Source organism: Numida meleagris, chromosome 1 (genome assembly GCF_002078875.1).
Source record: "Numida meleagris isolate 19003 breed g44 Domestic line chromosome 1, NumMel1.0, whole genome shotgun sequence".
NCBI classification, from domain to species: Eukaryota; Metazoa; Chordata; class Aves; order Galliformes; family Numididae; genus Numida; species Numida meleagris.
In genome coordinates this window covers 67747593-67891771 of record NC_034409.1, presented here as the reverse complement: position 1 = coordinate 67891771, position 144179 = coordinate 67747593, and the positions used below count along the sequence as shown (strand labels likewise).

Genomic DNA, 144179 nt, shown 5'->3' with positions numbered 1-144179 from the left:
GAATCAAGTTCACCCAGAGGGCAGAAGACAATATTCAGGTTCAGAGTGTGTGCAAGACCCTTCTGCAAAATTATCAATTGTTTAGCAAGAGAAAAAGCCAAAAGCCATGGAAGGGAATCAAGACTCTGGTTTGTCTTTCACAGTCCTTTGAACTGTGCTTCTGGCAGCTCAGAGAGAATATTCCCCAGGAGACATTAGGCACATGTGCTTTTGACAGCAAGAAGATCTGGGCCCGATCCCTGCCATTGCTGTGATGTTCATATGGTCATGGCATGCAGGATTGAGTCCCTGCCTGATGTGAGTGGGCAGGCACGTATCTGTGCGGTCACTACTGCTTTTCATGACTGGAAGAACTTGTCCTGCATGATATGTGCTGCTCCCCATACATCATCATCTGCACTAGTGGAACTCCCTGGGGCCGTGAGTTCAACCTTTAACCTTGGACCTCTGAATTAAATCTTTTGACTAATCTACCATGTCTTTGCTAATAAATGCCACTCCTTAGAAGGTGCATTTGTACCTCCTTTTTGTATGTGTACATCATGACTGAGGTGTTGGGCAGATGGGTCTGTATGTATGGCAATTTCACTGAGTTGAACTGCCATGGCATCTTTATGATTTCACAGAATCATATAATCACAGAACATCCTGAGTTGGAAGAGACCCATGAGGACTGCAGAGTCCAATCCCTGGTTTCACACAGGACCACCCAAACTTCAAACCTCGTCCAAACACCCCTTGAACTCCGGCATTTGGGGCCGTGCCCACTGTACTGGGCGGCCTATTCCACACCCACCGCCCTCTTGTGCGGAACCTGTCCCTAGCCCCTAGCTGCTCCTCCCCTGACACAGCTCCATGCCATTCCCTCAGGCCCTGTCGCTGTCACAGAGAGCAGAGCTCAGCACTGCCCCTCCGCTCCCTGTTAGGAGCTGCAGCCACCATGAAGCCTCCCCTCACCTCTTCTGCTTTGGACTGAACAAGCCAAGGGACCTCAGCTGCTCCTCACACATCTTGCCAGATCTATCCCCATCTTTGTATGCTTTGTGTCCCTCCTTTGGATGCTCTGTAATAGTTTTATGTCTAGTAATTTTATGATTTTGTGCACCAAATTACTGTTTTGCAAGTTTTTCAAAGGGAGTTTGAAATCTTTTTCTACTAAGACAACCTTTTATTTTTCACAAAAAAGAGTTCAGGAACAAAACACATACAATCTTTGCATGTGTGCACTTGCACAGTTGTACATGCATACTTTAAGCTACTGTTTACGTCCTCTTTTCAATGCTTAAAATGACGTATGTAAAGTGCCCATATGAAATGCCTGGAAATCCTAATGGGGGAAGAAAAAGAAGTTTCGCTTCAGCTATCTTGCCCTCTTTCTATACAGATGGTATACTGGCAGTACCATCTCTTCTCTGACACTGCATCCGTGTGCAAGCCAATTTGAAAACTTTAAAAAGAAAAGTGGTCAAGTAAAGCTCTCTAAAACACTTGACAGAAATCTAAACCAACACATTACGATGAGTTACAAACAACAATCAGTCTCAAAACCAGTGCTTCTCCTGTGACATCATGTCACATTAATCACTGCTACATTGCCCTAATAAGGATGAAAATTTCCCCTTCACAGCCTGTTCTCCCAAACAAAAAAATGCATCTTCTGCTGTGTTGAACCTTCTTTAGCATTTGCCAGGACAGATGGAGCTGGTAGCTTTGCTCAAAGGTCAATGGGTTTATTCGAGGCTCTGGATGGGAGAGAAGTCCAAATGGATAATTGGCACTGTGATGTTTTTTCCTCACTAAAGCATGTGAGACAAGGCTCTTAGAGATGAGGATTCCTGGTCTGTGTGTCCTGAACACCAAGCTTTAAGGGGAAACTGTTGGCTGGAAAGCCATATGAACTGCAACCTGGAGAATCCCTACTGTCAAATCTGGCAGTGCGAACTCTTACATCTTGAATTTCTATAAATAACAAGTTAAACAAGTTTCTATCCTTTGATTTGCTAATGTATACAAGGAGAATTTAAGTTTAAGGAATTTACTGAAGAGTTAATGATCCTATGCTCAAAGTGGAATAGGAAAGAATGTAAAAATATACACAGATGTATTACGTCGGGAAGATCCTAAAGAGTTATTACTAGCTGCTAGCTGTGCGATATGCAGTCAACTGTGCAAGGTGTGGCCATCTACTTGAGATGGTCTTTTTGTCTTGTGGACATCACTAACAGCCTTTCAGTGAATGAACGTTCATATGTTCACCTTTGAAATGAGAAAGGTACAGTTGAGCTGACCTACATGCTTCCCTGCTGATTTATTACAGCTTGTACATGTCTGTATATGGACTCATTTTAGCATTGCCATCAGTGAAGTTTCTACCTCTTCTGCTTTGAAGATTGTTCTACGTATCATTCAGAGCATGGTTGGGAAATCTTGATTTTAGTCATCTTAAGTCCTCATTTCTCTGCTTTCAAGCCTTTGCTCTAGTAATTGATATTACTGAAGTGCATCAGCCCTGGACCTCCTCCAGCCTCCCCTGAAAGTAATGTACAGCATAATCTGTCACATTTCAAATGTAGGATTTTCCATTGCTTATAATTGTGAGAGGTTTTAAACTATATTGAGGAAACACTATGAAACTTAGGGGATTGTGCGTGACTTGTTTTGCACTGTTTCCAAGTTTAAACATTTGTTAGCAGAAAATCCCTGAAGATGACCTATTTTGCTTGGAGCGGGGCTCAAGTTTGCAGTGGTTTTGTGGCCTTACGTGATATCTTACCACTACTGATTTCATTCCGAGAGCGTCTCATGAGTGACATATGTAGCTTTTCTCTATCAGCCTGGCATTCATAACTTAAGCTGTGACTAAACAAAGCACTCAAGCATTAAGTTGAAAACCTGCAGTAGTTAACCCTGGTCAGCAGACAACAAGGATGTAGATAGACAAAAAACATGCAGTTGGGTCAAGGCTACCATGTTCATGAGAGGGGTTAATTTAATTCATCTCAGTTGGAAGATTGGAGTGGGTTTTCATAGGTTGTTTTTAAGCTAATGTAGGCAATGATGGATTGCTGACCATGCACAGAGCCACTGGATGGCCCCATTGGTGCCAGAGGAAAGTGCTTCACTTCCCTGTGCTTGTCCTTCATCTACTTTGCTGCAAGATCACCAACTTTGACTGAAAACGCTTTAAATGGGCCCAACTTGTTCTGCCTGGAGGAAATAAGGGGTGCTCACACTACACCTACTGCAGGCTGAGCCACAATGGGTACATCTGACATGCAAATGGAAGGGGTCCATGGCCAAAAAGGAACGATGGCAACTTCTTACATCTCTTAAAGAACAGTAATGCTTTTGCAGGGGTTTAACTAAGTAACTTCCTTGTGCAAGCAAAAAGTAGCCCCAGTTTTAGTGCTGAACGTATCTTTACTCTTTCCATGATGAGGATACGCTTCAAAACTGAGCTCATATTTATGCACTGATATGGACCTTATTAATAAATGTAGTCATGACTAGCTATATATTTTCTTGGGGTCATTCCACAAGATGTACAACAATAAATTGGATTGTTGAAAGGTTTTGTGATTCTTTTTTTAATCTCTGAAAGAGGACATGCTGAAAAACTTTGTCTCAGCTACAAAATTTACTACAAATGTTCAAGGAAGTATAACCACAGAATCACAGAATGATTTGGGTTGGAAGGGACCTTTAAGATCATCTAGTTCAAACCGCCCTGCTATAGGCAGGGACACCTCCCTCTAGACCAGATTGCTCAAAGCCCCATCCAGCCTGGCCTTGAACACCTCCAGGGAGGGGGCACTGACAAGCTCTCTTGGCAACCTGTTCTAGTGTCTCATCACCCCCACAGTAAAGAATTTCTTCCTAATATCTAGTCTAAATCTGCCCTCTTCCAGTGTAAAGCCATTTCCCCTCATCCTGTCACTACCTGCCCTTGTAAAACGTCCCTCCCCAGCTTTCCTGTAGGCCCCCTTCAGGTACTGGAAGGCCACTATCAGGTCTCCTCGGAGCCTTCCCCTCTCCAGGCTGATGAGCCCCAGCTCTCTGAGCCTGTCCTCATAGGGATCATCTTCGTGGCCCTCCTCTGGACCTGCTCCAACAACTCCATGTCCTTCTTGTGTTGGGGGCTCCAGAACTGGACACAATACTATATGATGCTGTATGATAAAAGATTTATTGTATTTGAGCAAAATATGAACATACAGTATGCTCACTGCCTGCTACTCTTTATCTTTAAGAATATCTGAATTGATATTTGATCAGATTCTTGTCCCCAAAAGGAAACAGAAAATATGGCTGATAAGGGCATACTTAGTACTAATATAAACTGAAGGATCCTTGTGTCTTTAAAATTAGTTTATATTAAATATTTCAAAAGTCCCATTCAGATTTGCATTCAATTTTTTCATGTTGGTGTGTAGGCAATACGAAGAGAGTGACTATAAGAAGACTTTTATTTCTGAAACCATATTATTGTCTCAAGTTAATAGGAAAGATTTAGAGAATATGTTGAGATACCGTATATGGAAAAATTAGCACATCACAAACAGTTTAATCTGATCTGCCAGGAATAGTATCTGTTTATAACTTACTTTAGAAACACTGGCTAAGAGTGAACGTAGAACATTTTTTATCATTTGATACATATTTTAAATGCTGTGAGACACAAAACTGACTACCCAAGGGGCTAACAATTATTACTTGCTCTCCCTGCAACTCAGCAGTGTTTTATTGATCCCGTGTTGCAGCTCTTCAGTTTCCCTTTAAATTCTGGCTTTGACTGAATGTAAAAATGCTGACAGTCAGCAGAAGTAGCCATGTTTTGACAGGCCAACCCGGATCACCCAGATTCAAAGACCTAAACATGCCCTGAAGAGTAAGGAGGCTGCGCCATGGAAGGATGCAATTAATTTTTGTTGCTATTGTGGTTATAAAAATAGCACTGTGGAGAGCAGTGATGCTCCCTGAGTGAGGAAGACCCTGAGCCCCAAGCCACAATAGCTCTTTGCAGTCACTCCAGTGCCACTCCTCAATTTAATGGCCTCTGCAGCAGGCCTCAGACCATAAAACTGAGACATACAGTTTTGCTTTGGCACACAGAAGTTTTCTTTCTTGCTCTTGCTAGTAAGCTACAATTTAACAGCAGTAGGGAAAAAAGTAAACTCCTGTAATGATAAGATATCCCAACTCTTACAGATTATCCTCAGGGACATTTGTCAGTAACATCTGAAGTAACCATAATTATCACTGAAATGCATTTGTCTAAATAAATCAACAATTTGGTGTTGCCTAACACTGTTTTTTTAAAAATTATTATTATTTTGCATGTTTGTTTCCTCAGTGGGAGATTAATTTAAAAGTTTTGAATCAGAGGAAGCCTTTCACTTGACCCAAACTTATTAACTCTCCCTATTCATAAATTTGGAGTTACAAAGGGAACATTAGATCTTCCCATCTGTTCTCCCGAGCAGCACAGGCCCTGGCATTGTGCACAGCTACTGCCCTGAGTCCAGAAAACTGTGTTGAGGCTAATGTGCATCTTCCAGAAAAACAGATCAGGTTCATGGCTGGAAGTAATGTCTTCATTTGGGACAACTCTTTTTTTAGAACAGAGGCAAAAAAGGATGTTAAACCTCTGTTAGATGTGAAGAGAGAATCCATCATTTTTTTAGTCTTCCTCTTTGAGTTTTTAACAGCACAAATGTTAAAATCATTGGTAGCATTAGCTAAAGTTCAGACAGTATTTTCCTTGAAAGCATTTTTTTTTCTTTATGTTGTAGTATAGCTTGATGTTTCCAGCATATTCTCTCCACTGTCAACCAGTAACTCTTCAGTGGTCTGAGAGCACTGCATACTTACTATTTTCAAAGGTTTCTTTTAATCCAAGCCCCTTGATGACATGTCCAAACTGTGAGTGCCTCAGTCTCTGAGGCTGTTTGTCTTGGACGGCACTGATTTTGTCTCACGGGGTAAATCTCTCTACACTGTCCAGTGAAGGAATGTGGGAACACATTTTATCTTTACTTTCCAGTTATCACATGAGAAATCTTTTTTTTCAAGTTCAAAGAATTCCTAAAGGGAAGTAGGAAACATAATTCAGAAAGACAGGAAGCATTATTAATATGCTAGGGGTATTAGCAATTCTTGCCTATCAGCTTAGATTAGTCTGGATGTGATGTAAACACACATATACAGAAAACGTATTTTGACATAAACATCTGTTGGGGGAAAATATTAACTCCCACCTGGCTTTGCAAGCAATTCAGAGCAGGAAATGCAGAGAAATGGAGATTTACTCTATCTTTTTGTATTTCACTGCCTTCTGTTACAGACAGAAAGAGTTTCCCCCATCACCTTGTGTCATATCCTGCCTATTGGTCCTTTACACCTTGCTATGAAGGATATTGAAAGACAAAGTGTCTGGGAGGGCACAACCCTTACCAATTCACTCCTGGGGACGTGTTTCCCCCCAAGGGCACTGGCAGGGTTTCTGGTGTGTGGGGCAGTCCATCAGAGGTCATCCACCTCCTGCCCACAGATCTGGATGTCATGAGGACACCAGGTCCTTGCCCCAACCCTGTGATCACAAACCCCAGCATTGTTGACCATTGAGTCTGGTGACTACAGCTCCCAGGACCAGGCAGCACTGTCATGGTGTCACCCAGCTCCCTGTGAATCCTTAGTGTCACTTGTTATGTGACTGCAGGCATCTGGAGACAGGGCTGACGCACATTTGTAGGACGCTGTGCCATGGCTACAAAACCCCGTTGCTAATGGCAGTGGAGCACAAAGTCAGAGTCTAGAGGGATGTGATTTATTGTTTGACAGTGCCTTCCAAACCCTCCAAACCAGTGTTTTGAAAATATTATGCTCCGTGGAGAGTATCATTTATCAAAAATAATGAAAGCTTTGTTCCTTTCATCATATAATATCTCATGTTTCTCTCCAGACAAAGTTCCTTTCTGGTCTTGCACCAACTACTTTTTCAGCTTGCATCAACAAGCATTTGCTAATAATAATCACTGAAAAGCCTGGAAACTGATTTCACAAAATGTCCTTAATCCTAGTTTGTGAAGGACGAAAAGATATGCAAAATTAGCAGTGTTTCTTCAGACAGCAAGAGAGGAGTGTGCATACTGCTTTCCAGATGGAAAAGTAAAAGCATAATGCCTTGCCTGAATTTTACGCAAAAGAGAAGAAGGTGCATGCCTCTGTGAAATGCATTCAAGATGGCAGTGAGGCACGCTGAGGCCTGTGCCTCTGAAGTGACCCAGGGTCTTGCAGTAAGATGTGGCTTTATGGTGAAGGCCTACTCTGTATATGAGATGTTAGCTAAATCTTAATCTTTTGCCACATGATGCCTTGAATGTCAAGAAAGGCTGAGATATCCCTTCTGTGGATAGAGCCACACAGCTGCACTTGTAAGGACAAGCTATCATGGTGCAGCACGTACCTGTGAAGCAATGCTCAGGAGTGGGATCATTTTTGGAGGGGCTAGAAGCATGACATAGGGAAGGCTCCAGGCAAGTTTGGTGGCAGAGCAGGCTGCAGATGGGTGCACTGGGGCTCCCCAGGAAGGGTGCTTGGGGTGTCTGTGGTCTGCTGTACCTCCTCGAGGCCCCCATTCACCGTCCTGGCTCAGGGTCCTGCTCTGACCCTGGCTCACTCCAGATGTGTTGGAAAAGAGCACAAGGAAACCTGAAAGCAACAACTACAGAGTCACCAGCCACTGGGAGAAGCTTCCTCCAAATACCATTACTTGGAGGTTGGCTTCAGCCTTGGAGCGCTATGCTTTGTACACCTTCTGAGTGCTCTCTGTTTGCTTTTCATGTCCCCATCACAGTAACTCTGAATCTTCTGGCTATCCACAGGGAGTACAAAGGCTCTCCCCACAATTTTCCTATTTAAAATAGAGAAGCTCTTGAAAGACTAAGAAAATATTAGAACAATATTAAATTATTACTCAAACAGACTGCAGATGAGGCGGAGGGACAAGAAAGACTAATAATCCAGAAAAATGAAGGGAGAACAGAAAGAAAAAAAAAGACATGAGAAGAAAATCAGAGACGGAATAAATCATTATTGTCACTTTTTTATTTTGTAGAAAATTTGCTTTTGTACAGCATTTGACTTAACCGTATTGCAAACAGGCTGCCTCACAGAAATTCATAGTCCTGCAAATGTAGACCAGAGACAAATTGTATATGCTCATTCTGACTCTACAGATGTTAGTTGTTTGGACACACAATGGACAGATTAATATCTACAGATGTTCACCAGACATCCTCTCAGAACATTAACAGGCAGGCCAGGAATAAACACTTTTAGCAGAACCTTCAGTTTCCGCTAGCACTTCAGATGAAGCATTTTGTTGGTGTTTATTTCATGGACAGCACCTGCTCCAAATATAAGGGGACTACACTATACAGCCATGCCCTTCCATGCCACAACCCAACTCTAAATGAAACTGTAAACTGACCGTGCAAGTGCTGATGAACTGACTTCCAAAGAGAATGAGAATCCAGCATTGCTCTTGACTGTTTTACCTGGAAGGAGTAAGCAGATATTTAAAATTACAGGAGTATTTAAGTGGTTGAGTGGCTTGCAGAGTCAGCACAGAAACAGTACATTTCCTGAGCCAGAGGCATTAAGGCAACTTCTGTGAACAAGAATTTGTCCATAATTATACTTGGTATTCACAGGGGAAAGAAGCATGCATCCATTTAGCATTACCAAATGTGACACAATTAGTTATTTTACCTGTACTTATTCTTCTAGAAAATCTTGTGGTGACACTCTGGGGTAGGTTCTAGATAAGAAATGCCCACTGTGATTCAAAGAGAAAAGGTGTTCACCACCCATTTTTCATGTCATTTTGTATTAAAAAAGTGCGACATTGCTAAAAAGTAATACTTCAGCAACGTCACCTGAAAATTATTCAGATGGCTTTGAAAACACTATCAATTATAATATTGCTGCCATGATCCCCTCTCATTCTCATTCTTGAAGTCACATTGGGGGAAAAAGAAAGCAACCTTTCACTGAAGCAAACAGACTTAATCCTACAAAAAGTAATGTAAGCGAAGGAAATAGATTTCTTGTCTTCAGTTATATGAATCTGCAAGAGAAAAAAAAACAACAAAAAAACAACAGGATTTGGTCTTCAACCAATACAAGGAGAATGTTGAAAAGGTGTGTGCTTTCTTCAGCTTTAGCACTGCGGATGCTCAAGGGGAGGCAGGGAACACTTGAATCTCTCAGTGTGGTTTGCAGATACATTACAGATGCATGCTGTCCTGCAGCGCTGTATCCCACCTGCTGGACAAGAGCAGGACCCTGTAAGAGGCTGTCCCATTTTGTGGGTCTGCTGAAATGTTGATTTTAATCCTGGTGCTGCTCAGAGCTCCAGAAGCTCTCTTCTGGGGTGGCCAGGTCACTTCACCTACTGGGAACTGCTTTCAAAATATCTTTGCTATAAAACAACGGAAAGAAAAGATCTAGAAAACTGAAGGGAAAATCCTGCCTCTTCTCCTGTTAAATCACTGAGGAATTTAGCTACTCCTTTCAAGAGAACAAGGCATTCACTCCTAAAAAAATTCATATCCAAAATGTCTCACACAAAATATGCGCAAGCTGTTGATATGCAGCCGTTTTGACTTCTGCCTGTGGGTGAGTAACCCACTCCTACAGGGTAAAAACACACTTTATGACAGTCAGTGGAGAAAGAGACCTTTGATAGGAAAAATATGATTGAAAAAATTAACATGCCATTAGGAGAAGTATAAATACACATTATATTACATGAGTGATCTGTGTTTTCTTTAGTGTACGTGCCACTTTTATTAATTCATACACTAAGTGCTAACGTGTTTCCTAATGCCATTAGGTAGTGCTTTCAGTAAGTAATAGAATAAATAGTCCTTGCACAGTTCTGCTCTGCATTCTCATTTTCTTCAGTAGAATGAAATTTATTTTTGAACCCCCCTGGCCCCACACAAGGCTGTGCATCACGTTTCTGAGGCACTCTGGCTCCCCTCGGGTGTGATGAACTGCACTTTGGGCACCATGAGGGAGGGGTTGGTTCTCCGCATGGAGTTGCTCCTCCGAACTGAGTTGTTTCTCCTCATGGAGTTGCGTTTCCGCAGGGAGTTCTGGTGGGACAGCTCGCTCTTCTGCAGGGTCTGGATGAGAATTGAGGGCTTTTCGTCAAGCTCTCGCGCGCTGCAACGTGGTGCAGCCACCTTGACAGTGTTGCCAAATTTGGAGTAGTCGACGGCGTAAACGCCTTCCTCTTCAGTGACGATGGGCACAAAGCGGTGACCCCACAGGATCTCCTCTGCTATGTAGGAGGTTCTCGCCTGCGTTGTGATGCCAGTCGTCTCCACGACGCCTTCAAGTATCACTATAAGCTCCAGATCCTGGAGCGCCAGGTCAGAAGCGGAGATATCATAAAGAGGACTGCGCTTGTCTATGACGTGACAAATGATTAAGGGAGCCACCAGGAAAATATTGTTACTTTCAATGGGGTTATCCACGGGGATATCTACTTGGTGAATGGGTATGACTTCTCCCTCAGGGGTTGTAGTCTTCCTCACAACCTGGATTCTCACGGAGGCGCTAATGATCATGCTCTTCCTCAGGTCTCCTACTCGAAACATAAAGCAAAGTTTGCCATTTCTAACGGCAATGACCGCCTGCCGGCTGAAAATCAAGGTCTCTGCCCGCCTGTGAGCTTGAGCAGTTTTCATGAAGATGCAGCCCAGCATGACAGCATTGATGATCAGACCCACAATGTTCTGTAGGATCAAGACCGTGATGGCCAAGGGACATTCCTCCGTCATCATCCTGCCCCCAAAACCAATGGTCACCTGAACTTCAATGGAGAAGAGGAAAGCAGAGGTGAAAGACCTGGAGAGGAAGATTGTACAAAGTTAACTCAAAGCACATCAAACATAAACTGATAAGCTTTTAGCATATGCTTAGTAGAAACAAACTTAAGGGACTATTTTGGAAGTTCTTGTAAATTTAAGCCTTCTGTTAACATTGCACGCTTGGTGATTCAGTGTTTACATGATCAGTGAAGCATCTAATGTTGAGAGGGAAGACGTAAGAGCCTGAGCTCCTAAAAGACCATCTGTAATTCTAGATAACCCCAAGTAGCTCACTAGATTCTCTGTTCAGAAAAACATCGCACACCATGTTAGCTGACAGTGCTTTAACTCCCAGTGTGACTTTCCACTTCCTACATCCCGTGAAGCTCTTGGCAGGGAGCGGTGGTTTTGGAGACAGGTGAGCAACTGGCTGGCACGCTGAGGTTCTCCCACCAGCCTGCACAGGGAAAGGAAACTGGGAAAGCTGCAGGACTTCATTTTCAAAACCTGACTCTCTGTGTCATAAGCCCCTTTAGCAAGATTCCCTGGAGGGAAAGGGGACACTCCCAGCCTTATCACACCTCCCAGACCCTTGCATGCTTTGCACTCGAGCCCACAGAATCAGGATGCAGAGGGAGGGCACATCCCAGCTGACGGACACTGCTGTGACCCAGGGTTTGGGTTTAGCTCACTGCCATGACAAGGCTAGCTGGAAAACTCCAACACAGCAGTGCATTGTAGAAGTGTATCCCCAATATGCCATAATGCTGGACATCTGAGGATGCTGTCTGCAAACTTTCCAAAACACATTATTTATAATAGAGCACAACATCACTTCTCAAATACACACCAGGATATTTCATTTCCTTTTATAAACTGATACTTCCTTCACCAAAGTCTTTTATACCCTAAACCTGTACCTTGGGGATTATGCAGTAGACATTTTGCACATGGGGTCTCATGAAGTAACATAGTGACCCTTTTGAGACAGTGCAATCCACCAACATTTGAAGCATCCCCATGCTCAGTGTGGCTTTACCTATGGAAAATATGTCTTGTCCATGAAGATGGTTCTAAACCATTTCCCGCTGATGGTTTACTTTTCAACAAATCTGTTTTAAAATAACTTTTTTCTTTTTTTTTTTTCCTAGCCATATTTTCAGTGAGCCTGGGATCATGAAAAGACATTAAAATAGAGCAGGTAGTATCACGGATAATGTTCCATAGAATGAGAATGGTCATCTTTCAGAAAACCAGCCAGTCTCTGCACAGACACCTTTGAAAGAACTTAGCCTTTTTTTTTTTCCATTCTGTTTTGTTAATCTTTGGCAGATTCCCTCACACTAACGAGTTTGTTCTTGTATTTTATACTGAAGAAATCAGGGATGAAGGAGTTAATTCATTCATGGAATGATTTCCATGTTCATGAGTAGTCATCTACATGCAGAATGAAGCTTCTAGCTGAATCTTAATTTAGTTTAATTCAACTTAAAACTCTGTGCAATTGAATATTCTGATTCCCCTTGACAGTCATTAAAAAAAAAAAAAAAAGAAAAAACCCACCTTTTTAGGGTGACAGTGTCAGAAGCAACAAGTTTGTACAGCATGGTGAACAAGAGAAGAAGGAGCCATGAATGTCAAACCACACCATTCCCAGGTCCCTCTCCTTAGAGCTCTGCAACAGTTTTTCCCTTTGGATAACATTTGCTTTGCGGGGTAAAGTGCTACTTGCCTTAGAAATTCTGCAGTACTTTGAAAAATGGAAGTGCCGTGCAAGTTCCCTGCAGCAGTGGTTAAAATCTAAAGCCAAATTTCCCTATACATTTGTAATGGCACCCATCCAAAAAAAAAGCTCTCCTAAAATATCTGTGGGCCTAAATCTCAGGAAAGTAAAATTAAAAAATGTTTGCCATTATTTTTACAGATATTATATTAATGTTATATGTTAATTTATATATAGGCAATATTAAGTATGTTTTAAATCCAGCAGTGCACTGCTCTTAAAAATATCAGCAATCGTACTGTTATTTCAGATTGTATTATTTCATACTGTGTCCAAGGTGGTTGTCAGATTTAAAAAGATGAAGGGAAAAGATTTTCCATGGATACGTAGGCACCTGTTGGCTGAAACACCTCAGGTACTCACAGGAGAGTGTGACAGGTGTTGTTTGCCAAGGGCTAAAGCTCAAAGGCACACCGGTTCATTGGCTCTGCTCATTGCCAGCCCTCAGACTGTTCCTGCAGCAGATGGGACACCGCTGGCATGGGGATGCCCTATTTGGGGCTACAGGGAGATAGCGAGGGGCCATGGCTCTGCTTTGTCCTGGTGGCACGATGACCTCAGCAGTCAGACTGGGCTCTGTGGGGTGGCCCAGGAGCACCACAGGGATGCGCGTCATGGGAGCCTCCACCAAGTAGGGGGACATCCTCCCAGAGGACCCCAGAAAGTTGGTAGGATCGGTCAAATCTCACAGGCGCTTCCCTCTGGGAGCAGTACACCAGAAAGGCAGGGGGTGACACCCTGGAGGACATCCCCAGCGGGCGCCAGCTGGATCGTGATGTCTCAGGTCAGAGGCAACTGTTTCTGACCACTTAATGGAAAGAAAATAAGACAGCCATCTCCCGCTGTGCCAGACCCCCAGCTTGATGAAGGTCAGCTTGGAAAATCTCTGTTTTCTCTTCCCCTTGGAAATTTCCCATTTAGCAAAACAGTGTCAAAAAAAGGCAGAATGAAATCTCCATTGCCTCAAGAGCCAGATCTGAGGTGCCTTCAAGCTTGCTGAGGTGCCTCAAAAATTACGTGCAACAGAAAGTTAAAAGAGAAGCAGAAACTCTCAGCCCCTCACACAGTCACTGAAGCCCTGCAGTGTGTCAAGACAGTTGCTACAGGGCAGCCTGGCTGCCCTGAACCCAGATTGTCCTGCTTAAAAGCACCTGATGCTATAAAAAGACGTGTTACTGATGAGATGACAGAGTGATCTTGTTGCTTATCCTCATCTCCCATTAACAAATGCTCCCCCTGTCCTGCGTAGTTATGCATCAGTTTGCCAGAGCCTTGAAAATTGTCATTTGGGGACGGAGAGGAAGTTACTTTTCTTAACAGCTGACATTTAACTTAATGCATATCATGGAAGTAGTTTGTCCATCAAACTGCGGTCCTCATCAAGGGCCAGGCATTTTGGAGCTGTCTCAGAAGTGTCATCCTGAAACACATCTCATTTTGCCCTAAGCAGCGCTTTTCTTGCCAGCTGACACCCACAGCGGGTGCCTGCCTCTCAGGCACCACTTTCGGGGTGGACCACCTTCCACCAGCGCAGCTCACAGCTCGCACCACACTCGAGATGCTCCTGCTGCCACAGACAACATTACGATACGTGTAACACATACCCACTCTTGTAGCAGGCTCTTATCTTGACAGGCAAGGTATGTTACCCACAGAGTGTGGAGACACATGAAAAGCAGCAGGTCTCCCTCTCTTTCAGATCCTGTAAGGAATCAAAGAAATCTACAGTACAGTATTTTCCAAGCCCAGAAGGCTTGCTGAATTTACGTAACCTAGAGGAAAACACCGCACTTTTCAATTGTCTCAACCAAACATAATGGTTCAAGTAAACCAAAAGCTGCATTTCAGGCATCGGTGGGACAGCAGGCAGCCATATTCCCCCCTTTCTTTGTCCCCTAAACTGCGCTGTACCTGACACATGTCACACACGGAGTCCACTTGGTGTTGTTTGCAGTGTTCTCTGTGCTCGGGTCCATGTCACCATGGGCAAAAGCCACCAGCCACCACATCATGGCAAAGAGCAGCCAGCTGCACAGGAAGGACATGGTGAAGATGACCAGCGTGTGACGCCATTTCAGGTCCACCAAGGTGGTGAAGATGTCTTGCAGGAATCGCCCCTGCTCGCGGATGTTCTTGTGCGCCAGGTTGCACGCTCCATTCTTGGCAATGAAGCGGGCTTTGCGTGGCCGGTCCCGGATGCGCGGCTTGCGCAGGTTCTCGGCAGCGATCCGTGCCAGCACATACTCCTCAGGGATAATACTCTTCCGAGCCAACATCTTCCTGCCACCATAGTCCACCTAGCGAGAAGTGAAACGGGGGACGCTCCCTGTGGTGTGTCTCCGTGGGGCTCACTGCCTCCCCTGGGAAAAGAGAAAATCGGTCAGATATGGCAGTGAGGTGCTACAGCAAGAAGCCCTGGTTGGGTGCCCCCACATCAGAAGCCTTCACATCTAATGTCACCAAGTGGCTTTGCTCTACAGCACCCTCCCCACACCATCCCATCCTCTTTGTATGAGCCACGGGTGCCAGCTTCCAAAGGACACAGGAGATGCTATCTGCGCTCCCGGCAGAAGGCAGGCTGTAGGGCCCGCCGGCAAACTCGCCGTAAAGTAACGCGACGTACAACAGGTCGGGTCCTCGGCTTTCCAGGAGACAGCCAGATTTGTCCGCAGTACGGACACTCGGTCACTCGCATCCTTCGGGGAGCGAAGAACGGGACTGCTGCGCTCTGAACCGAGGCCGGCCCGCGGAGTGCCTTCCCGGCCGCACAGCCCCCGTCCCCTTCCCCGGCAGCATCGCAGGGAGCCGAGCAGCGAGCTGGAGGCAGGACCGCGCCGAGCGGGCGTTCCCGTCCCCGTTCCCCCCTCAGCCCTCCTTCCTTTCCGGGATGAGGCGGGGCGGCCCCGCTTTTATCCCCAGCCGTGTCCCCAGACGGCTGCCGGAGCGCGGCGGCGGTACGCGGGGTTGCCGGCAGCCCCCTGGGAGCGGGCAGGGGCTCCGGACGCCCGCCCCGGGGCTCCAGAGGCGGGGCCGGGTCGGCGGGGCGCGGGGGTCCCGGCTGCCCCCGGGCAGAGCCCATCGCTGGCTGCGCTCTGCTGAGCGCGGAGCTCTGCCTTCCCAGCTTTATCGCAGCTCAGGTCTCAGCTCGCAGGCTGGGGGTGCGTAAGCGGTTGGAGGAGCGACCTTCCCCCGACAAACGCAGTTACCTGTTGCGGCAAGAGGAAAAGAGGCATTCCTTTGTACGGCGCGCAGCTCGCGTTGACTCGGACGGGCACTGCGTCGGGCCGTTCCCGTCCTCAGCCGCTATAAGAGGAGTTGATGGATGGGTATTTATGTAAGAAAAATTAGTGCAACGTCAAAAACGACTCGCAGAGGTTCGCTCGTGTTCCCGCAGGTCGAGGTTTATGGTTTTGGCGCTGGTGTCTAATGGAAACTTGCATTCTTGGAAATTACAGGGTTTGGGTGTTTTGTTTTTTTTTTTTTTTTAATTTTGCTTTTTCACCCCCAAGGCCTTAAGGTTTGTAGCGGGAAGAATAAACACGACTTCAGCTTTGCGAAAAGATCTAAATTTAGATTTCAGTGAAGCAAAGTGCAGAGATATTGTGTTGGCTTAACTCCTCCACGCCCAAGGAACGCCTGTGCATGCATGTGTGTGTGTGTGTCTGTGTGTGTATGCAGTGTGAGACATTTTCTGCATAGCACTCAAGGGGATGTTCTACACAGTATAACATGTATACAGCACATAGCACATTGCTGCTCTCTGAGCTTTCTCTCAGAGGCAGAAAGGAGCACTCCGCAGGCCTGCTGCCATCGGGAGGTTTTTAAGTGTATTCAGGCTTGGAAAAATTGAGAAGCCGCATTTGATAGCTAGTGCAACCCTCAGCTTGAAGGTATCCACCCTGTCACACACATGTGTGCGTTCTCTGCTTCAAATAGACCAGCAGCTCCTGGGTACTTCTTTAGCACTATCCTTCCCTACCACTAGCTACGCAGAATTAAGAATACAGACAGACTCAGAGCCCCAGCTCAGGTAGGACATCAGCTTCAAGGAGATGACAGCTCCAGCATGAAAAGTCAGATCTAGGGCAATTACTTCAGGTGGTAACCAGGCTCGAGCGCCAGCACACGGAGCTGAGTGGGTTTGAGCACACAAAGTCTTGGGTGGCTGTCTGTGGATTGGCACTGGTGGTGGCTGTGGCACATGGCGGGCCAGGCTGGGCAAGCTGGGACTGTACCTGCTGCATGTGGAGGGGCGGAGGCCAGGCAAAAGGGCTGGCTCGGTTGTTATTGCAGCCTCCAAAAGTGCATCTTGCTTGGTGTAACTGTTGGAAATGTCTGTTTCAGCACACCTGCAAAACATTGTCTTTCCTTTTCCCCTCCCTTTCCCCCTTCTAACTCTAAAAAATATTTGCTCCATGCTAGGGCTGGAAGCAGTGTGCTCCTCACTAGTGGTGACAGGGCCCCTAGGAAAAATGATCATTAAGTCCTATTTTTCCACAGCTCCCTATGCTGTAGTGGCATCCCTGCACTGAAGGGAATGCGGTTCTGCTCTTCCACCTGCGACCAGCTTCAAGGAAGCCTGCTGGGCAGTGGCCACCGGGATGTGAAGGCCAGGAACACTGTTAGCAAGAAACTTTCCCTCTTCCTGGTTCAATAATATGCGACATGGTTTTGAGCACAGCACACGCCTCCCCCAGCTACTGTGCACGCATATGCTCCGGAGAGTGACAGCTACCAAAAATGTTCCCCTTTGCCCTTTTAAATACTTGCTTGGTTGCCACATGCACATGAAAGTCTGAGAGTTTAGTAATAGCTGGGAAAATCTTCTGAAATGTCTTCTGGTTAGGAACACAGTGTCTGAGTGCTGTGAACACAGCCTGCTCAGGGTACAAATGGTCAGAATTGCTTGCAGGTTTGGGTCCAGTTGTACTAGGGCCCATCATGTTTCTCCTTTCCTATTGCTTCATTTGTCCTCCACCCACAAGAGTTACTGGTATGATAGCAAATATCACTTTAGAATTATGCCTATCAAAAAAGGATTAAGTAATGTGCTCAAACATGAATCTGAAATTTCCACATTATAGCTGTGCCCAGCTCTTTCAGAAAATCCTGCTTTGTAGTAAGTTCTGTTTGAAATTCTAGTCTTAGCTTAGAGATAGGATGGCTTTGCAGGCGTCCAGAGATGTCCAGCTCTCGGCACGAGGCTTCCACAAAGACACAAAGCTGATAAGCCATATTCGGACAGCGTGGATGAACTCTTCCCCAGCTGAACTGGCAGTAGATCCATCAAACATGAAAGAGCAGAAACTGCAAACTAAGGGCGTCTGTTACCCCCAAACAGCTTTTTTTTTTTTTCCCTTTTTTTTTTTTCTTCTTCTTGTTTTAAGCAAGAGCGGCAGGACAAAAACAGTCTTTATCATCCAAATGCATGTAACTCATGCCCCTCATCCAACATTGCTAAGTTACATAGTAGAGTCTGTAGATGTCCTGGGGGTTTGCTGGCAGAGGCTTTGTTTTGCATGAAAACTGTCTGGTTTGGAAATGATACAGGTTGATGAGATCTCAGCCACTTCTTGGACAAACAGTCATTCCTTTTGGCTTCCTCTGTCACTGTAGTGGTCCTCTTCCAGGGAGATTTGGGACGAGATGTTATGGAACATGTGGCAGCACATGCATCCTCCTGCACTGAGCAAACAGGGGCCAAGCCTGCTCACATAGGAACACGTTCTGGGGTGGGCAGCAGATCTCCAGACAAACCTGCTCAGAGCCAGGCCCCTCTGTCTCCTTCTCCTGCTTGCAACACAGCTCCCTGGCCCCCTGCTCCCTGGCATCTCCAAGGAAGTGCTGCCATCCTTTGTGAACTCTCCTGGAGCTGCAGGGGATCAGCATGCCAGCCACCAGCATGGGAGGGAGGATGTGGCCTTAGAGCAATGCTTTTTAACTCCATGGTGTGGGAGAGCAGCCCATGAGGCCTTTGGGCTGGGGCTCCTGCAGAGTCAGCACAGAGCAGGGAGGAGGGATAGGAGAGAAAAGGTTATCACGCCCATACTGCATCGTCCCTACAGTCATCTAATTTATGAAATCCAACATCACTTAGCTTCTGCTTCCCTTACTCCACCTCTGCTCGGGGGACATGGCTGAGCCAAGGAAGGGGTAGTTGAAAGAAATGCCTTATGCTCCAGGATATACTGCTCGAAGTCCTGCATTCTCTCTAGAGATGACCACATCACACTACATCCATGTGTAAAACCCACTGAGACTTCTCTCAGCCCCACATTACACATCCATCTCCTTTTCTTTGTCTGTAATTTTAGCTGTGCATTTGTTTCTTTTCAAATCTCTAGTTTATAGGGAGTCTCAGTTTTGTAGAGACTTAGCCTGTCACGACACCAGCATTTCAGGGTCAGTAGTGCCTCTTTTACCCGAGCCAGACCTTATGTCATGATATCCCTGCCTGGCAGTGCTATGATCTCGTTTTTCAACTCACAGCAGATATTAGCTCCCACATCTCTCACTTCAAGCCTTTAGATCCAGGTACTGAAATACTGTACTGTCAAATCTGGGACTAACACAAGTCAGTCTCTTGCTACAGGATGAGTTGGCAATAGCCACTCTGGGACAGCTTGGATGTAGGATCATAGAGTCACAGAATGACTTGGGTGGAATGGACCTTAAAGCTCCCAGTTCCAACCCCTTGCTGTGGGCAGGTCTGCCACCCACCAGCTCAGGCTGTGCAGGGCCCCATCCAACCTGGTCCTGAATGCCTCCAGGGATGGGGCACCCACAGCTTCTCTGGGCTGCAGTGCCTCTACCTCTCTGCCCTCTGAGTAAAGAATTTCCTGCCGACATCTAATCTAAATCTCCCCTCTTTTAGTTTAGAACAATCCCCCTTTGTCTTGTCACTATCTGCTTATGTAAAAAATCATTTTGGATGCCCCAGACGTGGTTCAGAGGCTGTTTTAAATGCGTGGGATGGATAAGGCATTCTTCTTCTGCGTTAGCTGAGGTTCTAGCTACATGGTTGCTCTCACAGGTGGGCTGTGCCACTCTTCCTCATGGCAAATAGCCGGCTCTGGCCTTTTTTACTTGGTAGTATAGTAGAGCCCAAGAGTTGGCTCTAGGGACTGGCAAAGCTGCCTAGGACAGCAGGGTGCTGGATGTAACAAAACAGCCTCTGTGTCATTTCCCTGTGCCAGGATTTTGAAAAACCAGAGACTAGGAGAGTGTATGTGCTCCTGTTTCTTGGACTGGGACAAATGATAGCTGCCATTTCTTTTCTCCTTTGCCCCTGGTGATATCTGGAGCAACAGAGGCAGGTTTCAAAGGGTTTCCATTTGAGCTCCTTGACTGCATTCTACCCATTCCTCTTGAGTAACAGGAGCCAGCAAGCTTGGAATATTCTTCAGCATAATTTGATTTTATCTCCTTAAAGTTCCACAGAGCTATGGAATGTTTTGCATCTCCATCTCTGTGCTCCAGTCCCCTTTGCCTACAAGCAGTTGATCCAGCAGCTATCTGCTGGCTGCAGTGAGGGTTAAATGGAGAAATATGTCACTGATGGAAGATAGATGCCATCTCTTGTCTTCGGATCGTATCGCAGAATAGCTGGCAGCTCTGGGCCCTCTGATCTCATGCTGTGGTGGGACCTGGAACAGTAGATGGCCCCAAACCCAAATGATTCAGTCTTAAAAACTTGCAGAACACAGATCTTCTCAGAACTTCAGGTTCCTGCCTCTGACAGAGGGCTCTAACAGCCATAGCTGGCATTGCTGAAAGGGCAAGGGCCTAATCCAGCCAGTGCAATAAAGGCACCCATAGCCACCAGCCATGAATCTGTAACTTCGTGCGTGTCAAAGCATGTGCAGCTTTGGGGCATCTGTAGCTGTGATCCTGAAAGATGGTGGTTCTGGACCATGTCATTTACACTGAGCTGCATTAGTTCCTTAGTTACATGGTTAAATATTTTACTGGATGTTTAAGTGGTATTTATGGATGTAAGCTGGTGCAGCCAGCAAAGCCTGAAGTAAAATAAGGGGAGAGGTAAGAAACGTCATGGGAATAGCTGAGAGACAGTCTTATGGGCAGTACTAGCTGGTACTGTTTGTTACTTATTTATACCTCTTATTCCATGGATGTACAACTACGTATTTATGTATCAAAAATGACTAATATGCATACATGGGAGTGAATGCACTAGGCAGTGAAATGTGCCTACGTGATATGCCTGTTATGGTAACATCTGAGCTGAATGCTGCATTATTATATAGCAGTTCGTAGGATGGAAATCTCTATGTGCAGTGAAAATCAAAGACATCTTGTATGGGATGAATGTCAATACAGCAAATAAAAGCAGATTTTTGCTAATAAAGCAGGTCTTTTTTACTGTTTCTTCGTGGTCTGATCAGAATGTGGCTTATCATACTAGAGGAGTGAAAAACGCTACCCAGGGATGTCTGTTATCTTTCTGTGGGTAGCGTCCAACGCCAGACAGATATGATCAACAGCAAATAATTAATAGTAACTGCATAGTAAATTGATTAAGATTTTCTAAAAATATCTTCTCTTGAAGGATTACATTTGGGTGCTTCTCTGAACTCCACAGCTTCACAGAAGCCAATACTCAAAGCTGTCCTGCCAAAACAGCGTCAGCACATTGCTAATTTGTAGGAGTCGGAGAACTTCTGCCTCACAACAATTTGTTGATAATTTGAAAACCTGATAATCTTTCCCTGCAGTTTTACACAGAGGTCGGTTCTGGTGGACAAAAAACAGAGCAATAAAAAAACCAGTGTGGAAATGATTGGGATGTTTGCATGGCAATGAAGAATTTGATTTACGGTTTTGTTTTCAGACTTTTTTTTTTTTGCCTCTGAATGATTTATTTCCAAAGGAACTGAAGAGCTCCTCGCATGCCACCACTGAGTTCATATCGGGGAGTTTAAAAAACTTTAAATTAGGCTTTAAAAAGACACTTCTTGATGATATAATTTAGCTAATCTGTTGAATTCATTTTTGCTTTTTAACACATTTTATAGGGGAATCATTGCTCCAGAGAAGTTTTAACAAGTAGCCACGTGGTTTCACTATATGTTTTAGAACTGATTTCTACTGGCACTATTACATGGTGGATGCCAGGCTGCAGTGCTCACAAGCAAAACATGGCCCAGCTTTTGCTGCTAGACAGTCACATTGAAAATTTTTGTTTTCTGACTATAAAAATGGTCTTTATCCACCACTTTTTTTAATAAAAGTAGCTTTTGCCTGAAATAAATTATATTCCACTTCATGATAAAATGCCTACAGCTTGTGTAAAATGTATGTGTGATGTTACCTTCAACTTCTCATGAAACATGAGCAGAATCGTATGTGAGTGGATCAGCATCTTTTTACAGTGAAGCACAAGAGCCCTTTGCTTTAGGAAGCAAAAAGAAAACAATTAAATCAGACCATTTATTATGTAAGAAGTCTGAAGAGACGTGCTTGATCATATTCAAAATTGATGTCATCTGTTGTTTCAGAAAATAAACATAATTCACTACTATTATTTTTGCTGGCATTGTTTGTACATGTAATGAGATGCCAGATCAGCTGGGTCGTATTTGCTGTTTGTACTGATTGAGTTTGGAGGAGGTGCATTAAGTTATAGCAGAGGTGTTCTGGCAGTTTACAGGAAAATACAAGTGGCTAATTCAAGTGCCTGAGGAGCATTTGATAATATATTTCACCCAGCTGATATTAAATGATAGCTGAAAAAAGGAGGCAAGCTCTTGCAAATGAAGGTCTGCAATGAATTTGCAACTTGTAAACTACTTTTTCTGCATACCACTTTTCCTAACAAAGCAATGATTTCTCTCTTCAGACTTTGCCTTGCTTACATCCCTGGCTTATCAGAGCTGACCCAAAATTTTCTGGAACTGTCTGCCTCACAGGAAATGCCATGGATCAGTGCTTCTTCTGTGGTTTATGCATGGCTAGAAACCCCCACTGACAGTCTATCTCTACCTCCCAGAGGCTATGAAGCCGGCGATCAAAAAGGCAGTTGTTGAATTCAAGCTCATTGCCCAGATTCCCTCTGCAATCACTGGTGAGAGATTGGTACCTCCAGTGGGTAAGCCATCCCCTGGGCTGGTATTGGAAAAAGCATAATTTTGTTCTGGGAAACCTTTCTTCTGAACAGATAGGAAATGAATCACGAGTTACTTGTACACTTCAAAGTATAAAGTTCCATGTGTGGTTTTGTCTATAAGGACACACACGTAGACAACACGTTATATATCAAATGGCAAACTTATCCAGGTGGTTCTGAGAGATCTTCATAAAAAAGCGAAGAGACCATCAGTGGTGAGTTAAATGGGAGCCTTTTAAGTAACATTACATTTTAATCTAAAACAAGTTTGAATTTACAAAAAAATCATTAATAAACTCAACTCAGAATTAGTCCTCACAGCCACAGACTTGATTTATTTCCTTTAAAACGAAAAAAGAAAATAACAACTCAGCTATCCTATTTGGTAACTCTATTGTTTGAAATGTCAAGTCCAAATGATTTTAATGCTCCCCAAATTCTTGAATCATAAATAACAATTAGCAGAACACAAATGGCTCAGGCTTACGGACCTTCTCATTCTCATTCAGGCTGCAGTTACCTGGAAAAACCTTAGAAGAATGGTTCTCCTCAGATGAATCCCAGCAGCCACTGTGCTGGATCTTGAGCGGGCAAAAGCTTCCCCTTTCTACCTGACAGCAGTGTTGACAGCAGAGGCTTATGATCCTGCCTCAAATACAACTTAAACCCCCCGCAATGGGATTCACAGCACATTGGCATTTTGCTCAGTAATAGACACAGTGGTTGTATGGGGCATTTCTGGTGCAGGAGAAGCAGCAATAAGCAGCTAGCTGTTCCTGGTGTGATGAAAGGCCACGTACAAGAAGGGCACAGAACCATTCATGACACCTTTGTCCATTGGTGGGAAAGACAGGAAAGTGGAAGTTCAGCCTATGGCCCTGGTGAGTATACAACATGCACACAGTGGCTATAACGCAAGGAGATCTGCTAGGTCTATGGCAGTTTGGGTTTTCTGGCTGTGTCTCTTGGAATCTGTGTATGCTGAGCAGGATTTATTTCTTCAAGAACCAAGCTGTGCCTTTAAACCTGCTAGGGATATGCTCCAACGATCGTCAAACCCTTTGACCACAAACACATAAAGTTACAGTCAGTGCTCCTGCATTCCTCCAGCAAAAGGACTGAGGCATGCTCAGCCCATAATTAGTTTTCTTTTCTACACATTGAAGTCGCAGTGTTTGATAAGCTCCATACCTCTGGAGAGATGAATGAGCTAAGAAGGGGATTCTTACCTCTGTGCTGCCTTTGGGACAAATACAAGAGGAAAGAGGAATTAATTTGGGGAACCTGTTAAGTTATTTAGGATGCCTGACACAATGCCAGCCCCTCACAGCCACTTAATAAAGTGTAGAATAGTGTTTCATTGAAATGATTAGCACCACTTAAAATAAATCAGGACTGCATCATCATCAAAGTTATGCAGATAAACAGTTATTTCTACTTCATACTGACCGAATCTGACAACAATGAATCCAATTAGTTTTTCCCCGAAGACAATGAAATTAAATAAGAATGATGCTGGCCATTTTGCTCCGAAATCTGCGTAACAGCGTGATTTTCCACTGTAAACATCTGCTTTATTTTTTTATTTTCTTTATAAGACAGAGTTCAACACAGGGTATTAATGGAGAAAAGAGCAATAACTTTTCACAGCAGTACATAGGGAAATCACAGAAGTACTTTCCTTATTAAAATGTTCCAAGCTGAGTTTTTTGTTTAGTTGTATCACAAAGCTTTAATTTTGAATAAGATGAAAGAAAGAGATAAGCCTTCGTATCATCAGACTAAATGCAATCTGAATTTCAAGTCTTCTTTTTTTTTTTTTTGCCAGGTATTGTCTCATGTTCTTTTCATTACACTAACAATAAGCTTAAGTGCACTTCATGTTCATTTTAAATCTCATAAAAATAAACAAATAGGATCACATTAAATATTATTGAAGTGGACATTTCAGACTCTGCCTTTGAAAGAATCTCTATGAAACTCCTAGGGATTTATTGTCCATTAGGCAATTATCATGATTCAGAATCTAGCCCTATGCATTAGCCAAGTGTGGGCAATCTTTTTAAAGCTGTATGAGGTAAACATGTATGTAAGTGATCTAAAATCTTGAAATCATTTGATAATTGTTCCAACATAAAAAATAATTTGAAGGGCTTAAGACATATAAAACAATGAGTGGCTGGCTGATTACATGCCATTTTAAGTAGAATATTTTAGTGGAAATTTTAAAAAGATTAATATCAACTTTATACATTCAGATTAATTTCAATAAAAAGTCTTAAGATACTGTACAAAATGTATTTCTCTATAAGCCTACTAAAGCATGCAAAATTACAAGATGATTCATGTCCTTGGTTCAAAAAATTCTGTAGAACAAATGTGGATGTAGGAACTGACTGTAGGGGTAAGTCATCGTTGCATAGAAAAAGTAATACTGTGCCAACTACAGTGTGTGAACTAATGTGAAGGGCAGGAAGAATTTCCTTATTTCTGATGAGTTTCCTTTCTCTCATTCACTGCTCATCCCCTATAACTTGAAGAGCAAAGTTTATGCCTTTGGAATGCAGCAGATTGCCCCAAGAGTTATGGGTTTAGATTTGTTGTCTTTTAACTTTTCCCCTCTGGGGATAGAATTCTTCTGGGGGTCTCTCGCTTCCTTGACAAACAGCACGATTTTATTCTTCGTTCCAGAATAACATATGCAGCTTGTAAGAGCACTGCATTTTTTGCTCTCTACAAAAGAAAACACCGTCACTGAGTCTAAGAAAAAATGCCAGATTTCCAGGAAATCAAAACTTCTGCCTGTGTGTGTGTGTGCGTGCTAGCATGAAGTTTAATGGCTTTTGAATTAAGTGACATTTTTATTGCTTTGAGAAATACATGCATTGCAGTGGGATTTATTATCTTGGGAGATGGAAGTGTGAAGAAAGGAGAAGCTCTGAAAAAAAAGCTTAAAGTGATGTTACACTGAATTAAAAAATATGCATTTCCTTTGTTTAAAAATAAGCCTTTAAAGTACATCATGTGATTCTTCACATGTCAGCCCGGACAAATGAAGCAAAGACGCCGTCCTCTTGAGAAAGCAGGTTCTCAGGCGTATCATATTCTAAAATGTTCCCTCGCTTCATGACAATGACCAGGTCTGCCGTTAGGATAGTGTGGACCCGATGCTGCCGTAAAGAAAAGCATACAGAAGTTTTAATTATGATAATTCTCATTGCAGTTCATTAATGGCCTAATCCAAAGTTGATAAAAGCCTGTCTTTATTTACAGCGATATTTGGAGTGGGTCCTTGTACTACATCTTTAATCTGAAGAGACCTCAAATTACTTTACAGCCTCTGGCACCTGGCCTGAAAATACTTACGCATGCCCATGCTTCACTTTCGGTCAGCTAATTGCTATTATGGACAAGACAGCTGTTGGAAGAAATCCTCCAGCATCACTGAAATATATCTTCCCCTTAAGGAAATACAGGCGAGAAACATCCTGGGTATGCCTGCACTGTCAGGTGGCATGGCATCCTGCTCCACTCCTTGGCTGTGTACCCTGCCTGCCCATACTGCATGCATATTAGGACACCCCTAGATTGTTTCCTTCTGCAGATCAGTTAGCTCCCTCCAAGATTAAACTGATGCTTGCTGCAGGGAATAGGTTGGTCCTATAGGTTACAGGAGGTAGAGTTTGATTTCAGTGCATTGCAAATATCATAGCATCATGAAATCATAGAATATCCTGAGTTGGAAGGTACTCACAAGGATCATCCAACATCTGGCTCCACAAAGGACCATCCAGAATTCAACTCCCCTAGCACAGACTTACAGGACTGATGATAGCAAGTTAGGGCACAAGCAAGCCAGAAAGCAAAGAAAAGTTTTCTAAAATCCACATTAAGAAATGGCAATTGGGGATGATATGAAGGCTTACTCATAGTCATAAGTCTTAAAGAGAACCGGTTACAAGATGCAGTGATTCGGTACAGGAATGTATTATTAAGAAATGACCAGTCAGGTACAGATAGGACTAGTTCTAGAAGTATGACATTTCATTGTAGAGGCTGAAGGTCAGGGGTTACTTTAAGGAATGGATTTGTTTAGCATCATAGATTCAATGTTAGCTGCATGTCCAGGCTTTTGTTAAATATAATTCATGTAAATAGAGATGAAATTAAACAAATCTAGAAACCGCACAATAGAAACGTTCTTACACTGTCATCTCAGAAGCTGTGCAGAAGAAAGGAAGCAGAATGAAAGGAAACTAAAGAGGTAAAAATAACTACCAAATAGTCAGAAGTCTTGTGAACAGTGTGGACTGATAGAGTCTACTTGTGAGTCTTCACCAAAGTGGTGAACAGGCCGTCCTCCTTGAGGAGTAAGTTTGAGGCAGTGTCACATTCAACTAGAAAACCTTCAGAAAGGACTAGGACAATATTGGTGTCCAAGATGTGAGATACACGATGCTGGAAAAAAGAAAAGAAAAACAGGTGGGTGAAGGAAGGAGCAGCCATGAGTGAAGAGCGGAAGGAAATGAAGTCAGCTGTGTGAGGAAAGTTAAATATTAATATGTGCCATTTTGCTTGAGACATCAAGTTTGGAAAGGCAAAGGAAAGGTAAGGTGAAATTCCAGTGAGAAGAACAATACTGAATGTTTGAATGGCATTTAACTGGAAAGGAATAAGCTTACTGCTAGCATCTTCAGCATTTACATATCCAAGAATCTTACAGCCTGTTGTAAATGAGCCTGGGTTAAGTCATTCATCTACACAAACTAGTCACTGACAGACTTGAAACCAGACTCCAGGAGACATAACTCTAATCTCTAACCACAGGACTGGATTCCAGAAAAAGCAAATGAAACAGCTGTTGAAACACATATTTATCTCTCTTTTGAAGCAACTTTCAATAATGGTTTAGCCCATGGCTTTGGTTTTAATTTGTTAATGAGAATAACTTTGTATTTTCTTGGAGGCAATGCAGATGCTGAAGTTCCCCATAAAGTCCTTTAGATCTTAATGTTTTTGTTTGGCCCACCTGCAAGATATCACTTAGTACAAAATTTCGGGTTGATGGTATGTGTCTTATCCTGTAGCAAAATCTGGGAATATTCTAACTCTGGGTTTTAGTTTTACCTTGCTTTCATAGTGATGTTTAGCTGATGAAAGTCAAGAATAACTGCTTGAGAAATAAGGACAGAATATCTGCTAGCATCAGTACTTACCGCTATTGTTACAACTGTGCGGTCTGCAAAGGCAGTCATCACGACCTTCTGCAAAATATTTTCCTACAAAAAAAAAGGCTTACCTCAGTTATTTCATCCTCCTATATTTTACTTTGTTATGCGTCTTCAAATATCAAAAAGACAGGATCATATTGCACACCATCTTTCATCTGTGAACCAGACTTCCAGCAATGAAATGCTGCACAGATAAAAGCAGACTCTCTAAAATATTACTTTTAGTTTTTTTCCTCTCACAATAATAATCAAACCCCAAACACATCAACAGAAACAAGTGAAACTAATTACATGACAAAGGCAAAAAATCTGATGTCTTTCTCTGCTAAATAGATCTCATGGCTGACATTTGGATAAGATGATGCCTCTTCTCCCTATAGATCCATGTGGCAATGGGGCAAATTGCTATACTCACTGTGGCCATGTCAATAGATGCTGTGGCTTCATCCATGATAAGAATGCTGCTCTTGCGAACAAAGGCTCGGGCCAGGCAGAAGAGCTGTCTTTGCCCTACACTGAAATTCTCTCCTCCTTCTGTTACCATTGCATCTATAGTAAAAGTCAATTAGTAAAATCAGAACACAGTGATTTTGAGAGGACACCATGAAAGCTCTGCTTGCGCACTATTCCAATGTGAAGCTAAATCCCTATAAAAGCCAGTACAGTTAAGCAAATGATCCAAATATTTAAATCTGGTAGGATACAAGATAATATCTTAGTAATATGATACACACATTATGGAAGGAAATAGATGAGCTTTCTTCAGGAACCAGTTCTCAAATGAAAAGGAAGATGCTTTGGCCTTGTTCAAGATAAAAGCTACAACTTTGCTGGCCAAGTAAGATTCTGCTGAAGGAGCAGAAGTAAAAACGGTCTTTTTAAACTCTTTTCTGACAAGTCCCCCGTCTATAATGTTGATGTGCCACTGCAATGAATGGAAAACCAGACTCTTGTTCAGATTTTTAGTAAGGTTATTTGCTCTGGCATAGAGACAGAATATTCATGAGGTGCTTGTCAACTCCTACATAATGGTTCAGAGTATAAGATCCCATGCATGTATTTATATGTGTACCCATTTATGCATGTATGATGCTATTATATTCCTAGTGAATTGGACATACCAAGGCCTCCTGGCAATGATTTGACCATGTTCTTCAGCTGAGCAATCTCCAGAGCTTCCCAGAGTCTATCATCAGTGCACTTGCATTCTGGATCCAAATTGAAGCTGCAATGAAAAACATAATAGGAGTCTTGTCACTACAGTTACAATTCATAAAGGCCTTCTGCAAAGGAACCAAGTGGTACTCTGTACCTCACTTGATTCCCTTTGAACAGACTTTGTGGGTAGATTGGGGTGATCTAGGAAGGTTTCTTCCCTTTTCCATCCCTTCCTGCCCACATCGCCCATCATAAACACACTGCTGCTCTTTTTGCATACACCTACCGGATGGAACCGCTGAACAGTATCGGATCCTGGAGGATAATGGAGAGTCTGGAACGGAGAGTGTGAAGAGGCAGTTTGCTGATGTCTATTCCGTCAATCACTATCCTCCCTGTTTAAAACAACATGCAGAGGGCATATGAGGGAATTGCATAATCAAATAGCAGGCAGAAAGATAGAGCAGATACTTTGGGCTGGGCTCCAGATGATGAGACAGCATACATTTGCGTTCTCTCAGTGTTGTTATACAAACATGGAGGAGGTGAATGTATGTAGTAACACAACCCAGAGGGAATCCAGCTTTTTGGTGATAGTGCTGCCTTTCCATATTTCTTTTTTTTCCCTCCAAGTTCCTTCAAAGGAAATTTGTGGCTTCTCTGTTATGTGATTAATAATAGCATTGGAAGGATAATTTATTATGAGGCAACCTAAGGTTTACAGCCAGAGTAAGAACAAGAGCGACAGTAATTAGCCATGTTCTGTATCTTCCTCTGTTCTCCTTGACTTTAATAGTAGCAGGAGATCTTTCATCTCTGTGCTTATTTCTTTTGCATAATATATGTATGTATCCACAATCAATACATCAGGAGCCAAAAATCTCCTTGGAACTCAAGGCTGAAAAGGACAACATAACTTTTAAACAAGAGACAGATCAGAAAAAAAAAGGATATCATACTCCAAGGCATTTTAATACCATTCATGGTGGTTCTTACGTATCAGATTTACTTAAATATTTGGTTATGAATTAGCCACATACTGTTCTTCCAGCATAAGATTACTGGAAGCAGTCGCATTAATCACTCCTTAAACCAGTCGTTCATTCCCATACAAGAAGTTGTTGTAGCAGCTGAGACACTTAGTAAAGTAAGATTTTTCCATTTCTAGTCACTATTTCAGGTCAAAGAGCATATGGATCTCATCTGAAAATCTGACTTATGGTGTGCTAGCTGTGGCAACTGCAGATATTCAGAGTGTAGAGACTGAGAAACGTACCAGAGAAACTGGGGATGGGTACTCCATAAGTAGAAGAAAGTGGGGAGGGTAGAAAGAAGCTCTTCGCTTGGTTCCTCAGTGAAAAATCAGGAACTACCAAACCCAGTGACTTCCCCTGGACATAGAAACTTCCCTCTGTGCATGGACCAGTGGAAACTGAATGAGGATATTGTAAGGGGTGTTTTTCATCAGGCATAACTCTTCCTTTTCCCCGTGGATTACTCCATGGAGTGGCTGCATGCAGCCCTGGATAGTACCTACATGACGTTCATTAGTTCTCTCCACAAACAGGGAGAACCTAACCACAAACTGGCAAATATGTGGATTTTCAAAGCTGTGTGCATGGTGCTCTGTAATTCCCAGTTTTTATGATACTGCATTTTGTAGGTTACTCTGTCTGGAGCTATTCCAGTGAAAGACCTAATCCTTACCTAGCCAGACTAACATTAGGCATATGTTGAGAGGAGCCACAATTTTTTTTTCCGTGGAGTGTGAAGTTCAGTAGTTTCCACACTTTATGAATAAAGTCTGAATCAGGCCATGAGATTTCAGCATGAGTGGTTGCATGAACTCAAACAATTGCTTTTCCCCATGAATGAGGACATGAGAGAGGGTTTGCAGAAGATGAGATGCACTAATGAGATAAATATTACTGTGGCATGCCTTGGGAACAAGGTAATGTTTTTTTGATAGAAGCCAGGGAGAGGACATCTTTAGGAAAAAAATAGAGAGGAGTTGGGAAACCAGGATAGTAATGAGAAGTGCTCAAGCAAGACAGATAGGTGGTTTCAAGAGAGGACAAGAAAGGGAAAACACTGAAGAAAGAAGTGAAAATAGGGGAATAACATGGAACATACAAAATTTTTAAGAAATAATGAAGGCATACAGAACCAAGGTGGATACCATGAATGAAATCTTGGCTTCAGTAAACTTACTCAAAGTCTTGTTATGTAATTTTTTGAGAACCAGGACTCCACTCAGAAGTGAGCCAGCTTAGAAACTAAATATGGATTGAGCTGAGATATAGAGAGGGTTGTGCACAAAGGACAAACAGAGGTCAAATAGAAAAGACTTAGGCATTCCCTTTGGGAAAAATCAGGGATACAGAAGGAACAGACAAAGAAAAGATATAGAAAGAAGATTAAAGTAGAAGGAAACTGAAAGTTGGGCACTATTTATATATCCAGGATCCCCAGTAATGAATCAGAAACCTATTGCCATAGATACATACAGGCACAGAACCACAACAAAAGCAAGTATTAGTATTACTTATCCTCCTACATCTTACTGGGATTTCCCTAGCAAACATTTGGTGCACAGGGACCAAATTAGAAACATGTAAGTCTTTGTAAAAAAAAAAAGACAAATTTCCAGTGGTTTTCCATATGCCTGCAACAGTTCACATGTATCTGTATTACAAATGCAGAGTGCATATTGCTGCCTACCAGTTCATTTCAATTAGCTAGGGAAGTGAAATGCAAAAAGTTTCCAAAACCTTTAGTCAGTTTCTGATGTAGCTGTGGGAAAGTGCTATAAAATAAAAGATAATTATCAAGGGAATGGATTTGTTGAGTTCATTTCTACTCCGCTAATATTATCACAGTTATAATAACTTAATGCAGTTATTCTTTAGGGAGAAATTCAGAGCTCTAGAGAGTTGCATATTTGTCCTCTTATCTCAAAAATGGCATATTGTTATGTTAAAGCATATGCCAAAAATAAAATAAAATATATATTTTTTTTAATGTGGAAGTATAATCTGTACATAATGTTTCCTGGAAAAACCAAGTGCTACTCACAATAGGACATTTTGTCCTTTGAGTGATCAGGCACAACAAACCCCATTCTAATCAAGTATCTTCTGAGATAGAGAGATAGGATACAAACTATCAAAGTGTCCTTGCATTTTCTGAAGAAATAAGAAAGGAGTGAGTCAGGGGTGACAACTTACTCCAATGAAAACTTACCATCAAATATGTCCACCATTCTGAAGAATGCCAAAGACAGGGATGACTTGCCGCTGCCAGTACGACCACAGATCCCAACCTGCAAAAGAAAGTAAGATGTTCCATATAAAAGGTAGCTGAAGTCAGACTTGCAGTCCTGGGAAAGCTGGGCTGGACTGCCCTTTTAGTGAGAAGAAAGGTCTTCCCAATGGCCAATGGCAGACACTAGATTAAAAACAAAAGATGGTGGCAAACATGCTCTCTGTTCTAATTTTGCATTGTGACGACTTGTAAAACGAAGGTAAGAGCACTGGGCTGTCACTGATGCTGGGGAGTGCGAGGCAGAGATTATTACACTGCTCCACCCTCCAGGCTGAAGGCAGTAACAGAAAAAAACACATAATTTAAGAAATGTTTATTTAAAGTGGTGCTTCATCTGCTATGGACTATGCCTTATCTTCAGAAATAAATAATAAAAACCAAAACCTGTTTAATTTCTCCTTATGGTTTGTGCGGTGCTGAAATTCCACAGACCCTTAACTGAAAGGTGAAGCTGTACACTGAAGAACTCATGTAACACCTGATAGAGATTCTCACTTGTCCCAGCAAACAATCCTATCAATCACACAGTAAAAGTTAGGTATTTTCAAGTTGATATAAAAAGTGTACTATTTATTTCACAGTGGGATGTTATGATGTTTCTAATTTGCATGCAATGGCGTTTCTCATTTGCATACAATGGGTTTGCATGTATGCATCCTGAATGATGTCCTGATTTGACAAGGGAGTTAAACACATATATTTGGCTGAGAAACTGTCTTTTAAATTTTATTTTTACAGTAGAAAATCCAATTTCTGCAATGTTTGTATTGTCCTCAGCATAAATGCCATTTTAACCATGGAGGAAAAATATTTTTTGTTTGGTTCATGTAGAATAGAATTTCATTATTTCTGCTTGTTGAATTGATCAGTGGGGCAATGTACAATTTAATATTTACTTTGATTTGAACATTTTATAACAATTCAATAGCTTAAAATTAATATAATAACAGATTTTTAGGTATATTGGGATATTTAGGCTAAAGTGCTTAAACAAAATAATTCCCTTTGGTGAAATAATCGTTGAAAACATTTATCCCAGGAAGATTTTTGAAATGTCAGCATTCTTGATCTGGACTTCAATGGTACTATATGCTGAAATTTAAGATGTACTTGTGTGTTTTCTCAGCTCCTGCTTGGTGTTCATCTAATCTCATCTTGCCTACTACACTCACTCTGTGCAAGGGGGGTGGACATGGAAAGAGATGAGTGTCTAAGAAGGAAAGCAGATCTCAGCCCATAAATGATGCCATCAGTGTGTTTCTTGACCCATGTCCATACTGTCACTGCAAATTTTCATTAGTCTTGCTTTTCTGCTATGTTAGAAAACAAAATAAAGAAGGAACTGCTCCAGAAGAAGGATTATATGTAATCGTACAGTACCTTTTGTCCTGGTTTAATATAAGCCTTTACATGTTTGAGAACAGGCTTCAGGTTGTTTTCATATCGCACACACAAATTTTCAATCTTGATTTCCCCCTCTTGGGGCCAGTCTTTTGGGACTTGAGAAGGGTCTGGAACAGTTACAGTAGAACAAAACAAGACAAATGCAATAAGAAAGTCACTTTTTATGACAGTTCCTTTTTTCCCTCCCTCCTTTCTGGGCACTTTCATGAAGTCACTTGAGAAACCTAGCCTTCAGTTCCATGCCAGATAGACATAGGGTAAGGGAGTGCCTTCAACTAGGGTGGCATGCTTGGGCTGTTTCCAAAGGGATTTCAGAACTGCCTGATGGTCATGTTAGCACTTAGCTTCCCGATCTCGACACCTAAGATGAGAGGGTGAATGCTTAAGGAGCTCTTGGCAATGAAATGGGAAGAAGTAAAGCATGCAGAAAAGGTCAGTGCAGTGTTAACGTGCTCTGAGGTCAGTAACCGGCAGAGGAAGGACAGTGCAAGGAAGGATGTTGTTACTGCATGACAACTTGAGCTGTTGACATTATCACAGCTCGTATGTCATCCTGATTTGCAAATACATAGATAGATTTTGTCTTGACTGAGTAGTTCAGTTGTTAAGGAAGCTTGCTGACCTGCAAGCTTCTTCATCACTGCACTTCTAAAACACCAAAGCCAATTTGAAATATGTGGAGACCAAATAGCAGCAAATGGTTCAGTGAAGAGTTGCTGATGTCTGACTACCATCATGCCTTTGTCGTGTAGCCCCTATTTGCTACAAAGATCACACATTTGGAAGCAAGGGATTTTAACACATTTCTAGTTCTCATCTGTCTTTTCATTTATGGATTAGCTACAGCTACATGGATGTTTTGTTCATCCAGCTGTGCCCTGGTACATTCTTATTGTACTTCAGTGTCATGCTCTGTATCCTTGGTTTATGATTGCTTTTTATTCTGTTGACAAGCGCTGGTCTTTATATCTTGCTGCTGCTTTTGTCTACCTTTGTAATTCAAATCAGTGGGAGCTTCTATATGCCAATGAGAAGAGACTTTGGCCAAGGAGACCAATGTATTTTGCATGACTAAATCTACCTTGCTTTAACAACCATAGAGAAAAAAAAGCCACACAAAAGAATACCAAAACAAACCACAAAAATTTAGAGTGCAATACCCAAGTAGCCGTCATAGTTCTCCGACTCCATGTTCAGGAAGCTGTGTACTTTTTTTACTGCACCCATCTGTACCTCCAGATCAGCCAGATTCCTCACCACCCAGTTCAAATAGTTGGTTATCTACATCACAAAAAGAGAACAGGGTCAGGGTTCAGATTTCTGTCTGTGCATTTACATGTTTTGTGAGTAGAAGATAAATTTGAGAAAGTCTTGGGCTTGAACCAGCACAGTGGGTCTATTACAGACATTACAACAGTCCTAGACTCAGTGCAACAGCATCACATACACAACAGACCCATCATACTCCAACACAAACAACAACCCTGGCATATTAATTTTCTGCTTGGTATTCTCATCCTTGTTTTTTGGAGGAGAAGGATGGAAACATCATACCCTCAGTGTGAAGCTGTGACTGGGAGAATCTCTTGTTCCCTAGTACTGGAAGGCACTTTCTTTAAACACGCAGACACAAAAGAAATCAAAATTGATAGCACTGTTTGTTAATGCTACTGTTTCTAATCTTTCAAAGACTGGCTAAAGATTAAGAAAGTTAACTATTTGCAATTATACTGAAAAGAATTCGATGGGCACTTAAGTTCTGTTTCCTTCTGTGCATATTTAGATGGTCCGTTTATCTCTGTGGAAGAAGTGTTTTTTCTTTTTTTTATAGAAATATACAAGAAAAAAATGTATTATCAATTCAGTGGTATTTCCTTCTTAGTTTTTATTACCAGTTGTAATCAATTTGACAAATCGTAAATGTATTGCTTGTAGTAAGTAACTGTTGATAATTAAGTGTTGAACAATATCCAGTAGCTTAGAGAAGCTGACTCCTAGTCAGGACTGACTATTTAAGGCTGAAAATTGTAAAGCAATTTCCTAAACTTATGTTCCCAAGCCTCTATTCAGAAGCTCGTATAAAAAAAGAAAAACTGATCTTATTAGAAACTGTTGATAGTCAAACACCTTTAAAAATTGAGCCACTTAGGCACCCGAGTGAGTGTTTAGAAAGTTCAGTTACTGACAGCATCCTACAAACAAATACATTTGGAGAATGGTAGTGTCATTTATTTGCAAGAGATTGTTGAATCTGCCAAATAAGATGTTTATTATGAATAAATCACCCAGCTTCAATTCTTTTCCACTTCCCTTATAGAGATGCAGTAGGCATACAGTAAATATTTTTCACTAAGAGTCAACAATAAAATTTGTTGTGAATTTAGAGGATTTAGTTGATTGTCTTGATGATGAGTGACAAGTTCTTTGTTGTTCAGAAACATACATCTCTGTCCAGCTTTTGATTCAGAAATGTATAGAATCATAGTTCTGTCAGATTTGATAAAAGAGCCTGGCATCTCAAAGGCCCTGCCCATAGCTTCAGCCTTCATCACAGCTGTGCAACAGAGTTGGCAGTGTTTATACAAGGGAAGAGAATAAGCTTCTGAAAGCCTACTATAAACACCATGTTGCTGCAAAGTTTGCTCTTATCCAGGTCCAAACATCATACCTCTCTTAGCTCCAAAGAGAAATGATATAAAACCTGTCAGGAAACAGGCAATGATCCAGCTGCACCCACAGTTTCACTAGTGCAATTGTAAGGAAGGACAGAGACAGGTTCCCACTTTTTAACTAGAGCATTGTCTGCTCTGCCAGACTTCAGCAAATGGCTAATTTGCGCTAATGATCTGTTTGCAAATACAGCTTAAGTAAAAAGTAGCCAAGGCAATGCAGACATCTTGGCGCTTCCAGATCTCTGCTAATGAAGCAGGATTACCAGGAATGTTTTCAGAATGAAGCTGAAAGTCTGGGACAGATTCTCAGTTGCTGGCAGATACTCACAGTGATGTAACAGTGGCTCAAAGGGTATCTAAGGCCACCCTAAAGCAGCTGCCAGGAATCATCTGCTGCAACCATGGGCTTACCAGCATTCAAGGGTAAAGCCAAATCTTGTGCTAGACCCATGCCCACATCCTCTATATGACACCACCTTCCACCTGCTAGTGCATAAAGCAGTCAGCTTTGTGCCATGCCAACCACGACTTCAAAAATTCTTCCTGCCACTATCCTCATCCTGTTTTTATCCCAACTCTCTTGGTGAATTCAATTATACTTCTGCTCTCTGTGATGACCGTAGTCATGTCATGCCCATGATGCACTCTCAACCTCTCTTACAGCCCACTACGCTGAAGGATACTTCCATGGCTCACCTCATATTGCTCACAATATAGTTAAAATTAATTAGTTACTGTGCCACAAAAATCTTCTCTTTCCTAACCCCATCTTCTCCTCTTTCCTATTGCTGCTTGTCATGATGGACCATGCCTGCTAGCCTTAAAGATCCCAATCCCCAAATTCATTCAGAATTGGATGAATAATATTGGGCATCTGAGTAGATTCCCTCCAAAGGCAGAACTGCCATTTCAGCTTCTTCAGCAACGATTATATTGGTCATTGGTTAAACATTACCGAGGTTATGAAGGTCTGTGAGGTAGAAGTGTCTGGCAGGTTCTGCCATATACAAGTGCAACCAACACTGTCTTGTGCAAAACAGAGTGCACAGCAGGTCCTCTTACGCATTTTAAATTTTTCTGCTCTGCTTGGGAGCACACAGGGCCTGGGAATGGTTGTGTTTTTTTAATTGGCTCATAAAATCTGAAGCAAGTCCAAGTTGCCCTGAACTCTCTCAACTTTGGCTTGAATCCATTATTTGCAAGATTGTTTTTTTTTTCAAGATTAAGAAAGCTGGAAGATAACCATGTATATGTATTTTTTAAATTACCATAATATGAATATGTGGGTCTGAAAGTTCTTCTGCTTTGGTACCTACCGTCAGAGCGTACAGGAGACCTAGCCCCACAAGCCCCGAGTTTGGCCGATAAGTGATGGAAGTGATAGCTGCGGTAAGAACTATGCAAGCGCCAAGATAATCCTAAAATGAGACAGAGGGAGAGAGAAAGATTCTAGACAACATTAAAACGCAGTGACAATAAAATTTCTTCTGGTGCACAGCACATTCAGTTTACTGAGAATTACTTCTGTAATGACACCTAGTCCTTAAATCTGGGTGGTTTTTCCTGGAAAAGTTCAGGATTTTTGGTGTCCTAAACAGCCTACAGGAGCTTGCTGGACACAAATGAAACAGGCCAGTATTTTCTGCAAGTCCACTTGGGCTGGGGTGTCTCAGTGTTAGCTTCTCCCAGAAGAGGAGGTATAATAAGTATAGTGAGCATGTGAAAAGAAATCATAAGAATAGCATAACACCCTTAATTACAACCTTTAAAGCAAATCAATTCCACTCCTCTCCACTCTCTCTCACATCTTCTCAAACGTGAGTTTACCTTCCAAAATAGAAGTATTGGTGACTTCACAAAGTCCGTGAAGTGTTGTGGTGGGATTTATACAAGTAAGGCACGTGTTTTTTGGCCAGACAGACATAAAGTGTCTACATTATGCAGTGGGACACTGTGCATGGGGAAGACATCTCTAAGCCTGCTATATGCTCACAGCCTGCAGCAAAACACCATTTGCATGTTGGTAGCAGTAGCTCAAAGCATTAGAACAGTGTAGTTGTGGGGCTGCGCCTGGGCTACTAAGTCTTGCTCTTGCAGAAATTGCTGCGGAGGTTGTACTGGACAGATCTGACTTCTCACAGGTTTTCACAAGCTTCAGCCAATTTTCTTGATGTGTATCTCCATTTTGAAGTGAATGACAGATACACGTGATCTCATGTAGTCATCAAGGTGCCTGATTCATGGGACTGCTGGTGTTCCTACTCTCCCACTGTTCCCTGCATGATATTTACTTTGGATTACAAAGTTAGCATTTTCCATCCACTTTTTTTCCTCCCATTTGATAACGTCCTGCCTGGAGTCTTTCCCTCGGAGATTCAAAATGAGGGCTTTGTAGTTCATCTATCTGTAGGAAGTGTCGATAACCAGATAACAGACTCTAACTTAGCTGCAAGAAAGTAGGAACAGAGTGCTCTTGAGTCTCCATGAGCAGCTGGGACAAGTTGCTATTGAACCCTTCTGAAGTTCTGAGTGATATTAATACCACTGCACCATTAAGCAGAGCTAAATGAACTATTCCTTGGTACGACCACATTATTTCTAACGATATGATGAAGCAATGCATATTCTTGGATCAATTTCACTCCACATGTATGCGAGTTTGTGACTGAGACATTAATGGGCATTGCCACAGCTTATTCCAGGATTGGATGTGGCTCTGTTATTTGTCTGTCTTTGATGTGGAAACAAGTTCAGAATGATCTTACAGGCTGATAGCTTTGTGCACAAGGGGAAGCTCTGACATCTTAAGAAATGGAGCACAACTTTGTTGCTCTACCAGTGAAGGTGATGGTAACACCCTTGATGTGAGGATTAATCATGCCTTTTACTATTTGTGTCTGGCAAAATCAAACCACAGCTCTGTTCATTCACTGCTCTTTTAGTGTCAGATATATAATGGAAACACAGTGATTTTGCTTGCCCTCATGCCAATCACTGAAGTTCCTCACATGCTGTCATTAGAGAGCCCCTATAAAAACCAGAAGCCTGCCTCACTGCCACTGGCTGTGCTGTGGATAGGAGTCATTCATTTTTAAGTTGAAGCCAAGCTCTGCTATATCTTTTGTGACACTGAACAGTTCTGTACATTACACACAGTAGGGGCTCACAGCAGAAGTAAGGGCACAGCAAACAGAGCCTCTAAATCACAGCTGTGGGATTAAACCTGTTGCCGGGGAGACACCGTGGTGCCTGTAACAGCCATGACTGACTGATTGCACAGCTCACAAAATTACTTAAAAGCCACACTCTGGTTTGAAAGTAGCTGTTACGGGGGCAGGTCTGCAGATGCTGCACAGTAGTAGAGAAAGCCTTATTCCAAGTTATGTAAATGTTTGTTCTTGCACTCTCTTCAGGCAGTAGACATCGCAACAGCAACAGATGAGGGAGGCTCATATTTTCTTACTTCTGGCCAAGAAAGCTGAAAAAAACCTACGTGTTTAACATAAACAATCCCGATCTATTTTAGGTATCAGTGTGTATAATCTCAGTGCGAGATTAATTCCCGTTACTATCTTCTCCTCTACATCAGGCTAAGTCTCTGTTTGCTTCCAAGGTTTCAAAACCATGGCTGGGACTAAACTGAACGTACCGTCCTGACCTCCAGCCATCTGTTGGCAGCCGAAAGAAATAAGTAGGCAATGTTGTTCGTATCTGTTAGTTCCAGCATACGTTGTTTAAACCTGGATTCATGCCTGCCAAGAGCAAAGTTGTTATATTACAACACATTACACACATACACAAAAGGATGAAGCATTAAACTCCTCTTTCCCGCCCCCTCCCTCAACCACAATCTGTTTGTCCTTATGTCTTTGCCAAGCTTTGTGTTAAAAGGTCTTCCCTGGGGACTCATACCTTCTGCCAGGGCAGAAGTTACCTGGACAACTTCTAGAGACTTTGACATGGGTGATGTCTCTAAGATTTCAGTGCTTATTAGATGGTTGTAAATTGATTTGTGGACCAATACTTCTCAGCCATTCTGCTCAGCTGTTTTCTCAGCTAGCCATGAACTGCCTAAGCATTTTAGCCAGCTGCAATGAGGGAGTAGATCCCATGTAGTCAACAATCCCTATAGATTGTTTCTGAGTTACAAAAATGAGTGGTGTCACCTTCCCCGTCACTTTTCTCTCCCAGGTAATGCCTGTCATGTTTAAAAACAGGTGCAAGAATGTCAGGGCACCTGAAAGTGGAGGTACATGGTGGCAGAAAAAGGAATATAGGCAAAGTCTCTGTTGATATAAATATATCACATTTGTGATGCCTTACAGTACTTTTGAATCTGGCCTGTGATCAGCTGGAAGACATTTCCTTGTTTCACATTGTACTGTCTGTTCAATACCATCACTTGAAAGAAATTGCAAAACTTCATCCAGCAGCTTATCTCCTGTTTTATCATGGAAAATTCGTATATTTCAAAGTTTCGGGGCTCTGCTGTGAAGCACCACCTGTAATCCTTGTTCTGCCAGAAACCTCTTCTATTATTATTATTATTACTATTATTATTATTATTATTGCCTTTTCCCAGTGATACTTCATTTCTCTCTGCACAGCTTATAAGCAAAGCAAGCAATCTCCCCAAGGCAACAAGTGGTAACAGCGATGACGTGGGGAGGAGCAAAGATTCACTGAATATTCTGCTCATCTGCCTTTCTGGCAGCAAAAGTCCTGTTTTCCTAATGGAAAATCTGACATGCTTAATCTGTATCTTTTCATCCACCTCCAGCTCATCTTCTGGGCTGTTTTAGACTTTTATCCTATCAGATGACAAACAGTAAAGGTCACTGAAATTGCTTGCTGATCCAACTGTGCTACTTTGTGGTAAGTTATGTGGATAGCTGCTCTATTTTATCCTGGAACATACTGAACTCAAACTACAGAGAATGACTAATGGGATTATTAGTAAATATGAGCTTGCTGACAAAAAACACTGGAGAATTCCGGTTTGGCTGACAGAGAAGCACAGAGGGGGAAATGAAATGGTGTTGGTTTGCACCAGAGATTCATGGAAAACTCAGGTGATGGTTATGATACCTACTCATTTTCTAGGGTTCTGTTTTTCCCTCTGCCATCTAAGCCAACAGAGGTGTTTTGTAAGGTAAAGAAGAGTTGAAGAACTCCCAAGAAATGATAAGCTCCTCATCTTTCTCAGAAGATAATGTGATGAAAGGCCAATCTAAATGTCTCAAGAAGCACTCAGCATATATCAACATCAGGCTCTTATTATGAATTACTGGTTTAATACTTCATTCTGATTGATACATCTTGTTAAAACATTGTTTATTGACTACTGGCTTGCATCTTTTCAACCCAGTGCAAATATTTTTGCTTGTCCTACCACAGTCCTTTCTGCAGCACTCTGAACTAATACCCTAGTTCCTAAAGCTAGCTTGAAGTGATGAAATGGACGCAGGAAGTGTAATTTATTGAGAAGATGAGGCTGATCACCTAGACTTTTGACTCTATCCCACACTGCCCAATTCTCTCCTGCTGGGAAGTGGCATGTTGTTTAAATTCAGCCTGATCAATGCTGTCTAAAATGTACAAGTGCCAGCAGAGCTGGCAAAAGTATTGGAAGTCTCTAGCTGAGATGAAGTGGATCTCATATGTGTGTAAAGAGCACTAGCGTAATCTGGTCTAGTTTGAAATTCTACTATATGCAGAATGAGTGCAAGTTATGCTTATCAGGAGACAAAGTATGACAGAGTCATGCTATCTGTAATGTAGTGAATATACAAGGAGAATTTAGCCTATATTTCCTGGAATAAGTAGAAAAAAATACATACATGGACAAGTAGAAAGATTCTCAGAATCTTCTGGAATTTAGTATTTGGATTTGGTTGAGAAGGGCTAGGTCTTAGAATATCAAGATTTCTTCTGCTGTAGTTTTCCTTAAAAGTCTTTCTAGTTGCAAATTTACTCTCCTAGTTAGTGAGTACTGCAGTAGCACACCCCTGCCTGAGATGTAGGGTAAATACAGAAAGGATTCAGAGGCATTTGGATAAGACAGCTTGTAAGATATAGCATGAGTTTTGGAGGAATGATGTCTGTGCCTGCCCTGCAATGGAGAGTTCCCTACTGTCCATGTAAGGCATGGCTAAACTAAACATCTTAAATATTTAAATAACATGTCCTAAAAACGGTACCATCTTTAATTCAGCATAAAACCAATACAGATACTTGTTATGTTGCTGAAAATACGCACAGGTGTTTAGAGGTGTAGCAAAACAACAAAAAAACCCACTACTCTTTAACAAGACAGTTTAATTAAAGTCTACCAAATCAATTACATTGCCCTCTGACATGCTCCAAGCAAGCTGCATTAATCAGAGCGGATCCCAAGATTCTCTCTGATCATAGATTTTCACCTGAATGCTCTGATGGTGGTAAGGCCTTCAGCTGTTTCAGAGAAGTGACAGAGTAAAGGTAGCTGGGTGCTGTCATCAAGTTCCTGGAGGTCCCTGGGGCAGAAAAACAAAATGGCAGCTGTTACACCTCTGTCCATAGAAACAGTGCCACATAATGGACAACAATCAACACTTTATGTACTGTACATATTGTTTTCAGGATTGCATAAAATACAATTTCTATAGTGTAGAAACTGGCACAGAAATCTCACATTTCTCTTTTGCTACAGAAGACTTTTGAATCACCTCCCAGCCACCTCCATGGCTCCATTTTTTGGCCACGATTGAGCTTCTTTTGGCAGCAACAACGTCAGCACCTCTCTCCTGGCTAAAACCCTGCTGTCAATTATAGCCAGCAGCTAAAAACTTTTACTCTCAAACATTCTAGTTTATTAATATAATTAATATAGTCAGCTCAGAACAGTTTTAAACTTCACAGCACATTATTTGTGGCTCTTACATCAGGTGTAAAACAGGCCTTGTTTATCTGCAAGCTTGTCTGTTTCATTGTAAATGTTATCACCTGACCTGACAAAGATAATGCTTTTCCAAGTAAACCTTTCCTCATTTTCAGTATCTGTAAGTATGAAAACATGCTGGACATAAAGTATGGCAGAGTATAGCAGAACTAATTGGAGTGTTAATATTGCCCCACTGGTTGAAAAAGAGATAGCACCAATAGAGAAAATATATGAATGAGAAACTTCCTTATTTTGAAAACCTGAATAGAGCAATGGTGTTTAAGTCTAAAAGTTCCAGTCTCCTGGAACAGGAATGTTTTCCAAGGCACAGAGACAAATACATCTTTCTTTAACACACTACTGTTGGCATACCAGCCAGCTCTAGAAGTATAAACAGAACAGAGGCCAGAGCATTAGATATTTAAACTCCTTATTAAAATACTACTATGTTTGCACACTGTATTAGATAGGCCAGCAGAAATAACTGCTCCATGATGCTGAATGTTACAATATACAGAACTGAATTTGCTGCTTATATTTTGATGACAAATATACTCTATTTCAAATTTATGATGGAAAATACACAGAGGGTTTTGAGAGAGGTAATGGAAAAATACAAGAAAGAGTCAAAGTGCTGTAAGAAATACTGTAAATATTTGCATTTCAAAAAATTAGTGAAGCTGATATATCTGGAAAGTACTGCATGCAAGTATGTTATAAATACTGGATTAAGCTATTCATTCACCTTCCATTTCCCAGGAATATATTTTCTACAAATAACCATTGCATTTATTCATTTCTATCATGAAGTGAAAGAACACCACAAAAACGTATATCCCTTACAAGTGATTTAAAATAATTTCATTTAAAAGCACTTTTAAAAAAGCACTCGCTGACGCATATTTTCCCAGAAAACTGTAAGGAGACAAAATGAGCGAAGTTGTTACAGACTTGCAACTGCAGAGCCAATGGGTGCATGTGTGTGTGATGATCTACAGGGGAGACCAAATTCTTGCTGGCTTGTATGTTGTGGCTATCAGTATACCTTGTGGGAAAATCAGGTCTGGAGATGGATGGAAACTTTACTCTCCTACATAAAATCACAGAGAGAAACCATAGTACATTCTGGGGGCCCAAGACATCAGGCTTTGTTTCCTCTTGTGTATTTTAATTTAAACAATGTACACTGCTGTGTGTAGAGGGACAGGGTGACACTCAGAAGATCATAATGGATTTATGAATGAAATCCAGGTTTCTTGGTTCCTTAGCCATCTTGAGACCTGTTGGACTGCCATGCACAGCATTAGTTTGGACACACAGTGGGGAAAGAAGGTTTCCACAAAATCTGAAACAAATTACACAAATTATTTCAGAAATAAACAATTTGTGTTTTATCAATTCTTATATTATGGAGTTTTCTTATGAAAAAACATCCTTGGAAATTCTGAGAAAAGCTGAAGACAAGTAGGCTACAGTGAAGCTAAATTACTGGTACGTTGCTTTATGCTCCAGCTGATGCATTTATTTAAGGGAAATAACTGCCACATTTCTTTCTCAGGCTACCTAAATGAGAAATCAACTGTACTGGAACACTCAGCCACTATCTCTTAGGTGGATGCTACAGAGCAAGTTAATGCTTTACCATGTACCTGCATCCTGTGGATACAGGGTGTGCAGTGACAGTTGCTGTCTGGTAGGTCATTTTGGCTGCCATGCATTTTATGTCAGCAGGCACCTTGATGTGCATTTTTAAGTATCTGAAAGTGGCTTAAAGCTAGCCAGACATCTGGCTGATTAAAAAAAGAAAATGAAAATAAGAAACATGACTGAGTGAATTTAAGAAAAACCTTTGAATGACTTATTTAAGATGTGCTACTAAACTATATATTGGCACTAAAAACAGAACTCTGAAAAATCATGACACTCGTCTTGCTGAAACAATGCACTCTTTAAAACCAGCCAAACCATTCTGAATATAAGATGTTGCTGTACGGTAGAAATGATATTCTACAGAATTTTTTCCTGATATAAAGAAAAGGCAATGACTGACATTAATCCAGGAAGTTATTTTCCATTCTCTACTCACCCTCAAAAGATCAAAGCAAAGTTCTGACCACCTGTAAGCTCAGTTCACTAACAAAATTTATGCTCGTTGGTCTCCATAGCGAATAGCGTACACGATGAAGCAAGTAGTTACTTCCCAAAATACTCTATGTGTCATCAAGTCAGCTGGAAACATCCTCTAATGTATGGCTCAAAATCACCTCAGAATCAGATGCAAGACACCATGGTCACTGTGGCAATTTACCCCTTATACTAGTTCCAATAACCTCACATTTCAGCACAGTCCTTATGTATCAACTTTATAAAATAAATTTTCAGGGCAGTTTTTTAATACATACTTGGAAGCAACTCTGAAGTATTTCTGGATGAAGTAAAATGCTATCCCAAGGGGCACGAGGGCGACAAGGAACCATGGAGTGGCATACGAGATCATTCCGATAGCTGATAGGCAGAGTAAGGTGGACCGGGTAAGAGATTCCAGGGTAGGAGGAATGTGCTAGAGCAAAAAGAAAAACATGTATAAGACAAAAAAAAAAAAAAACCCTAATAGTACCACTACATGCTTTTTCCTATTCAGTGCCATAGGGAAAGTGGAATGATATTTCCATAGGTTCATTGATTCTTGCCTTATACCAGGAGCCTTTATGTGCAGAAGTTAAAAAATAACTAAGTAGTTCTTTTTCTAGAGGTCAATATTCTGAAGACCTTTTCCACTTCAATTATATAACAGAGAAGAAAGTGAATATTGATACATCAAATATGTAGAGAAACACCATACACTTTCACAGAACCTCTCAATTTTACTTTCATGTTCCCATCATCCATATACTAGGGATTACTGCTCATCCAAATGTTTCGATAAACAAACATAGTGAAAGTATCTATTCCTTTCCCTGAGCGCTCCAAATTCATAAATGCTACTGCCACAATGGACCATCTACTTATCTCACATGTACTCCTCATAGTAGAAGTAATATTCTATTCTCTGTTTTCTTGATTTGAACCCTAAATCTGGTGTTTTACTAATCCAGATCCTTTAACAGAAGCAACTAATCTGTTTATGAAGAAATTAAGAACTAAGATCTCCTACCACTTTTAATCTGTTGCACGCCCTCATTACTACAAATGTGCAACCATTTTATATTTTGAATTTGTAAATGATCATTTCCAGAGTTTCTATTTGCTATGTTTTTCTCTAATTAATACTTTAATGCATTATCTTACTCAGCAGCTAAGGGAAAATTTACAAAAACAAGGTATAATAAAATAGAATATATTGATACATCTACCTGATCAATTATATTTGTATCAGCTGAAAAGCGATTTAGAATTAACCCCAGTGGAGTCATATCAAAGAACCTGTGGAACAAACCAAAAGCAAAAAGTTATCTGACTTGGAATTCCGGTTTTGGATAAAAGCCTTGGTCAGACAGAACACAAGGCCATGTGCAGCCATTTTCTGAAGCTAAGCAATGAAAATAAATGTGCAGGAGGAACATTATTTTTGCTGTACCTGATTGGCCCAAGGATGATTTTATTGAGGAGATTATGATGTAGATTTTTGGCTGCTGTAAGGCCCATCCACTCCACAGTCAGAGATGTGATGAGGCATAGGACAATCCCTGCTCCAGAGAGGATGCTGAAGACAGCTACATGGTAAGCCTAATAAAATGACAAATACATCAGTCATTGAAGTAAACACACATATTTTTTCTGCTATGAAATTCCCAAGGCACTGCTCTTTGAAACTACTACCTTGTACCGAATAGCTGATATGTCATATTGCAAATACTTTGTGATTATATTAATATCATTATGGGGGAAATAAAAGAGCTATCATGGAACTGAAATACATCATGTTCACATAATTAGAAAATCCGGCAGTTCCAAGATCTCTCAAACTACTGATAAGTATCCTTCAAGACCTTGAAGTGATAAAAATCTGAAGATAGACTAGCTGGGTAAATACAAAAGTATGCAAATTGTTAGCCAAGGAACTCAGATAACCAGAGTAGGACCTCTCAAGAATGGAGGCTCTTTGGAGACATTGGAAACTTCCACATTATTGAATTCAAGCACCACTAAAATTCCCAGAGCAAATTCCCAATTAATCTGCCTGGGCTCTAACACACTCAAGTATTCTAAAAATTTGCCAAGTGGATTATTTTAAGATATTTGTAGACTAGTCAAATTTGCAGCAATAAACGTATCCTATTTAAGTAGAACATCTGACGGCTGTTTTTTGGGGTTTGTTTTTTGGCAGAACGTAAGTGGATAGTACTTACAAAAATGCAGTAATTTACTTAGGTATTAAAATATCATGAAAAAGTTTATTATGAGATTGCTCATTCTTCAACCATTTTTCTAACCTCAAACATGCTTTTGGTTCACTTTTATCATTTTGAAGAGACTGATAAAATTTGAATTGTCTTTTTTTTTCCAAAAATTATTCATCCATTTTATCTAATGACTGAATTTACTGTATCTATCAGCCTTTCCAGTCCAAATGGTTTTGAGGTAACAGCAAATAATTACTTTAGAACATTTTCTCTCTCTTTTTTAGATTATTTTTCTCTGTCCAGCTCCAAAGTATGACCTACCTTTTCTGTGCTCCCACCATCATCAGCCTTCCTGAATTCATTTGCATTGTCCATGGATGTCCATGTAGCAAGCCAATAATCTATAGCCACTATAACTGAGTGTTTCAACAACTTTGAGAAAATCATCAGAAAGAGCAAGAAGAATCCTCCAGAAGTTAGATATCTCCAACAGGTTCTCCATGGCATCTTTGTCCTGAGCCTTAGGACAGTTGACATGTTATCATCTTCATCTTCTTCCTCTTCTTCCTCTGTGATTCAGATATTTGATCAAATTAGCTTGGATTCAGTACAATTGTATATGGTTTTACTGTATGTGGTTGACATTTTTTCTTTCAATTTTACCTTTTAATGGCAAAATTCAGTTTGTCATTTGAAAAGAGAATATGCTCTAGACACATCTTCTTAAGAAGTCCCCTATGCTCTTTAAGTAAGCTATATACTGTCAGTCTTCAACAAGTGACAGTTTTGCTAATCAAATATTTTTATAAGTCAAGTCTTCAGTACTGACTGTATTAATAGTACAGACTAGGCGTTTTCCAACCTGTTCTGCTGCTTTTGTTGTACTGTCAGTAGAATTCTTTGGGTTACACACAATACTAAGGAAAGCACCCTCAAGCTTTCCAATCAAGAGGCTTTGTCATTTGTTGCATTAATGAATTCTACTCTTACTTTATTTAGAGGTACTAAAATTTTGTCTATTTAAAAGAGCATAGATCTGGGCTTAATGTTTCTTCTAGGCCTACCATTGACTGTATAATAGTTTTCACATCGTAAGAAATAAAATTGACGGCAGACTTCTGCTATGGGAAGTATGTATTTCGTATGTGCATAAATCTAACTGTTTATATTTTCTCAAAATAAAAAGAATATGCATCTGACAGTTTTGCAGGCCACACTTGGGAAGGAGAAATGATTACCTGCTCTTGCTTGATAGCTGTAAACTAACAGTAAATGCAACCCTTGGCAGTCCTAAGCTGACAGTACATGCAACTTACATCTGACTTTGAACATTAAAAATAAATCAGCAACTATTTTCTTGGAAGCTATTATTATCATACACTTTTGAAAACTGTATACTTCTTGGGACACGGAGACTTTATGTACTTTCCATAGGTCTTATAATAAGTATGTATGATCTAGAATGCATTGTCAGGTTATGTTTTTGCCCTGAAGCTACTGATGTGTGTTTTATAATCTTAATGATGTCTAATTTTTGTAGGCATTCTATGGACTGAAAGGACACATCTTTTTTTCCCAGTGTTTTCTATTTCATCCCACAAAGAGATAATAGCTTTCAGTTTCTTAGATTAGGTTGCTGGCAAGGCTTTTCTGTGTAGAGGAGCTTGAAGTGACCTCAATTTAAACTCCTCCAAGAATTTAGCTGATAAAGTGTACTGATGACTGCACATAGTATGCGGTGTTCTGCTCAGATCTGCCAAAGAAATAAGAAGACACTGTAATATTTCCATTTCAAGGACTTAGGTATCCAGCTCTGCCTGTTGTGCAGTGATTGGGAATTTCTTCAAAGTGCGGCCGTCCAAACCCCACAGACCTATGACCTAAATGGCAATCTATGATGAATGTTGCCAGATTAAACACAAGGCTTCAATAAAGGGCCTACAAATAGCCAATATACATTCTGCAGTCATTCCAGCCAACATTGCCATGAGAGTCACTGTGATTAATGCTCCTATTAAGAGAAAGTCTGCAGTTCAACTTTTCTTTTCCCTGACACCATTTAATTGTTTCTGAGAACTAATTACTCCATTTACACCTGCTGTGGCATCCCAAGGATGTTCTTGATGGGTCATGTTGCCAGCTGCTGATATCCAGCCTTTCCCCAACATCTTCCTTCTTTTTTCCTATGAACTGCCAACTTTGGATATTCAAGTGGAAAGACAATGATATACATGATGATAGAATAAATAAATGAAATGATAAAACATACCTTCATCTTCATCTTCCAGTTGTGCTTTGGATTCCCTGGGATACATGGCCCGTCTAAGAGTTTTTCTCTCCAAAGTAGTTTGGTCAGCTTCCATATCCTGTAGTAAGAAAACTTATTAATTAATTTGAGAGCTGTCTGCCACTGTGTTAGCAATAACATTAATCTCAAAGAGACTTTATTTGGATTAGTTAGGCCACAGAATACAAAGACACAGTATTTTAGGATTTATCTTTCAGGAAATCCTTCTTTGTCCACTTTGTTACTTCTCTTTTCCATGTTCATTCTGGTATGACAAAAACTTTTAAAGTAGTTCTTAGGGAATCCTAAATGCTTACGACAATAATAGAATATAAGGCTAAGAAAGAATTTAGGAAGTCCTTTAGTCTGTCCCTTGATTAAATAGCTAGGTTTTGTACAACATTCCAAAAAGATGTTAACCTAATGTGTCCTTAAAAACCACTCATGATGGATATACCATACATTTCCCAGACAATCTGTTCCAGTCCTTTAAGCTCCTCCCATTTCATGTATTTTTTTCTTAGTGCCTAGTTTAATACTTGCTTCCTGAGATGTTAAGATTTCTTTTTGAAATTAACTGAAAAATAAATCCTTGCCGTCCTTGCCTATTTACCTTTTCCAGTTCTTGATCTTGGCGATTCATCAAAGTTTTCCAGTGTTCATAGAGCTCAACATCATTGTTTTGGATATCCTTTAGAGTCCCTTCCCTAAGCACCATTCCATCCTTCATTGCTATGATCTAGGAGAAAGTGCATCCATGAGATCTACTCAGCTACATAAATAGTATAATCACTGATGTGGATCCTACAAGAAATATCCTAGAACTGCAATATGCACATTTCAGTGTTCATTGTATTCAGTACTTAACAATGCTTTCTAAGGGTTATTGACACTGCTCATAAACTGAAACTTCTAGAAGCCAAGCTCATCTGTACTTGTAAAAAACCACAGATAAGCCATAACAAGTTATAGTCACGATTGCAATTAAGTCACAATTCTCTGGTGGTTTTCAATAAATAAAAAATAAAATAAAAATTTAAAAAGTAAAAATAAAATGTTTTTCCTACTGTAAGATCCATATTTTGTAATGTTGCAGTTATATATAGAATGATATATAGAAATATATAGAATTAAGGGGAGACTATTACCAAAAGCAGTAGTAGACTCATTAAGCATTGTAGAGCTAACGTCAAAGGTAGGTTGTTCATTACCAAGTCTGCAACATGGTATCTCTTCCCTTACCCAATCAGCATGTGGTAGATACTGTAACTTATGTGTCACCAGAACAAGAGTCCTCTTGTCTTCTTGAAGAAACTTCAAAATCCCTTCCTGCATTAAATGATCGCTTAAGTGAATGTCCAGTGCAGAGAATGGGTCATCCTGCAATCAAAAAATAATAATAAAATAATAGAATAGGATTTTACAAAATGTATATTTATATTTTTAATTTCAATAATCCTTTTAAAATATAAAGCATCTGCCGTTACTAATGTTTTAACTCTCTATATTAACTAAGACATAGTCAAAGGGCTGCAGGATGAAACAGTGAGCTAGAATCCATTATTCTTCAATTTGTAGCAATAGTCTCATTTTATTTTTTGTGTCTAGATATCTGCAGCACTGGTGCCACACCATCTGTGTGGAGTAAACCTAATCAGTACCACTGGATATGAGATTCCCCATTCAAATTTGATAATGCTGGAATCCAACACTAGGCTTGGGCCTAAACGTGGTGGGAAATTTGCACAGTTAAGGTAAAGCTGAGTCAGGAACTACACTAATTTCACCCAAACTAAACTGTAGGTGTCATTGGTCTTGACTTAGAGTGAGTATGACCAGTAATAAAATAATATTCAGGTGTGCAAATGCTTCTCTAAGAAGAAAACTAAGCCCCTGCATGAACAGTAGACACCTAAAATTTCTGGCATGCCCTGGAATTAGTATCAGAGAAGGGGAATTCTTCCTGAATCCACAGAGTTCTGCAGGAGACTGTTGAACACTGTTTGTTCATTGCTCAGCATTAGTTGCATTATGGTGCTTCTCCTTATCCAGAAATCTTGCTTATTTCAGCAGGATTATGTTGTTACATGGTATCATTGTGAGTGAGTAAAAGGCAATATGATCCCCTCTTTCAGTGTAGGTACCACCTTCATCAGTCTCCCAGTATGTTTTGATGTTGCCTGTGGTAGCTTTTTCTCTCTTGTCTCCATATGTTGGATTTTCAGTTAAATATAACTCTCTACAGTTTTCTAAAGCTAATATAAATTTTTTCTAACGGTAAATACAAAGAATGAATGAGAGCTTCATTGTAAATTTTACATGTTCCGTATGAAAAAGAAAAATCTTACCAAGAAGACAATGTTGGTGTTCTGATAGAGTGCTCGAGCCACACAGATTCTCTGTCGTTGGCCACCACTTAAATTAATCCCCTAATGAATATAATAGATCAGAAACATGCAACTTTGAATAAACATTATGACAGGACTTGGAAAATGTGAGTTTTTACAATTATACAGTTCCAATAAAAATCAATTGGCTAGTTAAAATGCTAATCCTGTTGATAAATAAACATAATCCTCCCATAACAGTCAAGGAAAAAATGATTATTCATCAACTAATCTTGGATAAGTATGAAGAGCTTCTCTAAGCACAGAATGCTTCTTAGATTGCAAAATCCAACTAATACTAGCATCAAATTCTGCAAGCAAAACTTTGGAGACTATGATCAAAACATCCCCTTAGAGATACAACTGAAAAAGGAAAAAAGATTTTTAAAATGTTGTTTAAAATATCAATAAAATGAAAATCAAGGTGCAGCCATTTAACAGGAGTGCATTGAGACTTTTTTTTTTCTGTTTTTCAAGAGCTTCTCAACCATTAAAATGGCACAATTGCTCCAGGCATGTCCATCCTATAGTTCAAGGATGAAGTGCCTGCCACTTGTGCACAACCCTGAGCTGTTAGTAAACCCGTTAACTTTTGTACTGAGACCTGTGCTGTAGCTGTACGGGGCTCAGTCTTGTCTAGATGCTCAAGTATTTAATAAAGGATGTTAAATCAAGCTTTATTTGGCCATGTATGCATTGTTGGGATACCAGAGTTAGCTTTTTAAGACTAACTCATTCACGTACATTCAGACTACAGTTGAGATTAGCTTGACAAGATTTTGGGAACAAAGCTCTCCTGGTTTAAGATCAGTGCAAAGTAATCCTATTTTCCTGCAGGACCAAACACACAGTATAAACTTTCTTCATGCTCTTTTACAGCACCAGCACTCTGCTATACAAACATGCTGTAAAAGGGCTGTTTCCCCCCTCACTTTAAAGCCTATTTATTCTGTTACTGACTGCTACAGTTGTAGGTTTGTTACACAGTGAACAATAAACTCACTGAAATAACTCCAGGATAAATCTTTCCCAATTTTCTAATGAAATCTGCACAAATCTTTTCCCTTGAGGATCTCTGCTTTTCACAACGTATCAAAACATGCAGTGTAGTCATTCCATGGCACAACAAGAAACAATATATCCATGGGGGCAAAATGTGATCTCTTAAACAAAAGACATTGTTTAAATTTACATCTGTCCACTCCAGATAAGATATCACAAAACAATATTGTCATGTGTCATAGCACATTCTTCAGTGTCGTGACTCCTAGAACACTGCAGTAGCTAATACAGAATAGATGAGTAACTTCAGAGAGACTCTTCTTAACACATACATTAAGAAAATATGAAAGCCTTCAGGTTATTTACCCTTTCTCCAATTTCTGTCTGATCACCAAATGGTAGTAAGTCAATGTCAGGCTGTAGAGAACACGCGTCTGTAACAGCTTTGTACCTGTAAAACCAATATTGTCATTACAATTATTTAACCAGCCACGCCATGTACTTTGTTAACAGAAAATCCCTCCAGCTTAAGTTTCCTGTTAAGTTACTATGGTTCTGTGATGTTTGGATAATTGCAAAAATAAGTAAGTCAAAAACACTGTTAAAAATCACATACGTATTTATTGGAGAGCTTTGTTGGCAAGTTTACTTTTTAAAGATTCAGTTACCTCAATTACTGAGTACGTTCCTCCTCATCACTGAGCAGTTTTGTTGGACTCTGGAGTATTTGGAGGCATTTTTCAGTGAGTTATTTTTCTTCCCCTTTTAGGTGCCTCTTCATTTGCTTCAGTGTGATATTAAAGGGCAAAGGATCCTTACAGCGCTTCTGATCCTTCCAGAATCAGAAAACCACTCAGAAATATTTGAAATTTGTTATGAAGTTGCTAGGCTTGTGGAGTATCTCAGGTAATCTGTGTCTGAGATCAGAATATTTGAGCGGTGTAATTCAGCTTTGCCCCTTTGATATGAAGTCAGGCTGATGAACTAGCTGAATAATCTAGTACCTGAAATTTTTGAAGCTTATCTGGATTTTGAGACATTTGTTAACTTTTATTAAGTGGGAATGGAATCAAGCATATTATCAAAGAAAACACTGAGAGGAATGAAATGTATTTTTAATAATTTAAAACACAGTGAGTATTGCTTTTGTTTTACTGAAGTCATTTTTTCCACTCAGTTGTTAGCTGGCGTTTTTGGAAGGACATATGACACAAGTGCTGGATAGGCAGAACAGAAGCCACACCTCAGCTTTTACAATTCCTTCTCCTGTATTTCTATAGGAAGAATTAAGGTTATTTCCTGGAGGCACCCTATCTGCATATGTGCACTGTTTTTGTGAAGTGAGTGCTCCAGCAACTTGATCACAGCAGGATAAGGATATAAACTCTGTGGAAACATGCCTAGTATCTCTGTTTCCAGAATCTTCTGGCAACCTCAAGCTCCATTAAAAGAAAAGGCAAGGCTGGATAAAGTCCTGGGCAACCTGATCTAGCTGTGGTGTCCCTGTTCATTGCAGGAGAATTGACTAGATGGCCCCCAGAGGTCCCTTCCTACTCTAAGGATTCTATGATTCTATGACTCTAAAAATATGTCACCAGCATCCAAAGATGGGTTTCATCTCATCTAAGTTTAGCTGCTTGAAAAATGTATATACTGCTTCCATTGTGTCCACGAGAGCCACTTCTGCCATGTGATTCCTCACAGACAGCTTACATACACACTGCCAGAAGGAGAAGCCAAAACCTCTTAAAAGAAGTAGTCAGGGTTTATTCTTTGTTTGTTTGTTTGTTTCCATGACTGGATTGATATTTACCTCTGTTTGTTAAATGGACTTCCAAAGATAATGTTTTCCTCCACTGTTGCATTCAACAGCCATGGCTTCTGAGCTGCATAAGCCACCGAGTATCTGTTTTTACTGTAGATAAACAAAGAGTATTAGCAAAAAGCAAAGCACCCGCAGTATGAAATGTCTGAGAATAAGGAAATAATATGTTTTCATAAAAAATGCAGAGAAAAACAGAGACAAAACAATTTTTACAAAAGTGAAGGGAAGAATTTCAAATGAGCTGCTTTTGTTAGAGCAACACCCACTCTCTCCCGTGGTGGCACAGTCTCTATCCTATGTTACCCTACGTTGAACTTGATTCTACCATAAATGGCCAATACCTACCTCAATTTAGTAAATGCAATTTCAATCCAAAAGAGGATTGTAAATACTCAGAATAATGAAATCATCACAAAAAAAAGAGACTATTTCTTTCTTTTTTTTTTTCTCCAACATCAGAATAGGTAATGAAAAGGCACCGTTCAAGTGTAGTCAGTATACCTGACTCACTGCTCTCTGAAGTTTTAGATTACTGTACCAGGCTGTGTATATGAAATACAGTTTTTTAAAGTTAATATTTTTTCCTCTAAGTCTATTAGGTGCTCAGTGGCTGAAATGATACTGGTAGAGAAGACAGCTCAATACATGCCTGCAAGGAATCATTAGGCATGGTAGTGATGGATTGATGGTTGGACTTGATGATCTTAGTGGTCTTTTCCAACCTTAATGATTCTAAGCTTCTGTGATTACAGTATCCCAAGTACTTATTAGACTTAATCTTAAATGTGTTTAAATACCTCACGAAATATGTAAGAATATGAATATTCTTTACTTCTGTTTTGCTTGTGTACTGTGGCTAAAACGTTTATGTAATGCCAGACATTCTTCTGATATGCTGAGATGTGTGAGGAAGCATTGTTAATGACTTGTAAATCTAAACACTTATCTTTCTTTTCTTTGATTGTATTGCTTCAAACCAAATATTTGACGTACCTAGGATTTGCTATTGAGAGAGAGGGTGCTAGGGTATGAGTAATAGCTGGTTAGAAGCAGTCAGTAGTATCCCAAAATTTTAGCTGTTCATAGGTGTTCAATATGGACTAGCATGAAATATGTCCTTAGGAATGTCAGATATCAAATAATGGCGTGGGTCCCATCCACAGCTATCTGTGCCACTACTCGTTAGTTGTTGATGGCACATCTTTTTGGTTTGGCTTGCCCTTCTTTTAAACCTGCAGGTCATCTCACAGAAAGCAGGGCTGGAATCACTGGCTGACACCCTTTGCACACTGTGTGCCCTGCTCCATCACACAGCTGTCAAGCTGGGATACCAGCAGCACAAAACCCAGTGCTGAATGGAAGATATGCACGTGGGAGGGTACACGTAGTGATGACTTGTATCTGCAGGCCCTGTCTTGTGAGACATAGAGCATACTGAACTCCCAGTGACATCGAATAGAAGATGGGAATGCTCAATATCTTTCAAGCAAGACTTTGGCCTTTCTGAGATGCTAGACTTCAGACTGAGGTAGTGGTACAGTGGCTGGGAAAGAGTGGGATCCACTGGATTTAGCACAATCTGCCAGTTATTTCTGTAGTAGATGATTATCAACATAGTAAGGAAACAAAGTGATGGCTGAAGGGTACAAAGATGAAAGTTTGAGGAAATTCTCAAAAATGAGTGCATTATGATACACTAAAAACAGAAATAATACCTTCTGGATGCTTCAAAAGAAGGCTCAGTTTCATTTACACTGCAAGTTATGGTAAATGACATTTAGTAAGCAGGAAACACAGAGAGTAACATTTTGTGCAAAGTTTATATACAGGGGAACTGTAGTTAAGTACATATTTTAAGAATGCAACACCAGTTTTTTGTGTTTTTTTTTTTCTTTTAAAGAGAAAATAAACATGGTCTAATCAAAAGCATAGAACTTTTGGAAATAATACAACTTTATATCTATTGTGCATAGTGGTTAAACAGGCAAACTATTTTGTTAGAAAATTAATTAAAAATGAAAAATGTATCTTATAACCTGTTCAAACTGACATTATTAACATTGCATAGGCATATGAAAGGTTGACAATCAATAAGTCAGCTTCTCCATACTGTTCCACCAATGACCTGTGGAAGCTGGCAAGAACTCTAATGTCAGATTTCTTCTGGAGCAAAGAGAAGCTCTGCAGATATAATTCTGCAGGGTGCAGGTGACACATTTTTGCTTTTGAACCAAAACAAACTTTGAACCACTTTGTAGCAGAGAGTCTGCATCAAGTTACGCGCAGCACTGCAGCGCCTAGGCTTTTCTTAAGAAGTCAGCCTCTACTTCTTAAGGATTCTATCCACGAAATACATTTTGAAGAACATGCAGTGTCAATATTGACATGAATGATTTTGCAGTGTTCTGTGCCCATTAATTGACTTATTAATGGTGTCAAGGGCATGGAATGCCAGCCAAAGGAGTTCTAGACTAGCAATGGTGCTTGCTGCCAGGAATGACGACACATCACTGCAACTGCAAAACCCTGAAGAGTAAGTTTATGCCAGGTGAGGGGAAATTGTCTAGAGAGAGAGAGGACTAGGAAAATGATATTATTGTGTTATTTGTCCCACTTAAAACAAACAACCAGATGAGCAAAACAAACAAATCCTCTCTTCCCAAGCCTACAAACCCTCCAGATTAAATACTTTACTACTGCGACAGAAACATCTGCTTTCCTGCTGGGATACCATAACTGCAGCTACTCTTATGAACAGACGATCCAAGCCTTGCAGAGGGCACAAAAATTCTAATAGTAGAGCCCTTACTGTGCCAGACTCACACAATAAGCATTCCCGAAGTGCCAGAACTGAGACGTGTTGTTTTCTGTGCCACACATGAGCTCTCTAAGAACTTTGATAATTCAGGCTTCTTTAAGTGCATGATCAGCATGTTTTCTTCATGCACAGATTGCCACAGAATATGTTAGATCAGAGGTGAATTAGCCCTGTTGATCATCTCAGAAGAGTCAGAGAGGCACAAAAGGAAGCACAAAACAGATATTGCTTCTTAAAAGTTGGTCTTTTATCAGCAGAAGCTTCCCATCTTCTCTACAATGCAAAAAAGTTAAAGGAAAGCAAAAGATGGAGACTAATGAGAGATTAAAAAGAGGTCAGAAACTAGGTCAAGCCAAACAGAAAAGAAAACCCAAACTTCCTCTATTAAAAAAGCAGAAAATTCTGTAATTACAACAGTGCATTAAAATAGTGGAGAAAGAAACGGATAATATTTTCATGAATGCATTTGGGGATGACTTCAGAAGTAAAATTTAAGAAAAAAATGGGCATAGGCCCTACAAAACCCCTTACAATTCCTAACCAGTATTACATTTGCCATTATGATCAGATAGCTTATCTGAACGAGCAAGAACAATTTTTCGAATCTCAATACATCAAACTCTTCTTCCTTGGATAGACATTTAGCATTGCATGCTTGAGAATTACACTTTAATTTTCTTGAATTCTAAGTTCTGTGAGAACTCAAGTTTTCTAATAATCTCATGGAATAAACATCCACAAGACCTTTGCTGAGCTGGGCACTTCACAAACAAGGGGATTAAGTATTTGCTTTTGTGCTTTCAGTAGAATTCAGAAGAGTGATGCAATAGCAGGGCATGGGAGTGGGATGAAACTGAAGCTTCTGAGATTTCTAGACTAAGCTTTTCTTTGTCTGCTGGCATTAGTAATCTTTGTTCAAATTTCTTTATTTATTGAAGTATGGCTATCCATACTGATTTTTATTCTGTACTATAAAATATACCACAAAATGAAGCACAGTGATTTTTAGTCTGAAGTGTTAAGAAAAACCTAGCTAATTAGATTGATTATTTTCATCATATTTTGAACATGTAAGCTTATCTATCAGAAATGTATTTAGATCAAAGTTTTAAGGAAAAGTTAAAAAAAAAAAAAAGTAGTTGAAATTTGGGCAATGCGTGTGATAGCTTCAGATATTTTAAAATAGAGTAATGCATGTCTAACCAGGCCCAGAATCCCTCAGCCTAAAAAATGAGTATGGAGGAGAACAAAGGAATACAATATCACTAGGATACCATTGTAATGGTGGAAGATACAATTTCCTCTAATAATACAGGCAAGAGACCTGAGGCAAGACAAGGACTGAGCTCTACAAAAATTCTATCCATCAGATTGGAAGAGTTTTTTTCTATCTTCTAGTCCTTGCAACCAAGCCAAAGCAGTAGGGCAGCACTAGTAGGTATACTGACTTTGGCTACTGCTATTTATATGGCTAAAAATTTATCCACCCATGATCAGTGCTTTCCAGTGTTTTCTATGAGCTACAGTTGTTGCAATCTCATGGTAGGCAGATGCACTTGGTGATACTTCTAGGGAAATGCTGACTTTTCTTAATTTTTCTTGAAGTCTTCCATAGCTAATGTGAGAACAAGCCATTTGGGAGGATGTATTTTCTTCAGTAACTCTTCTGTTTTCCATGTTTTTCATACACAGCAACCTGTTTGCACAGAAACCAGTTCAGTGGACAGAAGATGTAAACCAAGTGAAAGGCCTTCCACTTTGCTACTCATCTCTGCTTATCTGCATGAGAAGATGGTTCTGAGTCTTTGGCTTGATGTGCATAAGAATACTTGTCTGTACATAGTCCCCACATCCACCCCTTAGATCTGAAACAGGCACAGCTGAATCTCTGAATCCAGATAGCCTCATTCTTCAGTGTTTAAGAATTCTCTCTAGCTGATTGTTCACCAGTAAAACAAAAAGCCAATTCCTTGTCTAAGGTTTGCAGTGTATCTGAGGCATGTCTCCTGTAACTGGCAAGAACTAAGGTCTGGCCTGTAAGGTTGGTTCTGTCCATTATGTCATGCACACTTCCTTTCTCCAAGACCCCAGAATGATGACAATCCAGGCAATGGGATGTACAGTTCTCACTGCAGCTAATCACAACAGCAATAGGGCATTCAAGCCTCATGATGGACTTTCACAATGATGTATTATTGCAAGATTACTCCACTATAACAGTGGCTGAAGTCTGATACATCATTTCTATACTGTATTGTTACGCTTGAATTCATTGGGGAATTCACCTAGACTACACTTCATACCTGGATCAATAGCTACATTAGTCATGAATGCTGAATCACATGGGGAGAGATCTAATGCAGTAAATAGGACCTTTACTATGATTTTGTAAAATATAGAGTCCGCTTAGGAAAATAACTGAGGTTTTAGTCTCCCTGTCAGGCAGTCTGAAATTATCAGCAAACCATGTTTGCATCAGCTATAACACAGTACCAAATTATAGTTTACAATGAAAAAGTCACTCAGTAAGACCTGAGATGCTTGGAAAAACCTGAGTGAGTCATTTGGTTATGTGCAGACTGCTTGTCAGCTGACAATGTGATCCTACTCTCCTGAACACTGTGAAGCTTCAACATTATTTCGTACTCTTTATGCAACATCTTTCAAAGATTGCTCTATTTCTCTAATCTAAGATTTCACATCCTTCCATAGGAACTGATCCGAGTCTCTCAAACACATATTAAAAAATTGCTGTGAGAATAATTTTTATGTACACTCTTCTGACCCCTTTTTTTTCTTAACCTACTCAGGAAAAAATCTTCCTCATTGTGAGGTCAATATTTCCATGATGTATCTCAAAGAAATTAACCATGGCAAGTCACATATTCCTTTTTCCATCAAAGCTAAAGTTTGCATATGACCACTCTGAAGTTAGTCTTGCCTTGGCTCCAACTCTACCTACTACTCCAGTGAGATCATCTGTTTAGAATAGCTGACAGTGAAATATGGCTAGAGAACAAGAAAATGGCATGCATACTAACACAGGAAAAGCAAAAAATACAGCTTTCAACATTGCTGTAAGAAAAAGATGACAAAGCAGGTTACTTACTATTAAAGGGATGGGGCCAAAATGATATTGGTCTTCATGACAAAATTCATCCTTTCTACCAAAAGAGCTACTCAGAAAGAGTTTGGTTTGGTAGATTCAAGGAGACAGAACTGATCTTTGAAACAGGGAAAACAAGTCCTGGGGATATAGCACATGTCTCCAATAGCCTCTGTCTTGCCATGCTGGAATGGAGGTTGCTGTCCCACTTAGCTTCCATAGGAGGTTGTCGTTCATTGGGTCTGAATCCATGTAGATCCAGAGGCCTGATTCCATCTGCAATTCCCTCCTCAGCAACAACTTTTTCAGAGCCTTTGCTCTTCAGTATTCAGCATACTCAGTCTGCTTTCTGTGTGCATACTATAAAGAGTAGCACTGAATTCAACAGGTGAGGCTTGGGCAGATATCAGGGAAGGGAGAAAGCATTCCTCCCATTTTATTATTTAATCTTTCTTTCTTTCTGCTAGCATAGCAGTAAAGTAAGCCTTTCCCATATGCTAGTACCCCAAATAGCACCTCAGCTGAAGAAGCTCCAGCCTGTCATGCCCTCACTTATGTATAGTTGCAGCATAACAAAGCTGATTTAACAATCTAGGTAGGAATCCAAACTGGAGCATCAATTTTCCTTTCACATTGGTTATCTATCCCATCCTTTCAATGCCTCTTGAAGAAGCTCATTATTTGCACAACTCGAGTTGCAAAGATTATGTAAAGTGCTACTGGACAATAAACACTTCCGATGAAACACAACAGACATAAATTGCACCTTATTGATCTTACTGCATGTTTTTTTGCTGTAAGACTTTCTTCAGATACAATGACTACTGTAGATCAGAGCTGACTCCCACCAGAGAAGGTGATTCAAAAATATTCTTTTCTTTCTAAATAATATAGAAAAAAATAGAAAAATAGAAAGAATTTTCTATTCAGGTCGTTTGCTAGGGCTAATATATTAGATATTAATCACCAGCCTAGATTATTTCCCTTCCTGAGGCTCTCTACTCTACCTGCTCTGACTCTGCTCAACCTATTCTGAGCCATGAACAAAACAGCAATGAAAAGCATAAGCTTGCTGATTATGCTTTTCAGAGAAGATCTAGGTAATGCATATAGATAATTATTTAACAAGGAGTTCTGAGACATGAAGTTTACATTTCTCACAGCAAAATCGAACTCCTCCTTCTTTACAGAAAACAATAATTAATAGCTATGTGAGACATACTTGCTCCAGTGAACTTTTCCCTCCAGTGTCTGCATCTCTCCTAATATAGCAAGGAGAAGTGAGGACTTGCCACAGCCAACTTGACCCACAATCATTGTCATTTGACCTGTGATAATGATAAAAAACACATTAATAAAAAAACATAAAACAGGAAAAAAAACCGATTATTCTCTAGTCCACAAGGCACCGCTACATCCGTTTCTACAGGACTTGAGATGGTTGATTAAATTTGTTAGTATCCATTACATAACTAGACAACATTGCATCTATCTATGAAATATACTTTAATGGAAAGTACAAGTACACACTAAGCTCCAAAAGGAAGAGAATGTTGTTTTGATATGTGTTATCATACATTGTATGGGTCTGTATTACTTTGTGAAAATTATTTTGGGTCAGATGATATCAACTAGGCAGTAGTTATTCCATTTGCGACTCCATGAATACTGGGGCCAGTCAAAGATGCGACTGCAACTGAAGAAGATCCACTACTTTTTTCTCCTGTACTATTCCTTCTTCCTGGCACTGCTTTCCTACCTGCAGTCCCTTCCTACAGTGGTGTTAGGAATTTTATTGCATTCATCATCACCACCATCATCAAAATAAAAAATAATAGCTAGTTATCACAGTTGCTACATAGGTCTTCTGAAACAAATCTGTAAATAAGTGGAACTTCTAGCCAAAAAATGTTGTGGATGCAGTAAATTTACAGGGGGTAAACTGAAGGAGAAATTTGAAAGAGAAATTCACTGAGGATTCTTTGACAGATTGGAGCTTGAAGGTCAAGGAATGCACTGAGATGAAAATAATTCTATACTGGAAAGCTATAATACTGAAGAAGGGCAGGGAAAGTATGCTATATGACTGCTGTGTCCTTGTGCACCAACTGTTGGCCACTGCTTGGAACAAAATCCTGGACTACATGAACTTGTGGCCTGTATGAATCTAGAATTTCCTCCTTTTATTTTTTTTTGGATTTTTTAATTCAAAATAAGAAAGAACTTTATAGCATTCTAGGTTAACGATGAAGTTCCACACCCAATATAGTTCGTAACTTTGTATAACTTTTAATTTTCATTTTTTTCTTTTAAAAAGTGTTTTTGTGCTTTTAATAACATTAAGAAATTGGATTAGTAGCAATCTGATATTATGCATTTCATATTTAAGATGTGCTTTTATCCTACCTGTTGGGATTCTGATATTTATATTGGACAAGGTAGCTAAACCACTTCCCCATGAAAAGTATCCATTGGTTACCTACAAAGAAATTATCATATATCACATATATATTATCATATATCACATATATATTATCATATATCACATATAAAAATATGAGGAGTGAAAAATAGAATGTCTAGTTTGGACTTAAAATATGTTACTAAAACACCTTTGGGGTATGATGGCCTATGCTCAAACACATGCAAAAAAATGCAGGCTAAGTTAGCAAAGACAGCCAAACTTGGAAATATAAGAAGCTATAGACATAAATTATATACAGTATGAAATGCAATGAGGTGGTGTTCCTGAGTTCAACTTTGTTATGCTAGATATTTTCATTTTGTCAAGTAAGAGATTAAACACTAAAAATAACTATCATAGGATCTCATAGGTGACAGTCTAAATACCGTAGCGTATGGCCTATTTTGAATGGATTCCCAAAGTACTACTTGAATATTCTCAAGGTTTATGCTGGACACAAGAAAAATGTTCACCAGTGGAACCAGTTGGAGCTAACAGAGGCATGAAGCACTATTTGCATAGAAAACAAGGACATGTACGGGGAAAAACTGTCCAAAATGTCTTAAAATAATGTCTTCATAAATTAAGTGTCATAATAAATCACAACAAATGACAGAAAAGTTTTGACCCTGATTCTAAGAGTGAAAGAGAAGAAGGGAAACTCTAAAAAAATCTCCTAATTTCTGCATATGGGATTCTCTAGTTTTTATTCCTTTAGACTCATGGTGCCTCTTATTCCTGAGAAGATAAGGAAGCAATATAAAGATTTGGTCTGAAGAGAAGTTTTCTCACTTTATTTTTGTCTAAAGTGCTAATTTATTTAGGGTTTTTTTTGCCTTGTTCTTGGAATAGACAATTTTCCTTTGGAAAAGCAGCAGCAATTCCACTCTCTCTGATACTGTTGTAGTACTGAGCAGAACAACCTGCTGGCTTGTAAAGTATGTGTTGACGTTTTCAAACCACCTTGATTGCCACGTCATCTGTCTCCACAGGACGCGTTTGCCTCCTTGATGACTGTTCATAGTTTTCAAGCTGATACCTCAACGGCTGCCTCCTGTTGATGGCCTTGGTGTGCTACATAGTGAGGTGAAGAAAAGGGAAAAGTTAGAATTTGCAAGGAAGGGCAGCCTTTAGTTCCTTAGCAAAAGCACAGTCTGTTCCCATTTCTCCCACCATTCTCAGTCACAATAAGAAAACAACACTTTTCAGTATCTGTCATGTACATACTGCAAAATTTTAAATATTTTTAACTGAAGCACAGGAATTGATCTTTTCATGTTGGTTTCCCATGTATAACCATCTCAAATTTCAGCTCTCTCAGTGTCAGTAAGAGTGTAATGACATGTAGAGCTACCACCCTAGTTCTTGGTTGTTTTTGTTAAGTTCTAGTCACTTTTGAAATTATATCGTCAGTTTTAAACACTTGGATTAGCTAGCTTTAGAAAAATTTTGAAGTGTTTTCCCAAAGAGTGGAGTTTTTTGTTTTTTTTTTTAAATATCTATTTATTTATTTATGTATTTAGGTTGGCTGGTTGGTTTCTGGCTTCAACTATTCCTCAAATTTTACTCAAATTCACTTGTGTTTAGCACGTCTAGAAACAGCATTATAGAATGAATTTCTATTCCACAAACTTTACTGTTGTTTTTTCAATCTCCAGTTCTGAATTTCCCAGGGCAGGAAGGGTTCCTACCTAAAAATGTCCAATGTACCATGAGTTGTACTGGCAATATACACTACAATCCCCATGACCACAGGAAATGCACCTGGGACAATTATAAGAACCAAGAAGGCTGAATCTGATCCCCACATAAGTGTGTTGGTGTGTTCTGGTATTCTTATTACTATTGGCACTTCAGCAGAGCTTCAATGTGTTTGAGGACTCTTCATGCCATAGAAACGCAAGTCCCTACACAGAAGACACAAAACTGGTCAAGAATAGAGTCAAGCAAGTACCCCAAACCCCTGAGCACTATCAACTAGGGCATTTGTCTCGTACTGGGCTCTATGTCCTCTCTGCTTTGAAATTCATTGTCATAAAAAAGAACTTACGAGTCCTGTGTGCTTCTTACAGGATTCATAAGCTACAGAATTGTCCCCACCTCTCCAGCTGTCACCTCCAATCTCATCACTGAGGAGAAACTCGTTCAGCTTCTGTACACTTAAAAAAAGGAAACACAGCATGGTTAAATAAGCCCAAGTTTCTAAGGGTATATTTCCAATTATCTGCAGCCCAGCCAGCAGGACACATCCAAAAGTATTCCAAGAAAAGTTTGTAGGATACTTTCCTTTTCCTATTGGACCATCTGTTACCCAAGTGAAAAATTATGTATGCGGTAAAAGGACACATGAAAACAATTAAACACTGAACTGGGAGCTGGGAATGAAGAAGAGAGCTAAAGTCATGTGATTTCTGCTAGAGCTCTGTGGGAATGATTTCCATCTCAGCAGATTTCTCCCTTCCATGCTTCTCCCATGTCTACACACAGGATTCATATATGAGTCATTTACTTGTCTACATCCTCTGAAAATGCTAACACAGTAGGTGCATCCTGAATACAGCTTTGGCATAAACAGCATACTAACAGGACTGAACACTGCACAAAACTGCGCAGCCATAGCTAGCCTCAGAGAAATATGGCAAGAATTCTCTCTGCCTACTTCGTAAAATTCCTTCATGGGAAATAAAGAACACTGTTCAACACACTCTTCATCAGAAGGACTTGATTCTCCTTCTGTCCCACTTCCTTTAAGAGTGCCATAAGTATAGGGCTCTATTATTCTGGGGAAGGGATGAATATAAGATACCACCTGCCAAGGTGAAGTTAGGTCACTTTGCAAAAACTAAAATCAAGGTGCAGGAGAAAGCAGGAGAACATATGACTTTAGATCAATGATTTGAATATTAATCCGAAAGTGGGAAAGTAGTCCTGTTGCAAGATCTCTATGTGCATTTTGCATGAAATTATCAATAGCTGTTCAAGCTATGGAGGTACTGTCATTATTTCCTCTTGCCAGTATACCTGTTCCTATCTCCTGTTTTGAAAAGCAAACATAGATGTCTAACTATGGTAACAGCATTTCAGTCTTTCATAAGTATATCTGCACCAAGTAAGAATTTCTCTTGTAGAAGAAAAGAAACCTCACTCTGATCATCACTCAAACAACACATCAACCATTACTTTGTGTTTGAACGAGGACAGGTACCCACAAAAGCTTCCATGTTACTGGAACTACTCATTAAAATGAAATGGAGATTTTGGCCAAAATATTAGGGTTTAAGCGTAACACAGATGAGTGCATACTTATATATTTGATTGATGGTGAACATTCTTCATTCTTCACGTGGAGGATTTGATGCTCATGGGAGAAAGATTATAAGAAAGAAGTTTGTCAAAAGCTGAAATTTATTTAGGAAAATATGGTTTTAAATGATGTTCTGAGGGACAGCCAGCAGTGATAAGGGAAATGTCAGCACAATTTTGATGTCAAGGCTATGCTAAATGTAGTGCAAAGATGTAGAGGCTAGGATGATTCATAAGGGAGAGCTGGTATTTTCCACTAGTCAGAAATCATTTTCAGTGTAGGGAAAATCTCCCATGGGTTCTCCTGCTGCTTTGATAAATAACGTTTGTTTATTCTTTATATTTCGTGAGTGAATGTGGTGCTGGTAAACTACAGCTGTGAAGCCTGAAGTCCCCTTGCCTACTATTCCAAAGAAATGTTGGGAAGACTAGAATGATCTTCATGTCATGCTAGTCTTGGCATCTGACACGTTACTGCCAATCAGGTGTCAGTCTGTGCCTCTTGGGATGGCTTGGCAGTGTCTACTTCTACATAAATGCCCCTAACCATGACTATTTCGATACAGACCTCTGATGCAATAGGTGAAGGTCTGAAATTCGTCTTGCTACCAATGTACTCCCTTGAGTTTAAGTGGTCTATAGCCAGGAAGATGTTTTGTCAGATTATTTGCATAACCAAATGCCTGGCACATACATGCTTCTGATGAAGCAACAGATTTTATGAGTTCCTTTTTCTTTTTCTGAAATCTTTTCCACTTTGTGCCAGCTTATTTGCTATCCCGCCATGCAGATCTCTTGCACTCAGAGACTAAACTCCCAAAAGTCTGCCTTGCCATCCTTCCTCTCCTGCACCTCTCTATTGCCATTCAGGAGAAAACAGAATTTCCTTTATAAGAAAAGTCCTTTAGTGCTGTTTCTCTTGTGTACTTAGTCCTTCAGTGCCCAATGTTCCTCCAACCATCCTCTCACCAAAGAGAGCCCATGCTATTGCTAGACAATGAGAGGTGGGGCAATACTGAACTCTCACTTAAAGCACCATGCATTGTTTGGGGAGGTTAAGTTAAGCCTGTTGCTCTTCCTTGCACCAATGGGGCAAATCTTGTGAGATGGTTCCAAACAGCCTCTCTCATCTTCTTCTGTGTTGGCTACAGCTTATGTAAGCATGATATGAGAAGGGAAGCATCTTCATCCCAAGAGAGAACAGTGTGGCTCTGAATCTAGACTTCCAAATTTGGGGAATTATAAGAAGAACAGAACATTTAATTGTCTCTGTATCATGCAGTGAGGAGAAACAGTTACTGTTTTCTCTCAGGCCAATGGACATTGTGAGTCTCACCTTTAAATCCCCTTCCAGGTGAGCAAGTGGAAAAGAACTTTTTCTCTAGCACCTTCCTTGTTGTATTACTGAATGTAGACATTCAAGAGCTGGAGTAACTATCATAGGGTAAGTTGGGACCACTTACCTTATGATAGCCTTGACTGCAAAACGGACCACAGTGGAAAGCAGAAACAATGGTGTGACCAGGATGTGGAACAATGACAGTGATGCAAAGGCCTGAGCAGGCTGCAACGGCTTGTCACTGGTGTATGCATAAGTCACGAACGTCTGTCACGTCAGAAGAAACAGCGTATTATGTATAAACTCTCTTGAATAAGATGGGTAAAGAAAGCAAGGAAATGTTTTGTTTAAATAAGGCCAATAACTGTGTATCTCTGTTCTAATTCCAGAAAACTGATGAGAAAAGTAACTCCTGTTAAAGTTAGAAAGATTCAAAAAGTTTGCCAGTGATTTCAAGTGATTCAGGCATTTAATGAAAAAAAATCTCTTAATAAAATTAAAGCATTTAGCTTTGTGAAGTCAAACCATTAAGTATTGTGAAGTTTTGTAACTGATTACAGTGTTTAGAGGAAGCAGACAACCCTGAAAAATCAGTAGGAAAGTACTAAACATTATGCTTTTTTTTCCCCACAGCTACAGAACCATAGATATATTTTACTCAGTTCTGGCACATATCACCAGCACATTCTGAGGAATGCCCTCAGAATTTGGTCTGTGAAGAATTCTTACTGACCAGCAGGCAGTACTTCCTCTAGTGCATTAGACTGAGATTTAAACCTGGCCAGAGTACAATCAAAAACTTATATTGTCTTAAACTCCATAGCGTGCTTTCTTGAATACTGAGATGATGGCTTGTAAGCCACCATTGTAATGCACTTTGAAATGGGCATGATTGGGCATTTCTAATATAACGCTACCCTCCAGCCAGTGGGTGCACTCGTCTGCTGGTTTTATGAACAATAACAATGGTCCTGCAGTGACAGTGGTGTCCTTTTTTTCGTTCCTTCTCCTCTCTTTTTCCCTCCCCCTTTTTAAAGAAAAGTGAAAAGAAAAATTCTTACTGCAAGAACAGCTGCTATTGGTATGGCTGCATTCATAAAAACTAGGAATAGAAAAAAAATAAGCATCAGATTACATGACATATATTGAATAGTCTTACAATTAGTTCTATGACACTAGAAGAATCTGTCTATTTCCAATTCAAATACTTAAAATTCCTAAAAGGAAAATCCTTCCGCAGGAAGAAATTGCCTTCCATGACAGAGAGAGATCTTAAGCACACAAATGAATAAGCCAAATAATGATTTCCTTTGTACGCTTCAGTGAATTAGGATAAAAAGATTCATGTGCATAATTATTATGCAACACAACTGAATCACCTATCAGCTCTTCCTCTATACAATAAATACAATTTCTTTCAGACAATAATTTATCTTTGCTGTAATTTGAGCTTCTGATTTTACCTGGAGGCTCCTTATTATAAAACAACTTGTAACGCCATACTTAAGGTGACAAAAAACTTTCTAAAAAAAATCAGCGAGGTATATTGTCAAGTTTCTATGCTCTGTATTTATCATATCTTTTTGTTTCAAGTACATTCCACATACAAAAAATGTTACAGGCACAGCTGTGTCTTGCTCTAGCTTGAAGTCAGACAGAATGTTGACATGAGGAGGAGAATCCATTTCTGAGAGCTAAAAACAGTTACTTACTGGAAAGAGATGTATGAAGTGCGAAGGTTTTGAGACTGGTGAGTTCCTTCATTCTTGTTTCTTCCACGCTAGTACAAAATATGTGCTCCCAGGCATACAGCTTTAATAATTTAATGCCTTTTAGTATTTCGTTGGTTTTCTTTAATCTCTCTGTAGAATAGTCCTTCATTTCAAAAGAAAACAAGAATAAGTAATCGATAATGGTTTGTAGTTTTAATGAGAATTCTTTTTCCATTTAATTTTTGTAAAGTTCATTAAAGAGACACAATTTTTTTGTTTATGAATTTTCATAGGCTTTCAGTTGCCACATTGAGTAGAATAACATGCAATCTCGGGCTCTTTGGAGATATTAAAATACGTACAATCAGACAGGAAATTAAATGACTCTATTCAAAGAAGAGAAATAAAAAAAAATATCTGAACCCCTCAAACAGAAGTTGAAACTCAGGAAGGTAGAATAGTAGGCTGATGGTTTTCATAAGAATAGACAAATGTGTAATTGCTGATAGAAGATTCATTTTGGGATTCATACAGAATGGTCATGAAAATAGGTGAGATGTTTATTCGTATATTTAGCTAATTGTCCCTCACCAGAAAACAGTGCTCATATGTTTTGGTAAAATCATAATCCAAATCAAGTTATGAGTCAGAAATCAGAAAAAAGCAAAAAGAAAGATTGAGATTATTTCTAAAACAGTACAGAAGATAAATCCTGTGTTAGTATAAATCATCATAACTCAATAGAGTTGAAGTGTACCAAAGAGTAGATCCACCTGCCTACAATTTTCTTACTGAATATTAAGATAACAGAGATCCTTACGTATTTGAAGACTCACATATCAAAGGTTGATCAAAAAAGTTCAAAGACCATGAGAATAAGGTTAAACATTAGACAAAATATTAGAAAACATTTGTAATTGATGACATAGAAGAGAAGGTAAAAAGTGTATAATAGATATTAATCAAGCAATGTCATCTGAGTTTTAGAGAACGCAAAAGCTTGGAGTGAGAGTGCAGAGTCTCTAGCCATTTCAGAGGAGGATTGTACACATTCTTTAATAATGTACTCCCATAATTTATCTGTCATTTGTACTATTTGGTAACATCCCATGAAATACAACATTTGAATTCAGGAATAATATCCTTTCATGGAATTGAATTCAGACAAAACTGAGCTATGTGGGTGAAAATAGTCTCCGTAGAGAAGGCAGGTCAAGGCCCGCATACTTTTTTTGGATTCTTATCTGGCAAACACTGAGGTACTTCTCTCAGGCAGCAAGGGCAGCTGAGCCATGCATGGGGAAAGAGAAAGGGAGGGCTGCTGGAATTTAGTGATGGCTTGCCTGAACTTCTGCAGTGAATGGTTACTAGAAACAGGGACAGAATCCAAAACTCTTGATTCCCTGTTCTCCTTTCCAGATCAGAAGAACCACTAAAATAAATTACTTACCAGTGTGCTCTTCTGAGCCTCAGCCAACTTTGTAGCTATGAAGTACTGTATCGGAGCTAACAGTACAATAACAGCAGCACCAACCAAAGCACTCACTCCAAGCAAATTATAAAGTAGGATTACACCCATTATTATCTATGAAGAAAAAAAAAAAAAAGCATAGAAGTAAAAGTAGATCTCAATACACCAGAATGATAGCAAATGTTATATATGTATATATTTGTTCTTCAAATAAACAGCTAAAAGGTTCACAGGAATCAAGTGAGACTTTATTTCAGGAGGTCACATTTAGAAAGTGAAATTAACATTGAATTTTAGAAAGGAAATTAACACAGAAGTCTTTATTTTTGAACATGAACTGCACAATTTGTTTCAGTACCTGTCAATCCTAACTCTGGACAATGTTTCCATAGAACTGAAGCAGCATCAAAAAGGTTGGTTCTTGCCCCAAGGCATTTGACAGAACCACTGGCCTCAAGTCTTATTTACACTAGAGCTCTTTACAACACTCTGGAAGCATTCAAAAACCTGAGCTTGTACTTCAATACTACATAGCTTTGTAGGAAAGTACCAAGATACTGGCTGAGACCTACAAAGAGGACAGGGATACTTCCCACAGAGGTTTTCTCAGGAATGATGTTGGTGCAATTTCTATGATTCTGGTGCCAGAGTTAACACAAGATCAAGAACATAACTATTTTTATATGAAGCTCCACTTCAAGGTACAGAGATATCCTCAGTGATAACAGAAGTACAGAACTAGCTCCCTACTTTGAGTCAGATCGCAATCTTTAAGTCTGTCTTCTTATACAGTATCAGAAATATTAATCAGTGGAGTTCAACATTTTGAAAGCATTATTTAGATTTTCAGGCATCTGCAATGTAAACTAATGCACCTAGATGCCTTTTTAATAGCAGAACAGTACAAGGTTACAGGTAATTTCTACTTGGGCTTAACTCTCAAGCCCTTATTGTGGGTCTGATCCTGCAATGTGTTTTAACCCTTGATAGAAGGACATACATTGGTAGATACACAAAATATTTCCTAAGGTTAACCAGTCCTCAGCAGCCTATGGCCAGTTACACTATCTTTAATTACACTGTGTGGATGCAAGTTCAGTATTTGCTACAAGCTGTTCTGCTTGAGGAGGGGACAGCCTTGACAATAGTTGTTTCTTGGGACATCCCTTGAAGCTCATTTCTTTTGTGAAAGGCAAGACACAATAGTCCTGTCACTTTTCTCCAGAGGAGTATGATTCTAATCCAGCCTTTATTTACCAAGGGTTATTTCCTCCTCTTCTGTTTTTTTTTTAAACAAAGAGCAGATAGTTGAGCTTGTCAGGCAGAAAGACATATTACCACAAAACCAGCATCACTGACATTAGCCTTATAATAGTTTTAGAAGAAAATAGTAATTATTTTCCTTCCATGTCTGTTGTTGAAGCAGAGTTGTAAAGTAATCATTACGATTTATAGAGCTTAAGTGCAGGAGCCCTGTATAGCCCAAGCCACAAATGCTCACTATGTTACTCATCAGGTGCAAATTCATGGGTGAAGCTATGCTCATTCTTGAACAAAGCTGTGGTCAAGCTGTCCCTGTGCTCATTGTCTCCTAATTCCCTGAGGCTGAACTACAGGAACTAATAAAGTCAACAGAAACTTCCTCAAACAAACCTGTTAGAGTACTGGTGAGGAAAGTCATTACATTTCTTCAGCAGCTGAGACAGAAACTGTTTATTAAAGAAACAGTAAATGGTGAATTTAGGCTTTGTGTAATTAATTATTCACTAGCTGCAGGAAACAGACCACCTGTTCATTTAGAAACACTCCAGTATTATCAGCAACACTTCCAAATAAACCTGGCTGTGAAATGGAGCCCTCTTGTTATTGGCTTACGACTTGAAATACAACCCTTTGTATTATTTCTAACTTCTGTTACTATGCAAAATTCTTTTGTCTTTTTCTCCATTAATTGTTTTTATCACCTAAGCCTTACACTATCCTGAAGCATATGCATAAAAGCAATATTTGTTCCCATTAGTAGTAGTCAAATTGCTGACTATTACAACACCTTATTAGCAAGTTCCAGGCATTTCAGAAGGAAGTGTGGCTTCTATCCCTTTTTAATTTGTTTGGTGTTGGTGGGGTCATATGTATGTTAGAACCATTCCATTTCCACCTGAAGCTAAACTTTTGGAGGTGCTATAGGGTTTCAGGCATTGTGGAAAATAAGTATGGCTCAGGTCCTTAAATCATTTAGCCTCTTCTGAAGATTTCCTTTAGGTTAATAATTTTTACCTTTTCTTCCCACACATCTGCTCTTCCCTCCTTCCCTGCCTTGCTAAGAACTAGATGCTTGCAGTTACTAAGCTTGCTTAGATCAGAGCTCCTCTGAGCATTTCATGCAGCCCATCAGTCCTGGCATCAGTCAACAGAGCAGAATTCAATTGTTTTTTGTTCCTACCGCTAAGCACAGCTACAAGTAGACACTGCAAATGCAATGCTTGGCACTGCTTCCATATGGCAGAAGAAAAAGCAATGACTTGTGTCAGCAGGGAAAGACAGATGAGCAGGGAAAAGGCAACAGGTTATCATCCTTAAAGTCACAGATTGTACCCATGACAGCAAAATCCTAGTCAAAAAATCCTCACTTTACCAGACCTCACAAAGACATCTCCCAGCTCTAGGAGGAGACGATGGGCCACATTTCTGCTTGTTAGTCCTCTTCCTGGCATATGAGTATGAAGTCCAGTGTTAGAGGTTCCCCTCTGGATTAGGTGGTAATCTCACAGATGTATACTCTTTTCTAATGGGCTGGAGGATCCCAACATTATGCCCTTATCTTGATGCTCTACCTGAACAGGCATAGCCCACAAATTGGGGCACAGGAACAAGAACCACATTAATTGATTTGTTTCTATGGCAACCAAGTTATTGATTTGTCCCAGCGTCATCTCTCCCATGGACAAGTTGGATGTGGAAAGCCGCAGGATCTTATTGTATATCATTGCCTGTGGAGGGAATAAAATGGCATCTGTGAAAGGGATGTCATTATAAAACAATAGCAGCAGCAGGATGTTTCAAACTGCAGTATCAGTGATTACTTAGCACAGCCTTTCTCTCACTTGAGACAAAGAGACAGAGACAGAACAAGAAAAAAAATGAGAGAGAACAGACTTCTAAAACCTCCTAAAGCATTGCTGTTCAATGCAGATTCAAAACAGAATAACAACAAAACATGAAAATTCAGGAGACTGGGCAAAGATTTTTTTTAATAAACACTTTGTGAGCCTGGTTTTCTGTGGCACTGTCAAAGGAATTATTGTATCCAGTGCAATAGCTGAACTCATGCTATGAATTTTTGGACAGAATGGTTTTATATTCCTTCATATTTCTCTTCTGTATCTGGCCATCTATTTCCATAAAATATGTTGGAGTGTAACAGGGTTTAAGGTTAGTTACGCGACTAGCAGAATTTTAAAGACAAATACTGTGAGACCAGTTGCAGCTATGATCAAATTTCACAGGTTGTGGCTACATTTTATTTTTTTTTTAAATTTTTGCTCTTAGCCCTGTTTTATCTGTGAGCAGAGTAGATCCTGTAGGATTCCTATTTTGGAAACTGGGAATCATAAAAGCATAAGGAAATAATGAGGGACTGTTTCTTCACCAAGTGTATCCCAGCTGCATCAATCACAGTGCAAGCACAAAGAGAAGCATTCACACTGGTATAATATTCTGTGGTTAGCTACACCTGGGAAAACATCAATTCCAGCTTCTGCTTTGCACAAATTTCTGCTACTGTCTGTGGAGTTCGGTCTGCAGATGTCCTGGCTAGAGCCTAAACTGAGTTGGAACTTCTGGCTCTTGTTCATAAATATGACTTTCACAAGGGGTTAATGGATCCTGGTTTTAGACGGTTTTGGGGAAGAATCACAGGGCTCTGTGCAAAAGGGCATAAATATTCAAAATCACCACTCATGTTTCACAGACAATGCCCCAGTAAAACATAACTAGGGCAACGATACGGCTGGTAACTCTGTTACAGTCAGCCAAAGTAACTCATAAGTAAATACAGAGCCAAAATAACGCTGCTTATCTTCAGATGACTAATACTATTTGCAAATATGTGTTTGTAGATGCACAGAGTGAGTGTTAAACTTTTGCATATCATTATGATGGTTCTACTTTTTGGTGAAAGGAATTGCTGCCATCAGTTTGGCAGTGATATTACCATTTCCAATTTTCTGCATAAAAATATAGTGGATATCTTCTCTGAAACTGTAGTTGTTAACTGAGTGTTTAGATAAAGGAGAAGATAAATGAAAGGATGAAGCAGGAGCAATTACTAGTGAATTTCTTGGCATATCATGGGAATATCTTTGCTCACCAATAAAGCACCTCGTAGATTGATGCCAGTTTCTGTAGTCACGTAGTAGGAGGCCTGCAGGAATGTCCTCTGCAGGATAAGGGCCAGGAAGAGGAGAACTGCCAAAACATAAACATTCCTGAGGAATTCCTCCGAGGAGAGATATGAATTTGATGGATCCTTCAAATGAAAAGGAAAAATATGATGACAATGGCATAGGATGGATTATCTTCTCTTGAGATGCTAGATATTAGGAAATTCAGTCCTTGCATTAGAATATATAATGTTGATGGTATTATGGGAAAGTTACAGGAATCATAACTCTCACTGTTCTACATATTATGTATTTGGATAGAAATTAAACTCTCTGCTCACGTTCCAAAGATTTAAGACCACAACTTTTAGCAAGTCTGAAATAACTCTTAGCAGAAAAGAGGCAGTGAGATTGCCATGTCTGCCTTATTCCTCAGATTTTCAGTTGAATTCTGATGATTTGGTAGATAGAAATACAACTTTGCCTGTGCGTGAAGAAGCTACAAATAAAACATTTTTGATAGCATGTGACTGGTTTATTGCATTGATATTGCAATATTGATTATGTTGTATTAGTACATTATGGGTACAATTGCTTCCAAAAATAATCTATGATATCTGTGAATTCTGAATTTAAAAAAAATGCATCTGCAAGTATTTCCCATGAAATGAGATATAAATGCCTCAACAGGCGAAAAAATATTGTTTAAATAATTTTGTTTTCCTTTTCTATTTTTTATGTTCAGTGTGCTGTTCGGTTTCATTCAGAGAAGGAAACAAATGTACCGAAACACTGCAAAGAAGGCTGTTTCTTCGGCATTTCTAGTCCAGCTGGAAGCAGGATATACTGGAATTCTTTAAAAAAGAAGAAAAGAAAAGCCTGTTCTACTGAAATGCCCGGCCTGGAAATATTGGAAGGTAAACTGCATGCCTACACGCTCAGAGTCTTATCATTCTGGATTACCATCACCTACCAGGGGACTAAAGGCAGGAGAGAGCCCTGAGCTTGTAGGCTCACTTCCCCACAGTCACATCACCAGGGGAGGGTAAGACTGAGCATTAGGGAAAAATTATCATGAAAGTGGTCAAACAGCAGAACAGGCTTCCTAAGGAGGTGGCTAATGCTGTATGCCTGTGTTCAAGTGGCATGTGGACAATGCTCTCATTAATATGCTTTAACTTCCAGTTAGCCCTGGATTGGTCAGACAGTTGGACTATTCTATTCTATTCTATTCTATTCTATTCTATTCTATTCTATTCTATTCTATTCTATTCTATTCTATTCTATTCTATTCTATTCTATTCTATTCNTTCTATTCTATTCTATTCTATTCTATTCTATTCTATTCTATTCTATTCTATTCTATTCTATTCTATTCTATTCTATTCTATTCTTCTGTTCTGTTCCATCCTGTCCTACCCTATCCCATCCCATCCCATCCCATCTTAATCTCATCCTACTCTCCTCCATCTGTCAAAGGCACCCAGTGGATGGGTAGTCTGGGTCTGGGACAAACCCATCACGTGGCTGGCAGGGAATTGTTTCCCATCCCTAGTCAGATATCTCCTATAATAACCAAGCTATAAAACTTCCAAAAGCAGTATAAGTAGTCAAATATTTCTAAACACCTAATGAGCCAAAAACACCTCAAAAGTGCCAAAGTCTAAAACATCTAAATCTTGCTGAAATAACAGAATAGGGTTGCTTCATCAGCTCAAGACTCTTGGAAATGAGGGTTGCTTAAATCCATGATTGGTCAGATATATGCTTTCTCTCAATGTCCTGTGGCATCTAACTTTCTCATGTGTACATAGCAGGGATAACAACAACAAACTACCTTTTGTGGACACCTATATCAATATAAATAGAGTTATAAGGAATTAAGGGGGAATAAACATAAAATAAAATTAATTTGCATTAGTTGAAGCCAGACAGAATTAAAGGGAGACTCTTAATGGCAAGAACAACCAGGGGAAAGTTTATAAAAATATGCAAATTAAAGGCAAATGTATTCTGAAACGTATCCAAGAGAAATAGTGACTATCTGTCACCAAGCCAGAATGCTGAAGTGCTTTCAAGATTTCCAATTTATTTTAATCTTCCCTTTAGCCAGTGTTGATTAAAACATTTAAAAATAAAACACTTCAATGACGAGTGCAAAAGGTAAAGGAAGGGGGAAAGGTGCAAATTTCCACATTTGAGATCCAGAAATGAACATTTTCAAGCTAAACTATCTTGTTTGCTCAACATGCAAAAAAAAAAAAAAAAAAAAAAAAAAAAAAAAAAAAAAAAAAAAAAAAAAAAAAAAAAAAAAAAAAAGAAAAAGAAAAAGAAAAAAAAAACAAGAGAAAAAACAACAACAGCAAAAACCCATAACAAAATAAACCAAAACCCCAAAACTCTATTTTTGAGGCAAAAGATATGCTTTGCCATTTGACTCTGTGGCTCAAATCCAACGTGCTGAGGTTCAAATATGATAAAGAGCTTTATTTGATAAGCTGCATTATTAAACTATTTTGTCAGTGCAATGGCTGTGAGTCTAAAGCCAAATTCAGAGTATCAGTCAAGAAAATGAATGTTGGGAACAAGCAGCCAAGGAGAAGATGTTTGGATAGTGATGACAGTGAAATGCTCTATCTGAAAGGGAAAATTTTATTCCATTACATACCTATCTACTCATTCAAATATAATTCAAATAAACATTAACTGTATATAGTGTATGTGTATATTTCCATATCAGCAGAAAGAGAAAAATTTCCTCCCTGTGCCTTGTCTGCTGTCATCCAGTAAAATAATTTAGCCTTTATCTTTTCACTAGTTTTTAACAAATTCTTGTTCTTATGATAGAAAATGTTCTGTATCAAACACTTATTCAGTTGTCTTATAGATGATCTCTGTAAACACAAGTCTCAGTGAAGCTTGAAATGTAATGTCAACTAGCATCTTCCATGCATCTCTAGATTCAAGGATTTCATTGAATAATCAACTTCTTGCATGCTCGGTGCTTTTCATCACTGCAACATGCAGTGTAATCAGTCACAGAGAGTGACTACTCTCTGATTCCAATAGAAAACAGGTTACAGATTGCTTAAACCTGTCAATAAATGACAAATGGATAGAGAGACAGAAATTAGGCAGAAATTGCAGACTCCTATTTTCTGAATCCATCACTGGGGAACTATCAGCATGTGTCCTGCCTGAAATGAAGAGGCACAGATGAAGCAATTCACAAAAGCTGTTCCTTCTCCCTAGAAGTTCAGAACTGACTCCATGAAGAGCCAGAGAGCTGGGGGAAGCCTTCATTGTCTCTGTTGCATTACTTGTGCTGCATTCATGCTGAAGTCTTTCATAACTTTGGCCTTTAACTTGATGGTCTCAAACAAAAGAAATAATTTGCTTGAAAGAAATAATGAAACATTACAACAATGATCATAGATATAATGGGCACACACAGTATTAAATACCCGATATGAATCAAGAACTAACACTAAACAAAATCTTTCAATTAATGGTGTAAAGTTACCTTTTCTGTTGTATTTGTGTTATAGGTTGTGTTCTGGAAGCCCTGAACAATGCCAGAAATGCATAAAGGTCCAGCAAAACCCAGCAAGTCAGCCAAGTAACGGAAGGTGCTGCTAAGAAGAATAGGTCGTCCAAAAGCACTGTACATCGCCAACCATATTGAGGGACTTCGATTGGGCTGATCTGCTACCTTTTTCTGGAAAACAGAGAAACAGGTTGACAGTTCACAAACAAGAGGCCTCCTTGGCAGTACGTGACAACTTCCATTTCATTGCTGTCTGAATGCCCAAATGGTTCCCGAACATTTGTAAGGGCAGAAGAAGTAGAAAACGTGATGTTGGTACTGAGAGATTCCAGACCTCCTCATAGCAAATTCAAATTCTGCCTCCTCTTGGTAACTGTGGTTTCCCTCTTCTAAATCCTAACACTTTTCTGAACCTATGAGCACAAGAATGTGAAAACAGATTAAGCATACTGGTATGCAGACGTTGCTCTTTGTTACATGCAAACTCAGGAAAGGTTTACTTGAAATATTTACAGAAATATTTACTTGATTCAGTAAATATGATATGAGAAAGGGATTGAAGTAAAAAAACATGGAGAGATATCTTCAACAATATAGTTTAATTTAATTTATCCGGATTTTTCTCTCTTGCATGCCTTCTAGGGAGATACACTTTGGCTGATAGCTAATTACTGGGCTCAAAAAAGTAAAAGTAATGAACTATACTGGGAGGTGAGATTAAATCATCTAATGGTCCTTTCAAACCTTCAGTTCCATGAATCTGTGCATTATCTTGACTTATGCACTGAAACACCAGCCAGTGGATATCTCTGAGCTCGGTCAGAGAAGTGCTGGTTTTGTCAAGGTCCTTTTAATCGAAAGAAGAAGGAGTTTTACTTAACAGATTCATAGTCTGCAGAGTGGTTTCCAGTGCCTCAGGCGGCAGCTTTTGACACTGTAAAAAATCATCTGTTATTTTCAAGTAGCACAGATGCCTGCAAGTTATAACCAAAGCCAAGCCCTCTTGAGTGTTCACAGGGACATTTTAAGTATAGCTCAATAATAACAAGCCCCTGACCCAGCAAGTTATCCAACAAAAGGCAAGCATGTATGTACCCTGCCTGGCTACTCATTGTCTTGTTTTCTCTTTTCACACTTTTTCCTTTTATGACACTTCAGCAGTGAGGTAGAATATGCTCATGGTGCCAAAAATGTACAGATGTACAAGAGGGCCAGATAATTGCTTGCTGGCTTCTAGAGATTAGATGAGGCTGGTCATAACTGATGGCAAGAAGCACAGTATAGGGAAATAGCCAGCACAGGGACAAAAAGAGCTAACAGGGTTGTTTTCATATTCATCAGTATACAGAAGAGATTTTTTTTCTTGTCTGTAGGCAAGAAGAAGGGATGGCACAGAAAAGCTATGGGTTATTCAAGCAGCAGAGACCTTGTTTTAAAGCTGTTTTGGCACTTAAAGATGAAACAACCAGATTAAAAATAAATACAGGTGGAATCAGACAGAAAATACTCTCATGGAAATAATTTTGCTTTTGGAGCTAGCATGCAATTCTCTCCTTTTAAAATCATGGTACTGACAGAGTGGTCTGGTTTGACAGGGTATTATGCATGCTCTGCCCTACAGTGTGCCAGTGTTCCTACTGCTGCTGGGGCCAACCCAGACCACACTGGTAGGCACTGGCTACCTCTGCATCCATGCACCTCTGAGCCTCCCTCCAGCTGGTTGAAGAGGTCTCTAACCAAATGTGGTACAGACCACATGTGTCACCCCATCTGAAAGAATATGTCTAAAACAGTTCAGGTGGATCTCTTCCATAAAAGGAGCTGTATCCCTCCATTCGTTATAAGGAAAGGTGGTTGGCTCAGATGAGGACATCTATGCTGCAATCAACAAAACTTAAATGAGATAAATCCTACCAATACATCTTGTTTCTGTGTTTGCCTAAACACATTAAAAACAACTAGGAGCTAAAGGACATCCAACCAAATTTCAAAAATTAATGTAATTATGAAATTACTTCTGATTTGGAAAATAGTACATGGCGCTTATGTGATTTTCCTAGACAAAACAGTCCAAATTTATTGCCTGATGGGATTGAATAGACTACTCTACAGGTTCTGTTGTCATCTCCCTCCAATAAATGATCTGCACTTTAACAGTTTGATAGGAGCTGAGCTAAATTATTAGGAAAATACATCTGTCATCTTTTAGAAACAATAGCATACACTATCCTGGGTATTCAGTTAATGGTAAATTTGGTAAATGATAATGGCAACTTCTTATTTCTTTATTAAGCTTTTGCTATTTCAATAGCCATTTTCACTACTGTTATAAAATTCAAATAATTGTCATCACTACATAAAATGTATTTACTCTTCATTAGAATTCTACTAATTAAATTAACATTCTAATAATAAACAGAATTGTCATCCTCCTTGCTGTTCAATCTAGGTATATCAAAGGCAAAAAAAATCAAATGTAAGTCTCAGATTTATTTTCTTTCCTTGACATATCCACTTACATTTGTGAAGCCATTCTGTATGCCTTCAAATAACTTTCTTAAAAAAAAAGATATTTGCTATTAACAGGAAGATAGAAACATAAGATTTAAATTCTCTGTCTGGGTTTTTAGATATTGATTTCTATTGCTTAACAATGTTGTTTCTTCTTTGCTTAATCAGGACTTCAACATAGCTGAAGTATTTCAAGTGAAGAGGGGAGAAAGAAGAGTGGATTTTTTTCCCAAAGACAAGAACTTTCTTGGAATATTCCTCTATGTCTAATTTTATGGGCTTGCAATGTACTGTGTTATATAGTGCAAATCTGTCCTGGGATATATGTATGCATTAGTATGCAGTTTGAAATATCTAGACCAGTTGAAAAGAAACCCAAAAACAACCACGAAGTGGCAGCAGAAATCAAAAACTTTTCAGGATTAGAACAAGAACTACTCATGTATACTACTACTTCGATTCAAAACTTTAGCTGTAGGAATTTACTCTCACATCATTAAGGACTTCTTTATCTTCTTAATCTTATTTAAAAAAATCTTCATCTTGAGCCAAAATGTCCTTTAATATAGTGGGAACTGTGAACATGTATTAAAGAGAATGTATGAATTTAAGGTCATGGGTGTAACCCTGTGTGTATGACATGGACAACAGCTTACTCTGCAAAAGCAGCCTCCCTATCCACAGTTAGGATTTATACAGAGCTCTTAGAAAGATGAGACAAAAATACTGTAAGATGAGGTCTTTCAATTTCTATGCCAGATTATCTAGAAAACAAGGAAATACAGTATTGTCCATCTTTATTATATTTCTGATGGCAGAAAAAAAATGAAAAGGAAAGCCAATTCCAACTTCCAATTTTTGGCAATATGTTGTTTCTGAAAAATCTCAAACAGCATATTTAAGTAAGCTTGATTACCAAGAGAACAAGTTTTAACTGTCATTTTATAGTATCTTTCAATTTGAAAGAACATATATGATGCTAAGTTACGCTGCCAGTCACAAACTACTCACAAAACCAGTAACAAATGACCTGTGTCTTACTGTAGGAGCTGGAATGCCTTTTGCTGTAGCAACTACCAGATTAATAGCCGATTAGAATGTTGATCTCCAATTATTTACCCTTTCATGTGTTACCTTATATTACGTTATATTATAATAAAATTAGTGATAATTGACTTTAAGATTCTATAAACAATAATTCAGCATGAAAATAATATTAAAATTAAATTATTTGATACTTTGAAAAAATAGTTATTGCTAAATAACTTTGAGTAGTGCTTCTATTTAAAATGCTAAGCACTGCTTGGTGCAGATTTGTAAACGTAAATAAGCCTTATAATAGTGAATTTGTATTTGTCTCTGAGAAGGGTTGGCTGTGGGCAAACCCTCATCTGGTAGGAGCCAGAAAGATTCTATGTAAAAAGTTGAATGTGGATTTCAGGAGTGATCCTACTGCCAGCAAAGGAAAGAAGAATAGGTTCCACGCAGTGTTCACATCATTACTCAAATGGCATGATATTATTTTTGCAGAATATAGCAGCCATACAACATTTGTCCCACCTCCACAAGTTTACAGTCCCATATGCTTGGAACACAAGTTAGCAAAAACAGTGATTTTGAGGAACAGTCATCAAAATTCAACCTGAATCCCCTGTTCCATTTTTTTGGTAGAGTACCTGGCTTCAGTTTTCATTTCAGGCAGAAGGGTTAGGAAAAAAACATAAAAGCAACACACTTCATGAGAGCTGTCTCAACAAATTTTACAATACAGAACGTCCATGTTAATGTTCAGTGTCTTTTATCAGGGAATGATAAAAGGGGATTGGAAAGGAACAACAGCCTTCATCTCACATGGCCAAGGAGTGCAGATAAGCCCCTCAAAGGCGCAGGCAGGAGTAAACCAATTTAAGCCAGAGGATCTGGGGGGCTCCCTGCCTCAGCTGTGGAAGATCAGTGTAAAATATGCCCTGGCAACAGAGACAGTGACAAAGGATCTCTTCCAGACTGCAATCACGCTTCAGCCTGAAGAATTTAACTAATTCTATGGCTGTTTTCTAACCCAGGTATGCACAATACCAACGCATTAGCTTTAGTCCTTTGGTTTACTTCAACATTATCACTAAATATCCACTTACTTTAGGGTTACCGCCTGTTTTAGAATATTATCACAAATGGAGGCTATGGCAATCTAGAGATATTATGCAGATCAGCAGGAAGAGATAAAATCTGATGTCAGCCAGTTTTGCAAATATAGGTGTATGTTACCATGGGTAAAATATTGCTAGTATTCATATGTGCATGACATGCACTGATGGAAGCTACACAGTGAATGCACATGAGCAACAATGCAGTTCACTTGCCTTTTGGCATCTGAACAACATATTTTTGCAAGCACATGCTGTATGTGCAGATATAAATGAGATACAGATGAATGCTTGCATTCATGCGTGCTTGTCATAAAGAAAGGCACAGAACCTCTAGTTCTAAGGGGCATGTAAATGCGTAAGCCTCACTGGTCTCTTTAAGTAAGATATAGGCATTGAATGCTTCTTTGAGGATCTGGTGTAAGAGATGTATTTCTCCCTTGGTGTGAAAAGCTCAGTTCCAATGACCCAGTAGATTTCTGCTTTAAGCAGAAGGGTCTTGGACTCTCTAATAATGTATACATCAGTTGCAAAAGGCATGGAAAGCAACCTCAGTCTATTTATAATACAAAGAATTGTATTCATTAGGGCTTCATTTCAGAAGGCACAGAAAAGGGCCTGCACCTCCTCCAGCTACCAGGTAGAAAGAGCTGATCTTGCCATACTCCCCTTGCATTGCTATTCTGAACTGTTTACTGCTTGGAAATAAGTTTACCTGGTGTGTACAAGAAAGCAATTTACATGCCTTCATTTTATGTGGTACATTTCCAAAGTGGCTTCTGACTGCTTGTATTCTTTCTGTTTATTCTCGAGAACTGACGAGTATGTACAAATCAGGGAGACAGGCTCCACAAATGAAATTCCACAGTTTTGCCTAAATGCATGCAGAACTTTCTCTGGAAACATCTCCCCTACTCAGTCAGTAGGTAAACAAAAACCAGCTTTGTTTTTCTTACTGCGTCTGGCTAGGATGGAGTTCATTTCCTCACAGCAGCTTGCATGGTGCTGTCTTTTGAATCTGTAACTAAAGCCAGTTGGTAAGACACCAAGCCGTTGCTGAGCCATGCTTGTGCCCCACGAAGGATTCCTGTTTTCCTACTTTGTCATCCGTGAGGAGGCCGGGGGTGCACAAGACCTTGAGAAGGGGACACAGCAAGGACAGCTGACCCCAACTGACCAAAGAGGTATCTCATGCCATATGATGATGTGCTTGGCAATAAAAGCTCAGGAAAAGGAGAAAGGAGGAGGGACATTTGTCATAATGGAATTTTTTTTCCCAAGTAACCCTTGCATGTGATGAGACTATGCTTACCAGAAAGTAGCTAAACATCTGCCTGCTGGTGAGAAGTAGCAGTGAACTCTGTACTACATTTTAATTGCTCACACAGCACTGATTCATTTCTTCAGTTGCCTTTATCTCAACTCACCAGTTTTCAGCTTGTGCTCTTGTGTTTCTCTCCCCTGTTCCACAGAGGGAAGAGTGGGCAAGCAGCTGGGTGAGTGCTTAGCTGTTGCCTGGGGCCAATCCACCTGCTCTTCTTGGTACATGTTTTTGAAATGAAGGTAGAATTACTGGGAGGAGAATTACTGTAACTCTTGCCTACGCCCAAAGATTTCACTGTTCAAACACCACTGTCTAAAGAAGGAAGGATTCGCTTCCCTTCCAATGTGCATCTCAGAGGAAGCACAACTGAGCTCTTACCTAATATGGACACGTTTGTCCATGAGTTTGTACCCTCCTGCAAATGCAAAGGACAACAATTACTTTAATGCGCAATATTTACAAGACAGGATTTCTGAAGAAAAAGTGGAGATGAGTTTTTCCAGTTGAAACTATGGAAAAGTAGAATGTTTTCTAATTTAAGATGCTGTCACAAATATCTAAGACTTAAACAAAGCTTTCATTTTAAAAATGAAATCTAGTGAGTGATCATTCTGTTATGGTTTTGGTTTCCAGTTCTCTCAATTTGGCAACTCTTCCCTGCTGTAAATTCACTTAAAACCAAACAGTAACTATTGCATTGGAACTTCCTATGAGAAATTTCACCTTGGAACAAACAGTCCTAAGTTAAAAATTCTTAAAACTAGGATTTAATAGAAGCAGAAGAAATTCAAAATGGCACTACAGTTTTTAAGGCCAAAATAGTGACATGGACATCTTTGGTTACCTTTTGTTCCTCATATGCTTCTTCGAGATGAACATAATTTGTCATTGCTCTCATTGCAATTGGAAGCTTCCCGATTGCCTTCAGGTCCACAGGTTTCTTGTGAGCAGATATAATAAGCGTGTTCATCCACCAGTAAGTTGCCTTTGAGAGCAAATTGACAAATGGCTGAAGAAACCTCACCCCGAGATCTTGTAGATCCTCTGGTGGCTTTACTTTCTGAGGGTTCATGAAAAATACATACCTCTGGAGAGAAGAAAATGGACAACATGTTCTCAGAAAATATCTTATTACAGGGGATATTAAGTAAAAAGTTATGTATAATAATATAACAGCAGTGTCAAATTTGGATTCAAAGGTAATAATACACTGAATTTAAGAAAGAATTTGCTTTTAAACATGTGTATTTCCATTCTGAAAATGTAACTCTTAAGAAATTGACAACTGTGGGATGTGGACTATGCTCTTTAGCCTACCAGTGCTGTCTATCTCTGAATAATAACAACAAAGAATTCTCAGGATATATTTTTATTTGAAATGGGAAAAACATATGCTTGCTTACACCTTCACTGCATATATAGTTTATCTGCATCAACATAGAGTATAGATTACACAAGTTCACACACATACCTGTAGACGCACAAATACACACATATATCTATCTATACAAATACATATACACTCTTTGTATGTATACATATGCGTATGCACACATACATACCAAGACCAGGGCCTAAATCAAGGATACATACATTAAAGAGATGCAACATCTATAGAATTAACTAGACATTCATAGTGCAGCCAAACTTTGACTTAAACTTGATGAGAGACGGAATTACTGGAACTAATGACTCATCTTCATCTCCCAGAAACTGCAGATATTTATTCAGATATGGATCAAGGAACCACATACCCTAACTCGAATGACATTGATCTCCACAGCCATCAGCAGCCCATAGAGAATCACCATAATTCCAGTGATGCAGAAACGCAGCTGAGAAAAAGGCACACCATCCTGGCAGTATCTGACAAGCTTGATCGTTTTGGTGACAAAGGCCATTATCCAATAAAGAAAGAGAGCTGTAAAATAGGTGCACATGCATCATTATAAATACATATTTCGGCTACTTTTATGTTGCAGGAGTTGCAGCTCTCTCAAGCAGAAATATTCTATGGCTTAATTGAATGCAAGCATGGCAATCCTCTTTATCACAAGCCTGCAGGATGGCCCATTCTGATGTCAGACAAAGTCAGGAATACAGGATGGAGAGATTTGCTTTGCACTTTCTTTTTCCAAGTCTTTTTTTTCTTTCCTGGGTTACCACCTTTCAAAAAGATCCACGATTGTGGATCTTCACACAATTACAACAGTCCATTGAAGATTATCTGATGGGAAACCTTATTATTAAAATGAAGTGAAAGTCACTTAACATGACAAATATCATATTGCCTCTTTGAAAAAGTAGGATTCATCAGAGGTGTGCACTTGGAAACATGCTTATTTTGAAAGAATCCATGTAGTTTAATTACATCCTGTACCCTGTTTTTTATGACTGATTCAGGCTGTTGAGTTATAGGTAATTTGGCAGTATATTCCCATGAAACATTATCCTGCAAAGTCTAGTCAAATTCTTCTGACCACCTCCTGACTGAGATAGATATCATGAATACAAGGTAGCTGTGTTTCTGGAAGATAAACCTTCCTGGTCCTCCACACCTCCACCCCTATTTGGAAAAAGTAAGGGGTGGTATTAACCATTAGGCTGGAAAATCTTGGAGTCAGCCTCAAAGGATGCTGAGAAAAAAACAGCCATCTGCACAGGATGTCTTCTGAAGAGATTACTATTTAAAAAGGCCTTTCCAAATAGCTATTTTGAATGAATACAAGTCTTTGACATAAAATAATGAACAGTATTAAAAAACACTCTAAAGCTCATGCTAGTATTACTATAGGCTCACTATGTTTTCCCTTCGGTGATCATTTTTAAAAGTAGTTTTCAACGTGTACCTAATAAAGGGCACAATAACTCCTACAAAAATCCAAGTTCTATGAACAGAAAATTACTCCTCTCTCTTTTTATATTCTCCTGCATTTCATCATCCTTTTCAATTTAAGCAAGCTGGCTTTGGCAAAACTGCTGTTTTTCTTAAGAGTACACGATCAGACTCCAACTTACCCAACAGTAACTTTGGAAAGTTAGATGTTTCAATATTATGGTAATAGACTATGGACACAGTGGCAGCCACAAATCCCATTATAGCTGGCAGAAAGAGATGGAGATGTCGAGATTTCATTTGTCTGAAATTAAATAAGCATAAATTAGTTACTTTGGTTACATTGTAACACCATTGTTACATTGCTAGGTGTTCTGCAAATGTAACTAAGATGACAAATATGACTTTCCTAGTGACCAAAAGTTGTTTTTTTTCCAAGTGAATACATTAACTTCTGTCAATATTTACTAGCTGTTATATCTGGACAGAAGAATAACGATGTGCTAAGAACAACCAGTTCAATATCCTATTAAAATATACATTTCTGAAATGGTGCTCCATCTTTTTTGGGGGAAAAAAAAAAAACAAAAAACAAAAGAACTAAAACTCTCTACACCTTGCTAGCAAGCATGTCACATGTTAACAGAGTACACTTACAAATTCAGTTAGCTTGGCTATCCACCTATCATTGTCACTTACGTATCAGAAACTATGCCCTCTGCTATTTCACAGACATGTACAAACAGGAGAGTGAATGTCAGAATCCACCGCAGATTGTGCCCAGGAAAGTGCAGCCATGTATTGTGGTGAATCTGGACTTTGGAGCTTTGGCTTCCCCAACCTGGAAAATAATAGTAGTAAAGGAGGAAGGTTATCACACAGCCAGCCAAAGATATAGTGATTTGTTCCCTGTTCTAAGCCATAGGTTATGCTTCATAGTCTAGAATCAGTACAGAAGTGCTACAAGAGCATGGAGGGAGGCTGTTGTTACTACCTGGACATGATCCAGGATTGTCTGAGTTGCCAGGTAGACCCCAATAACTTAGATCTAACTTTGTAGACAACAGGACAAAAGAATTCCTAAACTTAAAATCAAAGGGAAGAGGCCCCCAGCCTAAAATAAAGATGAGAAAGGCAATAAAAACCTCTCAGGGTCTCACCCTCACACAATAGAGGCTGACAGAACTGAAATGATGGTGTTTTCATATTTTTCCCATTTTGCACACTCTAATCTCCCAGTAGACCATCAGAACTCAGCTGGTTTAATCAATTAATTAATTTTGTAGTTTATTTCAGTTTCGCTTCCTCAGATATCAACTATCCTCTTCAGACAAGATTGTCTCTGAAGCCACCACCCTGATGACAAGCAGAACACCAAGAACCTGATAGATGTGTCAGTGCTGGAGGGAGCTGAGGGCTGAGGAGAGGTTAACCTGTCAATCCCGGTCCTACATGTTGCTCTCTAAGGCAACTTGTATTCTGCCCTTTCCCATCCTGCTGTAGGTCTGTTCTGCTGTTAGTCTGAATGCTTTGGCCTGTACATATCCCTCTTACTGTAAGGCAAATTCTGGAACTCACTGGTGGACTTACTGAAGCATGGAGATAAACCCCCAAATAGCTAATTTAGGGAAGTAAAAAACAAAACAAAACAAAAAAGAGAAATTTGACTAGGATAGTGAGCATCAGTATTTCAGTAACTGCAGGACTGATTTTAAAATTCAGGATGTGATTTTGATACACAAGGATCACAGAATCTCCTAGAATGGTTGGAAGAGACCTTAAAGATCACCTAATTTCAAAGCCCCTGCCTTGAGGAAAGACAGAATCTCATAATGCCTACAGGCTCATCAAGAGACTCAGAAACATAAACAAGAATTTATGCTTGTTAATTCTTGGAAATAGTTAGGTTATCACCATTTAATCCTTATTTAATACATACAGTACTGCAGGAACAAAATATTCAGTCTTCCTTCTGTTTATCTCAAACACTGTCTATAATAGAGTTCAAAGATTTTCCTAATCTAATAAGACTTTCTTTGACCTTACTCCTATCTTCGTCTCCTCCAAGTTGCTTTTCATTTTTATCTCCTTTTGCCCATACGTCAGCACACAAGTTTCACCATCAATTTTTAGTTTTGCATTCACTCAGTATTGTGGACTCCAGTTGGCTCTTAAGCGCCGTCCAACAGCTATTTGTGCTGACAATCATGGTGCAAAACAGAAAAAAAATAATTGTATATATACATATATTCCATATAATTTAAGATATCATCCTTTGTTCCTAACACTGGTAGAAAATAGAGTGAATTCTTAGTGGCCACAATGCTATTTCAAACTTAATTGCATAATATCTGCAAAAATATTGAAAGAACTTGCTACAAGTTGATAACAAGGAATGATGGTCTACCCACAGACCTTGCATTGAGTTTCAGTCAGACATTTTTGCAGAACATCCTGTAACTCAAGGATGACTCAGAAATTATCTCAAAGAAAGATCCAGCACCATTGTAAGGATTTCTGTTGGAGAGAGTCCTCCATTACCCTTGTAATTTGCTTTTTTGTTTGTTTGTTTTCCCATCCTTAATTATTCTTCTGTTAAAATTCATTTATTGTCCCCCTGTTTAATTATTTAATTAGCTTGCAGACACTGGATCTTTTCTTTGATTTCTAGTTACTTCGTGTCTCAGCCCACAGGTTCCTGCTGCCTGCTATTAAAACACTTTGGATTCATTTTGTGTGATGGAACTCCTTAAGACTCTAGTTCAAATATAGTCCCAAATTAAAATCTTCCTCATGGAAGATATATATTACTATGCCAATACGTAACACCATGGAAGAAGTGACATGTAATTTCTTACGCTATTATCAGGAGAATATTTAATTTTTATTCTTATTTATTGCTTTTTTAACAGACATTCAAGTGTCTTTATGCACTATGATAACTTAGAATGTCATTGTTTGACAGCCCTGAAAAAATACTAAACTGTATTTATTTCATCACTGCATATACCTAGGATAAAGAGACAACAGTGGAGAAAAATTGTCATTAGAGTACTTGTTTAAACAGGGCTTTTTAACAAGAGTATATAAACTTGAGCTCTTCTAATTCCTTAAATTATTTGAGAGAGATTCATCTTTTCTTATTTTCATTCCCATGGGAAAAGATCATCTCCTTTGCTCTCCTTTTGTTACCAAATGTTGGCAAAAGAAAGAATTATTCCTACAATTCTCCTAGCCTTAGATCCACAACATTCTCTGAAATTTGCATAACTTCAAGGGAATTCAGACTCCCTGTCCTAAGTCTTCTAGTATCCAATAATAGCAAAGATTGCAAGTTGCTAATTTCAAATCTGAAGAAAGCTTTCCCAGAGAGAAGTTTCAAAGCATTTGGAACTGATTTCTCTGGTTCCCATAAATTTTCCCATGCTGTTTTCTTCAGATTTGTATCTAAAATTCCCACTATTTCAAGTGGGTTTGTTTCAGGTTCTCTGTGTTAAGCCATTCTTTCTTTTCTTTCTTAACATTAGTAAATACAAAGCACCTAATAGTTTGCACCACAGGCCTCCAAGCACACATCAACATGGCTGAGTTTAAATGTATGTTCAAGTGCTTGTAAGATTGCATGGCTCCATTGAATAACTCACCAATGAACAAAATTGGAAAGGTGATAAAAAGCAAGAAGACGTGGGGAACCAAGTTGAGAGCATCCACAAAGCAGACATTTCTAAGGACACCAGCAGTGATGTTGTATGCTGAAGCATTGTCGTTACCACAAAATGCGAGCCTCATTGCTTCCAGAAGTTCTGCGTAATACAAAAAAAAAGAGAATATAAGAGATGTGTTGAAGCGCAAGCTGACAACCAAGACTACTAGAATTTCTTTTAGCCAAACATGAAATAAATAAAATAAAGAGATACATGTGGAGCACACTGAACATCTGACAAAGAATTACTTTGTTGTATTTTGAAAATGTTTTGTGACCTGATCATGTATAAATGCGTGAGAATGAAGGCTGTGCTTGTATTAAATACATTAAATGAGTACTTATCCATTGAATATACTGTTCAATGTCTTCTAATGTTATATGGACAAGTGTTAGGGTGAAACAAGAAAGTTTTGGAAAAAAATTATTTCCACTTGTAGTAAGAAAACTCAAATTCACATTAGTTGAATCCTGTGTGTTACTGCTACCTTGGTAAGCCAACACCTTCTGTACAATTCTGTTTGTATGATTTATTGCAATACATTTTCAGTGTAGCTTGAATCTTTGATATTTGTGACTTGATAGCTTTGAATTCACTAACATTTTACATTTTTGCACTGCCTCATAGAACAACAGTGGTCACACACACTACTCATTCCAGACAAAATGCCAAACTCTTAATCAAAGCAAGTTGTTCTGAAGATTACATAGGCAGTAAATCAGCATTTGTGTTTGATCCTGCAAATCCTAATGCACATGCTTAACCTCAGCTAAGCCAGGCTTTGGCTTCTGTAATTTCTTGTGAGAGTATCTTTGGACACAAAGATAAACTCACGCATTCATACTTACGGAGTGTGGGCCACAGCATGATCTAGAGTTATGGCCAGCTTCTGGATTTTATCAATCTGTTCATTATTCTTTTGTTCATTCTTCTTTATAGGAAGATCAAATAAAAATGTTTTCTTGGTGGTTTATTTTCCCCAAATTTATGCTCAGCAATATAGTGTTGTAGAATATGTTAGGTAAATTTATTTCCTTACAACATGTTTTCCAGATTTACATACTAAATGGAAAGAATGTCTTTAACTCAGCAAAGCCTACTGTATACTTTGGTTAACACATCTTTCTGTAATAACTTGGGCATCTGATTTGTGGAATCAGAACACATAGATGCAAAAAATACACAAATACAGTTTTTTTAAAAAGTTAGTTCAGTGGGGAGAAATGCTTTCCTTATTTCCTCAAATGATTCAGATTAGTTTTATGAGTTTACTTATTTAAAAAAGGTAAGCATAGCAAGGCAAGCGTAAACTGCTCAATTACTCCCTTAGAGAGAACACAAACATAAAGATCTTCAAAAGAATACGGAGTTCAAAGAGCCACTTTGAACTTCTGCTAACCCCCATTTTTTTTTAATTTTAAATGGATTTTGCTGGGTCCCGAAAGCATAATCCATGCTGGAATACATCTCTGAAACTTCTAAAGTTAGTTTCATTGGAAAGAAGGTGATAAATACAGCGCTTTTTCCAAACACATCAGTGATTCATGGACTGACATTTACCAGAAGGTAAGCGTAACTCTGGGTTACATGGTACAGAAATGGATGCATGTACTTACTGCGGTGCAACAGCTGATGGGCAACTCACTCAATTTCTGTAGAACAAAATTTGATAGATAATGTGGCCCATTGCCTAGAATGAATAGCATGATACAACCACTATCAATCTGTCATTACATGCTAATATAAAAGATATATTCAAAATGGTAAAAGATTCAAAATGCAAAGTAGGCATTATGTTAACTTGAATTCCTTCTGAATAGACTAAGGAGTTATTAACAGGACAAATATGGAACTTAAAAATAGAATATTTCAAGGAGATTGTTTTTAATTTGTAAAAGCTTGACATGTCTCCTTTAAGAGTATCATAATGGCAGTGATAATCTCTTGAAAATCAGATGTGTTGTTTCCTCATTTTTACTGAAGGTCAGAAGTCCAAGGGAGTTCTGCTGGGAATTTTCCTCCCTTTCCCACAAATAAGGCTCCTTTCTGACACAGCATAGATGCTATTGTGGTCTAGTGGTTGGGTTGGTACTGAAAGGCAGGGGGGGATCCTGGGTTCCATCAAACACTGAATCACTGACTTCCATTGTAGTTTTTGGCTTATAGTCAAAAATAAATCTAGGAGAAATGATTAAAACTGTGTCTAAAAGAAGCTAAGGGAAACTTGTTTTTTTTTCCATTTTTCTGGAAGGGAAATGGACAATTGACTACTTGTAGAGTGCTCTCTCCTAGCTTGGGGAGCACCTAACCACCAGTCTGCAGAAGTTTCGTCCTAGACCTCAAGTGTTAGTCCCTGGAAGTTATCAAGAAATATTCGTAGCAACTTTGCTGAGCCTGGTTTTGGAACAAAGTAAGTTTGACAATACACTGTCTTAAAAAAACACTGCCCTTTATGCCCTTTAGAGGAGAGAATCTGGTCTTATCAATAATATAAATATATAAAGACAGTGCCCATCACACTGGTGATCATTTTCAAAGGTACGTATAAACGGCGCATATCCAGCTACCACCTTTAATAATGCTCCCCTGGCTTAAAATCTATTAAAGCATTCTTGTCAGTGTCACGATGCAGTGTTGACCCAATGCAGCTTGTGATTTCATCTCATAAAATGCTCATCAGCTCCAACTTTCCTTTTTAACAGCACCCATTTCAGGACACGTGTCTAGCGCCATGTGGCAGCGTTAGGGAGCAGAAGAGATAAGAATGGTAGGAAAGATTAATATTCCAGTGATCCTTCCTTCCTTCCTTCCTGGAGATGCATGTTTGAAATTTTTCACTCAAAAAATTGAGCTTGGAAACAAAGACAGTTTGGAAGATCTTGACAGCAGATCATCAAGAAAAAGCAGACTGAAAAGGCTTTAATGTCTCCTGTTCTGCAATACCATAAGATTTCTTTTAACAAAAGGAAAATGTGAAAATGGAAAATCAAATTTAGAAATATTGTGAAAATTTGCAGTTTTGCCTGCTGCTGAATCTCATCAAAATGATGAAATCATAGAACGGCTTGTGTTGGAAGGGACCCCACAGTTTACCCTTTTCCAGCCTCCTGCTGTGGACATGGTTGCCACCCCCCAGCTCAGGCTGCCCAGGGCCCCATCCAACCTGGCCTTGATTGCCTCCAGAGATGGGGCATCCACTGCTTCTCTGGGCAGTCTCTGCCAATGTCTCATCACTCTGAGTAAAGAATTTCCTCCTAACATCTCACCTGAACCTCCCCTCTTTTAGTTTAAAGCCATTCCCCCTTGTCCTATCACTATTAGACCATGTAAAAAGATGGGTCCCCTCCTGCTTATAAGATCCCTTCAAGTACTGGAAGGCCACAATGAGGTCTCCCTGGAGACTTCTCAAAAACTACAGATAGATTTAGAAAATAAGATGGAACACTTACATGACTGACACCTGGACAAATTTGGATTCTTAATAATAATTAGGCTTCCCTTCCATTGGCTTTAGTAAGACTATGTCAGGGTTCAGTCACAAAAACACCTGTAGAGAGGTGAATGGCTGTATATTGCCTACATGAGAAAGTGCTGTTGGTTTCACTTGGTGCAAAGCATCATGCAAGTACATAATTAAATTCAGTGAAGATTTTTTATATGTGGAAACAGACTTTTCACACTACAGAGTATACGAAGGGAGAGATCAAAAAGGGAAAGTTAGGCTGCAGACGTACAGGAGTGATTTGGAGAGATTTCTGTTGTAAGCAGTGGCAGGGAGAAAAGCAGAGGATGTTGCAACTCCGGAAGGTTATCACCTTCCCCAGAAGCAGCTGCCCTTCTACACCTGACTGTCAACTCTTCCTTGGTGATGCTGGCAGCAATGCTGAGCTTCTCTTACAGGAACTGTAACCAGGTGAATTGAGTAGCAAAGCCACGTGCTTATCACCTCAGGAGCTGCTCTAGGCAGCCACCTGCTTCACTGCACTCCACACAGTACAATGGGGAGCCACGCAAATATTAACTCTCAGAACTAACTGACTGCTATCAGCAAGATACTGTTTCCTAGATAAGACGCCTTGCTTGCTGCAAGCCTGAGATGAGATTGGAGCTGAGCTGGGGCAGCTGCCATACTTCAATTTCAGTGTTACCTGAGTCAAGACAAACTTGGGGACCCATGAGTCACAGGAAAAGGCCCACTGGTTTCTTAGCAAATCTTTGCCTATGTGTCTCAAAGGAAGGGACAGCCACTGGAAAGCACACAGCCCTCGTCTTCCCATACAGATTACCAAGACCCTTTTTCTAAGCCTGTGCCCAGTTTGTGATGTTTGGAGCTGTAGGCTTATTTGCAGACAAATGGCTTTGTCTACTGATCAACAATGGTTGCAAGAAGTTCATCCTGACAGCCACTTTAAAACAACAAAATGCATGACCCAAACTTGACTATACAGGAAGGGACAGATTGTTTTGAAATTTGTTGGCCATCTGAAGTTATTGACCACTATTTCTCATCAGGTGGCAGTAGCTTTTCAGGATATATGCTGAGATCCTTGCACACACGTTTCAGAAGAAAAATACTCATAGCTATTACAAAAAAAAAAAAAGGAAAAAAAAGGATTTCTCTGCTATAACTTCTTTTTCTGTTTAACACGGTAGGCCATCAAATTATGCTGAGCTGACTGCACCAAAGTGAGTATATCATTACCTATTTGCTTCACTACTAATTATAGCAGGAATGTTATATTTTATAATAACGTTGCCAAGCATGCTAGGTTTAACGTAGCATTTCAGTCAGGGGGAATGCATTAGTGTGATAAAGATCTTCTGATAGTAAGTCCATGCGCTACATTCAGCACCCCAATAAGGCTGCCAAATGTCAGGTAATTTTTTGTTTTATCTTTTGTACACTGGAGGACTTTTCCTACAAAATTAATGACAAATCCCTCACTTTAACCTCAGTCTTTACAAACACAGAACCAGTCACAAATTTTCAGAGGTGTTTTTTCCTTCTCCCCTTAAAAACAGCCTTTGTAGAGCAGCCAGCTGCAAGCTAAAGCAAAAAGCAGAACTTTGCAGAGGAGGGGAATGGAAAGAACAGTCAAGAGGATGGGTCCATGATGGTGCCAGTGGACAGAGAGTTTCAGCTCTCCTTGACATCATTTGGGAATCTGATTCCCTCTTGGTTTAATTTAATGAGGATGTGAACTATCTGAACAGGAGCTCACCCTGCAATGAAATAGCTAAAAAAACTTATGCCCTTTAAGCATTTACATTTTCATCCTAAAATCTCCACAACTGTCAAACTGAGATTTTCTGGTTCTGGGTTAAGGTGTACAGACATTGTCATAATATACTTAACAGAAATCAGTACCAAAGAGTTTCAGGAACAAAAAGCATTTGGGGAAGAAAAAAGAAAAAGGACAAAGTATTAAGCATGAATGTGATGTAGCATTTAGCCTAAACTCTTACAAATCTAACTTTAACAAACTTAAACATGGAATTCTTAAGACATAGAGTTAATTCCTGAGATACATTTTACCTAAGCTACAGAAAAGAATACAATGGGAAAGTGGTAGATAATGTAAATTTTCATAAAAACAATAAAAACATCCTCACTGAGTGCAAAACTGTAAGAATTCTAGTTAAATATATTTTAATTATCTTAGGGTCTTTTAAATTGGGCTTAAAGCCTTCATATTCAAGAGTTTTATCTTACCTGGATTATCACTCTGTTCTGCACGCTCTGCAAGATAGAACTGTAAAGGAAAGAGCATAAATACAGTCCTCAGGTGGACCTTACTTGGGGGAAATATGAAACTTTTGAAAAGTTTTTGGTTCAGTATTTCTGCTGCCTATATTAAAAAAAAAATCAATAGCTGCATTTCCCATTTAAAACATATCAACTTACAGAATATACTCGGGTCTCAGTTCATATATATATATTTTTTGTCTTACTTATAATGTGCATTATATGTCCACATATGCATATATACAAGTATTCATATATACATGGGTATGTGTACACATACAGATGCAGAACAGAGAAAGTACTCAGAGTTTTGCAAAAGTAGTTGGTTCTTAATTTCTGAATAATGGAGTCTTTACAAAAGCAAGATTTTTCCTTCCTTCCTGAATTTCATAGAGAAAAATTTACCAAAGATCAAATTATGAATTTGTAGGTTCAATGAGTCCTATGGAAGGCCTACCTTGCCACAGATATTAGGTTAGTGCTCTGAATCTCTTCCTTTCCTGGTATGAACCTATTGGTTTATTTTTCCTACCTCCCTGAAAGCACCTGATCTAATGGAACCTGTAAATTACAAATAAGGATTATTTGCAAAGAGTATTGCTAAAGCAATGGCAAAAAAGTGCTGTTCATTAAAAATCTCTTTTATCCCAAATGGTCCAGCACAAAACATTGTTTTCCTTTTCATTTCTATTTCAGCTGTGACCAACTGCCCTAGATACACCCTGCCTCCTCTCTAAGCACTGTCCCGGTTACCTTGGGCCTTAAGGTGATGAATTACTTCAGATGCTTTTCGGCATTTGCATCGCTCACTGGCGTACACCAGCAGCATGATCCAAACCTCACTAAAGCTAATGCAAGGAATCCCATTGACTTCAGCAGGTTTTGGATCAGGCCCCAAACACAGAGAAAATCCCAACAGCAAAACAACTAAACGCGGTACTGACTCTGAAAGGCATCGCACACCAACATCAGCAGCACTCTCATGCATCCAAAACATTTATTTTTCTTTTTTGTTAAGCTCCTTAACGCAATGCAGTTTCAAGCATTGACATGCTATGCTGCCTGCTGCAAAACCTATGACTCCACATGCTAAGACAGGACGGTTTAAAAAAAGAAACAGAACCCTGAGCAGAGCGGCAAAGAAAACATCAGCAGTAGGGGACTGGAAAGCCTGAGAATGCCTGAGAATGGAAAAGGAAAAGGAAAACAGATCTGAGTCGTAATCCCAGGAAAGAACAAGGAGCAGCCCTGTCCCACAGATATAAAGGAGGAGGAGGAGGCAGTTAGCGGGGACGACGGGGGGGGTCACTGCATGCCCCGCGCGCCTGCTGGCTGTTAGAGCAAACTCTGCAGCTTACCTTTGCAAACACAAAACCAAAATACCAACCCCAATTTTCACTCGGTTGTGCTATGTGATCAATATCATCCCGGCGGCAGGATTTTCCTCCACTTAGCGAAGCAGCTCCGAGCCCTGGAGTGAATTATTTTTAGGCTGGTGATGGGAAGATCAGCTGCTGCCTCCTATCGAGTTTCCAAAGCGCACAAACTCCGCTCGTCTTTCTCACACGCCGAAGGGGGCAGGAAGCTGGGAAGAGACAGGCAAGCAAGAAGCACCAATTTTTCGCCTCCTGCAGCCGCAGTCCCCTGGGATTTCTTCTGCTTGCTTTTATTTTCATTTTTACTCACTGGAGTGGTAAGAATCCAAGAGGCTGCACTGCAATGCACAAGCTATGGCCAGATGGGTATCCTAACGTAATTGACTTGGACAAGGTAGTCTAACTTTTGGCAGGCATGGCAGCTTCAGCTTTTGAGGTTTTTTTTTAATTTGGCTTAGTTAATTTGAATTTGACAACATAAATTTATACATTGTCCATCATCCTGAGCAGAAGCGAAAGCATGAGTCTACTCAGATATTTCACTTTACCCCAGATTCCTCCATACTCTTCTTAAAATCTGTTTATTAATCACAGAGAAAACAGCAAATGAGGCATTGGACAGCTTTTCTTTTGAAATAGATTTTTTTAAACCTTGAAATAAAATGCAAAAAAAAAAATTTCTGCTTATTCCAGGGATAAAATTTTCCACACAATTGCCCTTATTTACAATTTTGGCAGCACTGAAAGTTGCTACTTCGAATGAGGGCTGCTCTGAAAGTAATGCCTCTTATTTTATTGTGTTGGCCCATGACATCAGTGCATTTCAGCAGTGGTAACAGAGACCGTGGGTCACCTCCACTGGTGCAGATTTTTACAAGCAGGGCACGCACGCTCTTGTTCATTACTGGTAAAAATGCAGAGCTAATGGTGGTGACTATGTTGCAAAATAGAGTTTTGTAGCTGAGAATTTGGCAGTGTTATTGTGCTTTTTGTATCTGTTATAGTTTCCATGGAAATAAATAGGCGGCATTGCTTTCAGAGTAACCTACATACATATTTCTTTATTAAAAGATCCCTAAGGATCTCTAAAGATTCCTTTGTTTAAAGGTCTCTAAGTTGCCTACATGCAGCTGGCTGGTTTGTTGTCTATTTTCTTTCAGTGCCATTGAACCTAGATACTGCAGGGTGCAGGTATTCCATCATGATCTTTTCATGCTACCAAGCCATAAAACTTGAGGCCAAGAATGGCAAAGGTCTTTGAGTCAGACCTGGGACCTGGTGACAGCATTTGAGAGCATGGTGATTCTGAGGCTGAGCAGCAGACCTGGAGGTCTCTGGGACAGTTTGCACAGACCCAGCAGGACCCAAAGGCTGCATCCAGATCACTGGAAAGTAAATGGTTCCCAGTGGGTTGTGATCACAATATGTTTTCATTCTATGAAAGGTATTTCAGAAAACTCTGGGCTGAAAACGTAGAGGGATGGTCGAATCCATCCATGTAGGGAGATCCATCCAAATCTTGGCAAATGCAGTTTTTCCTTTTTACATGGTTTTTAATAAAATAAATCCTTTTGTCTGTCGGGACCGCAAAAGAGGAGACTCAGATCTAAAGAAAATTGCTGCCTTTTGATAGCTACCGTTGACTTGAAACATCAACACGCAATTACAGTGAGAAACTGAGACAGTCTTCAATCATCCTACACAGCAACTGAAATATTTTTCTTGCTTTTCAGGTTTTTTGCTTAGTTTCCTTCTCTCTCATGTATTAACGTTCAATGCTTTAGGAGGAAGGATCTGAGTTCTGTTAAAAATCCATGTTTCATTAAAAGAGTTTTAAAATAAAATCTTTAACACAACATGTAGCATTTCTGAAAATAGGTACAATTTCAGGCCCAAGTGAGTGAAATTTATGATCAGATCTTTATCAAAACACAAAAATCTAGTTCATTCATTTACATAAAATTGGAAGAAAAAAAAAGAAAATAAATGAAAATAAATGAAAATAAATGTAGCAGCTGCCTGCATGAATATTTTTGCTGTTTTCTAAATGAAGTCCTTTCATTTTTTCTATGTTACAAACTAAAAGGCTTTGTAATGCACATTTAAAAGGATTAAGGAAAGCAGAAAAGGAAAACTCTAAAATGTCAGAAAACTTTCTGCTCTGCTCCAAAATATTTGTTGCTTTTCTTTTTTTTTTGCATTTGTCAGAAAGAAAAAATGAACAAACAAGCAAAACAACAACAACGACATCAAAAAATGAATTCAAAATGATTCAGGATGCATTTGAATCTGCCACTAAAGGGGAAAAACAGGACAATGTTTGGATACACCTGTTTGATCCCCTCTCCCACTCTCACGTGAAGATCCCAAAGGCCCAAGAGCCACTGCTCTACAGCTCCAGCTCACTCTGCCTCCCATCCAACCCTGTCTCCAGTCACAACCCCGTTACTGTCCCCATCCCTGACACTGGGTCTGCAGAGTTGGGAGCACAGTACCATGACTGCTTTACCTGGTGACTCAGAGGTGAAAATGTGTGGGTCTTACAAAACCATGGAGTTTGGGCTGCTGGCTCTCGGGCAGGCAGCAGTCAAATGCTAGAACCCATTAAGATGCTGGTGACATTCTCCACGCTGCATGGAGGCTTGCATCAGGCTGAATCAGCTGAACTCAAGGGGATCTAAATGATGGATGAATACCAGGAGTGGGAAAAGGTTTTAATAGAGTAATACTCACTTATGTGAGTCCAGTCCACTGTGGCTGTGGATTAATCTGCCACAGTTCCTTTCTGAGCACTTTCCACTCTAATTGTCTTGGATTTTTTAACTCACTACACAGCAAAGGGTACTGTGCTCTGGACACAGTTCACATAACGAGCTGTTCAAGAATATGAGGAGTCTCAATTACAGCTCTCTCAGAATTTTACCGTATTGCAGTCCACAAATCTCCCTCTACATGCATTTCATGGCTCACTGACACTCGCAATCAAGTAATAGAATAATGGAATCATGTAAACACAGAATGGTTTGGGTTGGAAGGAACCTCAATGATCATCCAGTTCCAAACCCCCTGCCACGGGCAGGGTTGCAGGGCTCCATCCAACCTGACCTTGAATACCTTCAGGGATAAAATTTTCCACACGATTGCCCTTATTTACAGTTTTGACAGCACTGAAAGTTATTACCTTGTATGAGAGCTGCTCTGAAAGTAATACCTCCTATTTTATTATGTGGGCTATGACATCAGTGTGTTTCAGAAATGGCAACAGTGACAGAGGGTCACATCCACTAGCGCTGCTTGTCACAAACACGGCATGAAGCTCTTGTTCATCACTGGTGAAAACACATAGCTAATGGTGGTGACTGTGTTGAAAAATAGTGTATTGTAGCTGAGAATTTGCTCTATTAAATAGTGTTATTGTGCTCTTTGTTTCTATTATCGTTTTCATGGAAATAATTAGGAGGCATTACTTTCGGAGCAACATTTGTAGTTGTGGCCATAGACAATTCCTCTTCATTCAGCGTGGCCCAGGAGGTTGGGCACCAATGCTTTAAACCTAGGTGTATCATTTATACAAAAGCTCTTTGCTAATAAAGCTGTATAGGCAATTCTAGGAGTAAATTATATATGCTGTGGTCTATCAAGTATTTATTTTACTTCTAAATTTGTCACAGTACTGAATGCTAGAAGTGCTGTGTCAGAACTCTTGCCATCATATGAAAAGACCAGAATGACACAGATTCAAGATTAATTTTAGTTATGCTAACAGTCTTATTTAAAAGAAAAAGGTTTTGTAACTTTTTAATTTTATCTCAAAAAAAAATAAAAATAGATCAACCAAAAAAATGTTAATGAAGTAGCAAAACATCAGTCTTCTATTTTATTTTTTTTTAATTTATTGGAAAATGCAGCCTGGTCTTTGAATAACTGCTCTGTCTCTTTTAAATATTTATTGTGATTAAGCTTGGAGAGAGAGCATCAGAAGATTGGTATTATTTCAAATATTTTCCACAGCTTTTTAAAAAGTTATCATTCCTTGTTTCTATGGGGAAAAATATTGTGGAAAATATATACAGCAAAAGTTCAACAGAGCAACCTAAGTAGAGAAGAACTCTATATGGAGAACTACAAGAAAATCCCAGACCTCAGACTTCATCACTATAAAAGGTGTTAGAAAGCCACAGGGCTTGAGCAGGGATTTACCATCCTTCTGATCTCTGATGTGCAGCACAGTGCAAGTGGTGATTCCCAGGCACCAAATGCAATGCTATGTTTATCTTGGTATTTTGAAATCCCAGCTGAAATGGAGTGAAATGTTGCAGTTTATTCAGAGGGTTTGCACTGCTGCATGTATCTGGATTGCTTCTGCACAAGGCTCATAAGTGCAAGGCTGAAACATCATTTACTGTCATTACCACACACATCCTTCACAATGCTTCCTCACAACGGTTTGCCAGGGGCTGACACTGGCAGTATAGACTATTATTGCATCTTGAACCTAAAATCTCATTTCTACAACACCCAAGCTAGCAGTCTGAATTTATCCTCTCAGCAAACATGATAGGACTTAAGTAGGAAGGGAATCATTTTCTCCCACTGAAGTCAACAAGGCACCTACCTTGACTAGGCCCCTTTTTCAAATTTTGGCTTTTAGAAACATCGTAGTCAGAAATAAAAAGATCTTTAGCTGTCTAATTTCAATGTAACTGCCTGAAAGGGGAACACAGAATGCAGAACTCACCTCATCCAGTATTAGATGGCTGATAACTGATTGCTTATGTCTGACAGTGGATTCCCTATGCTGAATTTGGAGAGAAAAATACATTTTTAGACATTAATTCTTTCCATCCTAAAGCAATGATGCATCCTAAAGCAGATACTGAGAACTCATTCACCTCTGGATATGACTATTTCACCTCATGGACTAGCAGAGTCTATATGATTGTGTTATGCTTAAGGGATTCTAACACACATAGAACCAGGGAAGCGGACTCCTGCTGCTATGCCACATTTAGAAATGAGAATTATGAACCTAAATTACTGGAGCATTTTTGGAAGTTCTATCTTGTATCTATTTCTTCTCTTTCTTTGAGATACGGAAATAAAATATCAGCATGAGATATCCTTTCATGTGACCACTTTATGTTTTTATGTATAGAAATAGTCTAATAGAATGTGATAGAAGGGGCAGTAGTTATGACAAATATCTAGTAGAAATCATCCTCACCATTATTACTAGACCTGGTAGAACCCACGCAATCCCCCTCCAATATTCCTTACCATCTCTGATTGTAATTTTTAAATGTGTCAATCATACTTGAGCACTGCTATGCTCTATGCTGGCATAAATGCATAAATGCAAGGAAAGATGAATAATCAAAACTATAAGAAATAAAGGAAAATATAGAATTCATTTGCCTGTGCTAACCCAAAATGTTGACATCTGCTGTATCCAAAACACATGTTTTGTTTTGTTATTACCACCATATATAACACATTCTTCAAAAAGACATTTCCATAATAGGATGCATTCAATCCTTAAGAAGATCCATATCATCTTTTTCTTTTTCCAGGCAAGATATGTAGTGCATATCTCCCGCTTTTCTAAAACAAATCTTTAACCATAAAGGGTCCTACATCTGTCTTCTATCTAAATCCTTACAGGACAGTTATGTACCACAAATCTGGAAGCATTTTAATAAAGTCTCTGTTCAGGCTTCCAGGAATAAAGGAAGAGTTATATTAAAATTCACTTATATTAAAAAGGTAAAAATTCCAAATATAGGTAAAATTCTGTATGTATTTAAAATTACTGTGATTACACTTTATGTTGTATTTGAATTAATTACATACTGTCTGGATAATTTAACTGCTGCAGTATAAGTGTAGTATCTGAGGAGGACTTAATATGTTTCATGGCTAATCAACTACTCTTGCATTTAGTGAGTACTAAATGCTAACTACTTTTTCTTTCCTCTCTGATGCCATCTGTGACCTTTGCTGGAAATCAGGAAATGGTAACATAAGTCTAAAGTATATCTTACAGTACACAGAACTTTATTATATCTCATGGTTATAAGGATTAAAATCTGTAACAGAATTTAGTCAAATGCATTAAGATTAATTTTAAATATTTCTATTTCTTTACAGTAGGACATTTCAATGATACGGCAGTGAAAGGCTATCTCTTAATAGAACACACAGAAGAAAATTAATGAAAACAAAAATATCCTAAACTATCCAGAGATCAACGCACTGGAGAAACACCATATACCAAGGAATGTTGTCCCCACCGTCTCTTCGAAAATAATTTCATGAAGCTCCTCAGTAGGAGGAAATCCTGTGACAGCAGCCTGACAGCATAGCCAAAGGGTTTGTTTAAATACAGAAAAAGTGAGTTAAATTGTTACAGCACAACTCAGTCCAGTTCCAAGACAGCAATAAAGGTGACACTATATGGTACAAAATCGTAGAAAATACAAGTCTTTGGAGTGGAAATAACAGCTCCAATACAACAGTAGTAGAAAACTAACACCACGAAGTGCATAATGCTTCCAGGCAGACTCTTGGCAGGCGAGGTAAGATTTATTAGTATGACTTCACAGAAATTTATATCTTATTTGCCGCAACAAAGCAAATGGTCTGAGAAATGCACAAGGCAACTAAACAGAAATTCATCAGTGTTCAGTCTCTGTTTTACATCTTGTTCCTGCAATACTGATAGGCTTGATAGGGAGCACTACCTCATTTCAAGTGGACTAGAAGATTATTTTGTAACCTTGCATATGAAATACTGACATGCTGAGGCAATCATCAAAAAAATATGACCAGAATCCTTCCAGCAACATTTTCAGTTTGTGAATCTGTTTGTAAGATGACTGCACATGATCCCACATGCAGCTATTCGGATCAATCAATGTATCCCTCATCTCAATTATCTCAGAGCGCAAGCTAGTGAATGTACATGAGTATGCATTATGTGTTACATATCACTTATCATTCTGGCCACAATTGAAAATGAACTCCATTTGTACAACTGAGATCCAAATCCGGTTTATAGATGTTTTGAGTGTTTTATTATCTACAGTGAGACAGATTGTTTGCACCAACTTGCAGAACCGAACCACTCGATGTGGCTGAGGGATGCCTGAGAGCAGTAGAACATAACTGGTACTGTGTTTGAAACATAAGGCAACAGCCGTTAGTTACAGGAATCATAAATATATTATATGTTATATCTGAAATGGTATAATCAGAATGTAGAACTCCCATATCCCTTTTCAGAAAATCCTAGATAGAAACATGAGTTCATGAAACTGGAATGCAATATGGCCAATATGTTTTTCATACATTGTGTTGTGTCCTGAGCAACTAATATATATGCACATTCTTTTATTTCCATGTAAAGAACCCCACAATGTTGCCGTGGCAATATTAGGTTGCTGGGAAAAGTAGCTAATGATCTTCTGATTAGTGTGGTTCCACAGAATAGGGAAACACTGTAAGAAAAAGTGAGGGGAAGAAAAAAAGGATGATTCTAGGAGAATTTGAGTTTTCGAGGAAAAATACAGCTGCACACTGGCTTTTTACCTACATTAAGTAGGCATTCTTGTAAGACAAGATATTGTAAGGTAAGACTGGATATTTGGCTAAAGCAGTTTGAAAGGAGAGATGCAAGAAAAAAAAGAGGTCAGTTTCAGAAAAGAACAGAATAATGATGAGGACAGGCAAGTCAACTGTGTGGCAACTGTGTTCTGCCAGTGTGACTCCCATCTACAAGAAGGGTCGTAAGGAGGATCCGGGGAACTACAGGCCTGTCCGCCTGACCTCGGTGCCAGGGAAGGTTATGGAGCAGATTGTCCTGAGGGAGATCGTGTGACATTTGCAGGACAGCTGGGGGATCAGGCCCAGCCAGCATGAGTTTGTGAAAGGCAGGTCCTGCTTGACCAACCTGATCTCCTTCTATGATCGAGTGACCCATCTGGTGGATGAGGGAAGGGCTGTTGATGTGGTCTACCTAGACTTCAGCAAAGCCTTTGACACTGTCTCCCACAGTATTCTCCTGGAGAAACTGGCAGCTCGTGGCTTGGACAGGTACACTCTTTGCTGGGTAAGGAGCTGGCTGGAGGGCTGGGCCCAGAGAGTGGTGGTGAATGGAGTTAAATCCAGCTGGCAACCGGTCATGAGTGGTGTTTCCCAGGGCTTGGTGCTGGGGCCTGTCCTGTTTAATATCTTTATTGATGACCTGGATGAGGGCATTGAGAGCACCCTCAGTAAGTCTGCAGACCACACCAAGCTGGCAGGAAGTGTCAATCTGCCTGGGAGTAGCGAGGCCCTACAGAGAGATCTGGACAGGCTGGATCTCTGGGCTGAAGCCAATGGGATGAGGTTCAATAAGACCAAGTGCCGGGTCCTGCACTTCGGCCACAACAACCCCAGGCAACGCTACAGGCTTGGGGCAGAGCGGCTGGAAGGTTGTGGGGAGGAAACGGAACTGGGGGTATTGGTCAATGCTCAGGTGAGCATGAGCCAGCAGTGTGCCCAGGTGGCCAAGAAGGCCAATGGCATCCTGGCTTGTATCAGAAATAGTGTTGCCAGTAGGAGTAGGGAAATAATTGTCCCTCTGTACTCAGCCCTGGTGAGGCCCCACCTCGAGTACTGTGTGCAGTTCTGGGCCCCTCACTGCAAGAAAGACATTGAGGCCCTGGAGCATGTTCAGAGGAGGGCAACGAAGCTGGTGAGGGATCTGGAGCACAGGCCTTATGAGGAGTGGCTGAGGGAGCTGGGATTGTTCAGTCTGGAGAAGAGGAGGCTCAGGGGGGACCTTATCGCTCTCTATAACTACCTGAAGGGAGGCTGTAGTGAGCTGGGGGTCAGCCTCTTCTCTCTTGTAACTAGTGACAGGACGAGGGGGAATGGCCTCAAGTTGTGCCAGGGGAGATTTAGGCTGGACATTAGGAAATACTGCTTTTCTGAAAGAGTGGTCAGGTTTTGGAATGGGCTGCCCAGGGAGGTGGTTGAGTCACCATCCCTGGAGGTGTTCAAGAAACATTTAGATATAGCGTTGAGAGACATGCTTTAGTGGGGTTATTGGTGGTAGGTGGATGGTTGGACTGGATGATCTTGTAGGTCTTTTCCAACTTAGCTAATTCTATGATTCTATGATTCTATGATTCTATGATGTCTCTTAAATTCATATGCTGCCTTTGGATGGAAAGGATACCTTATTCTGATCTTTGCCATTCAGCCCAAGTAACTAGTGTTTAATCAAGCTGGTTTTGTACTAGCCGACAGGAAATCCATGACAAGGATAGTTGTTTTAAATTCTGCTTTGAAAAGCTTTGGTCTTGCTCATTAAAAAAAAAAGAAAGTTAAAATATTTTTGTAATTTTTTACTTATGAAAAATACAACCCTTTTTCTTTTTTTATCTTTTTCTCGTTCTTTAATTTTCTCTCTTCTTTTTGTAGCAAAGCAAAGAGGAAGAAGCTAAAACCTTCCATTTGGCATTTTGGGAGTCCTTAGTATGTCCTATTCATGGAGATGAACATTCTGACAAAATTTTGAGAACTCTAATGCAAGAAAAATATATTTTTCTGATTCGTATGACATTTGTTTCAACATTCTTAGAATATTAGATGCTAACTTTAGACCCCATGTTTTGAAAATCTTAACTTCCCTTCAGAACCAGTGTTTAACACTGTCAAGTACTTTCTCAGTGAAGCTGGGAGGAAATGCTGATTCCTGGCACCCTTGAGAATCAGATTTTCTGAGAAACTTGCCAGAGCTGGAAAGATACAACTCTCAAAAAAAAAAATGATTGGGATGGTGGAGTTACTTAATGTACTAACACATTGTATTATGTCTAAAGAACCCAATGTAATATGATCCTGATAAATAAAACAAAATGAATTACTGTTTTGTAATAGATTACATTCCCACTGTATTTGCCCCAGTTTCTATACCCACTTTAATCAGTCAAAAACAGGATTCTTGTTCAGAAAGATTTCTCTCTTGCAAACATGATTTCAGCTTTCACCATGAAAATTTACAAAGCTTGTAACAACAAAAGAATAGTTCCCTCACCAAAAATTTTGTATTTCATTATCAACTATCCCCAATAAAAATATTGATACAGCATTCATCATAGATGGCAGATATCTACAACAACATCTTCTTTCAGATCTTTTCAAGAAGTGCTGAAGTTGTTGCAATCTCAGAAGCTAAAAAATCATGTTCATTCAATGTCAAATACAAAAGTATAAACAGTCTCAAATTTATAAACTTTATCTTGCACAGACAGAAGTCTTCAATGAAAGCAAGTTTACCTATACGTAAGGTTCCTGGCATGGAACAGTTCGTAATGATCCTGATAATATTTTAATCTCCTTTTCACATATAACTTAAATAACTGAACACTGGTAACAGGTGGCTTCCATCTGTTTCAGGTGGCTTCCATCTGCAAATGAACTGTAGAAGAAGGGAGAGTGATCCAGGGGAAAGTTCTTCCTCCCCATGAGCAATGCTTGCTATCAGACCCCGTAAGTGTCACTCACTCTAGGCTCTAAGAAACACATCAATGAATACCAGAATTTCTTGTCTTGAACCAAGAGAGTATCTGATTAGGGAAAATTATAGAAAATGGGAAGAAAAACATGAGGCAGTTTAGCCCTAAGATAAAAATTGTTGTCAAAGAAGGTGGATGCAAATCATCATGGTCAGCACAGCCATGGCCAGCACCAGGATAAGATCCAACTCCACAATGGCAGCCATCCCTTTGAAGCTCTCTGTGCACTTGCTCCCTAAGATGCAACAAATTCAGCCTAAGAAAAATCCTTATTTCCACGTCAATGGTCTATTTTCAGGTAGTTTTAACAGTTACTGACACTAAAGGAGATGTAATGCATTTCAAATACTGCAGTAGGTAAGAGAACATGTATTTGGCTCCATGCACTATATAGATTTTTGCAAGTATTGTCAATAGTTATTAACTCTTTTCCAGCAGTCATTTCCTTTGCAACAAGGTACATTAGTGATGTCTGATCTGGCAGAGTCTTCCCGGCACAGCTGCTTCCTATGCTTGAACAGAGATCTTTCTTTAGGATCACTTAGAAAAAAACAATTGTGAATCTCCTAAATTGTTCTAAGACATTGCACACAGCACATGACATATCATACATGCAAACTGAAATTCAAATAGTTGAAAGCAGATCACTGTACTGAAGAACAGAAAAGACCAGATCTGGACCAGGCTTTTCAATGTGGTTTTGAAATATGATTTGAGGTAACATGGTAGGACTTCAGTTTTTAGTTCCACATTATAAAAAAATTCCAGAGCTGTTTTTAGAGATTTTGCTGAAAAAATATCAAAAACCTTGCAAAGGCAAGGGTAAGAGAAGGCAGTAAGATGAATAGATAATGTTCCTCTCTACAAAAAAAGGGATTTGTGCATCCAACTTTTCTCCAAGACACTGCAAAGAAAAAATGGAGAGCACATGAGTCACCTAAGGCACTCGGTCACTCTAGTCATCTCTAGGCGATACCAGTTACTCCAGCCACCTGTAAAATCAGGGTAAATCAATCAAAGTTGCATGATTAAAGCTTTAATTTCAAAATTTATGAAATCAGATGACATTGCAGATACTTCAAATGTTCTATGTCTTTATAATCAAAATAAGATGATTCTTTAATCCATAACCAGTGTATTAACTTTTTTTTTTTTTTTTTTTTTTTGAGGGGGAGGGGGATGAATGAAGCAGTAAAATCTATCACCAATGTTGTATGGCATGTATTCAATGACTTGCCTTCCCAGCAGCAATTACAAGTTTGATATGGCTCATACTCTGGTGCGGGCAATTCAGAATGACTACTTGTGAACCAGTGAGTTGGAGTGTGAGAACCATCTTTGAAAAATTTCCCTTCTAGTGAGGCAGGAAGATCGTACGTGCTGACCTGAACACTGTCATACGCTCTGCAGCTGTGCTAAGGCAAATGACCCTACAGAAATCTGACACAAAATATCCTTGGGTCTGAGAAGGCAGTTAGCTAAACAAGGGCCACGAGAGAAATAGTAACTCTCTGACTCTATCTGCCACTGCGTAAGCAGCAGGGAGCGGGAAGTTGATTTCCTAATAGCATGAATTGCAAAGGTAGCATTAGGAGACTCTGATCTCTGTCTGATCTTTTGTACAGCCTTCTGTGATTCACATGCTCACAGAAAAATTATTAGGAGTACTATTTATCTGACCCTGCAAAATGATTTTCAGGCCGTGCATGTGCTTTCTATCCAGGGCTTGCTCTGTGGGTCATCAGCCAGCAATGAGGTTGGAAACAGGAACTGGTCCAAACAACAACACTCTACTGTACTTGTTTCCCATCCAGCTTGAGTCCTAGATACAGAGAGAGTGTTTACATTGAAAGGAAGAGCAGCATGTGTGTACAAGTGAATCATTTCATTAAAAGGAAACTGCCATCTGGTTTGTACCTGAATGTTTGGGTCTGGAAGAAAAGGAAATAAAACTCAGCACAAACATAAAATAATTTAAAAAGATAGTAATTAGACACTGAAAATGGTAATAATGGCATCTGCAGAAGCTTTTCTTGTGTAATAATCAGGGATACCTGTCCAGAAATCTTTCTCCAGTAAAAACAGCTGTCGATTTTACACAGTTCTCATGGGCACACATCAGCATCAATATTAGCGTACGAAGGGTAATTTAGCAGAGCTCTTATTCCAACTCCCGATGACCATTTTCTCAGCTCATTTTACTTCCGTACAGTACGGTGTTAATGCTGTAACAACACTGTCACTAGATGGCAGTGTTCCCACCAGATGCCAAAACGGCATGCAAACGCTGCCCTTGGGCGTTAGTTCTGAATCAAAGGGCTCTTACAGGAGCAGCTTCAGGAGGCATAACAGAATATGAGCTATGTGAATATGTACTTTAAACCTACTACTTTACACAGACGAAAGTATAAGTTGCTCAATACTAGGTACAAATAAAGCAAGCTATGTTCTGATCAGGCCACAATTTCAAATCATAGATTTCTCATCCTCTGAGAAGAAATAAGCAAAGCCTTGCACTTGGTAGACCAAAATCATCAGCAGCTGTCAGGAATGGTCCGTGTCAGACGAAAAGGAGGAACTATGCACAAATTCCTACACTTCAACTGGAATCATTGGTAAATGTGTAAAATAAACAAGCATTTCATAAATAGTTTAATGCCTATTATGGGAAAACAGGGGCCACAGATTGAGGGTGTTTATGGACTCAGGCAGATAGACTGTATAATCACCCAGTGCACAGATTAAATGAGCAACTGGGCTGCTGAAGTTGTACAGATCTGTTAAAAAATATATATATTAAGAAAAATATTATGAACCCATTATCAGTGGAAACGTGTGTGAAAGCACCAGATGAGACAGCAGAGGGGTAAAAGAATAGCCTGTACTGCTAATGAAGAACACCATTCCCTGCACACTGTTCCCAGAGCTTTGTTCTCAGCAGTAAAATTGAGTAATGGGATGTTAAGGTCAAGCCCCAAAGGCCTGCACTCTGGTAAGAGCTCAGCACAGATGACTTGTCAGCAGAAGATGCTGTATCCTGACAACAGAAAGATGGCAACAAGGTTTCAGTATATGACATATAGCATTCCTTTTCCTGCTGGCCCATTAGAAAAAAACAGATGTATATTTCAAACAAATGAGAAAAAATGTGCAAAAGCAGCAACTTTGTCTAAGATTTACAGAGACTAAAGTAAGCAAAATCCCAAAACAAAGGACCACCCTATAACAAGCATTGATTCCTAAAGGGTTTGAAAGATCTGTCAAGAACAAGCTTTTCATGGTCAGTCAGAGAAATGATGAGCATTTGACAGTCAGTGTCCTTTGCTGACTACGTTGCACATAAGCGGTCCTTGCCATGTAGTGCTTTTAATTATATGAAATAAGAGAGCGTAAGAGTGTACTCTCTGGGGGAAAGTTAGTTAAAGGACATGAATATCTTTTAAGTAGGAGGGAAGTTTTGAGGAAGATTTTAGAGAAAGCCACAACTAAACCATACTAAAGAAGAAAATTCAACAAACAAACAAACAATAAAGTTAACAAAGATCTTTGCAATTGGGGGAAATTTTCTTTCTGCATATCTGGCCAGGAATTTAACCTTCTTGACACAATCAGGACACATTAACCTGGTATCTGAAAAAGATGAGTTTAATGGGATAGTTAGCATTACTAAAATCCATTTTCCAGCTTAGATAATCTTCTGATGCACCCTCTGTAGAGAACAATTCAAAGTTTAGGTGCCTTCATCCGGTCCCTAAAGGTACCTTTTGAAGGATACTTGAAAGTTTGCTTCTTTTTCAGCTACAGAAAGAACCTGAGGTATTCAGGCTTCTAGCTTATTGCTTTAGTTAGAAGCCTGGATTTAGGTAGGGTGAATTTAAGTCGCAAAAATGAAAATTAAGTGTAAGTTCAAAGATCTGCATCATAAAGTATTTGATTTAACAGAATGGTTTGGGTAGTCTCAAGGTAAAAATTAAATATAAATTAGTACTGTTACTACAAGTATTAATAACTGTTCATAGCCAGGCAGGTAATGTCAACATCATTTGTAATAAAGTAATAGTCATAGTAATAGTAATAATAATGAAGACTTCACTTAGCTTGAAATTACTGTTAAGTATACGTATTTCAGTTCTGATTTCTTCTGTGTACACCAGACAGCCAAAGGGAGCACACTCCAGCAGGCACTGAATTAAACACAGTGAATTCCAGTACACTGCAGCAGAGTAACTAGCTCCATTTCAGCTCTTCAGAAAGTCTAAGTAATACACCAAGCCAAGTGTAAGGTCCAAGTAATCATGCTCCCTTCTGTCTGCTTTTCAGAGGTGATTTCAGGAACTCTCAGACCCTTGAGAGTTGCCCTTTTTTAAAATCCATGTTAATCTTCATTCATCTAGCTCTTATCTATGGACAAACTGGATTGGCCCAAGAGTTGCATGAAGCTTCCAATGGCAAGAGCAGATCATTTGCTTGCTTTCTGAGGTCCATTTCTTATTTCCTTCATACTGATCTGACTCCAAAAGGACTCCACGGACTTTACGTGAGCTATCCAGGGTTCAGTGCAGGGAAGGCAAGATCTAGATCTCTGAATTTTCCTGTCGCTGCAGAAAGGCATAGAAAGAGTAACTTTTAGTTCACTCGGATGTAATCTGTCCCTGAATCACTGACAGAGGTTTCCACTACATGCTTCCATGTGTCTCTCTTACCAGTTTCTGAAGTACTTGCTGTTAGTTATGTTCCAAAAAAAGACAGGAACCTGCAGTTGGAAGCACCTGGAGTCCTACTGACATAAACAGAATTGTATTTCAGGCATACAAAATTAAATCCTGGCTCCAGTTAGGCCAACGGCAGTTTTACTGTTGTTTTTAAGACAAGCGTTCTCCAACATACCACAGAGGCTCTGACTCATGAAGCTCCATTGTGAGCTTCAGAGAATCACTGTTACACACTTTTTCCATCTTAAAGGCTAAAAGCAGCATCGCAGTCAGTGTGAATGGGAGAAAGGGCAGATCCACAACAGGAAGTTCAGCAGATGAAGAGCAGAACAGAACTCATGACGGACAGTTCAGAAGATGGAGGACACAGTAGATCCCATGATGGGCAGTTCAGTGGATGTTAGTCTGAAAGCAGACCACAGTGGTCAGTACTAGGGATGCTTCTTGTTCAGACACGTCTGATACACTTTGTTCTTAAGTTACGTACTGTCTATCAAAGCATTGCCCTAACCATGCAAGAGATTAATAGCCAGTAAACATGTTTACAGGCATGTCCAACCCATGGCCCAGGGGCCACATGTGGTCTGGCCTAGCTCGCAATGCAGCCACCCTTTGCCCCATGCCATCATGATGGTGGTTCTGCCCCACAGAGCAGCCTGGCCTAGTCCCAGGCATGCCCCATCGCTCACAACAACCAAACACTGGTTTGCTATCTGCATTGTTTCAGATGAAACCAGAGCAAGGGAAGGGTACAGTTCATTGCCAACTCAAGTTATGGCAAATAATACTATGCATTTTGATATGTTGGCTAAACACAGTCCTGTGAATGGAGAAAAATATGAAGCTGCACTTTCCATTTTGATGATCGAATTTTGATAAAGCTTTCAAGATTACTGAAAAAAATCACCAATTTCTGATATATATTTGTGACTCCATTTTCAGTTGACATAAATAAATTACATGCGAATTTTCAAATGGAATGTATAGAGTTGCAATTAGACATTCAATTCAAACATGTGATCGTGTCTCTTTACCAGACTTTATTAAGACTGGAGAAAAATATCCCTCGCTTCACAATCACATCTTACTCATGTCATCACTTTTTGACAGTACACACATTTGTGAACAACTGTTGTCAAGGATTAAGTACAGGAAGAGTAAAACTTCATCAAAACTCTAATGAACACCTTGAGAACTCACTAAGAATTTCAACCACTGCCATTAAATCAGACTGATGCTATTTTCACAAAAACAAGGTCAAATATCCCACTAGTTTTATGTTTTTGTTGCTCTTTTTTAATATGTTTTAATTAAAATATTTACAGTTAGAATAAGTTTTGTTACTTATATGCACTAACAATATTATATATTTTATGAGGGCTGCTCTGAAAGTAATGCCTATTTCTTTATTATGTTGATCCACAACATCAGACATGGACATTGGTGGTAACGGCTATAGAGACTGAACCTTCTCACCATCACATTTTGTTGCCGCATGATGGCAGCAGAAGGGGCAGTCTGACAGAATGGAGTCTAACATGGAAGTGCATATGTAGCAAAGGTGTGTCACTGAATACCTCCATGAAGAAAAGTTGCACCCATTGATGTTCATTGACACTTGCTGAATGTTTATGGAGACCAAACAGTGGATGTGATTATAGTGAGGTGGTGAGTTTCAACAGTGATGACAGCAACAGTGAGTTACCTCCACTAATATAGGTTTTGACAAGCATGACATACAGATTCTTGCTCAGTGCTGGCAAAAATGCACAGCTAAAGGTGTTAACTATGTTGCAAAATATTGTTCTGTAGCTGAGAATTTGCTCTATCAAACAGTGTTACTGTGGTCATCGTATCTGTTGTAGTTTCAATGGAAATAAAAAGGAGGCATTACTTTTGGAGCAACATATGTATATCCAGCTCAAGACAATTCCTTTTTACTCAGTGTGGCCCAGGTAAGCCAAAAGGTTGAACATTCATGTAGTAGATCATATCATTTTAACTGTGATTACAGTAACACCTCAGCACAGATCTATCTAATACCTCAAATTTTGTTCATTTTTCTCCCTGCTCTTATGCACAGACATAAATGAATGGGCTTTTTTCTTGAGCAAAAACCCAATGTGGTACTTTATAGTAACTAAACTGTGGTCAATTTGCAGATTTTATTATCCCCAGTGGAACAGCACAGCATGGAATATGTTTTCAAAATAGATTTATTCCCACTAGTTTTGCTAGCATATCAGCATACTTCCTTGAAATGAGCCAGTTTGGTCCCACTTGCTCAGGGATAGTCTGACATGATAGGACTGAGGGCAGGCAGGCCGTACAGTCATAAGACTGTATACCACATTATGTGCTGTGGGAATGTCAGCTAGCACTGACAGGAGAGCCGAAACCCTCTCCTCCACTTTGGGAAACCTATGCCGGCAGGCTATTTCATGATTATATGAAACAGAGTATATGTTCCAAATAAACAAAGTATTATATTCTTTGTTTTGTTCTCCACAGCTCTATTATTAGAATAACAAAAGTTCTTATCTTCAGGAGCAAGATGTCAGCACAAATATGGAAAAGACAAGTGTGTGTTTAGGTTAACAATACATATTCAAACTAGCTCAGAATTGAGTTCCATCCTTGGATGTTTAAACAGCTGGCTGATGAAATCTGTGTTATCAAGACCAGAAAGCATAAAATACTACCTTTGTTAAAAATGGGGGGAAAGGAATGACCTGGGATCTATCCACTATGTCTGCTTTAGCAAGTATTGGGATGCAGTAACAGTTTGTGCACTCTGAGTCTCAGTTCAGAAGTGCGCTCCTGATCTGACCTAAAATGTTGATACAGATGCATTTGGACTGTTAGTCTAACCCCTGATCTGGGAAGAATGCTGGAATAAATAACCAACAAGCTTTGGCAAGTATGTAAAAAAAAAATAAAATGGTATCAATTAATTGCAGTCAGTAATAACTTACCTAGAACAAGTCACATCAGTATAATTTCAGTTTACAAAAAAAGGCTTGTGGCTACAGAAAGATGGAGCAGATATCACACATACATCTTTAGCTTAGTAGAAGTCTTGACAATATCTCACATACCTTCCACATAAATAAGCTGAGGGAACACAGTTTACGTTAAAATATTTTGGAGACAGGACTGGTTGTTTTAGGAATAAATTCAAGATTCTGTGTTTGCTCAGGTAATGCCAGATGCAAAGACACAGCTGGGAGCTATCTGGCTATATAACAACTCTTGCAGAAGCAAAGCAAACCACTAGTTGAATTACGCCAATATTGTGCAAGAAAAGAAAAACTATACAGAGAAGCACAAAAGAAAGTACAATCTGCAAGGCACACAAGACACTAATCCTGCTTCCTTCACTTGCAGTGTTCTGCTTAATATTTGCATCCAGATGTGGAGTCCTCAGTACAGAAGAGACATAGACCTGTTGGAGTGCATCCAGAGGAGGTCCACAGAAACAATCCAAGGGACAGGCTTAAAGAGCTGGGGCTGTTCAGCCTGGAGAAGAGAAAGCTCCAGGGAGACCTGATACCAACTTTTCAATATCTAAAGGGGAGATGCAGGGAAGAAAGGAATAGACTCTTTAGCAGAGTCCGTGTTTATAGAACAAGGGGAAATGGTTTCAAGCTTAAAGAGGGTAGATTTAGGTTAGATATAAGGAAAAAGTCTTTTACAGAGAGGGTGGTGAGGCACTGGAACAGGCTGCCCAGAGATGTGGTGGGTGCCCCATCCCTGGAGACTTTCAAGGTGAGGCTGGATCAAGCTCTGGGCAACCTGATCTAGCTGTGAATGCCCCTGTACATTGCACGGGAGTTGGAGTGGATGATCTTTAAAGATCCCTTCCAACTCTAAGGATTCTATGATTCAATGATTCTAATGTTGAGTCCTACATTATACGCAGCCTAGATGAGAACAGTGGAGATGATCAGAAGCCTGAGAGATTTGAATTAGGAGAAAGACTCAACTAACAGACTTGCTCCTAAAGAGGAAAGGTCTGAGAGTTGTGATGGTGTTTATTTTCAAATAGGCAACTTCATATCTGTAGAGAGATATGAAACAATCTGTTCTCTATACCTGCTCTAGGTGAGATAGGAATTAATGAGTTCCCATTGCAGAAAAGAAGATCATTGATAAATCATCTCATTTTCACAATCTGAAGAACCAAAATACCCACTCCTACTTAATATGTAGATGTTTTGAATATTGTAGCAGCTATCTGAGAAGCTCTGAAAAAAAATGTAATAGGGCATAGGACCTCTGCTGCCTCTCTTGGAATAGATACCCACTTCAGAAAGAACAGAACAAAACCCCAGTGATTATTCTTTTTAATGTTTCTACTGTTTCCCCGCAGCTGATCAGAACTGAGAGTGTTTCCCCTGGCACTGGCAGACAAGGTCCTCCTGCTCTGCAACACACCTCCAATAACCCGAGGACAGCTTCAGCAAACTGCATGTGACACAGTCCTATCATGAACTGAGGGTATTAGTTTCCAGGACTGACATTGTAATTATAGAGTGATAGAATCATTAAGGTTGGAAAAGACCTCCAAGATCATGAAGTCAAACTGACAGCCCATCCCCACCATGCCCACTAACCACGTCCCTCAGTGCCACATCCACACAGTTCTTCAACACCTCCAGGGATGGTGACTCTACCCCTCGCCTGGGCAGCCTGTTCCAGTGCATCACCACTCTTTTGGAGAATAGGTTTTTCCTAATGTCCATCCTGAACCTCCCCTGGTGCAACTTGAGGCCATTCCTTCTCATCCTATCTCCTTCTAATGCTGTTCAGCAGCCTCTGCTTTCCAGTTTTTAAATTACGTTAAAACCTCGATTTCCCGTGCGGACTTATATTATTGGTTTTATGCTTTTGCACACTCTTTAGCAGGGAAACAGTAGCAAGGAGTGGAGGAGCATTTTTCTCCTCATGTATGTGTCTCTGAGAGAGGACTCTGCCCTCTGCCGGGACTCCTCACGCAAGAAGGACATGACACGGAACAACCCGCTCAAGTTTGAGATTTACTATGGCAAATGATGGAAAACTACAAAACTCTATCATCTGGGGCTTCCACAGCCCTCCAGACGCTAGCTGCGGGGCGCGCCCCACTCCTAGCTACAAAGCAGGACCTCAACCGCTACCCCCGCCATGCCACCTCCCCTCCTCGGCCTCGGCCCCGCCTCCGCTCGCAGGCGCGGCGGGCGCAGGACTACGCTTCCCAGCATGCACCGGGAGGGGGCGCGTGGCGCACGGTAGGGCGGTAGCGCCCGCCGGAGGAGCGAGGCATGGAGACGGATGAGGCGCAGCCGCGCGCCCATCTGGCCGCGCTGGTGCTGGCGCGCGGCGGCAGCAAGGGGATCCCGCTGAAGAACATCAAGCTGCTGGCGGGCGTGCCGCTCATCGGCTGGGTGCTGCGCGCCGCCCTCGACGCTGGCGTCTTCCACAGGTGCGCATGCGCCCTCGGCCCTCTCGCAGGCGGGGGGCTCCCCTGGGCCGGAGCGGGCAGCAGTAGTGGGCTGCGGGCTGGCTGTGGGCTGGCCGGGGCGGCCCCTCGGGTTTGTCCAGCGATGGCAACCCGCAGCCCATCAGGGCACGGCTCCAGTGCTCCGGGGCCGAGGGTCAGAGGCAGTCCTACAGATGGCAAAGGGAAGGGAATTACCGAGTGTGGCCAGGAGCCCAGCTTCTGGGGGTGTGTGGAGCCCTGCGTGCAGCCAGGAGCTGGGCTGGGTGTTCTTTCTGAGTGCCTTCCCACTTGGGATATTCTTTGGTGCTATTCTATGGGCTTTACACACTTCTACCTGATATTACACGCATTTTCGTGGCTGTAGCACATTTCAGCCCTGTTACCAGAACAGAAAATGAGTATTTTCCACACACACGCTAATACATGAAGTTAAAGGCAGTGCGTGATGAAGGTGCTCCTGGTATGCAACGTGCCTCGGTGCAGCTTCCTGACGTCAAACTGCTGTACTAGGTTAAGGGCAGGGACTTGACTCTCAGGTTTTGTGTTGAAGTGCAGAAATGAGCCCCAGCCAGATTCAGTGCAGGAAGTATGCACCATCTTCCTTATCTTCACAGCTGCTATACTGACATCTACTCTGGAAAGTCCTTTGTATTGTATTATGAAAAGTACAACAAGCATCTATGATTTTAATAAAGGAACAGTTAGTTGTGTCTGGAGTATTGGTAATTACTTCATCCATGTGAATCCATACTGCTTCATGACTAACTGTGAGTATGGTGCATGCGTGCTGGGTTTTTCAGTCTCCTTTGAAACAGCTACGCTGACAATGTAAGCATTACACAGTCAAACTGTTGGTTAAATAGGCAGTGACTGTTTAAATTAGCCAGACTTAGGCAGCTTACAGAAGAGACTTCCTCTTCATTCATTTACATGGGTGTGACTTGATGTTGTGTCACTGTCAGATACAGTTACGCTATGATGATCTCCTGACGTCTTTGAATGGAAAAAATTAACTAAAGCACCACTTGGTATGTGAAGTGCATTGAGAATGCCAATATTTCTGAGAGAATAAAGGTTTTTATCATGATTTTTGTTTTTATATATCGCGTGCATTTTTTTTTTTTGTCATAGTGGTGACAGCAGCTGCCTTACAAGTGGCTTACTCAGGCAGTAGTGTTTACCATCACATAATGCTCAGACTTGGTCCTTCCCTTTGTAAATGTTTTTTATCCCTGAACTGTAACAATCTTGCCTTACCAGTATCGAAGGTTTCCGATGCCAAAATGGATGTGTTTGTCACTTGAACAGCTCCTTCTCTGCGATTATATGAAGCCTAGCTAGTGCACTTTAAAATCCTTGCAGAACAAGCTAGTCTTCTGACGGAGTGGCACTTCTACTTGCTGTTAGCCTTGTTTCTGAACCCTGCTGTTATTCTGAATACATCATTCAAGCTAGTCACAATTTAATAATTTTTTAGCGTGCCTAACTTTGTGGCAAGTTGGCATTGAATTTTATGGCTATGCATCTGAATTTTATGTTGCTTAAGCTAAGTGCATAGATGGCAGGTCAGGCACCGCGCAGCATTAAACTGAAATGCAACCCAGGCCTGAGGTTTTACAGTCTACACAGTGTGTATTTTATCCGTGTTCTTAAAAGTGCCATGTTGGACTGACATACAGTTTTACTTCATGAATACAGAAGTTCCTTTCATTGCCAAGTATAGGACAGGGTATTGTTCAGGTGAGCAGCATGTGTCAAGCAAGCTTTTTGCTGAGTATTGTTCTTTATACAATCATTAATTTCTGTCAATGTCTGCCAACAGTGTGTGGGTGTCTACAGACCATGATGAAATTGAGAAGGTTGCAAAGCAGTTTGGTGCTCAAGTTCATCGCCGAAGCCCTGAAGTATCTCAAGACTCCTCTACTTCCCTAGAGACTATCAGAGAGTTCCTTAATCATCATCATGGTAAATCAGTAATGAGGCATACTGAGCTTTTATGTTGTAGGCCCAGAGGGATAATTCACTTACTATTTAGAAAAATAACTAAAACCTATAGTAAATAAAAGTTGGAAAGATTTCCTTCTTTTGTGGTATCTGCTCATACCATGCTTTGAGGTTGTATGTATTAAAAATATTCCTTGTTTCATAAATGTATGTTTATTTTTCTTCAGAGGTTGATATTGTAGGAAATATTCAAGCAACATCTCCCTGTCTCCATCCCAGTGATCTTATAAAAGTAGCAAATCTGATTCAGAAGGAGGGTTTTGATTCTGTTTTCTCTGTTGTGAGAAGGCATCAATTTAGATGGAGCGAGGTGAAAAAAGGAGGTAAGATCTATCTGTTTTTGGCTACAGTTAAAATTAGTCAAAGTTTTATTCAGGGGTTTATTGTTCATACTCATGACATTTATATTTGGAAATGATATCATAAGCATGGGCTGGGTTCCTGGAGAGGAATTAGATCACTTTTAAGTGTTGCTGTTTTAATATTACTAATAATTACTCAGCAATTCTTTAATTGTTTTCTAGAAGTGATAAGGTGCTGAAAATGGAAATGTTGTTAACATGTCTAGACTCAAAACATAACTCCCAAATTTACATGTTTATGCCTGCTTGGTGTGTTTTCATGATTTTGTGGACATGATACTGAGGTCATGTCTTAACTAAGGAGATGTTTAGTCTTACTGTTCAATAGCTAATAAGTGGCAAATCATGTGAGGTGAAATCTAAGTGAAGACAGGATGACAGCCTCCTAGCCTGAAGGCTTAAGATTTGCTTCAGCGTACTAATTTGTCTGCTGACTTATGTGAAATTGCAAACTGCCTTTGATTCATGAAGACTGAACTCACTGTAATTAGCTCATACAGAAGAATAGTACTCTTTTTCCTATAGAAACATGCCTCTCGGCTACAGTTGCCAAGAGGACTGAAGACTGAACTCTTTATTTTCAAATAGAGATTTTATCTTCTCATAGCTATAAGACTACCGTCTGCGCTTGTAGAAAGAACCATTCCCCCCATTCTCTGTGTTGCTTTTTTTTCTGTGATTGAAGCATAAATGATTGGTTCCTTTTTTCCTCAGAATGCCTAGTTCGGATGTCACATCTTTTTTTATTTTTGAAAAACAAATATTTTCCTCAAATATTAATATTCTGTTGAGATGTATAATGCTTCAGATGTAATTTTTTTCTGAGTTTACAAAGTGTCATGCTTTAAAGGAAAATGAAATAGGTGAAGCTTGGTACTAGAGGTAAGTCTCTGGTCCCTGGTTTCTACTTTCAGTTTCTACTGCATGTTTTGCTGGCATTGTTCGTTCAAAAGTGCCGTTTTCTTTATTTGTGGGTGCTAACTGAACTATTTGAAAATAGTTAATATTGTGTGTGTCTCTAAATAGGAAGTACATTTGAGAAGTGCCAAAATATTTCCACAGACAAAATTTCTCTTCCCATGCTCTTCTTTCACTTTCTGTATTTCAGGTTGGTCCTCTCGGGTACTTAAGGCATTCTGGTTTCCAGATGTACATAGCTGAATGTTTTTTGTGTACCCTCTCTGAAAGCTAAACCCCTTCCTACCATGTACCAGGAGGTAGTAGGACAATCCTCCATTTCATTATATATAGTTCTGAGAAATAGCAAGAAATTTGGTGATTCTTTGTAAATGAGCGAAGGCAATGAGAGAGAATAATGAAAGAAGATGGTGACTGAATTGTGTTCTTAGTTTTTCAACAGAAAGCTATTAGAGAAAGTTGTTAAGTGATTCTGCATGAGAATTCTGGAATTTTTTTTGTTTTTTTTGTTTTTTGTGGTTTTTTTTTTCATTTTTCTCTGTTAACAGAAAACAAAATGACAGAGCCCCAAAACCTGAATCCAGCAAAGCGGTACCGTCGGCAAGATTGGCCTGGGGAGCTGTATGAAAATGGCTCATTTTATTTTGCTAAGAGGCATTTGATCGAGAAAGGCTACTTGCAGGTTAATGCTTCTAGTTTTCATGGCTCTTTATAATAATGTATCTTTTAACTCTTGTCACAGAGGGATTTGGATTCAACGTTATGTCTCTGTTTCTTATGCAGTCGTTGTCTGCTAACAACACTTTGACCTCAAGACAGTTAGCTTATTTCTTGTAACATAACTGGACTGGTTGTAATTAGGGCAGTTCAGATGCAGCTTCCTTCACAGCAAATGTATTTGTACAAATAATATGTTGCAATATATATGTATAAGCCTAAAATACTAAGTTTCACATAAGTTTACTGTATGTATGTGTCTTATAATTCAGTTTAGTATTACTGAGTGTAAAACTGACGTTAATGCAGTGCCACGGGCTTCTGACATCATCTATAAACTTGTATTTTTGACCAAGTTACACCCTTTGTCCTATGCCAGTTTTGTGCTGTGGTTGAAACAGTCTGTTTCCCTCTCCTGATGTTTGCATCCTAGTGTAGTAATGCAGAGCTACAAGTATAGTCCCTTGCCTTTCTCATGCAAAACAGGTTTGCCATTTTACTGTATTAAAATACGTACTGGAACCTGTACAAGCTAATAACTATGATGTATACCATCTTTCTTGCATGCTTCCTCTAGTTGAAGATACTAACCATTGTTTTTATAAAGTTTCAAATATTTGGTTCTGTGTAACAGACGAAATATCATTGTTGATGGTTCACTTGCCTTTTAGCTACTATGACTGCAGTGTAACCAGATATTTGGCTTTCATTAGATGGTACTAAATTGTACCAGTTTGTAGTTGTACTAACTCGAGCAGAAAATTGTAATGGAATCTACTTTACTTAGGGTGGTAAAATGGCCTACTATGAAATGCGTGCTGAGCACAGTGTGGATATTGATATAGACATTGATTGGCCTATTGCGGAGCAAAGAGTATTGAGGTAAAAGCACTTATTCCTTTTATTTCTTTAAAATTAGTAATTGTTTCAAAGAATGATCATGTGAATTCGTATTCTAGTTGTTTTTTTTTAAAGTTTTAATTTAACAAATTAATCAAGATAATTGAAAAACTTTATTTTTCTTTGTTAAAATCATCTGAATTACCTTTGCTATATGTTTATCTGTGTTTCTTATTTGTGTAAGTTCAGTCTGTGGAAAAGGAAGATTTTAAGCTTCAATATCTCATAGCAATGTGTTAATGTAATCTCTGGCTTTTCTAGCTGTTGTGTTAAGCTTACATGGGCTGGAACATGCTTGGTCATGCACATGACTTAGAGTGGTCCAAATAGAGGACATAGGCTGATTACATCTTGCCTGCTGCTTTTTCTTTGCAGCTACACTCTATTTCCATAAGGAAATAGTGGATGGGAATGGAATGTGTTTACTGTACCTTTTCATGCTTTACTCCATTTTGCTTTTTCCCAACATAAGTGCCATATAGAACATAACCTTTTGTGCTAAGGAAGTAAATCTCATTCTGATTTTTAAATGGAAGAGAAAACTTGCTTGTGTTTTGACTTTGTGGTGTTTTTTTGGTTGAAGAGGGAGAATCTAGTTGAAGAGTAAAGATACTAAGGGAAGACCTTAAGGGGAAAAATGAGAATTTTAAAATATTTTGAAATATTTGTTTTTGGAGTGTGCAAAAACTTCCATCTGAAAAGATAATTTCTTTGTCTTAGCTTCGGATATTTTGGCAAGGAGCCATTAAAAGAAGTGAAGCTATTAGTTTGCAGTGTTGATGGATGCCTGACAAATGGTCGCATTTATGTCACAGAAGATCGCAAGGAAATGGTCTCCTACGATTATAGAGATATTGTTGGTATCAACCTATTGAAGAAAAGAGGAATCCAGGTGAGGATTGTTCTGAAGTGTAAGGCTTTATTTATTGTGATTAATCAGCACAATACACTGGTTCAGATTTGGGACAAACATTGTTCTCAGATTCCTCAGAGAAAAACAAATAATATGTTCTGATAACATGCTCAAACTCATCTGTAGCAGCTATGGTATCTTTTTCTTTTTGTCCTTGAAAAATGTGGGAAGATATTTATGTGGTGTTTTGATAGCACCAATCATATTATGTGATGTTTAGTCTAGACACACATTAGCTAGCAGTTGCTTCATATCATTCTTGTTTATTGTGACATGTCTCTGCTGTATAAATTGTATGTTTTTGCAATAGCTTTACCAAACAGGACTGTGTGTGTTATCTCTCAGCTATATAAGAAGAGATACCCAGGAAAATTACTTGGCTTATCCTAGATGACTGGTTATTGTGGCAGAGGAGAAATCAAACCCCAATTGCTTTTGTCTGCATAGTTAATTTAATTGTAACTTATGTGGTAACAGTTTGATGTAAATGAAAAACCTTAACACAGATTATAATGTGGATGCTTTCCTTAGTTATTACTATTACTTTTTATTATTATTGTTAAATTCTGCTGAACAGAGTATTCGCTTGCATTTATGTAAAATTAGCCTTCCTATTATTGTCTCTGTGTGCTTCTGCCTTTGATGTAGCTTGAAGAATTTATTGAGGTAAGAACTAGGTACAGATATGGGCTGCCTTCAGAGAGCCCGGTCTGAGTCCTGTTGCATATAGAGGTAAGCATGGATAAGGCAAAGCTAGTTAAACCCCGAGTAGGCCATTGCAGATACATTTTGGAGTTTCTGTTATGGGCTTTTTTCCTGTTGTTGTAACTGATTAGGCAAGACATTCTTCACATATTAAAGTGTAGGTGGTGCTACCTTAGGGCAGTGGAATAGAGTAGGTGGTTTTCCAAAACTTCCTTAGCTTCGTCTTCTGTGAGGCAAAAGAGAGGAAGCTTGTAATTGTTTTGTTGCCTGTGGATGCCTATTTCCATACTTCCAGTGACTTGGAATCTATTATTAAAAACCTCTTATGCTTTGTGCTTCATTTGCTCTATTTCTAGTGTATGATGCTAACATAGTCTTGCTTCGTGCGCCAATCCCATTCATTCTGTACTTAAAATCAGTGCCAAATACTTGTTAGCATTTAACAGCAATTAGGGATGATAAGCATGTCCGCAACTTGGAGAGAAAACATGGAGAGGTTGTGTCTTAGATTTTCAAAAATCTTGCTGCAGTCCTCTTCTGGTTTTAGCCTACCCTATGTATTGTTTCTAAATTTCACATTTGAATATAAAACTCAAGAGATTAATATGCCACACCACTTCAATCTATTTAGTGGTCTCTTGGTGTTCTGAAGTCCTTCTGTAGCTAAAATGATAATGCTACTAGGTAGAGGAATCAGGAAAAATACTTCAAAATATTTTATTTCTACAGATATTTCAGAAACTGTCCTCAGAAACTCTTTTATTCCCTACTTTGCCTTAGATTAGAAGATACTGCATTAGATAGTGAGCATGGCACTGTACTGTGGTATCCAATATTTTATCTGGTATGTGCTGCATTTAAACAGACAAAGGTAAACTTCTATTTTGGGAAGCTCAGGGAAGCCTACAGAATGATATTTCACTTTCCCAAAGCACTTTGTAATTCAAGACTGTAATATGTTTATTTTGGACACAAATCACTTCTGGTCTGAGTTCTGAATAAGGAAACGAGTCATGCAAAACTCTTCTGATACCTGATTATGCTTCTAAGAGCAACACTTCTACTCTTTTTTTCATAAATCAACTTACTGGTCTTTTTTCTTTGTATGTAGGTTTTATTCTAACTTGACTATTTAATAGGTTCGACTCATCTCTGAAAGAGATTGTTCCAAGTCCCTGTCAGCCATGCAGCTGGGGTGTGTAGCAGAAGTTAATGCAACAAATAAACTACAAGTTCTGGAGGACTGGCAAAAAGACATTGGTTTGAGCTGGAAAGAAGTTGCTTACTTAGGTCAGTTTCACCCTTTAAAACACTTTGCCCTTTGCTATCGCACTAAATTTACTGAGATTAAAATGCAAGTAATAAAACACAATCACCAAAAGCAGATGCATATTTTAAGTCTTGTTTGGGTACAATCTAAATATCAAATTCAATAGTAACTCACCATTGCATTTAATAAGTGTGATATATTAACTATACTTATAATGGGATTTAGAAAAGCTTTTCATATTACGGAAGTACACAGTTCACAATTTTGAATTTATTCTAGTTTGTTTCAGATTAGTATCATACTGATTCTAATCTGAATTAGAAACAAATCATACAGAATTAAAACTGAAAGCTGTGTGATCCTGCACAAAATTATATTTCAGTGACAACTTAACTGTAGAGTCCTGGAAGTGCTTACTCAGTTGCACAAACAATTTCACTTCTTTTGAAAGTACAGCTCTTTTGCTTGAATCTTATGTGTAAAATATGATCAGTGTTGATATATATCACTGGGATTTTCTAAAAATACATTCTCAAACTGCATTTGAGCTTCTCAGATAAAAATTGTGGCAAAAATAGAAATTCTAATAACTAGATTAATATTTAACCAGAAAAATATTGCATTTGCTCAGTTTTTCTCCTCTGTGGTATTTTTCACATCTGTCACTTTTTTCAATAGGAAATGAAGAATCTGATGTGGAATGCCTGAAGAAGGCTGGCATGAGTGGTGTGCCTGCTGATGCTTGTGCACTTGCTCAGAAGGCTGCTGGTTACATTTGTAAAAGCAGAGGTGGCTGCGGTGCTGTCCGGGAGTTTGCAGAACATATATTCCTGTTGTTAGAAAAAGTGAACTCTGCAAGAAAGCAAATGGAAGAAGTGAATTCAGCAGGAGAGGGTACAGATGGAAAATGAGAACAGTGGAAGTGGAAATAAGGAACTAATGAGAAGACAGTAGCACTGTTGTTCTCTCGTTCTTCCACTTCTCCCTTTCCTTCTCAGTAAGCCTGTATCCCAAAGGATGGTTTGCTTTTCAAATTTTACATGGTATTAGAGTTAAAAAACGTTTCCCTCTAACTTAACGTTCCACTTTGATTAAGTGCTGACATTCGTGATTGTATTTACGATTATTTTTAAAGCTATTTAAGTGCAATTGAAGAAGTACTACAAAAATAGTGTCCTGTAAATCTCTCTTAAACATTACGCTTGTTCTACAAGAATGATGTATCTTTATTTTATAATCTGAATGTATTCAGGGAACAAGGATCTTTTTCATCATTGTGGATTTGTAATTCAGACCCTTGAAAATTTTGTTCTGTAAGTTGTGCTCATTGTATTTACCTCTCCTCAATCAAATGCCAGTATGATATTGTAATTATGTGCTAACTTTTCTTGAGATGCATGTCTCCCTAGTAAGGAAGAGTTTTAGCATGTGCTGAAGAGGTGAGTGAAGAGATGAGGCAAAATAAATATCAAACCTTTTCCTGTATTTTTAAAAGTTGATTTAGTGTTAAACTAGTTAATGTGAGTATTAGTTAAGATAAGTATTTAAGCATGTGTTCAATTTAAGCTGATAAATAATTAAGTGGTATTTGGAATTATGTCTCTTACCTTTGAATCTGGTTACATTGGGTTTTACTTCAGTGCTTAAATTGACATAATCAAATGCTTTGCCTCAAATTTGGAACTAAATCTCCCATTAACCTTGAAATCTTTCCTTTGCAAAAACTATGTTTCTTCATATGGAGTCTTCATTAGAGCTGCTAATGAGTTTTAAAAAAAATCGTTAATGTTTATCATATGGCAAAGTAATTGCTGTGGGAAAAAAAAAAATCATAGTTGATGTTTTTGGGTTTGTATAAAATACATATTCAGGTTATATTTAGCATGTTAATTTAAATTTGATGTATATACATTTGTATTTATGTAAAATACAATTTTTACTGTGTTTTGATTTGAAGAACTCAGTGATCTGTAAACATCTGTTGAACTGACACTAAAAATATACATCTGTTTTCAGTCCTTGTACTTGATGTGTAGTGAGTCAGGCTCAGTCTTGGGTTAGGCTGAAAAATAATAAAAAAAAATAAAATCATGGCACTGCCACATAGGCAGTTATTGTCAAGATGAATAATAATGGTTTATCATTTTATTTTATGTTTCTCAATATAAGATTTCCTGTATCTCTTTCCAATATAACATCTACTGATTTACAGCTTTTTGTTGATGAACTTTGTGTTTACTTCCCTTTCCAAAGCAAAATTCTAAGCAAAATTCTTTTACTACCTGTAGCAGTAAGGTGAGTAGGTGAATGGTTGGGAAGTGAATTAGCTGCACTATCGCCCTCTTCAGTTATCACTTAAATTTCCTTTCATTGAGTTTTTAGGGTTCTGCACTAGATAAATTTCATGGATAATGAGAGTACCGTATTTTGGACAGAGCTGTGAACTTTGGTACAGGTTGATGAGTCATTTTACTCATATAAACAATGTGGTAAATTGTAGAAGTCCAGATTGTTTGAACAATTCTATCTGAATAACGTCATTTAAAATTGGCCAAGTTCTTATTTACTTCACCTAGTCATGGTCAAGGTACTAAGTAACATTGTGTTCAAGGACAGTTTCCTGTGAATAAATAGATCTGGAGAAGCTGCGATGAACTTGACTCCCATTCCTTTTATGTTAGAGAAAGCAAAAGTATGAGTAAGTGGAACTATAATAGAAATAAGAGCTGTCTATATTACTTGTAGGTTTCTTTTTAAATCAAGAACTCTTCTAATGATTCAGCTACTTGCTCAATGTACTGGAAATACTCTGGGTCCTTATGCCAAGTCTCTGCATGTAACAAAAATAAATGCAGAAAATTTCATGAGTGTAATGAGCAAAAAGAAATGGTAACTGATACATAAGCGTTTTCACTTTGGCAAATTCTTTATACAAAAATCTGGTATAATTTTTTATTGGACATGTTAGAAGACTGTACAATAAAAGAACTCTGGAAAAGTTTTACAAAATAAAGGCAGTCTGAGGATATAGGAGGTGAAATCCACTGCCTGAAAGGTTCAGATTTGTATTGGTCTACATTGCGACATAGGGAAAGCCTGACTATGAAACTAGAAAATCCCAAGAGATGCCTCATTCACTATTTTTATGGAAGCTCCTCAATCATATGAAGGGTTTAGGGGCAACAGAGTAGTAGAGATTGAGAGGATGAATTTTACCATAAAGGGAAATCCTGAGTCAAGCTTGAAAGATGTATCGTTTGCTTGACTGTGTTTGGTTTCTTACGTGTTGAAAAGTTGTAAAACTAAAGGTTTGTATGAAGATAAAATAGGTGATAGAAGGAAGAAAACTTCTGTGTGTGCAATAGTCAAATAAGAATTCTTCACTTTGGAAGCATGACTGAAGGGAGTTATGTTACATATCTATAAAATTAAGAGGAACAGGGAGCTAGGGAAAGACTATTCAAGAAATGAAGAGTGACCAAAAGTAAATGCCCAAGGAACTTAAATTTGCCATGTTGTGTTTGCCAGCTCTTTCCAGTTTTCCCAAACATCTGCAGCTCATGGATCTCTGAAGCTGGATGTGGCTTTCAGAAACTCAGTAATCCTCAGCACACTTCAAACAGCCTTTGTCCTTGTGTTCCATGTGTCTGACACGTGATGTGTTTCCTCAGGTTCTGAACCTTGGTTTCTTCCTCCTGTTTCTTGGGTGGGAGACTCCCAGGTGCATTTATATTCTTATTTCACAATACGTATCAGTGGTTGTTCTAAAGTAGCAATGCATACCCCTGACACAGTAAGGAAAAGAACATGGCATTACTATTACTACTAGGTATTGATCATCTAATCCTCCAAACATCTTAATAAAATAAAGCAAAATTGAGCACAGAAACTGTGTAAGAATGTGATGACATCAGCTACATTGGGATCCATCAGTCACGGACATGGTGAATTGTGCAGGAAGTTCTCAAACAAAATGTAATTGGAGGTTGGAAAAATATTCAGGAGAATATCATGTGCTTGTCCTGTTTGTTCATGTACACTTGCAGACAAGTTTCTGGCGTAAACTGACAGACATCTGAGCTGGCATGTTTACTCATACTGAAGTCATATGTGGAGATAGTGAAGGTTTACATCCCCAGAGAGACTATGGTTGTAGTTGCACAGCTTTTCAGCCCATTTAAGACATTTACTACTTTTATTCTCCACCTTTTTTCCCTTATTACATCTTGCCCACAGAAATGCAGTCTCAGCTTGGAAGGGGACATGTCACCGGTGAATCCTTTTGATCAGCGATTTTCAGCCAAGATGGACAACTGATCAGATGAAGCCAGGTCCAAAAAGCTTGTGAATGGGATGGAGTAATGATGTAAATGTATATAAAAAGTCTCCTCTCATTTGACTTAATAAACATAAAGATTTCTTCAAAGTGTTTATCATGATCTGTTTCTGGATTTGATTCTATGAATGCTACCATATGTTCTCTTAAAGGAGATGGAGCTACTCTTGAATGAGACTAGAGTACAAAGGGTTTTTTAGCAATAGTTTTGATGACTTGCAAACAAATTCTAGTCCTAGCTTGCCACATCTGCACATCTACATAGTTGTTTCTTTGTGCAGTCTCACTGTATAAAAAATGGAGCTGTCAGCAAGCCATGCTGCTTTTTACTTCTTGCTCTGGTTTGCTTAATGCACTGCCAGGTTTTTATCATCTTGTCAGTGAGCACCTTGCAGCTAATAAAAGAGTAATGCTCCCCAAGTTTCTTGCTTGTGTGTTTAAAGAGAGAACACATTTGATTTATAATGAAAGTTAAGAGATTTTGGGGGTTTTCAAGGTAAGGTTGCTGGCAGTGACAATATAGAGAATAATGAGCCAACTGGATCTGTGCCTTGCAGTGTATCTGTGCTGCAGGTTACTGGCACCTCTGCCAAGAAGCACGGTAACTCGGTCTAGGCTGCTCCAGCTAAGTTGCTGTCATTGGTGTCTGAGCTTGGCTAGCAGTGATATATGAGCCAGTCTCATGCTGCACTTCATTCACCTGCCCATGAAGTCCTGCTGTGCCATTTTTTATTGTAATGTAGGGAAATTTATCCAGCGGGCAATGCTGCAGACTAATTCCTCATCCCTCTTAAGCAGCTAGGCAAGCAGCTGCAATTGAGCAGCAATGATACTATCTGGCTGCTGGATTAGGTCCAGGTAGTTTACCAAGGTCATAAACGACCCTAGCTATTCTTTATTACAATACGAAGTCTGGCAGACAGAAAAGGAAATTCTGCATTTATTTCTCTTGGCCATTAGTATTTGCTTACACGCCTACAGTTTGTCATACCCCCCACTACTCTGTAGATTCTCAGTGGCACAGACTGACCATCCCCAGATACACCTTGCAGATGTGGGCAATCAGAAACGAGGACACTGTAAGCAGGCTGTGCATCAGGACTGTCACTAGGTACCTGGAAACTGGCCTGCTCCCCTTCATAGTCTGTTTCTGCTTTTGAGCTTCATGGAGCCCTGTGCAAATGAATTCCCATCCTGGTGCAGAGGTTTGCAGCTGAGGCACTGCAGTCGATAGATGTCAATGAAGAACAAATGCTGCGTCCCTTCCTGCCGGCAGAGCTTGCTGGATGGATGGTTACAGAGCCCGTGCCGGAGCAGACACCTCTCTGGGTTCCAAGAAGGCCATTTCTCCACTCAGCGCTGGCCTGTAGGACCAATAAGCCCCTCAAAAGAGGCACAGCAGTGTAATTTGTGACTTCGCGCTTTCCTGTCGCTGTGTTTTCCCTCGAGCAGCTGTCGGTGCTCTCTGGGCCACAAGGTGCCGCCGCTCCCCCACGCTCGGCCTGCTCCCAGCTTCCCGCCACCCTCCCCTTCCCCCCCCGCAACCTTCCGCACAGCCCGCCCCGTCACTGTCCTGTGGTACGGCCTGTCCGCTGGGGCACGCAGGACGAGCAGATGGACTCGGGGAAAAGAAGAGGACTGTCTTCTACCTAAGCCACTGGGAAAATTTCAGCAGAATTATCTCTCGTCAAGAAAGAAACCTGTCTGTGGTCACCTCTGAGGGTGGAACTGGTGGGAGTGACATGGCCATGAACAGTCCTTCCCTCCCTCTCTGAACATCTTCTTTCAGCAACCAACTTCCTCCCCACGCACGGCCCTTTCTGTCAGGCTTGATTCCCTCTCTTCTTGTCCCCAGTAGTCTTCACAGCCAGAGTGCCCCTGGCTCTTCGTGATTTGTGTTTGGATCTTCTCTCTCATCTATCAGCTGATTGTGAGGAAAATCCCATGGAAATTTCTCTTGGTCCTCCATGTTTACTCTTCTAGATGACAGATGGGTACAACTACACCCTTGTTTTGATCCCCTGAGCATCTCTGCCTTGTCTAAACCCAGTGCACACACCCACCGAGTGCAAGGGTCACCAACTCAGTGCAGATGCGCCTGGGTCAGGGCTATCCCAAGCACAGATACAGGTTGGGTGAAGAATGGCTTGAAAGCAGCCCTGAGGAGAAGGATTTGTGGGTGTCAGATGATGAAAGATTCAACATGAGCCGGCAATGTGTGCTTGCAGCCCAGAAGGCCAGCCATGTCCTGGATTGCATCAAGAGAAGTGTGACCAGCAGGTCAAGGGAGGTGATTCTGCCCCTCTACTCTGCTCTTGTGAGAGCCCACCTGGAACACTGTGTCCAGTTCTGAAACCCCAACACAAGAAGTACATTGAGATGCTGGAGTGGATCCAGAGGAGGGTCACAAAGTTGATCAGAGGGCTGGAACACCTCCCCTGTAAGGACAGGCTGAGAGAGCTGGGGCTCTTCAGACTGGAGAAGAGAAGGCTCGAATGAGACATGATAGTGGCCTGTCAGTACCTGAAGGGGGCCTACAGGAAAGCTGGGGAGGGACTTTTTATAGGAGCATGTAGTGACAGGACAAGAGGAAATGGTTTTAAACTGGAAGTGGGTAGGTTTAGACTAGATATTAGGAAGAAATTTTTTACTGTGGGGGTGGTGAGACACTGGAACAGGTTACTCAGAGAGGTTGTGGATGTCCCCTCCCTGGAGGCGTTCAAGGCTAGGCTGGATGGGGCTTTGAGCAATCTGGTCTAGAGGGAGGTGTCCCTGCCTATAGCAGCGGGATTGGAACCAGGTCTTAGCAGTCCTTCACAATTCTAACTATTCTGTGAGCCCTTCTTTATTTCACTGTGGCTTCTGGCTTCAAAGATTATCAGAAATGGTTCAGATTCTTACCCCCTCCTGTTCTCCCCACCTCCCTCCCCTTGCCTTCTTCAGACTTGACTCTTGTACAAGATGTTCCTAAAGCTATTCCAAGGGATTTTTCAACTGCTGCTGTTTTCCTCCCAGAAACTGTTTTAGGCAACAAACTCTTTGTAGCAGAGCTGATGTGACTGAAAGTCAGGCTGCTAGGATGTTTACTTTCCCTCCTCTCTTTTGAGAACTACTTTGAGAGATAATTGTATTATGTTTGGAGGGAAAATTCCTCAGAGCAAGGCCTGAAATCTGTGTGTTGCTCTCCCTCTCAAGCATTTTAGCCATTCAAGTGGCTCATCCGAAGCAAAGGCCAGGGAAGCCTGGGTAGCAAGCAAAGAAAGCTAACTTTGACAAGAGTGCGTATAATCCTCACTTCTTGGCTCTGATGGCATAAATTTTTAATGCTGTCCTCACTAATTAAATCAATCTTGAGAAGAGCCCTTTCTCTGCTGAAATATTTTACCCAAATAGGAAAACCATACTGTAACCATTGTAACAGAGATTTCACAGGTCTTTGTTTCTCGCAGATCTAGAGTTACTGTGGTCTAGGTACATTTTGGACCTATATTTTTCTATTTATCTCTCCAAGAAGTTCTAAGTGCTGAAAAAAAAAAAAAAAAGAAAAAGGAGAAAAACAGAAAAGGAAGAAAAAAATGTAGTGTCTTACTATGGATGTTTTGAAGATTTTAGAGCATCTCCACAGCTGACCAAAATGACATGTGGAAGCAGATTGACAATTCTTTGAAAAATTCAGCTTAAATTGGTGATGGAATGTTACAGCCATAGGAAGAGGAGTGGGAATAACAGTAGGAAGAGGAAAGGAAAGAAGATGAAAGAAATGGTAGGCATAGCAACTGCTGGGAGGCCCTGGCTGCCAGAAGCTGCCATCACATAACCCCATCCTTCAGTAAGTGCCCAGCCCAGCTTCCCAGACCTCTGACATGGGCCAACTTTGCTGCACCACACAGTGCCTAGGACTGACCTACTAGCAGGAGTTTTACAAGCAGCTTCCTTTCTCAGACTGTCACTCATGGCCAGCCAGCCAGCTTCTGCAGTCTACATCAAATCTGGCTGCATTCTCTGACTAGGGTAAAGCCATGCTTAAAGCACCTGGAAATGAAAAGTGCTATAGAAGTACAAGGTATTTCTGAAAGAAACTTTATTTTAATTGTCAATTTAGCTCTGCAGTGCAATGCTGGAGATCAGGCAGGAGGCAAATTGCTCATTGCTTTATATAATGGTATCCCTTCAGCCAGTTCAGGGCTATTTGCTTTAACCCTCTTTCTTATCCAGGTGACATGCCCACTCCCTCTCCCCTCCTGCACAGTATGATACTGTGAGCACATACATGAATGCTATGTAAAGCCGTACAAATCAGTGTGCCTCCTGCTGCCTCATTCTGCCAGCCCAAATCAAAATCCTTCCTTTACTTCTCTGTTGCTTTCCTTCCCTTCAGTTAATTGTGTGAGGTGATGTTTGGATTTCTTCATTTCTCCTTTTCAAGTAGATCTTGAATTCAGATGGGGGCGAGGCTTATGTGGGCCTTTGTGTCTCAGAAGTCCTGCTTACATTGTTATTCCCTTTCCTCAAATGTTGTGCGACCTTTAGAATCAGTGCTGTACTCAGTTAATAAATGCATCTACATTAGCTGATCTCTTTCCATTTATTAATAATGGAGGAAGGACACCTAAAAGTCGTCCAAGGACACTAATTGTTCATGACATTTTGAAGGGAGAGAGATTGTAGTATCAGAAGAGCAAAGCAACACAAACAAGCTTCTGGTTTCCAGATGGTTGGTTAGCATAAAACAGTGCTCAGAGCAGCGTCTGCCTTGAATTGTGTTGAACTCATATATGGAAAGGGAGTGTTGCTAAGTAGGCTTACCTCTCACTTATGACCTCAGCATATAACTACCTATGTCATTCATGCAGATGCACACCAGTCAGTATTGATGTTATCTTCCACAAGCAAGGCATGAAATGAAAGAGTTGTGTGGCTAAAGAAAGCATGAATTGTTCACTATCAATAAGGTCATACCACAGCTTTTCAGAAACAGCTCACCCAAAGGATGAGCAAAGCACTAAGGAATCAGAACAAAGTAACAGTGCTTGTCTGCATGACTTTCTTTTCAGACAATTTTTTTTTGCTGGGAATTATGTGATTGGGGAGAACTGCTTAGGGAGAAGAGTACTTAATGCTAGCCTACAAAGCAAATTGAAGGTGCAGACAGAAACCACATCACTCAGTAAATCAGAAAAAATGTCTTCACTCTGTTCCTAGAATAGTCCCTAGGATGTGAGCACAGACAGCTGGTTCTTAGAATACCTGTCTTATCGGGGCAGGGTAAACATGTCTGGTTTGCTTTAAACTAACTCCATGTACTGCTTTGTTTGCCACAGTGAAACTATTGTATTCTATTGAACAGGGGCTGTGAAATAAAATGGTTTCATCAAAACACTGGAAATGGGCATTTTACAGGAAGAAGTAGAAAAAAACTATATGAAAAAAAACATATAGTGCTGAAATCTGCATGGATTTATGTAAGTATCATTTAAAACACAGATATTATACAATATCTAACACAGAAATAAGTTACAACAGAGAACCACATACTGTTAAAAAAAACAGCAAATCAAACAAAACAAAACAAAACAAAATTTTGTAAACAAACTTAACTGCAGATCTTCAAATATACTGCTACATTTTTCAGTTCTAGTATCAATAACCAAGTCTGATAAATTAGGCATTTTCCAAATCACAGTAGATGAGGAAGGGGTTGAGTCTAGGGTTAAGTGTTTGGTCATTTTTATCATGTGCTTTTAGACATACAGATTATTACAGGATTTTTTTTCTTAATATTTACTTAAAATTTTTAAATCAGATCTAAGAAGTCCATTTGTATACACGTAGAGCAATAAATAAATAAATGTTAAAGTAGATTTAGTTGTAAATAAATGGGTCTGACACCTGACTACAAAACCATGTAAATCTGCCCTCTGATTGAGTTCAGTTCTAGCATTGTGCCAGAATTTTCCTGTCCCCAAATCTCCATTTTACAAGCCTTCTCCACATTTCTATTGTTTGACTTTGTGAAAAATAGGGCTGATAGATAAGATAAATTTATGTAAACAAGGTAAATGAATGTTGTCAGTGCTTCTTCCATCTTCATGGCATCAGTTCCAAGAGCAGTTGTTTTTTCTTTAAACTTCTCTTTGCTCCCATCCAGATTTTCCCAACGATTGCTCTGTCTGCATTTTTTGATAAGTCAGTATTGTTCTTCCCACGAATTTAGAATTCATAGGTGAGATTTTTTGCCATTTTGCTGAGTTTCATTTTCTCATTGAATACTTCATCAAACCGTAAGTTCTGTTTTGGAGTGAAATGGTTCTTCCAATCTCCAACAGTACCTGGAGGAGCAGGGACAGGAAAGAACGGTGAGTCTGGCAATATATAGCAACGAAACAATTTAAAGACAGACCAGTTTTATTTATGCTGCAGTTGGCACAAATTATTATTGTGCTATCAACCATAGTCTCTGTGATAGGTCATGATAGGTCATGATCACGAGCAATTATTTTATTGATCTGGTGAGACTTTGATGGGAGCAGCTGAATCACCATCCATATTAAGCCCTAAGGCTTGTTTCTCATAATGTTGAGCAGTTGGCAGTGCCAACAATGCTAAGTGGTACAATGAAGAGCAAGAGCTCTTGCTCATCTCAGCAGAGAGGCATCTTGCCTCATCGTAGATGTTTGCTGTTAAAGGTCTCTATCTGGGCTCTTTCAGTAGAAGCAAATGGTTGCTGTCTGAAATTCATCACACCATTGTCAGCATATAAAACCCATCAATAAACATTGCCCAAAAGGCAGCTGCATCTCTCCACTGAGTAAAGAAGGCTCTTAAAAATGAGTCCAGAGTGTCTTCATCAGATGAATCCTACCTTCACATCTGCTCCTAATCTTTAGTGCCTTCTAAGGATGATATTTAAGTGGGCAGGCAGCTAATTCTGGGTGACCGTGCACACTCGTTTTCAAGACAGTGTTTCAACAGTTATACAAGTCACCAGAAATCTGAGCAAACAAGAAAACTTTTTTTTTTTTTAAATTGGTATCTTTTAATGAGAGAATGCTCCCCATTTTCCCTCATGCGCACACCTGAAGATTCTGCATCTCCAGGCAGTTGATTAATAGCATTAAGGAAAGGAAAGGAAAGGAAAGGAAAGGAAAGGAAAGGAAAGGAAAGGAAAGGAAAGGAAAGGAAAGGAAAGGAAAGGAAAGGAAAGGAAAGGNAAGGAAAGGAAAGGAAAGGAAAGGAAAGGAAAGGAAAGGAAAGGAAAGGAAAGGAAAGGAAAGGAAAGGAAAGGAAACCTGAATAATAATAGTAATATATGTATGTGTATACACACACATACATATGCATACAAAAATTGTCTGTAAATGGACTGAAATTTGCTAAAACTTCTGGATTTGCATGGGAACTACATAGAATTTAAAATATTGGAATTCTTCAAAATTTAAAACATAGCTTTGTCAAAATTCACTAGCTTTGATTTTTTGTTTTCCTAATCTTGTGTTCTGGCATGTGCTTCAGCTCATTGGTAAAAAAAATATTCTGCTGAATTAGTGAAACGTAGTTTTCCTTTTTGAAAATGAAAACAAATTTTTCCTAAATGAAACAGCCCTAAGTTTTAAATGGTCAGTAATTGTTCAAAAATTTAACTAAATAAGAATAACCAAATTCATTTAAATTTAATTGCCTTGATTTACTTAATAACCAAATCTGAGGAAGATTCTGAAATGTCAGTAGCAAGAAAACAGCTCCTCCGCATATTTTTAAGTCTCATATGAGCTAAGAACTGTTGAAGATTTTACTGCAGATCCCAGTGTGGCCAAGACCTTAAGGTGATCACAGGATGATTCGAGTCATTCATTCCTTTGTTGTCATTGTCAGCATATTTCTTTTGGGGGAACATTTCAGTAAGATAAGAGGGAGTACAGAGGATAAAGGCTACCGGCAGTCTCCTTCCTAAGAAATGCACCTTTTCCATTCTAGCAAACTAAGTGACCTTCACTGGTAATTCAAGAAGAGACACACAGAGACTTGTGAGAGACTGAGGGTAAACTTTAGAAACAAAAATGCAGATAAAGAGTAATGCTCTGTGAACTTTCCTTTAAGCTCCAAAGCTCATATGGAGCAAACTCTTAAGAACCCCCTCCATGTTTCTCTAGCATGAGCATGCATTTGCAACTGAAGAACTTAGAAAATGTTTTTTAAAAAGGCTTCAAATTGGAGAATCCAATTGCTGTTTCCCGGGATGGATTCAAAATGTCTTCAAATATATCCAGGCTTCTGCTGGATAGGTCCCAGTTGGTGCTTCAGTATTAAGCCAGGACAGTAAACTTACCTTTTCTGAAAATTAACTTCCTGTTGGGTGTCAGGGCACAGACAGTGTGACTGGGGTCACTGTTTTCTTTTTCTGCATCCCTTTTCATCTCTGAGAAGGATGATGTCTTGCAGACATCTTGGATATCTTCATCACTGATGCTTATGCCCAGGAATATGCTGATTTCCTTCACAGTCTTAGGGAGATTCTGAGATACAAGAAGAATAAAGTTGTTATATTTTTGAGGTGATTATCAGAGTTTCCTTTGATATGGAAATTGTTATTATTTTCATTAGAAATTGCTCCTTGATATTTTAGTTATTTCTATTTACCGGTAATGCATTCTGAAACAGGAACAGAGAGCATATTTACCTTTTTCATGTCTTCATAGAACAAAAACAGTATATTTTTGTCATTTTTGTGTTCTTCCCAACTTAGGAAATGATCAAACCAGGATCCACAGACAACTGAAAAGAAAACCCATATAGATTCATATGAACTTCATTAATAAATATCTCCGTATCTCACAAATTTTTAGGGGAATGGTTCCTTCTTTGTATGTACCCTATGTTCCGCTAAATCTGATTAAATTATTTTTGTGAATTGATTCAAATTTACAACCCAAAGAAATTACCATTCCTGTTGGAATTTGCTTTTTTTTTAAAATCAAAGTACCAGATCATGTTATGGAATATGATGCCATAGTAGAAACAAATCCAAATCTAGGGACAGGCCTGTAGTGAAGACAAATGTATGGGCACAACAAGATCTGAGCATCTGACCAAATATCTGTAGATCTGTGGCTGAAGTCAGAAAACCAGGAAAATAAACTAGGAAATAAATATATTATAAATACAAATATCACACTAGGAAATAAAATTAGGAATCTGTTAAATGGAGCACACTGTTGCTCTAGCAAAGGAGAAATATGTATATTTTAAAAAATCAAGGAAGAACTGATGAAAAAAATAATTTATTATGAAAAAAATAATTTATTATGAAAAAAATAATTTATTATACAAACACATAATTCAGCCAACCACACAGGTAACTCATGGTTTTATAATTGACTAATAGTACTTGCTTTGTCTGAATGCTCCTTTTGCTGAATAACAGGAAGACAGTTAACTTTCATCTTTATTTTTAAAAAAGCAATTCTGACTCTTTTGGTTGAAAGACGACTTTCATCTTTATTTTTTAAAAAGCAATTCTGACTCTTTTGGTTGAAAGACGAGACCAACTAGATCGACAGATGAGCTGAAAGTCTCCTCTAGGACAATGAGAAAGTCATGGACAGAGCAGTTGTGAACTGCAACCTTGCATTATACTTTTACCGTAAAAGCATAATATTTAAATATTGTAGAGGACATCATTTTGTATGCAAACTATTTTTCTGAATGCTCCAGCCTATAGCCACCTGTTGCTGGAAAACCCTGTCTAATTGCAAAGCACCTGTGCACCACTCTGTGCAATTAAAGCCTGCTTAACTCCACTGGGAACATGCCCAACAAATGCACCTGCTTCCCCTTAGCCCACATCTGTGCGAGTCCCCAGTCCAGAGAAATGGTCAGGTTTCCAAAGTCCCAGAGTCTACTCATAGATTTGGAGTATCTGCTGCTTTTCTTTCCCGTGTGTATCAGGGTGATAACCTGTTTATCAGGGCAAGTATCCAAAGAAACCAGGTTTGTCCATTAAAAAAAAAAAAAAGGAGCAGTGATGACTTTTAGGTCCTGTAAGTTCTTAGAGTAGAAGACCGCTATTGTCTCTGCTGTCCTTGAGCTATAGGGGTGAGCCATCCTGCCTCAAATACCTGAAAGTCAGATACCCTTTTGGCTTTTAGGGTACAGCAAACAGTTTTGGAGATAGCATCACTTGTTTGTGGGTGCCCTTGCCTTTGTTCTCAACTGAGATTGACTCTGCAAGTATACTACAGGATCTGAGCATCTTCACGATCTTCGTATGTTCCTATTTAGAGCAAAAATGACAACCTTTCTCCCACTTTCACCTCTTAAATAAATTTGTGTCGTAACCAACATAGCTACCTTTTAATGCCATGCATAATCTTACTGAAAACAAAAGAAGACTACTGATTTACAGACAAATGGGAGTTGTTTTAAAATTTGATGCAATCCTCTTTTTTTACTAATCGATGTTCAGAGGTAAGATGAGCAAGGCAAGATCCTGCACATCACCGAAGCACACACGTTAGGGCTGCTCTGAACAAGGAACACAGGATATACAAATCAATAGAAAATACAGACTGACTTCTGGAACTTTAAGGTAAACTCTCAAGGACTGTGATGGCACTTTGCTTTGAAATTTTTCAAGCTCTATCTATCATAGTTGCTGTTGTCATCACTGTGGGTATATAGTAGGAACACATGTCCTCAAAGGAGTAATAAAACACTAAAAATGGGAGTGGATAACTGAAACGTGGTCCTGTTGTCAGCTTTCTTGCTACTGCTGCCACTCACATAAATCTCACTCATGTCCTTGGTCTTTGGACCCCATGACTAAGACAACATATCAGGCAGAGTGTGTTCAGAGGTGTTTATGAAAGCGTCTAGACTCCCTTTGAAGGGTCAGCCAAGACCATCTTCAAGATTAGAGAAGACACTAATCCTGTAAACGTGGCTCTCTGTGCAGCCTGGGGACAATCTCTGTGTGCGCCGCCTGCCCTTCTGCAGGACTGTAAGCCATAAACTTCTCTCTGGGCAACAATGTCTACCCCAGCAGCCTGCAGCCACCTGTAAAAATATCTCCTTGAAAGGCTGAAGACAGCATCCTATTACTAGTTGTTAGTTTAGCATTAGAATTTATCTTGGAAAAATAATAAATCTAAGGATTTAGGAGTGATTTAGGTGAAATTAGGAGTTCAGCAAGGAGTTTTCACATAATTCATATTTCTTAACTGCTTCTGTTCAGGATAACATAATATTAATAATAGTAACATAAGCTGCCGGGAGAAAATGTAACATCTATCCTTACCATCTCCTTCTAAGAACAAGTCAAAGAAAGCGGGCCAGGTATCCACAGTGGGAAGGTTTGGATTCTCTCTGTAGTAATGATACATGGAAACTGCAGTATCTTTTGGATTTCTGCTGATGTAGATCATCTGTAAATGAAGATTATATGGTTATTAATGATGATGTTCTTCCTTTATTTTGTAGGAGATGTGTGCATAAATGTGGCATTTTCACAGGCAGTTCCAGTGCCAAAACCCTTTCCTTCAGGATTTGTTCATCCTTAATGATTACGTCATTAAGATAGAAATGTATTTGTTCCTGTTTAGGCAAAAGCAAGCAGTGGTTAGCAAACAGTATCTTGTAGACAAACATACATTTCCTACAGATGGGTAATGATTACACTTTATGAAAGAGACTGTTTTCTTTTAACTCCTGAGTTAAACTAGCTCCTGTATCTAATATACAAAACCATTCACTTCTTCGTATTCACAGAACAGCTGCAAAATGTCAGTTTTTGCCTTTCAGTGACATTAGACTTGTCCCAAAAGTCTGGATTTGAGTAATCCTGAAACTTTGAACTTTTAACATAAAATCTGAGGCCCAGTGTTGATTTTTATGAACCTCTCAAATACACAGCAAGCTGCTTCTGGAAACTGTAAGTCATTTTAAAATGTTCAAGGATCAGCTAGACAGAATAGATGCCTAACAGACACTTAACATATCTTACCACTTTTGTAACTTTTTGTCTTACCTTGCATTTTTTATTCTTAAAATGTTGAGGCAACAGGTTGTAGTCTAAGTGTGTTGGGATGATTCTTGCTGACGGTAGTTGATTCAGTTCCTCCAGTTTGGCCATGTCTCCAAATTCAATGGGAGTTGTTAATGTAACTGGAGTAT

General features: G+C 39.5%; 4 protein-coding genes across 17 annotated transcripts in view; 1 reads left to right on the top strand and 3 right to left on the bottom strand.

Annotated features, from left to right (window-relative positions):
* Nucleotides 8085–16039, bottom strand: KCNJ8 (potassium voltage-gated channel subfamily J member 8). 2 transcript variants are annotated; one of them, XM_021391842.1, is made up of 3 exons: nucleotides 15290–15536; nucleotides 14578–15026; nucleotides 8085–10920 (listed from the first exon to the last, which is right to left on the bottom strand). In XM_021391842.1, exons 2-3 carry the CDS (start codon nucleotides 14940–14942, stop codon nucleotides 10020–10022), a joined length of 1266 nt encoding a protein of 421 aa, XP_021247517.1. In that variant the 5' UTR covers nucleotides 14943–15026; nucleotides 15290–15536; the 3' UTR covers nucleotides 8085–10019. The 2 variants fall into 2 exon arrangements, with proteins under 2 accessions (XP_021247517.1, XP_021247511.1); XM_021391836.1 differs by lacking the exon at nucleotides 15290–15536 and adding an exon at nucleotides 15873–16039 and having other exon boundaries at nucleotides 10020–10920.
* Nucleotides 24345–99503, bottom strand: ABCC9 (ATP binding cassette subfamily C member 9). Of its 13 annotated transcripts, none has more exons than XM_021391754.1 (43): nucleotides 99441–99503; nucleotides 99113–99339; nucleotides 98212–98315; nucleotides 97722–97761; nucleotides 93625–93698; nucleotides 91949–92107; nucleotides 89004–89145; nucleotides 88487–88608; nucleotides 87223–87389; nucleotides 86313–86555; nucleotides 79466–79660; nucleotides 75930–76088; nucleotides 74395–74550; nucleotides 71540–71674; nucleotides 70090–70252; nucleotides 69439–69479; nucleotides 68502–68644; nucleotides 65786–65894; nucleotides 64699–64809; nucleotides 63678–63750; nucleotides 62494–62599; nucleotides 57063–57101; nucleotides 55336–55437; nucleotides 53889–53973; nucleotides 52482–52562; nucleotides 51376–51513; nucleotides 50747–50872; nucleotides 50116–50212; nucleotides 48168–48415; nucleotides 47081–47229; nucleotides 46857–46926; nucleotides 45906–46063; nucleotides 43004–43096; nucleotides 40231–40333; nucleotides 37898–37999; nucleotides 35070–35190; nucleotides 33886–34016; nucleotides 32425–32503; nucleotides 29468–29576; nucleotides 29145–29248; nucleotides 28439–28572; nucleotides 28009–28071; nucleotides 24345–25962 (listed from the first exon to the last, which is right to left on the bottom strand). In XM_021391754.1, exons 6-43 carry the CDS (start codon nucleotides 92091–92093, stop codon nucleotides 25825–25827), a joined length of 4680 nt encoding a protein of 1559 aa, XP_021247429.1. In that variant the 5' UTR covers nucleotides 92094–92107; nucleotides 93625–93698; nucleotides 97722–97761; nucleotides 98212–98315; nucleotides 99113–99339; nucleotides 99441–99503; the 3' UTR covers nucleotides 24345–25824. The 13 variants fall into 13 exon arrangements, with proteins under 13 accessions (XP_021247429.1, XP_021247461.1, XP_021247405.1 ...); XM_021391786.1 differs by having other exon boundaries at nucleotides 93625–93660; XM_021391730.1 differs by lacking the exon at nucleotides 98212–98315.
* On the top strand, nucleotides 119631–130330 carry CMAS (cytidine monophosphate N-acetylneuraminic acid synthetase). Its single transcript, XM_021391727.1, has 8 exons — nucleotides 119631–119868; nucleotides 121709–121851; nucleotides 122058–122213; nucleotides 123719–123852; nucleotides 124675–124769; nucleotides 125508–125679; nucleotides 127545–127695; nucleotides 128354–130330. The coding sequence occupies exons 1-8, from the start codon at nucleotides 119708–119710 to the stop codon at nucleotides 128584–128586; spliced, it is 1245 nt and encodes a 414-aa protein (XP_021247402.1). The 5' UTR covers nucleotides 119631–119707; the 3' UTR covers nucleotides 128587–130330.
* The window catches only part of LOC110392570 (sulfotransferase 6B1-like), a 7176-nt gene continuing 1218 nt past the window's right edge, over nucleotides 138222–144179 (bottom strand). Inside the window, exons 2-6 of the mRNA XM_021384827.1 lie at nucleotides 144034–144179; nucleotides 143305–143431; nucleotides 140689–140783; nucleotides 140338–140524; nucleotides 138222–138340 (exon numbers count right to left, since the gene is read on the bottom strand). The exon at nucleotides 144034–144179 is cut by the window's right edge and continues 39 nt beyond it. Coding sequence (XP_021240502.1) covers nucleotides 138222–138340; nucleotides 140338–140524; nucleotides 140689–140783; nucleotides 143305–143431; nucleotides 144034–144179 — 674 coding nt within the window. The remainder of the gene's footprint in view (nucleotides 138341–140337; nucleotides 140525–140688; nucleotides 140784–143304; nucleotides 143432–144033) is intronic.

Excerpts from the sequence above, each read along its gene's own strand:
- CMAS (XM_021391727.1), top strand. The coding sequence starts at position 119,708 with ATGGAGACGGATGAGGCGCAGCCGCGCGCCCATCTGGCCGCGCTGGTG. Across the intron at positions 119,869-121,708 it reads GACGCTGGCGTCTTCCACAG|TGTGTGGGTGTCTACAGACC; the intron begins GTGCGCATGCGC and ends GTCTGCCAACAG. Across the intron at positions 125,680-127,544 it reads TGAAGAAAAGAGGAATCCAG|GTTCGACTCATCTCTGAAAG; the intron begins GTGAGGATTGTT and ends ACTATTTAATAG.
- KCNJ8 (XM_021391836.1), bottom strand. The coding sequence starts at position 14,942 with ATGTTGGCTCGGAAGAGTATTATCCCTGAGGAGTATGTGCTGGCACGG. Across the intron at positions 10,921-14,577 it reads CCGTGTGTGACATGTGTCAG|GTCTTTCACCTCTGCTTTCC; the intron begins GTACAGCGCAGT and ends CTTCCTCTCCAG.
- ABCC9 (XM_021391754.1), bottom strand. The coding sequence starts at position 92,093 with ATGAGGCTCGCATTTTGTGGTAACGACAATGCTTCAGCATACAACATC. Across the intron at positions 71,675-74,394 it reads TGTGGGCTATGCCTGTTCAG|ATAATAATGGGTGTAATCCT; the intron begins GTAGAGCATCAA and ends TTTTCTTCATAG. Across the intron at positions 38,000-40,230 it reads GATGGCTGGAGGTCAGGACG|GATTATCTTGGCGCTTGCAT; the intron begins GTACGTTCAGTT and ends GTCTCATTTTAG.